At 40.6% G+C, this 121,896-nt stretch overlaps 4 protein-coding genes across 8 annotated transcripts; 2 read left to right on the top strand and 2 right to left on the bottom strand.

Moving 5' to 3' along the window:
• Positions 1-894: 894 nt before the first annotated feature.
• asz1 (ankyrin repeat, SAM and basic leucine zipper domain containing 1) lies at positions 895-29,797 on the top strand. Its single transcript, XM_051381909.1, has 13 exons — positions 895-1,087; positions 1,960-2,062; positions 3,277-3,399; positions 8,194-8,305; positions 15,360-15,471; positions 15,599-15,733; positions 15,974-16,092; positions 19,346-19,418; positions 19,964-20,020; positions 20,638-20,750; positions 23,403-23,508; positions 23,955-24,068; positions 29,386-29,797. Exons 1-13 carry the CDS (start codon positions 980-982, stop codon positions 29,542-29,544), a joined length of 1,434 nt encoding a protein of 477 aa, XP_051237869.1. The 5' UTR covers positions 895-979; the 3' UTR covers positions 29,545-29,797.
• Positions 29,798-31,574: 1,777 nt separating this feature from the next.
• wnt2 (wingless-type MMTV integration site family member 2) lies at positions 31,575-49,217 on the top strand. Its single transcript, XM_051382206.1, has 5 exons — positions 31,575-32,128; positions 33,158-33,378; positions 37,756-38,033; positions 38,167-38,431; positions 46,698-49,217. The coding sequence occupies exons 1-5, from the start codon at positions 32,046-32,048 to the stop codon at positions 46,901-46,903; spliced, it is 1,053 nt and encodes a 350-aa protein (XP_051238166.1). The 5' UTR covers positions 31,575-32,045; the 3' UTR covers positions 46,904-49,217.
• Positions 49,218-51,123: 1,906 nt separating this feature from the next.
• LOC127353157 (suppressor of tumorigenicity 7 protein homolog) lies at positions 51,124-98,935 on the bottom strand. 5 transcript variants are annotated; one of them, XM_051382195.1, is made up of 16 exons: positions 98,835-98,929; positions 87,325-87,360; positions 69,139-69,221; positions 66,240-66,399; positions 63,545-63,599; positions 62,566-62,681; positions 62,380-62,455; positions 60,310-60,464; positions 59,988-60,085; positions 59,540-59,654; positions 58,249-58,321; positions 57,288-57,390; positions 56,568-56,718; positions 56,187-56,279; positions 54,700-54,848; positions 51,124-51,593 (listed from the first exon to the last, which is right to left on the bottom strand). In XM_051382195.1, the coding sequence occupies exons 2-16, from the start codon at positions 87,344-87,346 to the stop codon at positions 51,498-51,500; spliced, it is 1,545 nt and encodes a 514-aa protein (XP_051238155.1). In that variant the 5' UTR covers positions 87,347-87,360; positions 98,835-98,929; the 3' UTR covers positions 51,124-51,497. The 5 variants fall into 5 exon arrangements, with proteins under 5 accessions (XP_051238155.1, XP_051238157.1, XP_051238158.1 ...); XM_051382197.1 differs by having other exon boundaries at positions 54,700-54,842; XM_051382198.1 differs by having other exon boundaries at positions 54,700-54,839.
• A 1,216-nt stretch (positions 98,936-100,151) lies between these two features.
• On the bottom strand, positions 100,152-118,499 carry LOC127353163 (F-actin-capping protein subunit alpha-2). The gene is made up of 10 exons (XM_051382207.1): positions 118,384-118,499; positions 108,579-108,642; positions 106,845-106,896; positions 106,358-106,421; positions 104,846-105,052; positions 103,720-103,799; positions 102,071-102,149; positions 101,735-101,806; positions 101,521-101,583; positions 100,152-101,285 (listed from the first exon to the last, which is right to left on the bottom strand). The coding sequence occupies exons 1-10, from the start codon at positions 118,465-118,467 to the stop codon at positions 101,145-101,147; spliced, it is 906 nt and encodes a 301-aa protein (XP_051238167.1). The 5' UTR covers positions 118,468-118,499; the 3' UTR covers positions 100,152-101,144.
• Positions 118,500-121,896: the final 3,397 nt, after the last annotated feature.

Below are 121,896 nucleotides of genomic sequence, written 5' to 3'. Positions count from 1 at the left end.
AAAGAAAAGGTTACAATTAATCCCTGATCTTATACTGAATAGTATATAATAGTAGTAATAGTATAATCTCCCAATAACTAACCAGCAGCTGAGTCACTGAGAGACTGAATGAATTGAGACTTTAGGAGAATTAAGTTAGATTCTTGACTCCTTGCAACTTTGCTGAACTTTTGAGTCATTGCTGAGGGACAGGAAAGTTATTTGCCTATAGGAAAGAGTGACCTCTGCTGGACATTTACTGTCTTTGCAGTCAGATAAGATTTTACCCCAAAGTATGATATCTCAGGGGGACTGTCAGTCTTACACATGGATAAGATAATGATGGCGTATATCCAAGTTCCCTCTATTTTTACATTCTGTAAGAACAGGACTAAATGATTGAGAAAATTAACTTATCACTTACATTAGATACTTGCTGTATAATGATAGCATGCCAAGTATAAAATACTTAGAAGGCCCTTGCTCATCCTCACAGCTGTTTTTACTTGTTCTAAAGGATTAGAGGCGTGCTCAGTTGGGTGGGGCTATGTTCAGTATGTTGGGAGTTAAGTGTGTCTCCATTTATTAATATATGAATGATAAATCACAAGTTGCAATAATCCTAAGAGGAAAGTGATTGATCAGCCCAGAGAGGGTCTAGCACATAGGTGGAAATACCTGGACTGTAGGTGTGCAGGAGCTTTAAAAATACCTTACTTACACATATAATGTTTTCAATCACCACAGATGAAACCAATCCAATAGTGGCGCATTTTTAAATGTTTTATTAGAAAATATTAAAATGCATAACATAAAGAGGTCCACTCACCTGCCAGCGTGTGAAATGTGATATACATCGGCCTCACTGGAGGTCAAACTCCGCCCACCCACGGGCCGCAGTGAAGTGCATGTTGAACCACCTCTGTACAGCAGTGGCGGGGTATCGACCTGCGGTGCTGTAACTTAAGTTAGCTATCTTACTCCATAGCAGCTAAACTGAATGATGGGCAGCTCCGTGGATTATGCTTTTCCAGCTGGAGATGAAAGCGACGCCAGCAGTGACGACTGGGATATTGGGAACTTGGATAGAAAGTCTCCTTGCATTAAGGTTACTTAAGAAAACGTCCATCTTTTCTCAAACTCGTTTGTGCTACTAGAACTGAAGGACAACGTTAGCTAGCAACAACAGTAGCAAAGATAGGTTAACGCTAACTAAAGTAGCTGTAGTAAATATTTGAGCTCCTCTTTATTGCTTGTTTTGTGTCGAAATAGAGACCGTATAGGCTGCCACAAACTCCCTATGCTCACCTAGCTTTGTTCACTTTATACAGATAATGTTGACGTTACGTCATTGTCGTGAGAAGAGTACACCTGACGTCACTCTGCCGCTCTTTTTCCCCCGTCACGAGCTTCACTCGCTGTAGCTAAATGCTTTTAAAAGCGCTAGTTAACTTTAACTTTACATCAATACATCTGTATTAAATAGTCCACGAAGCTCCATCAAGTGCAAAATTAATAATGTATCAGGAGCTGCGTTGGCTTAACAATCATAAAATAAACTCCCAACATAGTTTCTGACATTCTGATTTCTTTAGGTTGTTAATTGGACAAATTATACATTTGCATATTTCACTATTTCCATGAACATTTTATAATGTAATGTTAGATTATGAAAATAATCAGTAGATGAAACAATACTAAACATAAGTGTTTCTTGGCTCCTAAATTAATTACTTACTATTATTATTATGATTATTGTTATAATTATTCATTAATTAATTGACAGTATTAAGATTAGTTAGTATAGTATTTTCTGTGTAGCATTTGTTTGTAGTATTATAATAACCAATAATTTCACAATTTCGAATTTTTAAAAGACGTTAATTCCTTGTAGCCTCACTCATTCACTTGGCACCATTTCCATGTCTTTTTTGACTTTTAGTATTCTTATTATTTGTTTTTTGTGCTTTGTTGTCACAGGATCCTGATGCTTTTGTATCACATGCAGAAGACAATGTGTCGGTGTTGAAAAGAGCCATTAGTAAAGGGGACATTGAGACTGTTGAACAGCTGTTGGACAATGGCAAGTACTCTCTTCATTTTCTGTGTGACACTTTAGCATTAATTTCTTGACTGTGTGGGTTTGTGTTCACTTGTGATCACTGCTTTTATCGCTTTTATTTCTTTATTCATAGCAACTTTATAGTTTGCTTAAAATGGGCTTCACGCGAAAACCCCTCATACGACTCTACTTACTCTCTAACCAATCCAAACAAAAATCTGCAAGTTATTTTTAGGTTAACTAAATCAACTGCACTCTACTTGGTTGCTGCTGGATGCTAATCAAAGTTTCATTGCCATGTCATTATTATTACCTTCAGGACATGGCTATCAAGTAAATACACATACAGCAACACACACACACACACACACATACTGGCGAGGATCGAGGAGCAGAACGGGTTCCATACAGCAACATGAAAAAACAGTTACTGGAATTCAACCTACTACTGTCGTGATTTAGTCGGCTTCAAATTAGGCTTAACGTTAACACTTCTCTCAACTGTCCCACAATATTGTAGCATTAGTCCAAAAACCCCCAACCCGTCGATTAGCCCTTGTTAAAGGATCCCCATTAAAAGCTCATGTATGTGCCTTTAGTCTACCTGGGGTCCCCAGACCATGAGAAATTGGTCAGACAGTACCACTAATACAACCGCTGACACTGCTAAATTTGATTGCCGATTTCAAACAGCAGGCCTTGAAGATCCACGGTGTGTGATTTTCTTCTTTTTACTTTTTGGTAACATTTTTGTGAATGAAACTCACCCACAAATGGACTGGAACAGGTAGCCTTATGTGGTCATTTCAGGCGCGTAGATTATACCAATTTAAAATTGCTGGACTGCATAAGGTTGAAAAGATAAATCCATGACAAGTTTGTCCAGAGTTTGTTGAATCTGAGTTGAATCACTGTTACGAGCGAGCCTCACAGAAAAAAGTATGAGTATGTAAAATGTTCTTGCATGAGGCCAATTGTCTTACAATTGGTTAGTTATATGTAGTATATAGGCCAATGTGGTAGAAAAGGATGTCTGAAAGGTTGAGTTGGTGGAGGCTTATGGTGACTTGTCACCCCAACGTAAACAGTTTTGCCAGAAATTCAGCGGAATAAAATTTGAGCAAGGAAATCAGCATGTATGTGTGTGCTGGAGGGCATTAGGCTCAGATGTGCTTTTCAAATCGCTTTTTATGTAACCATTTCATTGCTTCACCTAATTTGATCCCTTTGGACAGGCATGGACGTGGAGACCAGGCTTGGCTTTGAATGGACTCCTCTGATGTGTGCTGTCAGTGTGGCTAATTACGACTTGGCCAAACTGCTGTTGGACAGAGGGGCCAGTGCCAACTTCAGCAAAGGTCAGACCAATAAGGATCACCGTGTTTGATGGGGGGGTTGTCTTGTCTAACCAGACCTCATTCTCACTAAGCTTCCTTTTCACAGCGTGTCGACGCACACCCTCCCTTACTTCAGTGTCCCTGAGTAAGTGAGCAAATATTCAGTCATAGTCATAGTGCCATCTACTGGCAACCGGAAGTTAATGATTTCTTTTTGTATTCCTTGATGGGCTCCTCCTAGCAGGTTGACCAGATCCATCTTAGATCTGGCCAGGAAAGCTTTAAGACTTTGGTAAGGCTGTATTGTGAAGCCTGTTGCTTTTTGTTAAACTGGATTTCCGTGCATGGTGTTGAATTTTGATGTACTGCCATGAAACAGCAAGTTGTTATAACCTGACTGTAAATTGTCCAACTGACCCCAGACATAACATGTTTGATAAGGCTTGAACACAACTACATTCCAGTATTAAGTCACAGTGCCACCTATTGGTAACAAGAAGTGAGCCATGTATTGCAATCATCATCTGATGTACATTAAATTCTCACGGTGGGGTCTACACATGATATGCTGGCACGTTGCCCGACCACAGCATGCCCCAACACGTGCGGACTACGAGGGCCTGATCGTCACAGCTTGAAGCTTTAATTTCTTTTTCTTTTTCTTTCTTTTAATGTAATTGTTTTGTACTCTTACTTTTGATGTACCTTTTTTTTGTATAATTGGACATATTGTCTATTTTTGTTTGATCATTGTAATCAGTATCCAAAGTATAAAAGCTGTGGACACAAAATTCATTCTTCTTCCAGGTCCTCCAAAACCAAAGATAAAAACAGAAATCACTCAAAATAACATTAATTAGATTTTTGATTGATGTTTAGGAATAAGTATAGGCTCCACTGATCTCTCTGTTGTCACTCACCCACCACCTTTCAGAAAAAAAACTAGGGCAGATAGTTTGATTAGGCAACACCATTACATTGCTGCCCTCCAGCCTTGGATATCAAGCATACTTAATCCTCTTGACAGTCCCTGTTGTGTTGGTGTCGAGCTATCCTTCCCTGTGGCACCTTTTTTCAATTTCCTCACCTGCTACAGCCAAAGACCAGTGGACCAATCAGGCCTCTGCACCAATACGCTTCATCTGACATTACTTAATGGTGATGACGCCAAAGAGCAACTCTTGCAGAAACACACCTCTGATCCTTTGAGTTGTTTTTAGTTCATGCACACTGCACCCTCATCCCAAAACAAGAGAAATTGAAGGCATCTGTTGGATCGAGGTCAGTCTGGGTAAAACATGCATGGGGGAAGAACTCTTCCATGTTAAGAATTTTACAGTTATATACACATAAAACCACAAATTCTGTTGGAAAAATGCAGTTACAAATCCCCCAGAAACATTTTGTCGTTAGTTAGGCAGTCCATGAAGTCTTATCTGTAGAGGGGAAAATGATTGTTGAATGACAACTCTACTCCACTAGAGTTGGTCTTTAGGAATGGGTCTTTAGTTTGATTTTGTGGCCTTCTCCCACTGAATCACACTGAGTGATCAGTCTATGGGCAAAGGAATATTGTCAGGGACCTGTTGAATTTTTGTCAGATTTTAATTAGGGCTACACAATTAATCGAAATATTATTAAAATAGCAATATAGGCAAGTGTAATATACAAATCGCAGAAGTTGCAATTTTTTAATAGATAAAATGTTTGACAAAACAGCACTATAATGAAGTACTGTAGTGCTGCAGAGATGCCCTGGATTTTGTTCTCCAGATTTAAAAAGATTTACATGTTGGATGAAAATTAAATACGTGATGCAAAAATTATAATTTCCACGCTAATTGCGAATAGTATTGCAATCGCAATAACTGTCAACATATAAGCAATATGATGTTTTTACTATATTGTGCAGCCCTTTTAATGTTGGTAATATTGGGATTGAAGCTCATTCTGGTGTCTAAATCCGCAGTGACACCAAGAGATTGAATGGCTGGTAGTCTTTGATTTCTGATGATGAACGGAGCAGTATATGGAGAAGTTATGTAATTAATTTCATAAAAGAGGAGGCTAAGGAGATTGTTGAGCTTTATGCAAATGCATTAACTTATTGATGAGTATATATGGTCACCTAATGTTCCTGCAGTTAGTGTGATGGGCATTTGTCAGTATTTTGTGACATTTTATAGACCAAGTAAGTTATCAGTTATCTAACAAAACAATTAACAGATAAATGGATAATAACAGCCATCATCCCCAGCTGCAGTAACTTTTTGCCGTTTTGAGTCTAGCTTCTATCTGCCTTGTTTTTCAGATTGTAGCTGTAGTCACTTCCTGCTGTGTTCCTCTCTATTTACAATGAAATCATGAAAATGAATAAGATGCAGGAATGTCATGATACTTGGTGGTTTTCCACTCTTTAGTTGATAATTTCGTTTTCAGCCTACGTGAGTCATGACATTTTTTTCCTCACGCTATTTTTTCGTCATCTGTAAAGTGAAAATATCAGATTTTCTCACAGTTTGTGCGTCCTGCTCATAGTTCATTTATAAAATCCCAGAGCACTATGAAGCACTATGAAGTGTCTCTCCTGCTGGGCAGGCACACTGGAATCTCACTGCCCTCCATGTCTGTCACAGTTATAGTTTTGTGGTTTGTGGTCATTTTGAGACTTGGTTTGTATTGATATTGATGCAAGAACAGTCGTCATTACAAATGAGTCCTCCTCCTCCTGCATGCTCTGCAGGTGTGACCCCTTGCCTAGACCTAAACTGAGTATTTCCAACATGTGATAACACATCTGACACGAACAATCTCTTGCTGTGTACTACATGTGTGAAGGGGCAAACTCGTACAATATTCTGACCTGATTCTGTGTGAAAATAGTTTCATAGTTTTTCTTTTTGGAAAAGTCAGAGCTGTTGCTGCAGCTGCACTCGTCGCCATGTTCAACATGTTGTTCTTCCGTGTTGGAGGGTGTTCTTCTTCCTATGGCATTCGGGCATTAGACTTGGTGCTGAAATATTGGTAATAATTGTATACTTCCTCAAAATTCCCGTATTATGCAGCAGTCACAATAGAGCCACAACAACAATAGACACACAGTGAGACATTTGCTGCCTGTGTGAGTGCATTCAGGATAAGACTTACCATGAATAATAAGTACAATTTTAGGTAATAGTGGTGAATGTAAACTTCTGATCAGTAATGTCTTTTTTCTACATTCCTGTCACTGTTGCTGCTGCAGTTACAATAGATTATTGTGCATTCTAAATTTTCCTGGGGATCATTAGAAACCTGTAATGCTGTAGCCCCAGGACATCCCCAGACCCCAGTTTGGAACCACAGCACTAGTCATGCTGTTGATATCTGATGTCAATTAATTTAATTCTCAGTCCAGAATGTCGAGTTAAACTGTGTGTGTGACTGATTTCACATGGTCTCGGCATCTGATGCTTGAGGCAGGTGAAGGAAACAATTAAACAGAAGGATGACGTGTGGTCACGTCCTGATGGCGTTTGTCAAAGCAGCAAGGCTGAGCGGAGGAATGCATGAGTGATTGATAACGGTCACCATGCTGCTATCATACCCTCTCACCAATTCTCATGCCTCGGATTTATTTACTCCAGTCCTCTCTAGACGCAAACCAGGCTGTCTGGTTTACACCCACGCACACATAATATAAACACACACACTTGCACACAGATATAGAGCCAAACATGCGTAGCCACAAAGTCACAGGAACCCACATACAGATGTAGAGGCCCAGGTATGCATGCACACACACCAATACACACTTAGATACATACTGTGATACACAGGTTGGGGACTCAGGCTTTGGCGGAACAAAACAGGAATTGAGAGCATTGCCATGGGTCTCAGACCGTTCTTATCAGGATGAGATAAGGAGACAATTCCTCTGAAGTCACTCTGTCCCATAAAGGCTGCCACACTTCCTGATGCCAGATAATCGGCTGTCCATCTCTATCACCCGGTTATCGTCCAGATTTTATTCTTTTCCTTTTTACAGCATGATGTATGACTTCATTGCAATGAAAAAAACAGTACTCTTCTTTCCTCTTAATTTGTCAAGCTAAATAACGAACTTACGATTACCAATAATGAGGATTTCATGCTTTTTATTTGTTTCCATGAGGTAACTGCAGTAATTGAACTGCACCATTCTCCAAAAAACAAACAAGAGATTGGATAGTGAGTAACAGGCGAACAGTCGTCTGTTAAGACATTAACATGTTAAGTTTATATGTACAGTAGCTGGCAGTTTTGTGGTTGCATCATTACATTTTTGTACATCATTGTAAAGAAACCAGGAACTATATTTGTGTAACTTCATGCAACTGCTTCTAACTGACCAAAAGAAACGTGTAACGGGCATGCTACTTCTGATTTTAATCCATGAAGCATTTTGGCCACAGTAAGACTGATGGAGCCCTCAGAATTGGGTTAATTAAAGTACCACACTACAGGCTAATTTTAAACAAAAAATGTCCTCCCTTAACCCTACATTGTCTGACTCGTCATAAAGCTTCCTGTGGATCAGCTATTAAAAAAAAGCTGCCCTCTTTGCCATCACTAGACTTTCAGGTCTAGTTGGTGATATAGATATATCTTCCACAATAAAGATGGATTTTGTGCAAAAAAACCCAAAAAGCAATAAATCGGGTAAAACAGGCGCTTACCTTTTATTATTCATGGTCATTTTTTTCTATCTAAAACTCTTCATAGCCTTTTGAAATGGCGCTGGCATGTCAGCTTTTTATGTATTTAAAAAGAAAACTAATGTGTTCTTGTCCACAGATCACTGGACGGTGCTCATGGCCTGCTTGTCAGCTTCTACAAGTGAAGACAAAATTGCCCGCTGTGTGGAGCTTCTGCTATCCAGAAATGCTGATCCCAATATGGTGGACAGGTGAGGTGGGGGCCACAGATGTGTTTCAGGTCAAAATGTTTATAGGATTTTCAACACAGTATGCACTGTGACACCCCTATCGATGTAGGCCAAATAAAAACACTTTAGACTTGACTTGAACAGCGGAGGAAAAAAAACGAGGTGTGGGATCAAATTTCCTTTGATGGTTCTCGTTATGTTTAGCTGCCATGTGGTAGCGTTATGCAGCACAGTGCTCCATACAGTGTGTTTATATTTGTGTGTTTTCTTTGGAATGTCCTGTTATGGCATGTGCATGTACGGACGGGTATCAGACAGACAGACAAACAAACAAAGGGTAAGGGTGGGCAGGAGGATTTTAGAAGCTTGTGTTCCCCACAGATTGAGAGTGTAGTTGTTGTGGTGGGTGGCAGTGTGTGTGACGCGTGAGTTCAGTGATTTCAGCAAATAAATGCCTGGGCTACTATTAGACGTTTTAGGCCATATATTTTTTACATTTTAGGTCATATGCTTGTAAAATATTTAAGTCTTTTCTCTCTCTCTCTCTCTCTCTCTCTCTCTCTCTCTCTCTCTCTCTCACACACTTTCTCCGTATTTCCGTCAGACAACTTACATTTGAAATGTTTATTAAGCAGTATAGCATATTTAGATTTTGGCGTCTAGGCTCTGACCTCATCACTCCCGGCAGATATGTTTACATAGAGATATTGGGGAGTGATGCGCAAATACCTTGAACCTCTAGCTGGAGCCTACAGGTGGATGCTGGGGTGGTAGTGGGGCTTACAGAGCAGCAGCAGCAATACAGATGCAGGTGCAACAGCGGTATTGACAGAGCAGAGGGAGAGCTCGGAAACTGTGCAGTTTAAATAGACCACGAGATTGGAAGGGTGCGCTTGGTTAGTGGTTATGGAGCGAGGCATGTCATGTGGATAGCAGCGCAGCTCGAGTTGACTGCCTGAACTAGCTCGCAGGCTTCGCTCCATATATATACACACCGTTCAGCCATAATGTTCTGCAGTCCCATACCAACAACCTGTGACACACTGTGTGTTCTGACACCTTTCTATCAGAACCAGCAGTAACCTTTTCAGCGTTTGAGCTACAGTAGCTCAATGATGCACGTGGGGAGCAATGGCTGGCCCATGTGGTCTGATCCATGACCCTGTCTCCGGTTCACTGCTTTTCCTTTCTTGGACCACTTTTGATAGGTACTGACCACTGCAGACCGGGAGCACCCCACAAGAGCTGCAGTTCTGGAGATGCTCTGACCCAGTCGTCTAGCCATCACAATGTGGCTCTTGTTAAAGTCTCTCAAATTCTCACACTACCCATTTTTCCTGCTTCTCTTCATCAACTTGAGGACAAAATGTTGATGATACTTGCTGCCTAATATGTCCCACCCTCTGACAGGTGCCATGATAACCAGATAATTCAATTCAGTTCAATTCAGTTTTATTTGTATAGCGCCAATTCACAACAGAAGTTATCTCAGGACACTTTTCAAATAGAGCAGGTCTAGACCAAACTCCTTATAACATTATTTACAGAGACCCAACAGTACCACCATGAACAAGCACTTGGCGACGGGGGCAAGGAAAAACTGTCTGTTAAGAGGCAGAAACCTAGGACAGACCCTTCGGCTCTAGGTGGGTGGTCGCCTGCCTCGACCAGTTGGGGTGAGAGAGAGAGACAGAGAGAGACAGACATACAGACAGACAGACAGACAGGTGCACAGCAACAACAGTAGCAACAACTACAGTAGTAGTAGTGACTGATGGTGTTGAACACGACAACAGCAACGATGGGGGACAATGAGCAGTGACAACAGCAACAACAGTAACCGTAGCTATAGTAATACTTATAATAATAATAATAATAATAATAACACTAATATCAGTGATATTGGCAATGGCAGTAAAGCAGGACCATGGCAGGAGGCTCCACCAGGATCCTGCGAGACGAGAAAGCACAAGAACTCCGGGTAAGAGTGAAGTTAGTAACATGCATTAATGGGACATGAATGAGTGTAGAAAGAGAGAGGAAGAGAGGAGCTCAGTGCATCATGGGAAATCCCGATAGTCTATTCCCATAGCGGCATAACTAAGGTATGGTTCAGGACTACTGCTCAAGTCTACTCTTAAATGTGGAGAGGGTGTCTGCCTCCCGAACCAAAACTGGAAGCTGGTTCCACAGGAGAGGAGCTTGGTAACTGAAGGCTCTGGCTCCTGTTCTACTTTTAGAGACTATAGGAACCACAAGTAGCCCAGCATTCAGAGAACGTAGTGTTCTAGAGGGGTAATAGGGTACTATGAGCTCTTTAAGATATAAAGGGGCCTGACCATGAAGAGCTTTATAGGTGAGGAGGAGGATTTTAAATTCTATTCTACATTTTACAGGGAGCCAGTGCAGAGAAGCTATTACAGGAGAGATGTGATCTCTTTTCCTAGTTCCTGTCAGCACTCGTGCTGCAGCATTTTGAATTAATTGGAGCGTAATCAGTGTTATTCACTGCTCCAGTGAGTGCTCATAATGTTATGGTTGATCGGTGTATGTGTATGCTGCTGCACCAAGAACTCAGACCTTTAGACTTGCATCCAAGTTCAGTGTTTCCCACACATAGGCGAATCGCCCAAGTGAAACCTAGGTACATACATAATAATTATTTTATTTATTTTTCTTTTTTTTTTACTTTGTCCCATCCCCATCTTCCCCCTGAGGCCCCCCTGACATGCGCTGGCGGCCCCGAAGGGCCCCTATGCCCCCACTTAGATAGACACTGACCTAACTATTTTGTATTTTGAATTTATTTCACTATATAAATTAGTAGCTGTGACAGAGGAAGTTTGGGATCCATCAGCCATTGCAGCCAGTGGTTATAAAACCTGGTTCCTGTCCTGGTGAGGAACATGAAAAATTCCATGTCGTGGAAAAGAATGAAGGGAGGTCATTCTTGAAGTTCTTTTACTGTTACCATCTGTGGATTTTTGCCGTGTCAAAGGGAGGATTCAGCCCCCAGTGGCTTTCTTGTTTAGCTTTACCTAATCCCCTGCCACTCTGTCACTGCCAGTATGCCATTACATGCACGACACACACGGCCTGAAAGCCCCTGATGACACACATGGACACGCTGTAGCGTTAGGAAATTGATTGGTTCCTTCCCAGACAAAATATTTGAAGCAAGGTAACAAGACACAGGAGGATGCAGATGAGGAGAGGTGGTGAGGAGGAGGGGCCAACACCCTCTAACATCCAGAGCAAAAGAAGAATATGAGGTTCATGTGGGTGCAGAGGATAAACCTCCTCCGCCTCCTCATCGCCTCTTACGTCTGAATATCAAACCAATGATTAACACCAGCTGCTCGTCCCTCCGTCATAGTGTAAACAAGCATTGTCTGTCGTCTCTCAAAGTCCTGCAGGACCGCGATGTGGGGTCCATTGCCTCCATGTGTCCCTCTTTTTTCACCTTCATTGTACTGATCTGTGTTGACCATAGTTGTGGCTGGAACATATTTCTCCGCGATGCACATACAGTAGATGAATGCGCAAGGGGGTCGTTCTGGGGTGTTTGCATCTCTTTTATACTTTTTGGGTATACATTTACATCTTTCTTCTCAGCTTCAAACAGGATTTGGATCAACCAGTCAGCTTACTGGATGCACAGGTTTGCGTGACGTGTTGCAGAGATTTGGAAGTTGTGTGTTGTGTTGTCCGCTCCTGCAAGTCTCTGCAACCTGTGGTTACTCATAATACCCTTCTATGCTGAGGACTGCAGAGACATTCACAGGAGCAAAATTCCAGATTAAACTTCCATAACCTTCTGCTTTAGAATGTCAAAAAGGCCCATTGATCCAGCTGATACAGCAGCTGTGCCTGTTCTCTGTCTCTTTACCGCAAGCAAAATGTAAAATGTTTTGTTTATCAGTTTTTGTCGTTCTCTAAAAAGTAATGGAAACATTGAGTCAGGACCTGTACTGATATGGACACACACAGCTGTAGACGTAAGACTTGGAATATGACTTAATTTCACAAAAAGGAGGACTTGAGACTTGACTTGGATTAGAGTGGTGTGAGACTTTCTGAACAGTGCAAAAGTGCATAACCACAGAGTTTGCAGGGCCAGTTTTAAGAAAGAAAAATGTGCTAACACTGCATCTTTTGAATGGTCTGCATTCAGATGTATAAAATACTTGCTCTTGACTTTCAGTTTGCTTATGAAGACTTGTGACATGGCTTGGATTTACTGTAGTTCTACTAGATAGTATTGGCAACAACGTCCATCCACAAAATAACCACTGTGCAGACTGATCAGGTAAAATAAGATAAGATGGACTTTATTGATCCCACACCGGGGAAAGTTGCTTGTTATCACCCTAGGTATATTATTAATTGGACCATGGAAGTTGTAGACAAGTTGTCACTGCACAAGACAAAAATAAGATCATCAGCAGCATGAAACCAGCCAGTAACATGCTGTCTATGCATAGTTTGCTCATTGGTATTATTTTGTCAGACAAGATATAATCTTTTAACACTTTAGGATTCACTTTGCAGAAGCCATTTTTAGATGTAGTGTGTTTACCTTGTTACTGTGAGTCAGGTCTTACTGGAAGTCATTCATCTCGCTGTCCAGACGCCAGGAAAGATGTTTACTCTGATGTGTCTGCATATCGATTAGCTGTCTGTTTGGGGACTGGCCAAATCTCTCAGTCTGAAGGACACACACACAGAAAACACACTGAAGCAGTATATGAGTGACCATGGGACCTGTCTCACATCACGCTTGGGAAAATACTTCTAGCACAGCACCGGAAAACATAAATTAATGGCACTAGCTATCCCGTTCTCCTGGGTGAGTCAAAGAGGAATTGACTGATTGGTGGGGGCGTAGAAGAATGTGAGTAAAGATATTGTCATAGACGTCACAGCTATTTGTTCATTTGTTTGAGTTCACGTAGAACATTAACTTTTGATTTCTTGGAATTTGTTAATGGCTAATATTGCTGTCTGTACTGCTGGATGTTTTACACCTGTTTGACAAACATCACCTCTGTCCAGGAGCAATTGCAGTTCAAGTTAATTTATTAGTACAAAAGTCAATACTTCTATTTCCAAAATAGAGGTGACAATGCAAAAAAGGCACCACTATTAATGGTATTTATGGTTGGTCTGTATGACCATATATACTTTCAACCATGTTTTATTGGAGGTAAAATTCACTGGATTAGTTCTTATCTTCCAGCCATCTACATGCTTTTGAATTGAATTTCTAGAAAACATACTGAATACTCTGATAGTATATGTAATCAGTATCTCCAACTCCAAATAGCAATTATGAAAACCTAAAAGATCATTCTTGATTTTCCTTCTTCACAGTCTATTTTCCTTGCTGTCTCACACATAAATCAAAATCCAAAATTAATTAATATGACATTTTGAGTCTTGAAATATTGATGCAAATAAACCTTTTTACTGAGACAGAAAGCATTCACTTGGATTTAGTGGCTGTTCCAGTGTGAGTACACGTATAAAAAGACCTGTCAAACAGTTTAAGAATGATAATGCATTCCCATCCTGTGTTTTGTTGGGCTATTTCTTTGTATTCATGTGAATTATGGATTGTCTTTTTAAATGCCTCATCCTTCCCTCTTGCCGTGTTGCTCTCTCACACATTTAGCGTTTCCTATAAACGTATTGAACGTAGCGAAGTGATGAATTGCCTCTGGACTTTCCCACCCCTCCTGGATGAATGTAGTTTTCTCACCTGGTGTGTTTGTGTCAGAGGTGATAAGATACAGAAGTGCTGTAGTTATTTATATACAGTCAAACACAGAGGAACGACTGTTAGTAAGAAAGGTCAAAGTTGTTAAAACCAGATATTCTCTCCAGGTCATTTAACAACTGTTGGCTGTTGAAGGACATGTTTAATGTGTGTGTTTGTGAGGGCTTACAGGATGCTCTGTCTGTAACCACTACCATAGATTACCTTGCACTTGTTTTATTGTTTTTTTAAAGGAAAACTCCATTGAAAATCTAATGATCAAATACTCACACAGAGTCAAGGCAGAAAAACCAATATGTCAATTGAAACTTTAATAGATAGAAACTGCTCATACATCGTAATCCACCTCTTCACCATTGATCCATATGTGCCATTCCAAACATTTTTCTTGCATATAAAAAGCTAAATACGCAATGAATGTTTGAGAAATTTCTTTAGATGTTTTGTGTTGGTTTCTTGCTGTGCTTTAGATCTCTATATGAATCCAGTTATAACTGCTATGAATCAAGCTGTCAACTAGGACTGCAAAAAAAGATACATTTTTATTATAAAATATATAAAAATGCCCACAATTCCCTTAAACTCAAGGTAAGGTCATCAGATTGCTACTTTTCTTCAGTCCAAAGGCCAAAGATAAATAGTTGATGATTACTTTTCTGTTGATCCACAACTTGATTGATTAACTAGTAATTTCAGCTTTACTTAAAAGCAACTAACGTTTCAATCCCGCATGTGATATTAGATTCTCAAAACATATTCCTTTAATAGACAAATCTATAGATGAATATGTGAGTGCATTAGGTTTGGACCTGACTTAGTTGCAGTTGTGATTCTTTGTATTGTGGCCTGTTACAGCTGAAATGGTGAATTAATTTGTCTGAGTACAATGAGTTTTGTATACTAGTGGTGTCAAAGTAAATTTGTACCTATAATCTGCTGTCTGCTGCCCCCTGGTGGTTTCTCTGTACCTTCATTATCACTCTTGTTTAGTCATGTCCCCATTTCCTTTCATCACTTCTCCTACAATATCCTCATCTCACCATTTATCTCTTCATTTTACCTTTCTGCTCTTTTCTTTCAAATATTTTTCCTTTTGCTCTTTCTACTCTGGTTTCCTCGTGCCTCTTTCCACTTCTCCTTCCCCCGCCTCTTCACTCTGGTCCTTTCTTTTGCTCATTAACTTCTTCTCCATTCCTGTTGTTAACTTTCTTCTCTTCTTTGTTTTCTCTTAATTTCTCTGTCTTCTAGTCATCTTTTATCGTCATCTCTTCTCTGCTTGTCACCTGTCCTTTTCAGATCTCAAACGACCTGCCTGATGCTGGCAGCAAGGGACGGCCACTGTAAACTCATCAACCTGCTGGTCTCCCATGGGGCAGAAATCAATGTCCAAGATAGCAATGGGTGCACGGTGTGTCAAAAGTTTTTTGTTTTTTTGTATAGCAGGTCCCTTCAGTCTGAATGTTTTTATACATTTGAATTTACGTATGATAATTAATAAATTAATAATCAAACTAAGTGTTAATATTTTCTGTCAGGCTTTGTCTGTAGCCGTGCAGTATGGCAGAGAGGAGGCGGTGCTAAAACTCCTTCAGCTGGGAGCAGATAAAACCATACGGACCAACGCTGGCAAGAGCCCCGCTGACCTGGCTGCTATATCCAAACGCACACAGGTACCTTAAGTCTGAGGTCTAGTTATCCCATGGAAATAGGTCAGTAAAGCTGAATAAAAGTAATGAACAATGAGTATTTTACTTTATTTTAGTAAAAAAACACATTGTCATTTATAGTATTTTTGCATTATACAAACCTTAGCACATAGTAAGTACTACTTAGTGAAGTACTTGTGTTGTGCTGGACTGCCAAATAAATTTTCCCCAGTCTCTCAGTATCCTTTCTGTGTCTGTTCACAGATAACTACGATTCTGGCCTCTTCATCCTACGTCTCTACAGTCGAGGCCTTCAGCTCCATGGAGGAGACCCTCTCAAAGTTCTTTAAGACTAACTCTGAACCACCACCTTCCAAGGAAAGGTAAGACGACCTGAGACTTGCACTGTGCCTTCACAGCTTGGGCAGCTTTGACATAGAATGTGTTAACATACTCACCACTATCCTGCTCCACTACTACTCTATTATATGGGGCTGTACGAGCACCTCAGGCCGATGCATCTACTTGGGGGTGGGGATGGGTTTCTGCTGGTTCATGCTTTTTTAATTTTTATAAATACTATTTTATACTATTCAATAAACCTTACCTGTGATTATTAGAAATATATTATTCACTCCTCCAGCCAGTTACAATACAGTCCAGAACATCTGCAGAGCAACTGCTCAACATTTCCCTCCTATACATGTCAGGTCTCATGTTTGCCCTAAAAGACTCATTCTTTAGTGTTTTTTTTATTATTATCTATGTAATGAGAACATCACTTTTCCACACAGTCATAGTTCAGCTATAAAATCCTAGTGCCATGGATTCCATGCGAAAATCCATGGATTGTCTCTCCTGCCAGGTTCTGTCGGTTTCTGAGGATGTTGTACCAGCGTTTGGTTCAAAAGTACTTTTGCTTACTTCGCTAGCATTCAGCACCAGAGCTAAGAGCGTTGAAGCAACCCTCCTGCTTTCATCACAGGTACTTCTGTAGTTGAGACAAGACTTGGTTTGTAAAGGTTTAAAGCCTGCCGTGCTGTTGTTCTGCTACTCAGTGTAGAGCAGTGGTTCTCAATTATTTTCTGTCATGCCCCCCTAGAGGACAGAATTTTTTTTTTTCCCCCCCCGAATTTTAATACTATTGAGAACCTGATAATATTTATTTATTTATCTGTACAAACCACTGTATGAGTTGCTAGCACCAGCATTCTGCATACAATCACCTGATTATCAAAATGGATTAATAAAATGAGCTGAGGTAACATCTGCAACAACTAAAAATAATTTCCAAGTTCAGTTTATTAACTCAATTTGTAACATTAAAACAAGACTGCTCAGTCTGTGTGATTCTCAAAACAGAAAAAAGTGCAAATGATTCACTGGGATGTGCATTTTTATAGACTTAACACAGTAACGTTCAAAACGTTTTTAAACTGTAAACATTGGTCACTTGTCAACTTCATCGGCTTATTCCTTTTCAAAAAGGTATATGACTTTTTAAACATTTGGTTTTTTCTGTGCACAATTTGTAACAATATTGTTTATATTTAACGTTTGTCTGTTAGATGTTCTGTGAGTTGTTCTTGGAGGTCGTCTGAAATGTCAAATATACGTCTCCCGATCGTGTCATTAGACAGAGGGACAGTATTCAGTGTCTCAGCACTTTTCTCACCTATGATTGTGACCATGTCCAATGCTGCCGGAGTATTAGCTCCTCTGCTATTGTGTGATGGTTTTTTGCACCTTGCGATGTGGCGGTGTTTGTACGAGGCTAACGGTGCATTTTTATTTACTGATGCCGCGCTCACTAAATGACCGGCCTGTTGGTGATACTCATCGAGCTTTCGATGAAAAAAGTCCAGTGGCTTATTGACATAACTGGGGTGTAAGGTCTCCAGGTGCCGTCTTAATTTGTTTGGTTTCATGCTGTCCGCTGCCGGAGTTTACATAACATAAAACACACACAGGTCTTTCCTCATTTCCGACCGTATTCACGGTAAACCCAGGGCTATGTAGGCTTCGTCATATTTCCTGGTCTTATTAGGTTTATGGCGGTTACCGTCACTTGCTGTTCTTGCCTCTGACGTCTCCTCCATTTTTCTTTTTACTCCTGTCAGAAACTTCTCCATCTCTCCTCCTCCGTCAGTCACCCCTGCCTGTCGCGCCCCCCAAACACCTCACTGCGCCCCCCCCCACAAATTGATAAGTACTGGTGTAGAGTGAGGCAGCCAAAAAAGTCCAGTAATTTGACCGACACAATGCGATTCAACCCAGGGGATTCTCAACTGATGATTTGAATCATCAGCGCTTACTGGGGCAGTCCTAGATGATTATGAGACAATTTGATTTAATGATTAATACGCTGATTATATTTAGTAAGCTGTGTTTAATATTCTATAAATAATATACATGTATAATACAATCATTATTTTATTATGTGGTAATATGTCATTTTTTTTACTTTTTTGGTTGCTTATTTTTTTCTGTTCTTGTGTGATTCTTTTACCTGGATGAATATTACTGTTCATCTGAATCCAGACCGAGCCTGGTGTTGTGATACTCGTCATTTGGTATAGCCAGTTAACTGAAACCAGGTAGCCCAAAGATTGGTAGACTAAGTTGAACTTTCTTTCTGATACAGACCCAAGATAGTAATTTAATTTATTTAAATAATTTCAATACTATCTAAGAGAGGAAAGTGTATCAGTACCGCCGTGACTAACAGTAGAAGTTGTGGTTGTTCTGGGCTGCTCACCAAGTGACAGCACGTACCCAGAACTAAACCGCTTCTCCATAAATAAGGGTCACAGTTCTTCTGAAGATTATACTGAGTAAATTGTAACGCATCAGTGAATTCATACAGTTCTGCTTTACACCCATCTGCTCCTCCGTTCTCAAAGCAGCATCTCATCAGTCACTGCAGCCTGTGTGCTTGTCTCCCCCTGTAGGATTTTTCTGGGAACCAGTGCCTGTGCAGCAGGTGTTGTTGAACCATTGTTCAACCAGACATAAACAATAATAAACCTCTTGCACGAGTGTTTAGTCCCTTCAGGCACAGCTGAGCAATTATCATTAGCCAAAAACATTGTATTCTAGCCTGTCTGGCACCAGGAATTAGTGCCTGTAAACATTTTAGCTGTCTTTCTCTCATGTCAGGTACATAGATGTTAAAACCTAAGTAACACATTTCACATTTTCTGAGCGGTGTGAGAAGACACGCTCATTTGTAAAGCTTGTCATGTCAACAGTCAAACTGAGGCTGTGTTTACACCACGGTTAGTCTGATGTGTGTGAACTCAATGCCACTTGATCATCTTGCAGAAGAGATGTTTCCTTTTGCCCAATCATTTCTACAGGGATGTCAAAGGTTTAATTCAGGAACCTTAGAGCTGGAAGGGGTGTAGTTCATTGCTCAAGGACACTTCAGTAGGCTAGACTTTTGCTGCTGTGAGATCTTAAAACAAGCCCTTTTCAGTATGCTGCTTTTGAACTAATTAGCATTTTCACAAACATGCTCTTCTGAGGATGTCTCTGTTCAAACAGTTTTAGTCCTACCTGGTTCATGCTTGGGTTACTAATGTGAAATAAGTCAGTTGTCCTTAAGTGTCAAGGTGAACTCTCTGCCCTCCTCAGTGTGACCAAGCTTGATGATCTTGAGCTCCTCCTACACGGCCTTGATCTTGGCTACCTCACCGACATCATGACTGTAAGTACCAATTGCATGCTTCAATGTGTTTCTCTCAAATACGGATATGTTTGCATGCACAGCCCCTTTCTCTAGTGTGAGAGATTTCTGTCCTCTTATCTCACTGATGCCAAGATAGTGAGCAGAGATAGCATGCTGCTACACACAGTACAATACAGTATTAGATCTATGGGTGAGATACAGTGATCCCAAATGTGTTGAGCACAGCTGCATTATTAACAGAATGACATTAACATGCTTGGGAACATGTCATGAGATGACTAGTTTACATATTTTACTTGGTGCTTCATAATGGATGTAGTGTACTGGATTGTCTTGGCCCGAATTAAAATGAAAAGGGTCAGCTCAAATTGTTGGCCCTATCTGATTTATGGGACTGGGTTTTATGGGTGCAGGTAGCTTGTTGTCATCATATGGCAAAGCCTCATGCAGGTACATCTGTTTCAGGTGGTGGGGTCAGGAGCAGCTGTAAAAGTTTTGATTTGGTAAATGCTGAGTGATGTTTTCTCTTTCTTGCTCTCTTTTTCGCATACACACATCCACAGGAAAATGACATCACCTGGAGCTACCTGTTGACCATGGAGAAGGACGACCTGGAGAAGGTAGAAGATGACTGTAACATGTGTTTGTCTGTCAGCTCTCTGCTCACTGCCAGCCTTCAGGGTGACCCAGAAAGAGAGAGGGTGGCCACTGATGTCACTGCTGTTCAAAGGCACAAGTTCAGTAGAAAGAAGGTGGTGAAAGACTGATACGCTGAGTTGGCAGTGTATCCTAGCATAATTATTTCGATTAACTATATTTCTGTAAACATGGATAGGCCTCAAATCGGTCAAAAAAAGTAAATAAACGTCAAATTTGTGTATCTAGTGCCCTTAATCTGTTCCACATTTCACATTTCTGGCCATTATTACAAAGACATTTATAATAACTGATTGAACTGCAGTCCTGTAAAATTGCAGTCCAGACATTTTTCAGACATGAAACATACTTTCTGGTGAATTATACCAATCATTTTTTATTTGATATGGTGATGCAGTAATAAAAAACGCCTTGGGTTTTATTTCAAATTCAATAAAGCATGATATAGCTTCAGAGAATTCCTGGATCACACTTCAGAAGAATAATCATCAAATAATCTCACAGTTTGATGTTTTTTCTAAACATATAACAAGGAAAGAGATTTTAATCGACAACAAACACCCATTTTCCCATTTGTCAGGTTGGTATCACAGACCCGGTGGACCAGAAGAAGGTACTGAGTGCTGTGCGGCAGATGCACCTGGACAAAGTGGACCTAGAAACAATCGACCAACTGGGGGCCGCAGGCAGTGGGTAGGGTACCTCATCTTAGTTCCCAGTAGGTCCGTAGCAATCAACACATGTATTCAACTTTCAGGAGTCTCCCAGAGTATTGCAGGGAAAGTTGGGAGTTAGTTTGACCATTATTTTTCAGGAAGGCAGTATTATGAGATTAGAATGACTAATTATCTGATCAGAGGCTACATTCTCTGCACTTTAACTTTCCTATCTATAGTACGGTCCAAATATTACAAAAATCATTGTGGTGTCTGACAGAAACTTGTCAAAAGGTGTTTAAGAATACTTACAGTATTTGAAAATCTTTGTTTGTTTTAGTATACTTGAAATGTCCGATAAGCTGTCAGTTGCAAAAAAAAGTATTCCACAAACACTGCACAAAGCCAGAAACAAAGTTGACTGTAGTAGCAAAAATGTTAAACACTTGTCAGCCACACACCTTAAACCCTCCCCCACATCCAGCCCTCCTCCATCTCCTCGTAATGCTCCATCTGTCCTCCCCCAGTGGAAGTCGTCCATCAGCCCCATGAGCATCTCTCTGTCCTAGCCCCGTATCCTCCTCCCCCCATCTCCGTAGCCGAGCCCTGAGCCAGACCATAATGGTTTAAGCGGAGCTGTAATGATTTGTAAGGTGAGAGGCGATGGGAGGTTGCAATGAGCAAAGGAGAGCCAGCGGCAGGGGCCAAACAGAGCCATCGCACTGCACCCCATCACTTCATGAATCCTCAGCAGAACTGGGCTTCAACGACTGTACCCGCCCTCGCCTGCCGAATGAGAGACAGTCCAATAGAGAGCGGGGAAGGTTAATGAGAGGGATGGAGAGCTTGATCAGGGCCAGACCTCCTTAAGAGCTCCTTCAGGATCCTTATGTCACACAAAAAATGAAAATAGTAGAAAATTGGTCTTAAAATCTTTTTGTTGACATATAAAGGATGTGGAAAGAAAGTTATGCCTGGAGTAATTGTATTTGACTTTAATGTACTGAAATACTGTGACATGCAGAAACTGAAACATTTATTCATGTTTTTCCACACATGCAGCAATTCAGGTTCAGTCACCTCAAGTGCAGCTAATGGTAGGGCCTGTAACTGTGGAGCCTGAGCAGATTAGGCCTAAAGCACTAACATTGGGCGGCTGCATTTTTCATGAATCTCAGGGCAGGTTGGAGGCTTTATTCTAGTGGGCCATGTCCAAAGCCTCGATTTCTGAGGCAGCTGCTTTAAATTCTCTGTCCATAAAGTCATTGGTGCCTATTAGAGCCCACTGGTGAGGCTAAAGCTAAAGACATAGCCTTTTTGGGCTTGGTTATCCAAAGAGACTTCTGAATCAACAGACAGGTAATTGAAGGCCAAACAGAACGCAGTTACTGAGGGTTGCAAGGCACTTGTTGGGTGCTGCTGGAAAAGGGCAGGTATGCCCAGTTTATTTTCCATGGATAAATAAATGTTTATCATAAAGTGGCACATATGCATCCTTTATCAGCATTCCCACATAACGTACTTTCCATCCACAATACCCTTCAATGATCTTCACACTGGGGGCCCATCATCACTCTCTTCTCCCTAGATAAACTAACAGCTGGGAGAAGGGAGGTGAAGGTGCAGCACAGGCTGACTGACAGTGTTTATTCGCCCCTGTGACAGAGTGTGAGGAGGGCCGGGACGGCTGGCTGCCCAGTCCCCTCACCAAGGGAAATGTACCATTAAGATAAGAGCTATCAATATCCCACAGGACCAGGGGATGGGAAGATAGGGACAGAGAGGTTGATGAATATAAATAACTAATCATTTAAGGTAGATGTTTTCAGGGAGGAATGACAGCATGAGTTAGCATGGGGAGGAGGTGGGGAGGAGGCTTGACCACCTGCTCAGTTTTCTATAGAGTTTGGAGAGGTGGACTCAAGGAAAATGCATGGAGAATGTTAACACAAAGTTTGGTCCAAACTATCAATCTGTCTGCCCTTCCATTGCTGGGCATCTTCAGAAGGCCTTGCCTTTGTTTTTTATGTGGACATCTCCTTAGGGCTCACTTTTTAAGAAAGTAAACCTACTGACCTCAGCTTTAAAGCTCCGACAGCATTATCTGTATGCCTAAAAAAGCAGATGAGCAAAGTATCACATTTATATGCCTCATTACCCTTATTCACTTAGATTACAGTGTACTTTGCACTAGGCAATTGAAATTGTAATCTCACATTTGAAAAACTGTAATTACTGAATTATGGTTGCCTTTACGAAACTAATATATACTAATGATTATATCCATTGTCAATTGATCTGTGGATTCTTTTTATGATTGAGTGTTTTGTTGTTTAGTATAAATGTCAGGAAATTGTGACAGATATAAATCGCAAGTTCCAAGAGCCCAGGTGACCCTTCAAATTGCTTGTTTTGTTGGAACCATCGGTCTAAAACCCATAGATTACTTACCTTAGATACTATTATATAAAACACAAACATCTGGAATGAAACAAGATTTATGATTTTATTTTGTTGATCACCAAATACACTGAGCACTACAAACACCCATGTATACAGTATGCAACAATAAATACAAATTGTAGGTGTGCAAATATTTTCTTTAAAAATAACATACTCTAAATATTTATCAATTTATTTGTTTTTGTATGTTTCAATCAGACCTCCATAAGTTGCTAATGTTTTGCAGGACTGAGGAGCTGCGTGACTTCCTGATAAGTGTGAGGCAGCAGTGCTGCTTCCTGACAGAGTCGCTTCAGGGTGTCATTAGTCGTTTCCCCCACAAAGCCTCTCAGGTACATGTCGTCTATAGTGGTGCACTCTTTAAGGGGTTACCAGGCAGGTTTTGCTGCACTGGCTGCCAGTTCATTCTATCTGGCTGACATTTTGGCAAAAGAAGCATTTAAAATGTAAGTCCTCATTGTAATTTATAGAAAATGTATTTTTCCAGCTTATCATAAAAGCATATTAATGCAATATAGTTACAGTGTCAGGGGCATGACATGTAAAGTAGGAATCGTTTTTGAAGTTGGTAATCCAGTAAACTTCAAAAAAGCACAATAGTCTAAAAGGAACACACTGTCCAGTGTCCCCTCCCGTCCTGGTATCAAGCCAGGTGCCTTTATGAGTGCATACACTGTCAACTAATGTCCTTTTATGAAAGCATCGCTCTATATATCTCACCTGCCAGCTAGATTTATAAAGTAGAACTTGGTCTCTGTCTCTCTGGTCCTCCATGTAGCTGGTATTCTCAGTGGACCCAAAGAAGGAGGCCCAGGCCGTCTGCAACCAACTGGTGGTCCAAACTAAAGATCTGCAGAAGGAAGTCGCCTGCCTCCGCAATCTGCTATACCAGGTCAACATGCACTCGTACATACGTCTGTTACATTTCTCAGTTTTAATAATGATACCTGTAATCTTATTTTACCTAATACATTGCTGAAATTATCATAAAAAGCACAAAAACATCACACCACCAACATGTGTGTTTTTCAGGCGCTGCAAGAAATATAAGCCCGCCAGTGTTACACTTTACAATCTGTATTTATTTTCCGAGCTTTGCAGTGATTGATTAGATTAAACAGCAGGCTTCTACACAACCCACCATACACAATGCCACAGTCTGTACTGCAGACCTCTCATGCAGAGAGAAATGGATTTCTGACCTCACATTTGGTGATGAAAAGGTTGGGCAGAATATTTTACAGCTGTTTTGTCATCATAATTACCTCCACCAAGGAGGTTAGGTTTTTGGTGCTGGTTTTTGTTTGCTTGTCTGTCATTAGGATTACAGATAAACTACAGGCCCGATTTTAATGAAACTTGGTAGAAGGGTGCAGTATGAGCCAACAAAGAACCTTTTTTGGAGTGGATACTTTTAATGGGGCGGATGGAAGGTGATATATGGCAAAATTGCCTGAATTCGTCGCGCACCTGCAAACCTGTTGTAGTTCAGTTGTTAATAATGACACCAGTGGCCGTAAAGTGTACTACATCCTGTTGCTGGCGCTCGCACTCCATACACAGTCTGTAGGCCCGAGCGAACATCATCCTGGGCCTTAGCTTGAAGGTGCATACGCAAGACTGACTGCTGGAGAATAAATTACTATCATATTTATGTCCCTATATGCAATAGAGTTGTGTGATATGATGATATATATTGTGTGAAAATAGAATAACTTATGTTGTATCATATTATGCTCTATCATATATTTTGTTTGCTACAAATCACACTCCGAGTTCATATGAGGAAAATATGCGCTGTGAAGGAGTTGATGAGGCAGGGATGCAATGCAAAACTAGAGCTTACTCACAAACTGCTTTAATCTGCTCACCTTGCTTTCTCTTTATGCCAAACACGCACGGCTTCCCCCGTCCGCCTCTGTCTGTTTTTCTCTTTGTGTGTCTCCAGCAGTTTGTTTAATAAAGTCACCAATGGATTTTTCACTGCAATTCCGTTGTCAAAAAGCATTTGAGCCGTGTGTGGAGGAGGGTTATTGTTAATGATTCTGTTGAAGCGATTGGAAGTAGACCAATATGGTACTGAATGGTTTACCTTGACTGGGCTAAAATATTCACCTTCTCCACAAACCAGACAACGCTTTTCTCTCTCTCTGTTTCTCTGCAAAATGCTTAAATGGCTCGCTGGATGTTAAAATACCTGGGTGGCCTGTCCAAGTAAAGTCTTATTGTGGGAGACAATGTTTTCTATTTTGTTACATGCTTCATTGGAAATTTGCACCAGTGTTAATTATTATTAATAATAATAATAGAAAAATAATAGTATTTTTAAGTTTTTAAGTATTAATATTCATTTAATTTACAGAAAGCGTGCTATAGAGATATATATATATATACAGCTTGTAAAATACTCATGTACTATAATTTATTTTTGCATCTGTCGACAATGACACTGATGTATCTGTGATAAGCTGCAACTGCTGATAATATAATTTGGGCTCAAACACATTCATACTTCATGTAAGTCAATCTAAATTCCTTTCTTCGTTGACTGTTATACTGAGAGCTCTCCCCTTACTACTGAAGATTAAAAGCATGAACAGTGTGTGTGTGCTATGTCGGTGTATATGAATTCTGGCGAGCTCCAACAGGTATGTGCGGGAGTGCTTGCATGTGTGCACCTGACTCTCTGTCTGTGTGTCTGTGTGTCTGTGTCTGTGTGTGTGTGTGTGTGTGTGTGTGTGTGTGTGTGTGTGTGTTTGCATTTGTATTCCAAGAGGAGAGAGTCGTTCCTGACAGGGCAGAATCCTCACAGCCCATAAGTCAGCACCACTGTGACATCGACCTGTCAGCACACAGACGATGAGGCGGAGGGATGAGGGGGCTGATGGGAAGGCGAGGGTGGGGGCACAGGGAAGCGAGGAGAGGACGCAGGTTGGCGGGGTGAGGGAGTTTAACAGGGGAGAAAGGGGGTGAGTAGAGGCGGGGGGTACGGGGTGAGTAAAGGAGGGTTGGCAGCAGATACAAGTGAGTATGGTGATAGTGTAGGTAGATGTTTGTGTGTGTCTGTGTTGATTGGGGTGAGGGGGGGGTGTTCCTCGGTTGTGTCAGGCAAGAATCCGACAGCCAATGGAGCCCATTTGGACCCTCTGGCTCCGGGCCTGGGGAGGAAGGGCCCTACACATACCATAAACACACACACAATCTAACCTCATCTGTGGAAGCGTGCCTGTTAAAACAAACACACACACACACACTGGATTCACAAACACTCTTATCACTGCATCTGCTGGAGCTGTAGCACACACTTTTGATGCTTTTTTGAATAGAAACTTCCTATTTTTTCCTGTGGTAACCTAAAGAAATAAGAGGTAACATTTAATCCAGAATGGGGATGGTGCCTGTCACTGCCATCTAGTGTTGACATTAAAAAACATGATACTTGGTAAACTAGCAGGAATATGAAATGGGAAAGCAGCAGTGTGTCTCTAGAAAGTTATGAAGTAAACCGTTTTTATCGACCTTTATTAGTAACCAACAGGAAATTCACATTAACCAATTTATGGTGATCATACATTTATTTTCACTGAAGATGAATGTGTAAATTTTAATGCCTGGAGAAATGTGTAGTTAGGGGATAACATTAGGGGAGAACATGATTGACTCTTTTGAAGCTGCATGAAGCAATGTTTTTGTATTAAAGTTATATGTATGTTAAATATGTACATGAGATTTAAAACAATATAGCAGCAAACAACTATTAGCTATGTAAAGATATAGTGGATTAATGTTAATGAGTAACGGTGTCCTGAGAAGAGAATGATGTCACACTGCTTTTGCCTGTGTTGCAGCCTCTTTGTGCTTTGTTTACAAATCCGGTCTGGCCAAAGATGCATCTTTTAATCCTCCCATTTCCAATTGAGGAGGGTGACTGAAACTGCTGTTTTCTAATCTGCGTCAGTGAATTAAGTGAATTATATGGGAAGTAAAGTTACCACTTTAGAGTCTGGTGCAAGCGATAGCGATATTACAGTGGTTATTGTTTCTGGTAGAACAAAAGGTCTATCTCTGTAGGGATCCTTTCCATAATGTTGTCAGACACAACAATCTGAGCCTGTTAGTGGCAAATGCACTGTTAGTGGACGTATGTGGACGGGTGCATCTGTCCCCAAGGATTAGCTAATGTGTCGATGCGTGCCTATTTTTTCCATCTAACTTTGTGCATTAAGGTTTTATTTCGACCTAACCAGCATTTATGATGGTTGGAAAGACTAACGGAGATGGTTTTGGTGAGTTTTATTTTGTTTCTTTAAGTCCAGTTTGTGGGTAAAATGACAATGGTTTTGTCAGTGGAGTGTAGTTGGCAGTAGTGCCCATCATTTTGGTTCTCTAGTGCGACATGTAGTAGCAGGTGGATTTTGTGTATATGTATGTATATATATATATATATATAATAACCTTTAATATTAGATCAAATAACTTCTGTTTAATAAGAAAGAGACCCTTGTAGTGTTGTTATCACCAACTCTGCACCTCTGTATGGTTCAGTCTGGCACTTTCTGCAGCAGCAGGCACCTGTTTTCAACAAATAAGATCTGATAAACCCACTGTACTGTACTACCTGCCCAGCACCACACAGACAGACAACGTTAGACACTAGCTGGTGAATAAAGTGGAACATTAGCTAAAAAGCTTCTCAGGAGTTGGAGTCTCCTAAAAGCAAAAGTGAATATTGGATTCTGCGTTAAACAGGTCAGAAATATCCAAATGAATGATAGTGTTGCTCCATGTCTGCTTGATGTGTAAATAGGTAATAGTTTACAAACAACTTGTGCTGTGGAGTTTTCCTCTAAACAAACAAAAGTTATGTTTACATTCAGTGTTACTCAGCAAAACGCACAGTGTGTATCCTTGAGCTCTAACAATGAATGAATTTCATTGCTTCAATAAGCTGATATTGTGTCCAAAGTATATGTCTTTCAGATTTTATGAAGCCTTCAAACCCCTGTTCAGTAACATTAAGTGCTGTGTCAGTGTACAGGTATTGAACCAAATAAAAATGTCTTGTGATGATTTGGCTGATATAGTTTGAAAGCCCCTCCTGGAATGTCAATGTACGGAGCACCAGCCTCCAGTTGGTTGTGGGTAGTTTGACTGTGACCATCCTGTCAAGTGTGAACACACGCTGGTTCCCCTCATGCAGCACTCATGAGGCAGTTAATGCAACCGTGCACACTGTAATTCCCCAAAACAGTTCTTTGCAAAAAGCCCCGATCACAAACATCTGATCCACAGAGCCCGGTTACCTCCAAACACCTGATAATGCTGGTCTTTCTTTCACATCATTGGCTTTAAAATGTGACTTGCAATGCTGGTGCCTGAATCATAACACCGTCTTCTATGGGTGAGAAGCTATGACTAGTATATTCCAGTGGGTTATTCATCCAAAACCGAGCTGGAAAATTAGTTTTGAATTTCGGGAAATTTGGAGAAGTAATCAAAGTCAAAGGTATTGATCTGCATATTATCAGATATTATGGTCATTTGGTGGGTTAGGAGACACTTAAATCTCACTGTTCCACTTAAATGTGTTATTATGTTAACAAAATATTTTGTGCTAATATTTTTTGCTTTGGCATTCAGGCTGCATTTGTGTCCTGTGGGAATGACGGGAAGATGTAGAAATCTGGGTTCTTTGCCAAACCGCAAGTTCCCAAGTCACATTTACCAGAAGAAAGCTGAACTTGAACTTGTGTCTTCAAACTTTCTCACATGACAGGGAGTCAGTGTGACACTGTGTCACCCTCTTACTTTAGGGGGTTTATGGATAGCCTTATTCCAACATGAGTTGACCATGACCAAGACTCGGCTCTCCACTTGGCTGATGAATCCTTGAGGATTTGGCACAGGAAGTTTTAGTGACTCAGGTTGGCGAGTCATGCTGTGGTGGTGTGATGGGACCAGACATGCCCTCATCCTCTAAATGAGCTGGTCTCTGTTTGATTCCCTCCCAGTAGTAACTGAGTTGATATTTCCCACCCAGTCAAGGTTTAACTGGCCTAAAACTGTCCAACCAGTAAACTTCCGTAATCCAGACTGGATTAAGTTAAATGACCTGCAACCCTTCTACTTCCTGCATGAGGTCACGTTGCTCTAACCACAGGATTTGGTGTGTTTCTCATGTGAATCTCTCTCCCAATCTCCTCCCTCAGATGGACGAGGCCGGAGATTGCTGTCGGCTTCCTGAATCTGGTTCCCGCGGCAACCGGAGGATGCCGTCCCTGACCAGAGTGGCACTGAGCGCGCTCGGAGCCACTTTTCTCTTGCTCCTCTACAAAGCTGCCAGTGGCAAGGTGTCCCTGCAGATGTAGCAGGATGACAGTAGTGTCAATCAGTTAGTTAATGAGCTCATCATGATATTACTTTTTGATGACTGTAGGTATTAAGTTGGATTATTGAAGGACTGATTTGTTTTAGAACAAGACAGCATTTTTATTTTTGCTGCTTGAACACTTTGGTTTTCCACTTTGCTGTGACTTGTCTTTGAGTTTGGTTCTGAATTCTTTTATGTGTAAGGATTTAAGTGAAAATTAAAGTTCCTTATGAGGAACAATTTATTGCAGAGTCAAATTGAGAATGGTTTCTGTTTTCAGTGCCTGAAAAAAAGTTACTTGATTTTAAAATATAAGTTCTGAGGTTAATATCAACCTCATGTCTGGGTGTTGAATATGGAGCTTCCAGTAAAGATTGGATGCAGGGGGGAATCAGCTAGCCTGGCTCTGTACAAAGTTGAAAAGAGAAACAAATCTGCCCACCAGCACCTCTGAATCTAACCTTTTAGACATCTGTACTTGAACAGAAATGTAAAAACAACCATTTGTGATTTTGGGGGTGTTGCACATTGGAACTATTGCTTGGCGAACAACAGCTTTAGAGGCAGTGTCTTGAACCGTTACATTTCAATTAAGGTATGTATTAGATATACAACGCCCTGATTCGTGAGCATTACAGATCTTCTGTACATTTTTTGACTTTTGAGGCAGCTTCCAGTCTTTATGCTAAGCTAGTTGTCTCATAACTCCAGCTACATACTGAACCCACAGACATGAGAATGATATCAATCGTCTTATCTAACTGAAAGAAATGTAATAAGTGTATTTCCAATGTTGTTTATTTATTTGTTTTTGGTTTATTCTTTAAATCCAGAGTGCTGTGAATCTGAAGAATCCTGTTTCCCAACCTCTAACCATTCTAGCCACCACCTATGATGTTCAAATTCAGGAAACTTTTTTAAAATCCAGAAATAGAACCTCAGAAAGATAAATTATTAGAGTATTGATTGATTGTGAGTTATCAGCTCAGTGCTTTAAGTGAGTTTAGCTCAGATGACCAGGTCAGTTAGAGTCAGTCTCTTCAGGCCATCACCTGACTTGTTAAATTGTCTACAATTACCGGTCTTTCTCTTAAACCAAGCAGTGAGTATAGCAGTGAACAATTACTCCAATTAAACTGGATTCATATTACAGACTTATCACAGCTACTGCTGCTGTGTTCAATGGGCTGAGAGGAGCAGAGAGAGCGCTTTAAATCTCCTTGTTGTTTTATGGTTTTCTTCCACGGGGATCATGGGAAAAATCCAATTTGCCCATTAATCTCATCTGGTCAGGGTCTCCGGACCTCCAGATACACCCGGGCCAGATCAAAGATGGAGGAAATACCGTGTGACAGCGGCACAGATTTCCCCAAGAGACTTCAAACGGACCGTGATAGATAATCCAATTGAAATGGACACATCACCTTTAGATGCTGGTTTGGTGGAATCTGTGCGTAATTTTTCTTTCCCTGTGTTTTTTTTTTTTTTTTAAACCATCATTCCTGAGTTATTAGTAGGACTGAGTGACGGTTTGTTTAAGGCTGTACAATAATGCGTCATGCCTGGGCATCAGAACTATTTGGTACCTGTGTGTCAGTGGGTATGGAAGTGTGCCGTCACCTTCACATAAATCCAAATTTCATTCTACGTTTTAGGCCTTAATGAGAATGAATGCCCACACACTGTATGTGGGAGCCAAGAGGAAGCAGAAAGGGAATTCTGGGATGTGACTGGATAGTTTGATGTCTTATTGTTTATCATAACCACTGTGCAGCCCCCCTTAAAATTCTGAAAATGATCCTTACAAACTTTAAAAAGTCTTGTGCGTAAAAGACACGGACCCTGTGCCCCAGAAGTTACTATCTTTAATTTGTGCGCAAAAGTAATCTTCTATAAGTTCCCGGGCTCCGTGCGCCACAAAAACCGGTCCATCTGCTCCACGTTGTCCCCTGAAATTGAATCTTAAGCGTTTGTGCGTTTTTCTGGTGACTGACAATGGCTGAGTGTGCCGGCTCCCTCCTTGGCCGACGCGTCGGTGCAGTCTGAGTGAAGAGCCCATCAGCTTGGACCACATCTCAGAGCAGCGGAGCTCCGGTCTGGACGCGGGCCAAGCCTGTCTGGTGTCAAACCAGCCTGAACAGATACTCTCAGACATCTCATTTCTTCACCTCATTCCTGAGACGGGACTCTGCCCACCCCTTGTGTAAAGCAATTTAAACCTGATAGCTCATCATCTCCACTGAAAATATTTGCTGGAGTATTAGACAGTCGCTCTTTGCTTCTTCCTCACAAGCACTTTGCCACCGTGCACAACCCGAGCCCGGTCATGGCTTTTACGCGCAAACCTCCGTCCTCCGACTGTCCTGTGATGATATATTTTTTATTCCAAGCTTGATTTTGGAGTTTCAGCAAATTCTGACTTCTCTAATATTTTTATATTTCTCTTTCATCCGTGGAAATGCTCCGTCCAGAACCATAAAGGACCAACGTTTGCTTAATATGAACTTATTGCCAAGTGGAATATGTTTTTATTTATCGGTAGCAATCTGCTGGCTGACGGCCGAGGTCGATGCGTCCTGGTGGTAAGTACTGTGTAGTGTTTTTACATCTTTATTTAATATGAAATAGCTGAATGCCATGCGCTGAATGCATGGCTTTCTTATTAAAATGGCGGAAAATGCGCTCCAATGCCGTTAAACGTTGTTTAATTAATGTGCGCATCAGACTATCTGACTTGTGAGAAATTATCTCGGGTATTGTTTCCTTTCTCTGTTTGATTATTCTTTAAGAAAAAAAGCTCTAAATTGCCTTCAAAACTGTTTCATATCTTTTTGCTTTTGTTAATCAGAAATTTCACAGTGACTAAATTCCCTCCTTGGTTTTCATAACTGTATTTTATAAAATACTGAAGTCGAGGACTGAATGTTTTGGACAGAGAGGTTTCCAGGATAAAGTCACACGATATCATTTAATTTCTCTTTATTTGCTGCCCTTCTCTTGATTTTTCTAATGAATATTTGCAAAGGTTATGTTTCCAAATTCCATGCTTCATACTGCCTGTGATACTGAGATGCTGTTTGGACGGATAATTTCCCTCAGTTCCTTTTTTCTTGCTGCTCTGGTCTTTCTTTAATTGCTGAAGAAAATCCCGGCAGCCTTGCAAGTGTTCAAATTCCCTGACAGTCTTTCATCACCTTGTTCTGCAGGTACATGGGAGTGTGGACTTGTTAGGAGTGATTTCAACACATTTCTCATGAAGACACCTTTTCGCCTTGTTATTTCTTTATCTTTGTCTCCAGTTATCTGTGTCTGCTTAAGTGTGCAACAACCCCTGCAGAGCTCTATACTGCAGCTACCTGGAAGTTTAGCCATATATTGAGTTAGTTTGCACTTTTGTTGATAGAATTAGTCCAACATTTTCCTTAAATTTCTGTCTTTGAGATCACTGAGAGAAAGTGGTGACCAAATTGTATTCATCTGTCTGCCTGTCCAGATATTTTGAATGTGTATTTTTCCTCGTTGCACTTTTCCCTTCCTCGATTAATGATTCAAAAGTTTCCCCAGATGTTCACTAGTTCAGCTTTCTCTCTGTCTGCCTCTCCTCTCTGCAGGTACATGGGCACCCTGGGCTCCCAGGTGATGTGCGACAACATCCCAGGTCTGGTGAATAGGCAGCGCCAGCTGTGCCGGCAGCACCCAAAAGTGATGCAAGCCATCGGGGCCGGGATGAAGGATTGGATCTCAGAGTGCCAGCACCAGTTCCGCAACCACCGCTGGAACTGCAACACCACAGCCAGGGACCACAACCTGTTCGGACGCCTGCTTCTACGCAGTGAGTGGAGGGAATGTTAGACCCAGGAGGGGACACTTCGATTACTTCAGACTAAAAAAAAAAGCTTTAAAAAGCTTTATCCTGGAAAATGTGCAACATCAGGGAGGGACTGTCCTTTATTTAGAGGATCTGAAATCAAACCTTGTCCAGCAAGCATCCTGCCTGCTGAAGTGTCCTTGAGCAAGTCACTGAGCCTCTATCAGCTCCAGGGCTGCTGTTCTGTAGTTGACCTCTGACCCCTCAGTAGGACAGGCAAGAGACAAATGTTTACCAGGTTTAGCTGTTATAGTTTAGTCTCTTACTAGACCAAATGAAACAGTGACCATTGTTAATATCTGCCTCACTTTGTCTCAGTGAATTATGTCTGTAGACATCAGATGAAAGTTGCATTAAGCTATTCACTTGTTGTCTCTCTGTAGTTGTATTGTTGGAAAATTCTCATGTTGAGATATTGTGGTTTACAGTTGTAAGTAATTTTTTTAAAAACTGAACTTATAATTGAAAATGAAAAGATGTTGTTGTCGGAAAACACTAAAAACATTTAACTCAGTGTCATGAGCGTAACTTCAGAACGTGGTTTTGAGAACATCAATACTGAGGTAATGCTGTGATAATTACAGATATATTACACTTCTCCTTATTGCTCAACCTTGCAGTAAATTATATAAGGAGCGGGGAAGAGGTGCAGAAAGTGTGTATAAAGCGCTTATTTCTGATACGACTCCAGGGGCTGTCAGGTGCCTTAAACTCTGCACGGCTAAGAATAGAAAGTTATTGACTAGATTGCCTGCAACAGTATACAGTGTGCTGGGTCGTGTTTCCAGGTCATTGTGTGCTGCTGGCACCTTTTGGAATTGAATCCCTGCATGAACTCGTGTGTTACAGCCCACCGATCTGTTTGCAGTGACAAACACGTTCGACCGTATGCCTTAACTTAACGCTGACAAATCTAAACAATCAGTTGGTTTTCAAAGGGTCGGGTAGATTTACTGAGGCTTTCTGGGAAACGGATAGTTCCCTCGCAGATATGTTCTCTTTTTCACAGAGGTTGGATCACATTCCATGCCTCGTCTCACTTTACAATTGTACATTTATCACGTCGGTGCAGCCGACTGGTTTCTCCATCAGTCTGTTCTTGTGTTGGGTTTTAACACACTCAGTACTTTATTTTAACAATATTATCAGTTCTGGTATGCAGATTTAGTGCTGAAAAGATTAGTTAGCGGAAGAAAAAATAATTGGTGACAGTCTGATCATTAATAAATTGTGTAAGACATTTATCAAGCAAAATTACTGTATAAATCCCACAATAGCCTCTGCCAGTTCCAGCTTCCCAGGTGTAAGGATTTTCCGCTTTTCTCTGTCTCATATAATTTTTATTGAATATCTTTGGGTTTTGAACTGTTGGTCGGACAAAACAAATAAACTGAAGACATCACCTTGGGAAACTGAAAAAATCCTCTACAGACTGATCAATAATGCAAATAATTACTTGCAGGTTTATTACATACATACATATTATTACAATTTAATAATAAAAAAAAGTTTACATTTTTATCATTGGTGTGTTGTATCCACTCCAGCTACTGTCTCAGTTAGTGAATTACTCTCCACTCAACTCATTCAAATGAGAAATGGTAGAAATTTTGACTTTTTCCAAACAAATGTAATCCCCTCACTTTCAACATCCACGTCAGGTCATTGCCACTGTTTATCTTCATTCATTCTCTTCATGATTTGCAGAAGAAGAGACTTGATTTATTCAGCACTTCAAAGTCAAGAGAAGTCATTTTTTGGGGAACTATAGTATAAAATAAATGTTATGCAGTAATTAGTCTAATCAGGGACTGAAATGAGTAACTGCCGCTGCCTGTGATAGACGTGGGTTCTGGACATCCTGTCAAATTAGACGCGTCACTGTGCGTCTCAGCAGCTAAAATCGGTCTGTATCTCCTGTGAGGACGTGTTACTACAAGTCATAATCTTATTTTATTGCCACTGCAGGATCATCAGGACCCGGCGGCCTGATGTTCCTCTCCCATGCCCCGAGATTTAACCTGCGAGGCGGATCCTTCGACTTAGTCTGTTTCATGTCGGGGCCTCTAATCAGCCGTGTGGTATTCGGACCTCCCAGCCGGGCCCCGGCCGTGTCACACAGCATTATCACGGCACATCGAAGCCCCCGTCAGAAGCTCCTTATTGTCAATGTCAGCGGGCTAATTTCAAAGAATTACACAGGAGTTTTCTCTCTGGTGTCGTGTTCTCTCAGCGTTCTCCTCATTAACCTCGTGAGGCACACTCAACTTAGCTGCTGGACTGGGGCGCGCACACACACACGCACACACACTGATATCACTGTATGTAGGGCTAGGTGTTATTTGTAGTTTTTCAGTATTCGTGCTGATACAATTATGCATACCAATCCTTTTTTTGATACACTACTTTGAGAGACATGTTCTTCTGCAAAACCCTTTTTTAACAATTTGACATACATTAAATACATTTACTCTTAACACAAGCAGCTGTGCAAGAACTTTGCCTAAATAAAATAGTAATAACATTTGCAAAGTTTCTCATAAGAGTTTTAGTAAAAAATAGTATCATAACAAATAAAATGTCTATTTTTTTATTTATTATTATAAACCGCATCTATTTGAGTATTTTAGCTGCTTTTCCAAAAGGATGCAGGTTTGGTTTCAGATTTAGGGAAACACAGTGAAGTCAAAGGTCTTGGGTTCCGTCTATGAATACTGTTTTTTGAATTTATTGACATTTATATCAATCTAGAAAATTAGAAATGGTAGAATTATTGTGCTTTCTATAACAATAGTCTAAAAAAGAGAGTCAAATCAGAAATACAACAGTTTGCAAATTAAGGTATTAGTTACCATTTTTAAAACCACATTTATTGTAATTAATAGAGACCTGATACTTAATGAAAGAAAATCTAGTTTTTACAAATATCAGTACTGTTCTTTGCCCTGTTTTTGGTTCAACTCCAGTTCTAAAGTAGTTAAATATATACATATAAATGAATGAACATAAATGATTTTGTTTTCCCCTGTTAACGTGTTTGCACTTGTTCTGGCCCTGAATTTTGTCTGCAGGTGCTCTTACGTCGCCATGTGTCCCCATCAGGCTCCACCAGTTACATGTTGAGGGCAGTTTGTAATCCGACAGATGAAACCCCGGGCAAAAGTGGTTCGAAAGACACTTAATGTTGCTCTGAGTGCAAGTAATAACTGAGAGCATATGAGCCTTCTCTCATCTAGATTATGATGACTGGACAGTAAGAGGACAGTTTAGAGATTATTTATTTCAATGACACCTTTTGCTTTATTTTCTAGATAATGTATGATTTAATAAAATATCCGTTATCACTCTTAACATGTCAAAAATACACTTCTTTCATCGCTATCACTTTGTGTGTCTTCACCTGTGTCATAACTTTGTAGCCGAGGTTAAAGACACACACACACACACACACACACACACACACACACACACACACACACACTCCCTTTGCCCCCTTTGCCCCAGCCTTTGATCTCTCTCAGATCTCTCATCAGTTACATGTGGAAGGAGATAAGGGTTCTCTATCAAGGCATTTCTGGTAAACGTTGGCTGTTTATCCATCTTGGAGGTAGATGAAGGAGTTTTTTTCTTGCATGAAATGAAAGCTTCTAGCAGACAACAACAAACACGGGTCATACAGGTAGCAGCGCTGGCCAAACATTTGAAGGATCTCTCTGTTTGTCATGGCTTGGGAAAAGCCAAATTCAAGTTCAACAGTGTATCAAACACTGAGCAATGATAACCTTTCATCGCCAAGGTCTTTAGATTGCTCTGATACAATTTAAAGTAGATCCGAATAATCCTGTAGGAGAAGTTTGTTAGTACATTTCATGGAAATTGCAAGAATTGTGCATTTGTTGCACGTTAAAGTCAAAATGGCAGACTTACTGTTTGGGTATGGCTCTAAGAGGCTTTGTCTAGAAATGATACATGTGCCAATTTTTGTTTATCTCTGTGCCATGCCATCGGGGCTGCTTCATTGACATTTTGTAGAGGCGTTATCGACCCATGTACAAGAACCTTATCAGATGTACGTGTTTGACACTTGAGACATGTGTGCCGCGTTTCATACGTTTTTGATTATCTCTGGCCCCTCAAAAATGAAAAAATAAATATTGAAATTCACCATCCACCATGGCGAAACCTACAAGCTTCATAATACAGCACCATCAAGGTCTTAAGACTTTGGTAAACAACTAACCTTAAAGACCTTAAGACTTGTATTGTTGACTGAATTTGTTGGCCTGCCTTGTTACAGATGTTACAGATGTTACAGATGAACATCTCCTCCTCTCCCCTCAGGCAGTCGCGAGGTGGCTTTCATGTACGCCATCTCCTCGGCCGGTGTGGTCTACACGTTGGCGCGAGCCTGCAGCCAAGGCGAGCTGGACTCCTGCTCCTGTGATCCCACTAAGAAGGGCTCGTCGCGGGACGCCAAGGGCTCTTTTGACTGGGGCGGCTGCAGTGACCACGTGGAGCACGCCATTCGCTTCAGCCAGGCCTTCGTGGACGCCAAGGAGAGGAAGGAGAGGGACGCCCGGGCGCTCATGAACTTACACAACAACCGGGCCGGCAGGAAGGTGAGGAAGCACCTACTTAAAGGATTCAGTGTTTCATCTTCACTGTCACTAGATTTTAATACCCACTGTGATATTGAGACTGTGAAGACCGAACTTTGACTTACTTCCCGTTCTCTCCCTCTCTCCCCGCCAGGCGGTGAAGCGCTTCATGAATCTGGAGTGTAAATGTCACGGTGTCAGCGGGTCGTGCAGTGTTCGGACCTGCTGGCTGGCCATGGCCGACTTCAGGCGCACTGGCGACCACCTTCGCAAGAGGTATAACGGCGCCGTGCAGGTGGCCGTTAACCAGTACGGCACTGGGTTCACTGCCGCACACGCACACTTCAAACGACCCAGCAAGAATGACCTGGTGTACTTCGAGGACTCGCCCGACTACTGCATACGGGACCACGAGTCAGGTATTCACCTTCCAACCTTTATCGCTTCACTGAATGATCAGACTGCGCTTGTAATTTGAGATACACTCAGCTTTCCAGGATGCATAGATTTGGTGATTTGTAGGTCAAACAATGTGTAGACATCCAGATTGGAATCAGGCGACATTTGTGTGAAAGGTTAAGTTTTAACTAAACTGGCGTTTTGTTCTTTTAAATGTTCCACCTGAGTTGAGATGGCATTATTCTCACCTTCCCAAATGAACCAAACCAAAGAAGAGTTCAAAAGAACCACTTCAACATGGTTGGTTGGTGTGAACATGCTCTTAAAGCAAAGGAGAGGTGTGAACAGATTTGTCATGGGGGTTTTTAAATGCTTGATAACAAATGTTGTGGTTGAATTACACAAACAAAACCTCCAGCAGGTTAAACGTTCTTGGAATCTCAAACCTGCCCAATGTCCGCTCTTGCTTTCTGTAACGTGACAGAACTGGTTCCAATATGTTTTAGCATCTATCACCAGTGTTTAGCTGCTAACCACCAGGGAGGCCCACATTTACAGACTCAGAAGCCTGAAGTTTACAGTTCAGTGTTGAGTTGGTTTCATTATGTTAGCCGTTCATTATTTGTGGGGGCTTTAAAACTACGTGCTTCTGTGTGATGAGGGAATCACAATGAGCATGTGGTAGTCGCTCCTGTAGAGATCAGAGGATGTCACGCCAAGGTGACTTTTGAGTCTTTGATCAGCTCTGGTTGGTGCCAGCATGTTTTTTTTAGGTTCACTTCACAGCCAATGGCATCCTGTAATGTCTCCAGTGTGTCGTCTCAGCAGATTTCTGTTAACCATTTCAAGTGACAAATATTTTTTACAATGTCAGGATGGAGGCAGCTTTCTGTGTCTTGCAGAGTTGAGGTCGGAATCCTTGTTTTCTTGCTTACACGTAGTTTAACTGAGTTTGTCCCTGCCCGTCACACTTCGTTACAGTATCTCAGGAGTAAAAATGCATACAGAAATCAACCTGAGGTTTGTGAAACAGTAGAATGTCAAAACTGCATTACTGAGGAGGCAACGAGACCACAGTGTTACTTTACCTCCAATGTTGGTGCCCAGACACTGGTGTCAAGATAGATAAGCCGTTAAAGAAATGTGTATCTAAGTGAGTGAAATCTGTGTTTATTTATGTGAGTCTTGGAACAAGACAGTGAGTGTGAGAAGGAAAATGTGTATAAAAACTGTACGAGAGAAAGAAGCGTGTGTGTGTGTGTGTGTGTGTGTGTGTGTGTGTTCATAGTGGAGGTGGATGCCTGTCAGGCAGCAGATGATCCGTGGCGATCGGGTGTCGGCCAGTTTAAGACCCATTACACACTTCTGTAGGCTGAAACCTTAGAACACCACAGATCACTATAAATCACCACCACTGGAAACACACACACACACACACACACACACACACACGCCTGAGGGCACGATTGGCCTGCAAAAAGAGGCATATTTCGGGGGCAGGTTGAATCACACAACAGACACACACACAGTGGTGGGGTTTGCAGTGTGTTTTGTGCTTTTCCGAAGTCTTCTCCTTCCTTCTTGTCACCTCACTTTAAATGAAAAACACATTCATCCAAAAACACTATTTTGTTGTTGTTTCTTCCTGTTCAAGTCTGCTTGGGAATGCAGTTGAGAGTGCAGGTTGATGGGAACCCCTTTCTGTGTTGCATTGTCATGGCTCCCCCTGAAACAAAACTTAAATTTAAGTGAAATTGAGTGACGGTTGAATGCTTTGATTTGCACTTAGCTGCCGCAGATCTTTGCACACGAGACATATCTCTTTCTACACTTAGGAGCCAGAGGAAACGTTGGATGTTGTAAGAATCAAACCTGGGAATTGTCTGTCACGGGACAGTGTCATGTATTATGTGTGCAGTAGTAGAAGTTATCAGGCGCCGTCATGGTCTTTTAGGTGCTAAGAGAGTTTTATGACCTTAAAGAAGCATGAAGAACTTTCAGAAGCATGGTTTTAATTTAGAGGGTAAGACTGTTTGATGTTTGGAGATAAAAGCTACGAGAGTGTATTCTAGTCTTAGAGCATGGGAGACAATTCTTAAAGTTTTGGGAGTTTTCAACTGCATCTCACTAACCCCATTTACACCTGGTATTAAAAAGGGATCTGAATCCAAATATGTTATCCAGATAATCCAGATAATAACCAACGATTTGATCTTGCCTTTGTATATACACCTGGTATTTTAATGCGATGTCATTATCCTCGTTGAGGTTAGATCGCTGTCCTCCAGAGCAAAAGTTGCGTGTGAGTTATTTGAGGTGGCCGCAAATCAGCCCCAGACTCCCTTAAGAATGGAGGACACAATGTTTTGTGAGTTTTTAGGGGAAACTTTATAACCTTGATGAAACCCTGTCTACAACATATCCTTAATAGTTTGATTGCTCTTGAAAATTTCAACAACCTATATTCTATGTTAGCTAAAAGCAAATCTCTGTGTCAGTGCTGCGTTTACACTATACCTAGGATCCAATCACAATGCGAGTCAGACTACCTCCAGATGTGGTCAGATCACATTCCGATCATTTCACATTTACACCTTGCATTAACATGTGTTTTCCCTATCTGGATAACATACAGATCACATTCGAATACCAGGTGTAAACGGGATCAAAGTCCTCTGGAGCTCAGGTGTCATTACCTCATTTATTTATTCAGACAGGAAACATGGAGGGAGGGAGAGGGTAACAACATGCAACAACAACAACATTTAATTTTTATTATCTCATTATTATTATTATTTGGGCTTTTCATTGACTCTATTACATAGTAGCCGCTGAAGAGTGACACTATAGTGGGGGGAGAGAGAGAGAGAGAGAGAGAGTGGGGAGATGACATGTAGCAAAGGCCAGCAGGTTGGAATCAGACTGAGGTCTCATGGGGCACACCTTCTATCAGCTGAGCTACCAGGGCGACTGTTTTTGGTTGTTGTTCTTTTTTTCAAGCAAAAATGACCAACAATCCCTAGTTCCAGCTTTTTAACTGTGATGATTTGCTGCTTTTTTATGTGATAAACTATTTAAATATTTGGGTTGGGTTTTTTTGGGACTGTTGGAGAAACCAAGATGGCACCTTGGCTTTAAGAAAGTGTGATGAGCATTTGTCTTGATTTTTTATAGACCAAACTATTAATCATTTAATTGAGAAAATAACAATTAGCTGCAGACCTACTATAGACAATCTGAAAATGGCCTCACCGGGTTCCTTAAATCCTACTTAAATAATTTTCCCTCTAACCTCCCGATGGACCTCTGGAGGTCTTAGGGCCTCCTTCAGGGAACAAGTAGAGGCTTCACAGCAGACCTGAAGGCTTTATGTGCTGTGTACATGTAAGCAGGGTGAGGTAACACACACAAACACACACAGTGTTCACCCTGGGCCTCTCATGAGAACTTAACTCGCTCCCTCTCTAAAGACCAGCTCCTCTGGGACACACACAGAGACAGACATGTAAACTCACTCTCAGTCATGACACGTACTGTACATTGACACCCCCCCCCCTTTTAGACACACACGCTCACAAACATGAAGCCCAATCGTTTTTGAAACACATACTTTGAGTGGTCACTCTTGTTCTTTCTCCCATCTCTCTCTCTCTCACACACACACACATACACACACACACACACACACACACACACACACACTTAAAAAGCTCTCAAAGACGTGCAAACTCACCCTCAATCATTCTGGAAACACACAGACTGAATCCATTCTCACAGACAGATGGACACACACACACACACACACACACACACACACGGAGGCTCAGAGCCCACAGAGATAGTGAGACGGCCCCTCTGTGCCTCTTTAAAGTGTGAAATCAATTTCCCTCGGCCCCGGCGAGGCTCAGGTGCTAAACTCATCTCTCGGCGCCCCCTCATCTTAATTCAATAAGCAGACACAGAGAGAGCGAAGGCTGCGAGGAAGACTCTGGCCGTGATGTCATCCCTAGCGGGGCAGCATACCACAGATGACGGGCGGGCGCGCTGCCAGAGAGGGGCGGGGCTTCAGGTCATGCCCAGACATATTACCTGGCGGGGGAACGGCGCAGAGGTGGTGTACTCGCAGAGCGAAGCAGAATGTAAACATGAGCAAATTCCAGAACAATGTTCGCGATGGTACTTGAAGCCAGTGCATCATTTTTTCTAAACCTTTATTTATACAGGAGACACACATGTTCTTCTTCAGTAACAGCTTCAGTCAGTCAGTCACACCTGCACAGTGCAGCCGCAGTCCTCTGCTGGCTGAACATCTGCACCACAGCAGCCCCAGTTCGGGTTTTATCTTTCTGAATTCAAATTCACATCAACATCTGCAAGATCAGAACAAATCTTGGAAAGGCTGCAGAGTTTTTTTGGTTATATAGACTATCAACTTTTTTCCGTTCATTGTTTAATCTATGAAATGTCAAAATCAGCCGTCACATTTTCCCAAAGTCTAAATCTACGTTATTATTACTATTTTATTTGTTGTTATTAATATTTATTTTATTGATTTAATTTTTGGCATTTCGTTTTATTTGGATAATGACAGTAGAGAGTGACAGGAAAGATGGGAGAGAGCAAGGGGCCGGATTCGAACCCGAGCCACAGCGATGAGGACTCAGCCATGATGATGATGTAAGCAGTACACGCTCTATCTAGTGAGCTACCAGGGCAACCCACATTTACAGTAATTTTTTTTTTTTAAACAAGCAAATCCTTTAATGTGAGAGGTGGAACCAGCGAATGTTTGCCGTTCTTTATTGATAAATGACCAAAATTATAAATCAGATATCAATATTTATTGTCTTGGTGGCAAAGGGGGTTCGGGACACTGACCATGTATTTGTGAAACTTTCCACTGTCTTATAAAGGCAAAAAACCCAAACAACTGTTAGACTGATCAAATGGCTTTTTTCCTGCCGCATACACTCTGGACACACCTCTCTGTCTGGTGACGTAGATGAGATATATACTTTATTAATCCCCTATTGGTAACAAGCAGAAAGGATTGATTGAATTAAGATTTTAATGAGTGGTGGGATTCTTGTTCCTTGCAGTCAGTGTTTTACTGTACTGTATGTTATAGCTCTGCTGACACAGCACAGTATGTGTGATGCATTACATATTCTTTACAGACTGGTTCAGCACAGGCTAAACCGGCTGGTAAGGTAGCTGTGTCTGGAAACTGCTGAAGTTCACAGAGGTCAAATACATAAACAGAATAGCTGATTGTGAAGTGCATGTTTCACACTACTTCCTTTCATTATTTACAACTTTGAAACTCTACAGAAATCAATACCTGTGAATCAGTGCAATGTAAATCAATACTTTCATTGTGCAGCTGATAATTGAATCCTACAAAAGCAGTAATTAAGAAAATATTAAATAATGAATGTTCTTATATTACTGAATTTGTGCCCAACCATTAAGCAAACATAATGGTAAATGAAATGAACACGTTTAATGGTAAAAGGTGTCAAATAATAATTCAGAGTGATCAGGATCATGGACAGTCTGACCTGAACGAGCTGCTGGGGTTGAGTGCAGCTTTGTTTGGATTGATGGACAGATACATGGGTGTATAGTTCAGATTTTTCCTGTTGACAAATGTCCTCGACACCGTGTACAACTTTAAAATGTAAAATTGTTTGTTGTTTTATGTTCTGTTCATTTGTACTCACAAATTATTAATGTGACAAAACAGTTTAATAATTCACGGGCAGGAATGAGTTTGTCCTTTCAGCGGCGCGCCGGGCTCTGCAGAGTCATAAGTCAGGTTATTTATATGTTTTTTTCTGTGTTTTGATAAATCGACACTTGACAGTGACACATCATGAAGGAGTCCATTATTCCACTTCACAACTCTGGAGCTGCAGAATCACAGATCTAATCAGAGCCTCCGACCTCCACCACAGCCACAGTAGTTGTGAAGATTCTGTTAAAGAATCACCTTTTACTGAGACTGTCTGAAAGGAGCCGATCCCCCGTTTTATTCCAGTGGTAATCACGGCATGATTCTGTCTTTAACTCGACATAACAAGGTTTGCTTTGTTCTGTGATAAAAGAATAATTATCTTGAGATCTCGCCGTGATAACCCAAACGATCTTGTCACCATCATTAGATAAAAACACAAGGTTCTGATGTCGTAATCGTCTGAAGCATCATAAGCAGACGTACGACACGCTAAGCAGGCCGTGGCGTTGCTCGTGTTTAATATCAACAGATAAAACTGTCGCTGTGGAAGGCTGATGGTGTGTCAGCAGGTAGTAACAGACTGACTTCTACTGATAGATTACCATCATATCAGGGCTGCAACGAACTGTTATTTTCTTAATGAATCATTTGGTCTATAAAATGTTCATTGCATCGTCCAAGAATGTCTTTACAGTGCTTTTTTAGTTTGACCAAAAGCCCCAAACCCCCCAAAAATTAAACTTTCTCTAATGTAAAATATGGAAAAGCAGTAAATTCTCACATTTTAGACATCAGAACCATCAAAACTGTTCTTTTTTTTTCTTTTGCAATAGTAACTAATGCCAATCAGCTTTATTGTTTCACCTCAGTTTTTATGTAAAAATCCCAAATAAGACATGTTGTGTTTGTGTTTAGATGAAAACAAAGCTTATATTGACATAATTCTGATCATTGATCAGTACAATAACCACAACTATGACCATTACAGGCTCCTTTACTTTTATTATAAATGAAGGTGTAGCGGTACCCTCTGTGTTTGTGGAGATAGAAAGTGTGTGTGGCTGGAGGAGAGATTCAGGAGAAAGTGAGCATGTACATGATCAGTGTGGCCAGTCTGAGATAGTGCTGTGTGTGTGTGTGTGTGTGTGTGTGTGTGTGTGTGTGTGTGTGTGTGTGTGTGTGTGTGTGTGTGAGTGTGAGAGCGGGAGAGCGATGGATGTCTCCTGTAAAATGAACAGCTGATGAAGAGTGGGAGTGCGGGCTGACGGCTCCTATCATCAATCTCTCATCTCTCCTCCGTCCAACGTTCATCATCTTACTCACCCCCTCTGTCTCATCTGTAGTGTACTGCCAGCACTGTGCTGCGCTCCCATTGGCTCGTCATTACCAGTAAAACTACTGCCATTGGCTACATTGCGGCTCATATACCCCGCCGAGTCCCATCATCTTTCCTCATTGCAGTAACTGTGTTTACTTATCGGTGGAGTGTTTCTTTAAGACGTCTTAAATCCCTAGGAATTTCCCAGGATGCTTCTCACCTTTTTAGCCTGGAATAATTGTCCGTGTAGGTGTCAAACGGCTCCACCAGGAAATCTCACTTTGGAAGGAAACTACTGAAATGTGTTTTTCAATTTAGAGAATAAATCTGATGTTCAGTGGAAAATGAACTAACTTTATCTCAAACTTAAATCAGGGGACCGTGGTTAGGAAGGAAAAGCTTAAATATGTATCAAGTGATATTTAAATATTGATAAATTAATCATTTTGTCTCAAGATTTTTGCTCCTTTTTTGCCCCAGTCAGTATGAAAAATACCTGATAACAATCACGGTCCCGTGATGTGCCGTACTTAGAAAAACCTCCTAACTGGGTCAGAAATTCAATCCAACACCACCACACTTAAACATCCTGACATTTGTATAAACGAATGACATTTTTCTAGTTTATTAACCATTATATGTTAAGTGATGTGAGGACTGTTTAAGCCTTTTTTTAACACGCAGAGGAGGAGCAGAATGGTGAATTCACTAACTAGCATTTATTTATAATTTGGCATATTATAAATGTAAGTACCTTTACTCAGGTACCTTATTGGTGTATTTTTGTTACCTTAGAATGAGCCGCTTTTATCTACATCCGCCATGTTGAACCGCTATGTTTCTACACTAGCCTCGTCAGCCATCACCAGAAAATAATTGCCTTAACTTTTGAGATGCTCCACATATTTGATTTTGAGGCTTTTAGCAGGTTAGAGGCCCCTCATGAGCGCCCTCGTATTCTGCCCACTGGCTCCCCATGCACCCAAAAGATTTGTGTTTATAATGCTAGAATTTGCTGGAAATGGACATATCACAAACTTTTCCAGTAACAGGAAATCATGAGGAAAAAATTGGGAGAAAAAGCTAATGTGAGCAAGAAATAGATAGAATAGAAATAGATGTGTTTCTTTAGTCTAGAATTATAGATAAATTCCTCTAAAACAAATAATGTGGAGCACATTTACTTTACAATCTTGAAATCTCACTGACCTCTCTCTCTCTCTCTCTTCAGGGTCGATGGGGACTGGGGGGCGGGTCTGTAACCGGACATCTCGTGGCGTTGACGGCTGTGAGGTGATGTGCTGCGGTCGAGGCTACGACACGTCGCGGGTCAGCCGGACCACCAAGTGTGAGTGCAAGTTCCACTGGTGCTGCGCCGTGCACTGCCGAGACTGTCACCAGCAGGTCGACGTGCACACCTGTAAGGGCCAGACGTGACCTCGCCGCCGCCGAACACTACTGACCGCTCGCCTTAAACCAGCAGTCGTACTAGTCACCGTGTAGAAACCACTGCTTTTGTACTGGACCTATCATCCAGCTGTAAGGATATCTCCGTCCTCAGTGCTCAGCCAACTTTCTGCAGTGAAACCTGGTTTTCAAAGGCAATCAGACTTTTCTGTCGTCATTTCTTCCAGTTTTTTTAACCTTAAAAGCCTTTTTTGAACAGATGCTTATGACAGAAACAATCTGGTGTAGAAACTGTTTCAACCACCTGTAAAAAACAGTAAAGGTCTGACACACAAGTACACTGAAAATATATTCTATAATCTATCGTAGTGTTGTCAAATCTCTCGAGAGAATTTCAAGTTTGGTTCGTCCCTTCTGGGCTGCTGTAGAAACATGGCGGACTCCATATCTGTAGATATAAAAGGCTCATTCTAAGGTAACAAGAACATAACAATTGCTATATCCACGTGATTATACACTAATGAAAACATACGTATGAATATTAGATCCTCCTTAATGTTACACACTGGACTTTTATACACAAGTCTACCCTCTCTCTCTCTCTCTCTGCGTCCAAACTCTGCATCACACACACACACACACACACACACACAGGTAACCACCGACCTTTGTTTGTTTATGTAAATATGTGGTTGTGTAAATTAAAATCAGATGTATAGTGTATGGAACCATTATCTGTAACCAAGAGGCACATTTTAACTAATAAACACTCTTCACTTCCTCCTGTCGTGCAAGCCAATCACATGACTGATGATCACCGGAGTTAGACCGAACATCTGACTGCTTCAACAAAGAGTTGGTTTGTTAAGCAGTTTTTTTCCTTTGGCGATATGTTAAAGGAAAAACTATGTTATAGCCGGATCATCATTCCGATCGGTAATAACTTAACACTCAGAGTTAATTGTGGGGACTGAGGAAGGAAAAATATATACACAAACACCTACAAGTGTGTTTCCACGTTGGAGCTCTTAACCTACAAATCACAGTCACTTAATGTTTTTGCAGATCATTTTCGAATGTATGCGTCAGGTTTAGACGTTTGGATGGATTTAGTTGTTTCTGTGGCATGAAACTCGATTGTCAGAAATTTCAGTTGTTTTTCAGTGAACATAATGACCAACAAATGACGAATGACATCATTCCTTGGCAATGCCGTTTTTTTTCAGATCCGATTAATTTAGAAAGTCTGCGTCACGGGACAACAGTAATGTATCTCTGGCAAACATTAATACAGACTGCTATCAATTACACATCTCAAGATACAAAATCTCATGAAATCCAGTGTCGGCCTGGAACAGCAGACCCTAGAATTACTTCCCCATGGTTGTATGCCTCTGCCAACCAGTCAAGCTGCAGTTTAAATCCATGTATGTCCAGACTCATGATATATGTGGTGAATACTTGGAAGGAATGGAATAAAAAGGTATACCGTGTAATTTTTGGCTATACAGTTGTATGCAAAAGTTGGGCACCCCTAGACAAATATCATTTTGGTGATATTTTTTAAACTGAAAGTACGTAAACAGTCTTTTATAGGACATAGAAATCAGTTTTTTGTAGCCAGCGAGAAGCCTATCAGTCTTTGCTTCTAGTCGGCAATAGCAATATTCTTGGGGCGTCCTAAGTCAGGGGACTGTTAGGGCCATTGCAAAACAGCTTCAGCTACAGGTAGTCCACGGTGGATTTTGAGGTATGTTTAGGGTCATTATCCTGTTGTAGAAGCGTTCCTCTTTTCAGCTTCAGCTTTTTTTTATAAATGCTGTGATGTTTGCTTTCAGAATTTGCTGCTATTAAGTGGAGTCCTCCACCCATGCAGCGCTTCCTGTGCCACTGGCTACAACACAGCCCCAAAGCATGATAGATCCACCCCCATGCTTAACAGTTAGCGAGGTGTGCTTTTCATGAAATGCTGATGTTCGGTTGCATACTTCTGACGTTGGATGTGCACACGGGTAAGATTTGCTGACTATATGCAAGCCAAGACCGCCACCATTCCCCTGAGCCGCAGTCTATTAATTATATTCTGTGCAAACTGAAAGCTGACAAGGCTTTGTTATGTTTTTGTAGTCTTCTCCTGCATTATGGGGGTCAATTACTTTTTCCTAATAGTTCATTGTTGGACTGAACTTTTGCACATGCCACAATGATTATGATTTATTTCAGTTGAACTTGACATAAAACGCAACTATGTATTAATTTTTGCTGAAATTATTGTGCTCTATGTTTCACCTCCTAGAGAGCTTGTGTCTGCATGTTTTCAATTAATAAAAAATAAAAAAAACCACCAAGATATGTTATTTGTCAAGGGAAGCCCAAACATTTGCAGAAAACTGTATCAGTGGTACATATGCATGACTTCAGCGAATATCCATTTTTGAACTGATTAATGAAGGATCAATAAATATTGTTTAAACAGGTACAGGTGCACTTGATTACTATGTAAAGATGGATTCTTAGACCACGTTCACACCGCAAGTCTTAATGCTCGATTCAGATTTTTTGCTCAGATACGATTTTTTGTTTGGCTGTTCATATTACCTTTTAAAATGTGGCCTATATCAGATTCTAGTGTGAACTGTTTGCAGTTTCGAACTGAACCGCATGCACAAAAGAACAATAACAATGACATCAGACGCAGCACGCTGTTGCACTAAAATTAGGGAGGTTATGGAGGAAGTAAGCATTTTCGCTTTTATTTCAAAATGTTTGTGTAATGGCAGCCGTAACATTAATGAGCAGGTGCTGAGGAGGAGAAGAATGAAGAGAAAGAGAGCCAAATTGGCTATTTTGGCCTTTTGCGGGGTTATGGCTGCAAATTACTTATTATTAACTTATTAACTCGCCGGTGCATAATTCTGACAAATGTCGATGTAGATTGACGTAAAAGTCGGATCAAATCTGCCTTGGTTGTTCACACTGCGGCCGCATTGAAAAAAATCAGACCTGGGTCTGATTTAGGACCACATATGGAAGTGGTCTAAATCTGATTTGAAAAAATCTGATCTGGGCAAGATTTGAGTGTTCACACTACTTCTGAAGAAGTCTGACCTGGTCACTTGACCCCCAAAAAATCTGATTTGGGTCACTTTTGCCTGCAGTCTGAACGTGGTCTAAGGGACAACTTTCTGAGCTGTGGGTGAAACTCACTCACAGGACCACCATTAGCTCGGCGCGCTCCAGTACGTTGTTCGCAGTCACGTGATTCCAACGATGCTTGAGATTCAGAATGAGGCAGTGAGAGGCAGAATGGAGGAGATGGAAAGATGAAAGCCCGTACTGCCCCAGTGTGGAAAATCTGGAATTGTTCAATTATGGCTAAAAACCTATTTGTCAGTGTCTGACCAACCCACCCCTCTGCTGAGTTATGGTGCTGAATAATGGATACTAATTGAGTCTTTTATCCAGGACATTATGATGAGACTGTGAAAATGACCTTTGACCTTTTGGATAAACAAAATGTAATCACTTCACATCACGCATCTGTGTGCCATTTTGTAATAATTACTGCATCAGCTCCAATTATGACCAGAAATATGTCGAGCTCATTTTGAGGTCAAAGGTGTGACCAATTCTTGATTTAAAATGTGTTTCGTGATGTCATACCGACTTTGACCACCAAGTTCTAATCTGTTCATCCTCGAGTCCAAGTGGACGTTTGTGGGTGGGCGTTCCTGAGAGACTGTGAAAACATAACGGCTCTGGCCACGGCTGTTAAGGAGGAGGCATGAGAAAGATACTCAGGTTTACACAAAAGAAAGATGGTTTTCTAAAATGATAAGCTGTGATGAAAAGTACACGTGTTGTAGGAAATGGGCTTCGATATCTAACACCACTAGTCTTTAAACATATATTTCATGTCTGTGTGTCAAATACAGAAAGCAAGTTAACATCACTGCTTCACTCAGCACCACTCTGGACTACAGCTCTTCTTGTACCTGTGGAGTGAGTTGTTAGTTTGTGGATGAAAACACAGAAAATCAGAGGAAGATTCCACAGATAAACAACAGAAACCTACCAGGTTGTGTTTTACTCTTTCAACTGCCAGCTAGTGCTTAAAATGACTGGCGGCGGCAGATGATGTTCGGCTGTGTTGGGACTTCACTCTGGGCACTTAAAACTGCAGCGCCGCCTGTTTCTGTCGTTACAGCCGCTTAACACCGTGTGAATCAAGATGGCGGGAAGAAGCTGGCTTGCAGCAATACACAAAAAGTCCTTTATTGTATTTTTTTGTCTTCTCACTTTTTTAATGATGGCAAATTGATTACCTCTTTTTGTACAACAAAAGAACAGCTTTAAATGATTGAAAACCCAAAAAATGCAAACATATCAAATAAAGTCAAAACCAATTCCGGATTCCATTGTTTTGCCTTTTGTCGTTCCATGCCTCCTTCCGTCGTCCTCGTCCGTTCTCAGTTTGGTTTGAACTCGGTAATCTTGGCACAAAGGTGTGTCAGTCCAGTCCAACGCAGCGTTCTGGGTTTCAGTTCAGCTGTTTCTGTCTGGATGGAGGTCGGCTCCTGGCTCCTGGGTCGTGGGTCTGATTCTGGTCCGGGTCCGGTGGGGGTCAGATGCGGGTGAGTTGATGCCAGAGGCTGGATGGCAGGATGCTCTCCACTTTCTCCATGATGAAGTTCAGAGGAGCAAACAGCGTGCTGAGGAACTACAACGAGACAAAAACACAAACAGTCAAGCAAATGTTGATGTGTTTGTTTTAGATAGCCCCAAAAAACATCTTGGCAATGGACATTATGCCAGATGTTGTGATCTTATCTGTAAAACTACACCTGAAATTCCACTAAAAAGACCCAAAACATGTCTACTGTTATTCTTAGAGACTAGTTTATTTCGTCCTATAAACATGCAAACAACGCTGTCCATTTAATCTACAGTTCCACTGTGTGACTGACTGCTGCAGCTCTGTCCTCGAGCACAGAACAGCCTTGTCCTCATGTTGGTGTTTTGGCAACAACCAGCGTAGAGGTGGTGAGGGGGAGGGGGAGTTAAAGGGTGATAGGGGCTCCACCAGAGCAAGGGTAGGTCATAGAGGTTCCCACTCTGTCAGATGGCAGATAAAAGCCATGACAGGGTTTGTGGAGTGAGAGAAAAGTCTCTATCTGTGCCACCCCCCCTCCTCCACCTGCATGTATCTGCCTGGTAGTCGACGTCTGACGTCTGCCTCACACATCGTATCACACATCTATGTTCCAGCTTCAAAGAGCACTTCAAAGTAAAGGTGTGTGTTCCATGTGTTTGTAGTGTGTGGGCAGCAGAGAGAGACCCTCCTGTAATCCAAAAAAGTAGGGACGCACCACCGCGATACGCCAGATCTGTGTCGACACCGACCGTATTTAGTGAATGAGGGTATTTACCATGAAGACCTCATGACCCACTCAATCTGCTGGATGGAGCATGTATAGTGACTGACGTTGCCACTTTAAAAATGTCCATGTTACACACAATGCAGGGAGTGATATACAAACTGATTTCCTCTTATTTTTGATGGATCTGAGATTTGTTCCTATTTCGTTAGCACCCATTGATGTCTGGGATTCACCATGCTATAAAATTTGCCTCAAGCGGACAAACTGATTTGACTGACTCATTTTTAGTAACACCGCAAACACGCCTCACACTAGTTCTATGCATTTTGGATTTTAAATTTGAGAGACACGCTGTATCAGATCGGTGCCTATCAAAAGATAGAAAGTTGGATTGTTTGATCCCTGCAAAAGTCACTGAAATATAAAAATAAATGAATGAAACCTTACTTACAGTGTCAATATACTCAGTTTAGGGTTTCCCAAATTGTTTAGCTGATGTATTACACCACCCAGGATTTGACATATTGTGTCTTGTGATCAATTTAACAACTAATAAGAAATTATGTTGATTATTATCAGGAAACAGTGGGAGGGGAGGGGACAAGGTACAGGACAGGGGGGCACAGAGGTCACCCAGGGGTGGGTTTGGCCTCTAATACCTACAGTGTGAACGTAGTCCAACTTGGAGAGCAGGAGGCCCCTGTGTGTGTGTGTGTGTGTGTGTGTGTGTGTGTGTGTGTGTGTGTGTTTTTGTGTGTGTGTGTGTGTGTGTGTGTGTGTGTGTGTGTGTGTGTGTGTGTGTGTGTGTGTGTGTGTGTGTGTGTGTGTGTGTGTGTGTGTGTGGCTCCCCAGCTCTAAGCAGGTAGATGGTATCTGCTGATAGTGTCACATCAGGGGGGAGAGATGAGCTCAGCCACATTCCAGGTGAGCAGCATAGCGCTGCAGGCTGCAGGGAGGGGCGGGAGAGGTAGCGCCCTCCACTGGCTGCTATGAAGACAGGAGGGGTGGCTGAAAGTAGCTCTGTGTTTAGTACTGAGGCTGTCATATATAACATTTGAACCTCAGCAGGTTCTGTAGAAATGAATTATGGAAACAGCTTCTAACTGTTAATAAATGTCCCGCTCCAGCATGGTTATCCCTTGGTGTGGAGGTGCATGTGTTGTTTCAGAGCATGACACAAGTAAAGTGGGACATAACAGGCTTGTGAAAAGGGTCTAAATGATTTTCAAATATACAGTCTGAGTGAGCTGCAGGACCCCACCAGCTAACCAACCTAAAACATTGCATAGCTTAGCTACACTTGTCGTGTTGTGGTCGAAACACATAAGAAATCATCCTTGTCAAGCACGTTTTGCATTAAAAAAGTAATCTGGTTTTAAGAAAATATATCTAACTTTGTCTTAATAAGATATTACAGCTAACATTGAGCTCAATTTAACCAGTAACAGGTTACAACAATGGTATCCCAGCAGAGGAACAAGATTACCACTTGCACAACTTCTCAGTTTAAGAGAAAGTAGTCTTGTCTCAGTGTTGGAAACAAAGCAGCAGAAAATGAGAACGCTCCTGGTGCCTCAATTTGAGACAATGTCACTTATCTTCATTATGCTGTTTGAAGACATTTTGTCTGATTGTAAGATTTGTTTGCTAATTATTAATCTTAGAGTAAATTGGCCAAAACACTTATTCTAAGAAAGTCTATCTTGAAAAACTGAGTTTTTATTGCTTGTAATAAGCAAAACTTGCTTTTAAGGCCCATTATGGTCTTTCAGTGGGTAGTAGGTTTTAGGAATTCTAGCCAAGCAAAATTGGCTCACCCCGTCTGCAGATTTCTTCGCTCAGAACAAGAAAATGTGATTATATTTGAGAATACTTGGCTTGTTTCTAGAAGGGCTGTTTGTAACGGTTCACTAATGGCCAAGAAGTAAGGATTATTTAAAGACAGGTGAATGTGAGATTGTTCACTGAAACAAACAGATGATTCTGTAGCTGTAGAGCTCAAAACAGAAAGTTTATCTTGGGTGTGGTGGTAGAGGAAAGGTCACAGAGTCATTAAAATCAAATTAGTTTCACCCCTGTGGAGCAAGTTTCATAGCGATCTGCCTGCGTGCAAAACAGACATTTTGACAAGCGGGTGGCACATTAACAAAGGTCTGAGGGTCACAAGATATATTATTCCATCCAGCAGACTTGATGGAAATTAGGCTATTAGCTCTTAGGATCCCTTTTAGTCAACCTAAGTGTAGGTTAAGAGGAAAGTTTCATGCCAGAGAAAAGGTCAAAAATTTTGCTTTGATTGATTTTTTTCTGCCTTATCATGCGGAAAGAAATCAAAGTTCTGTATTTTCTCTTCAGCATAAAACTTTCCAAACAAAGTGTGTGTGTGTGTGTGTGTGTGTGTGTGTGTGTGTGTGTGTGTGTGTGTGTGTGTGTGTGTGTACTCACAGCTTTAGCAAATACTCCCATGAGTTCGGGGAACTGGTGTGTGAGCAGAGCCAGCATGGCGGTGAAGGAGCAGAGACCAGCTGTGAAGAGGATGAAGAAGGGCAGCTCCTTCTTAGGGTAGACTGAGACCTCGTGAAACACTGCTTCCACGTGGGACACGCACGCACGCAAACACACGCACACGCACACACACACACACACACACACACACACACACACACACACACACACACACAGTTACTTTAGAGCAAAACATTTACATCACATACATCTCAAAATGAACTCTGACAGCAGGTTAGTTTGTTTTTTAACTATTTTCCATCATGTTTTTAAGGAAATGTCTCAATTTTCAAAATCTGGACGCAAATACATTTCCTACTTTATAGTGGACTGACCTCCTACCCCTTCAGAGTGACATTTTTTATCCGCTTACCAAAAAAAAAATAACTTTAAAAAGTTTTAAAAAATGATGAAGAATAAAGAACTGAAACTCAAGGCTGTTTAGATGCAACTTTACTGAGAGCCAAACTCTTCCTCTGCTGTGTTTAAAGGAAGACTGAACGCAGCAGCGGGGTCCTATGCCAACAGCATTATCAGGTTACTGATAGCATACAGCTCCATACAGTTCACACTGGGAGATCGCATATGCAAACTTATTTGATATAATTATATCTTTACTGAGGAAAAACCACTACAGCTGTGTTTTGGTACACAGAATCACAATTCACATTACATTTATGAGTTTAATGAGGCTGTTGTATGAATGTCAGTGGAAAAAAAAAATATCTTAAATAAAGTCAGGGTTATGGTTAACAGCAGTAATATGATGTAACATATAGTAAGTATGCATACATCCGCCCAGAGACACACACAGCCAAAGCACATTGTGTTGCTGCCGGTGGCTGGAAGCCAACTTAATCAAGCGAAGGTTTGTGTGTGAAGACAGACGAGCTGCTGAGCAGACAGCAGGACGGCACACACTCCACATCAGCCCACAATCATCCACACAAATACACACACCAGTGCGCAGTGCTCCGTTAAGGAATTTGTCTCATCATCATATTTATTAATGACAAATTTAACCGCTCAATGTTTGTGCCAGGCGTTAAAATTAGCATAATTATTCTAAATGAAAACACCAAATCTACATCATCCTCATAAATGTGGACAAATCACACATCCCCACCCCCCAATAAAATGGTCAAATCAGACGCCCAGTGTGCAGCTTCTACTACAAACCAACAACTTGAAGAAGAAAAGAACCCCTCAAAGGACAAATGATGCTGCTTTGATTGATTTTATTAACAGAACAGTATTACCCACTTTTTTAACTTTTAGCCAAAGAGGAAGACAATAAAACTGATGAAAGCAATAAAGAATCTTTAGTGCACTTTTTAACTGACAGATTCAGACCATATTTTTTACCCTGTACTATATAAATGCACATTGCATGCGTGTATAAACTTGTGTGTCAGGGCGTCTCTTACTGGGTAGCAGCTCTCTGTCGGCCGTCTCTGTGCAGATGGGGTAGGGGTAGAAGAGGTGACCCTTCTCCAGAGGATATGGGATCATTCTGAATGCTACAAACAAAAAAAAACACAGAGTGTTGATTTCAACAAAAGGTCCAGACAGTTGCCTACTTACTTAATAATGAACAGTGAATGTTTCCATGTTGGTAGTCAAGACTCAATTCACAGTATTTCCCTTTGGAATGAAACCCCTTATGAGATATCAAATGGCCAAAAGAGTGTGTGTGGGCCTGTCCTTATTTTAACTGTGTGTGTGTGTGTGTGTGTGTGTGTGTGTGTGTGTGTGTGTGTGTGTGTGTGTGTGTGTGTGAGAGAGAGAGAGAGAGAGAATGTACTCACTGCCCTCCCAGGTGCAGTGCAGGAGGTTGAGCGCCCCCTCTACCCTTTTCCAGTGCTGCAGGTGGAAGAAGGCGTAGGCGATGGCCTCGCTGTCTCCTCTCTTCAGGATGTGTTCTGGAGGAAGAATCAGACTCTTCATCTCCAGCAGATACTGAAGGGGAGCAGAAAGGAAACAAAGACAGATAATGAACAGGAATGGCCAAACAGAAAAATAACCCAACCTCAACATGATTAAACCAGCACTGTTTCCACAGCAGCAGTCTTTGAGACACTTAAATCTGACTTGAGCTCATAATCTGTAAACTTTAACACATACACATATTTACTTCTATTATCATTATTGATACAACAGTATTACAAGTCTGAGTTTGCTAACAACGTGCTTTGCTTTGCCCTCAAGGTAGATTTCTTTCATCAGCTCAGTTTTATTGCGTATTTAAGTTTTACAGTCCAACAGACTTCACTATTTCTCCATCAGTGCTGAACATTCAAAAGAAAATGCATCTAAGAATAGATCATTTCTCTCACCATTAAACTAAAGCCAACACGTGCATGAGCAAACTCTAGCTTCTCACATATGTGTCCATATTGCTGTATAATCTGTGAAGTATCAAGAAATTACAGTACAGAAATGAAACCGTGTCCCTGTTTTTGGTGAGCATGTGATCACAGTAAGACCTCAGCGTGTGTGTACGTAGTGTTGCATGTACTGAGTCTCACTTTGGGGACATGGGGGTTGAACTCCACCGCTCTGTGGATGGCTTCTACTGCGTTCATCTCTGCTGTGCTCAGCCCTCGTCTGGATGCTGCTTCTGGAGAGAATCTGCCCACACACCCACACACACACACACACACACACACACACACACACACCCACACACACACACAAGACACACAAGACACACACAAACACTAGTCAGTAATCTGACTTTGGATTGCACATCACTGTATGATCAAAGTAAATTTGAAAATGACTCCCATGGTGCCAAGGCTGCTCACTAACTAGCTGCTCTGTGTAAGAACTTAAACACATAAATCCCAAACATTTAAAAGCATCTTTATCAAGAAAAAAGGATGAACTGAGGGTTTTGAGGACACTTGGATTAACATACAAGTGAGCGCCAGAGCAAGAGAGAATACTACAGAAAACCACTAATAGATGCTTTATTTGTTTCAGTGTATTAGTCATTTAAGATAATGTATTTAATTAAAAAGGGATATACAGTCGGATCACTTTCAACACTAAAAAGGGGCAAAAAACAAAATAGGAAAAAACAATAAGGTGATAAACAGCAAATGTGAATACTCTGTGGTTGCACATACATGTATGTGTGTAGGTTTGTATAAATGAGTACATAGGTACTAACAAAACTGTCTATCTCTCTGGTTGTATCAGTACACCAGCAGGCTGTATTATATGTATGTTTTACAGTCATTAATAACCGTGTACCTCTGGCGAGACAGAATCACTCACTTTTCACAATAACACTGATCAACCCTCAAGGCAACCCTGCACCAAAGAACACAATTACTGTCACTACACCACTGATCAGCCTTATTCTCTGGTTCACGCCAACCAGGTCCCCGGGACATTTTTGGCTCCATTTTAAACACTTAAATAGCAGAGCAGGTATGTTGAGCCCCTGTATGAGCATTGTAGCCGGTGAAAAGCAATACTCACTTGTCTGATACCGCCCTGGCTTTGAGCAAGGCTGCTGTGTAGCATATTGTTGCAGATTTAGGTAAGCTGATATCTGTGGAGGAGACACAAAGCAGACACGGACACAGAAGGGAGGGGGGTGTTTAGTGAACATACCAGAAGTTTGGAATTACAGGTGGTAGGTTGGGGAGGTGGGGGGGCACTGAAGCCACCCAGAGGGGTTTGTGAATGACAATAATGAGCTTGGATTTCAAGACTTTGGAGGCGTTTTGTTATTAAGTCTTATATATTCTCCAGAGAAATAAGACGAATAACTGAAGAGATGGTGTAACTGTTTGTGTGTTTCAACAACACTGTATTGTATGTCTACATGTAGGTTTGCATGAGGGCCGCAACTAGCCATTATATTTTTTACTCAATGAATCTGCCCGTTCTTCATTGTTTGGTCTATAAAATGTCAGAACTTTTTTTTTTTACAACCAGCCGTACAAAACCACTCGGATCAAATTTACTATCACAGAGAAAAGCAGCACATCCTCCCAAATGAGACGCTGAAATGAGGAACGTTTTGGCATTTAAGCTCAAAAAAGTAACTGATTAGTGAAAATAGTTTCTGATTAATTTCCTGCCGATTGACTAATCGATTAATCCGCTAATTGTTTCAGCTCTAGTTGGTGACAGTGTCTATTGTTCTTCCTACATCATGCATGCCTGTGTATTTTTCACAGAGATTTACAAAGTAAATCCAGGACATTTCAAGAGATTTTATGCTAAACTGAGTGGAATTTAATTAATGCTTATAAAATTAGTTTAATTACATTTCAAAAACAACATTTGCTCCAGTACAGGTCTGCATGATTACTTTAATTTCTAAACTAAAAAAACTTAAGCAGTGTACCATAAAATGGGAAAGTACTAATGAACCTTTGAGGCCCTGGATATACAGTCACTGATCAAATAGACTAAACTAAATTTCTGATTTCTGTCTTACTTGTTGAACACATAAGTTATAATGTCACACAAATGTAAATATTTCCATCTGTCAATAAAAAAAAAAAAATATATATATTTATATTTATATAAATATATATATATATATATTTATATTTATATAAATATATATATATATATATAATATATATATATTTTTTTTTTTTTTTTTTTTTAGATCTAGAGTCTAGAGGACAGAATTACTGAAATTCCTCAGGAAAAAAGGATAATAACTTTGTTGTAATAAACACTACAGACTGGCAAAAACTGTGTCTGTGTGTGTGTGCATGTGTGTGTGCGTGTGTGTGTGTGTCTGTCTCACCGTCATACTTGGCCAGAACGGCCTGGACGTCGGCGTAGTTCTGGAGCTCTAGTAGCGACTCCAGCAGGTTCTCATGGATGTTGAACATACTGAGGAGAGGGAACTCCTTCATTAACTGGAAAACACACAACTGTTGTTACATGTAATACCGGACACGGGGTGACACATGCACAGTCAGCAGACAAGAGCTTTGGGTCATCTACGATATCACTATGCAGTTATAATGTGAAATCTGAGTAAATGTTGAAAATTAAAACTTTCATGTGGCGTTGTGTGATTTTTCTAACCCTCATAATTAAACTAAAGCCTTTTTAACTACAGAATATCATCAATATCATATTCATTTCTTCTCAGTCCTGTTTGTGCGTCTTTGTGTGTGTGTGTGTGTGTGTGTGTGTGTGTGTGTGTGTGTGTGTGTGTGTGTGTGGGGGGGGGTTTTTCTACTTACATCTCTCATCATTTTTACTGCTTCTCGTGTTCGGCCAAGCTTTCTGGAGCACATGGCCAGTCTTCTCTTTATGTATACCAATACATTGGTGTCTCTTCCTGGTGGAGACAAGCAAACACATAATGCCTTTTATTGTCCATTTTCTACCGGCAGCAGTTAACATGTCTGAAATTTTTGTTACATTTACAAAATATTAAAGAATCAACTCTACTGATGCAATCTGATATTTTAAAAAGACTTATTGGCTCAAGAGGTGTGATATAGCCAGAAGAAAAGAACATATTATTTTAATTATTAGCAGCATACTGAAGATTATACTCACTGTGTTGGGCTTCATACTGTGTACCGTGATGCTGGAGCTGTTGGCTGCGGCGATAGCAGCTCTCTCCAGCTTTTAGCGCTTGTTTAAACAAACGTTCAGCCTCCATGATGGTTGTTGCTTCTTCCTCTGCCAGCAGGATGTATGCTGTCGCACAACTAGAGGAGGAAAAGCAGAGGAGGAAAAGCAGAGGAGAGGACCAGGATCTATTAACCAGGAAATTACAAACGGTAACTAAAGTAATGAATCCATAAGGACAGTATAACTGTCCTTATGGATTCATTACTTTACAAACTCAATATACAGTAGTGATGTGTGAATTGCAGTAAGCTGTAAGCATTGTGGTACAGGTCTCTACATCAGAGAAAATGATATGTTTTGGTGGGTGGATGATTTATGCATACATGAGGTTTTGTACGAACTCAAAAGAAGATCTGCGCATCACTAATACACCGGGTGCCATGTTTGCATCTCTGTGCTATAAAACAGGTTTTACGCCTCATGTATTTGTAAGCAGCATCTGACAGATCACTGATCAAAGAAGTTTTCCTCAAAGTCAACCTGCTGTCATGGCCTTGATACGAGCTGAGAGCAATAAAGCGGGTACAACCTTGCCACAATTCCTCTGCACTGCCTTTGTAGTCACAGATGTTCCTAAAAATAAACCTTCACTGCCATGAAAATAAGTAGAGTTGTCCTCCCCCGTGAATGATGTAGGTACCCAGAGGCCCAATCTGTGATGAGATGCATCATCCCTCCCACCAACAATACCTGCAGTTTCTAATGTATGAATTTATTCCACTGTATTGATCTGCAAGAAACAGCGTTCATTATTATTTGGCATAAAATCAAGGTTTTTAGCGAATATTTTTAATTTTATAGTTTAAAATAAGGATTTGAAAAACATACAAAACGCAAATGCAAACATATGTTTGGTGTTACAGTAAGTAGGTGGTAAACAAATATCTAATTTTAGAACATTACAGTAACATTATTCAAAAATGATGTGTGAGTCTTGAACGGTATATTGGTACGGCAACAAAAATCAACTAATTATTAACAGTATAAAAAGCGCTTGCTTTTTTTCTGACTTTTCTCTGTGTTTTTGATTTTTTTCTTGTAAAATAGTGGATACTTTTACCTCTCCTGAGAAGGAAAAGATCAGTTGTTGAATAAACTGCTTGCTTGAATTTAAGGGGTCAAAACAAGAAACACCATGCAAAGGAAGTTGAGATTTCATTGCATCTTTAACATTAGATCAGAGTGTCAATGATTGGTGTACCATCCCTCCATGCTTTGTCAAAACTGCACCAGATGTGAAGCAATGAGATGCCAGTCTGATGGAAGCAGCTTGTGACCTAAAGATGACCTGGTCTGAGATACCCAGCAGAGAAAATCTGGATTAAGTGGGAAAAAAACTGCTGATTGCCCTTGAACGAGTTCCAGTTAAAACACACCGCTCCATTGCTGGTCAGTGATATATGAATATATCGGACTTCATGAATTTAAAGCAGGTCGCAGGTAGGAAATGAGAACAAAAATCATCTGTGTTTTCATGATAAAAGTTTTAACAAGAAAATTAAATATTGACGGGGCATTTTCAACCATTTTGACAAGAATCATATTTTCGAGGTTTCTGAGTGAACGTGTCATATGCTCCAATAACTGCCTGATTTTTTTTACTGGGTATCACCATTATGATTAATTATCACTTTCATTATTTATTTATAACACAGATCATTTGACAGACACGTTTATTAGGGCCCGAGCAGTGACCACTGTGAAGGCCCTGTAGTAATGCAATTAATGCATGTTTTTCTACCAAAGTAATCAAATTTTTGAGGTGATAATAAACATGCTAGTGTCAGTTTCTCATGCCTGGGTGTGGAAAAATAGCTCAATAGCGCCTCCTAAAGAGCACTCCAGCATGTTTCACTGATCTGTCCAGAAGGACAAGAAAGCTTTAATTGTTATTGTAACTTTTTTTAAATTACACATCTAACTTCTTGTCTTAAAGGAGAGAGTTGAAAAAAAAAAATATATATATATGAGTGAAAATAAAAGTCAACTCACTCTTCGAGCTCCAGAGCTTCATGTGCTGCAGAGATGCGAGCCTGTGGGTTCCTCTCTCTCCATGCCTTCTGCATAACTGCCACCAAACAAACACACACAAATAAACATATTTAAGATGTCAGACGTCATCTGGGCGCACACATCAAGATGAATTCAGCGTATATGCATGAGTGTGCGTTTGCTTACTGGCGTCGGCAGGCCGGAGATGGTCTGAGTCGCAGGTAAAGAAGGTCTGGTGGTCTTGTGCTGACAGGTTCATGTCATAGTATGTCAGCGGCTCTCGACCCGTTACCCACGTATACCTGAACACCACCACAGAGACACATTCATGATTAGCAACTGGCTAACAGTTCAAACACACGTTGATATAAAGAATTGTGGAAGAACGAAAGAGCTCATAGACTTGGTCAGACAATAATAAGATGTTAGATGTTCAGATAACTGTAAACAAGTCATGGGCTATGCTGACTTTATGGGAATTGTACTCGACTGAGAAGTTAGGAGCTGGAGCTCAGCATGTGGGTTGATAGGCAGAGAAAGTAACAGAATAATTACAACTTGAGAAATGGAAAAGTGGAGGATGACTCAATGGGAGGAACAGCAGACAGGCACGTCAAAAAGAGAATAAAGGAGGAATGACAGAAAATAGAAAGTGATGAATAGAAAACAAAAAAGGAGGAGGAAGGAGCAATAAGGAATGAAACACATGGTCAAAGGAGAAAATAAAAGAAACATGAAGAAATAGAGGAGAAAAAATAAATTTAGTTCAGATCTTTATTGTCCCACGATGGGAAATTAGAGAAGATTTAGAGTAAAGACACGAACACAGCATACAAGGGGACCAGTTACAGCAAACAGCATCTGCTCGTTTAAAGTACCAAACCGTTGCCAACCATCGACTGTAACTGAGGATAAAACGGCAAACAGATGACAGGACGCAGGGTAAAAAAAAAAGAGAAGGAAAATAAATAGTATCTCAACCACAAACAAGACAAAAAAGAAGACAGGAGAGTGAACGTGAAACCGATTAGGAAAAGAAACTAAACAGAAGAAATATAGATCAGAGGAGGTGGGGCTGGGGCTGGGGGTATTCCTGGAGGGAGACTGAAGCTCCTAGGCCAGCAGAGGGTTTTCAGATGCAGGTATCTTAGCTGCTGTCACTCACCGATTATATTCTGCTCCACGAAATAAATTCAGCGGATTTCTCCATACTTTACATTCTGCAGGAGGGAGACAGAGACAGAGAGAGAGGGAGAGAGAGAGAGAGAGAGACAGACAGACAGACCGAGAGAGAGAGAGAGAGAGAGACACAGAGAGAGAGCAACAGTGGCGATGAGTGTCAAGGGTAAAGTAGATACTGAGCCTCCTCGGCTCACTTCAAAGGGCTCCACTGTGCATTCTGCCATCCACCCAGCAGCTCTCTGACTGGCACATCGACCTCTTTGAGAGCACGGCTGACAGTAAAAAGGCCTTCAAACTCCTCAGTGACCAAACATGCTTCTACACAAACAAAAACATAACGATTTGTATTTTCAGGTGATTATACACAGATGAAAACATACGTATGAATATAATAATATTCCATTTCTGCCAGTAGATCCTCCTACATGTTACACACTGGACCTTTATATCAAACCACAGTCATGCCTAAATTCAAACCAAGGATACACATATTTGACTCTTCAAAGAGTAGAAAAGCCCCATAAAACACTATCAGAGGAAATAAAAAAGCTACCAATAAAACATGAAGACATGTGGAATCACGTTAGAATTAATTCAGCTCCACACACCTACTGAATTCATGCTGTATGATATTCTTTCATTTCAACTGCTGACCTATGACTAATCAATCAAGTGACTTCACTTGAACTGTCTGTCTTAGACTTCTGCTGTAACAAAGAAAAAATAATGTTACACCCTGCAACTCTGATTTCAATGGAGGGATTTACACAGAGTAGATTATTAGCCAGAAAACTGGGGATTAGTACAGTAGAAATAATTAGACTGCCTTTCTTCTCTCAATCACGGCTTGTTGATTTAATACAGCACACATAATCCTATTTAATTCAAAGTTGCTTGGCTGAAAACAAAAGCAGGCTGTGTCATGCCTCCACAAGGAGTTCAACAACAGGATCTTTTGAAAAAAACTGGGAGAATACAGTGATGAGGAGAGGTTAGTTTCCATTTCAACTTTTCACTGTGGCTTGCGCGTAACTCAGCTTACACAGTTTCTTAACTACATAAAAACACTGCGGTAAAAAAGAAAGCTGAGTCATTTAATGTATGCTGCATTATGGATGCATATGTAGAATAAATGTTTTACTTTATCATCCGCAATGGAACCAAAGGATGCAGCATGAAGACATTTCCTCTATTGAAGTGAAGGAATTTCCATGGGGGGCCAAATACACATGCAGAAGGATTAACTATGATCAAAGCGTCACTGATTTAGAACGCAAGCCAAGAAGCTGCTAAGCGGAGCTCACAGAGTGACTGTGGAGGATATTGTTGGACAGACGTGAATTTAATCCATCTCCTCTACTGCAGTTCAACAAGTACACTGTCAGGGTTGGGGGTTTGATTCCCTGTGTAACTCAGTAGGCTGAATATGGCACTTAGGGTCTCTTCCTGAAACATACTTTAAGCAGAACATAACGATGTTTCTTTATTTGATTGTACTGTATTTGCACATGGGTGGAAACAGCTTCAGGTTAGATACTAAAACTTATTCATTATCAAACAGTTATCACAGAATCTTTGCTTTAGCACATTTTGTTGATCCAAAAAACCCTATTTAAAAGTATGCACTTACGCTATTGTACAGGCGGTGTACAACTGTATCAGTGCTTGGGAATATATACAGTACACCTGCTGTACAGATAAAACATGTGTCTACAAAAGAAAATATTACAGCAATAAACTTCACAAATGTAATGTTTGTAAGGTTGTATGTTAGTAAATAGTGAATAGTTTTAATTTGTCAATCTGAAGCAGCAGAGAAACTGATGCGCTATCTAGAGACAATTCTGTATTGCGACTCTTAGACCAGTGTGACAGCACTCAATGAAAGATATCTTCAGATTCACAGCTGGAAGCAATACATTCAAGCAAAACTCATCCTGATGAGCGTCTGAAATAAACCTCTAATTCTCTGATTAAGTGTAAATGCACCAACTCCAGAAAATGTCACAGGATGACGTCATCAACTCAATTATCGCAATATTGCTTTTTAGTGTTAATAGCAGTCTGTATCTGTAGCACCACAATTAATTTCATAGAAATTAAAAAAAAAAGTGTGGAAGGGTCTTCCAAAACTATACATTAAAAAATCCACGCTTTCATTGCCGTCAGCAGGCCAGTGGGATTCGTGTTGGTAGAGCTGAAAAATTACTTTGACATTTTACAACATTTTGGCTGTTTAGCTCTCCTTTTGGAAGTTAACACAGCAGAACCAAACTAAAGGGCTCTGTATTACTGCAACAGTGACCTGGAAAGGAATGAGATCTAGAGTGGAAAAGCTGAAGTGAGCCAGCACTCTGCGCCAGTTAAATAAATAGATGGTGATGATGATGATGACCATCATAAGACCCATTACAGAGGATTAACATTTAAGGCTCTTGTTTTTGTGTGTTTCTCATTTTATTGTTGTTTGATTTGAGAAACTGTAAAAAAGGGCAAAACTCCCTATCCATATTCCTGTTATCATGGCGACTTTGTTATCACCTGGTCCCTCACATGTTGGTTTTAATTTATATTAACATTAATATTATAAAATTCACGTTGAAAAAAGGACATCTTTCTTTTGGATGCATACGCCCTCTAAGGCACCCTCTATGGATATACCATCTGTAAGCTCTTACCGGACACACTTTGTCGATTGGAATCGGCCTCTCCATTACTGGTGTTGGAGTTGCTAGGGGAGCTGCTGTCCACTCCGCCCAGCAGGGGGCGCAGGTGGCTCACAGACACCTGCTCTATGAAAGAGGTCCCATATTTCCTGAAATACCACCACTCAAATATCTGAGAGAGAGAGAGAGAGAGAGAGAGAGAGAGAGAGAGAGAGAGAGAGAGAGAGAGAGAGAGAGAGAGAGAGAGAGAGAGAGAGGGAGAAAGAGTGAGAAAGAGAATCTTTAACTGATCACATGACTTTCATTCAATGAAGACTCCACAGGGTTGTTTGAGTTAGGTTTCTCTTTTGTTCATCTTCTCTCATTCTTTACAAATCTAAGTCCACTAAACATAGTGGCAGTAAACCTAAAAGATTCAGCCACATCATTCAGATGAAACAGGATGTACATATAAAGACTCATTCTAAGAACTACTGGCTAGAGCTGAGAAAAATAACATGTCAGCTAAACAGCTTTAGTTGTGCTTAACTAGTGGCTATTCCCCATCTGCTTTCACCAAATACTTATTCATTTTAATCAGACTGTTGACTAAGCTACTCCAGTGACTAACAGCGTCTGTGTCAGTGGGTCTCAGCCTTGTGCCACAAAGTGCTTCTCCTGAATTTTGCCAATTACCACCTTCAGCTAGAGAGCAGGAACTAATCAGTGGAACCTGCTGTTTGGTTGGACTGGGAAAGTGCAGACTGCGGGGTCACGATGACACACGTCCAAGACCCACTCATGGCAGAGTGAGTTGTCCATTAATCTGTTAGTGTCCCTGAGTAAGACACAGAACCCAGACTGCTTCCAATGTGCAGGCCAGCGCCTCGCACAGCAGCTCCACTGTCATCAGTAGTTTAGGAGAATGAGAGGCACTCATACACTCACAGACCATAAGTGTTGTCAGTTTACCTTTATGTTGGGCCCCTGTACTGGGGTTGAGCGTCACTATCCTTTAAGCATTTGCCAAACAAATCTGTATACACTAGTTTCAAACACATCTGCCCTGTCTACTTCCTCAAAATACAACTGTTTCAATAATAGTAAAGGTTTCTGGGAGCTGTGGAGCTGCACAAATACATACTGAATATGAAGAAATACTCTCCATATCTTTAACAATTACCATCAAAAGGCTTTTTAGCAAGGCACACCCAGCTGTAGAAGACTGTGACTAGGAATAATGTTGCTCAAAGAGTACAGGACAAAAAGACAAAGTAATGGTTTAAAATGACACTAATTTAAAAACCATTGATGGTTTTAATGACTGAATGTGAGACAAACATTCAGAACACTGATGTGGAGCTGCAGTATTTGAGTGTACAGACTGGCAAAGCTGTTATACTGTCGGCATCTGATGAGGAAGTGATAACAAATTCTGATGTGGTTTATCTAAAACTCTGCAGTGGAAATCTACCTCAGTGGGACATCAACATATATTCCAATTATAAAGAAATCACCAGTATCTCTTTACAAAACCAACTGGTCTCCACATTTCTGAAAATCATCTGGAAATGTGGCTTGAAATAGTAAAAATGCATGTATAAGTTGAGCGTCTCAATTAGCATAAACAAAAATCTGAGTGAAAATAAACACTAACAATTAGAAATCAATCTGCAGTTTAGAGAAAATGTTCATAATGTTTGTGATTAATGTGCTCAATTCAAACCCAATATCAGGAACATTTACAAAACCTTAAATGACAATATTTCAAATTTGTATTGAAACTAATTTCTAATATTTTTGGATGCTTACTATTGTGTACATAAGACCCTATAATACATAGTTGGAAGGCTATTGTGGATTTGGGTTTCCAGCGGCTTTAATCATCTCACAGAGCATGTGCAAAGCTCAACAGCTTTTCTATGCAGCCTACACATATTGGCCAATAGCCCGCAGGGAGGAGAGAGAGTGAGTTAATTAAGAGAGGAGCTATTTTAATACAGACCAAACACTGTTGCACAGTTGGCTGTCTCTGTGAAGAACTTGAAAGAGAGATAAAACACCTGCATAAGTAGGATAGCCTTTCCAACAGTTCCATTATATTCCTACCCTGCTTTGATGATGATGTTTGTCACATCTTTATTTATTCTATTTTATTAATACTGACATAAGCAGGAAGGACACTCCTTGCAAAGCTGTAGATTGAGGGATAGTTAGCAACCAAACCCACATTTTAGAAATTCAGTAAACCCAAACATTTTTGCTCTGTTTGCCTTTTCTAGAGGAGCCAGCGACTGGAACCGCTAGTCACCAGTTAGGTGCTAGAATCATATTAGCATTGTGAGTGTTTAACCCACAGAGATGGAGAGCTCTAGCTATCTTTATCCATACCCCACACAAAAACACCTCAAAATGTGTTCTCAGTACTTTAAAAAGCAGTAAAAACATTGAAAGTGTGGGGTGTGATGAGTCAGGGAGACACACAGTAACGGTGCCGGAGGCTGCCATATCTTTGCAGCTGATCTTATGAAGGACCAAATGAGTATAGATTTCCTCTCTCTTCAGCTCCTCGTGGCCTCTGAACCTGTGATTATAGTCCTAACAAATTACATCCTGGGCTCATAAAAGGCACCTCGGGAGCAACCTCTGAAAATGTATTTTGTCTTTTTAACATTAGGAATGAGAATGTCAAGTAAGTGGTGCAACGTCGTCAACCTTAAAGTGTGACTTTTACATTTAGAACAACGTGCAAGTAGAGTGTAGGTAACAGCAGGATGCTTAAGTACTCTAGTTGTTAACCAAGAGTCTCACACACACAGTGTTTTAGAAGTGTACAGTGAATTGAAGAGTAATTTTCAACAAGTGATATCGGTATAATTACTAACATCATCAACTTCAGTATTATCAGGTGAAAATTGAAAGTGTTTCTTACCAATATGAGTCCTGATATGAGGGAGGAAGTGCCTGTCAGAGCCACATAAAACTTGGGCGTCAAGGTGTTGAGAAACATGCTTACTGTAGAGAAGACATAAAAAGAAGAGAGACAAGTAGGTTACGGCTTAGTACTACACCAGAAAATCTCTTCTACACCAAAAGAGGATACTTTTAAAAAAGGTATTTGTAGAATCAAATGATTTATGTCTAAGCTAGGTTTTTTCTCCTGAAACTAGGTCACACCGTCACAGAAGAGAAAAACATCAAAAAGATTCAAGGACATTTGTGATTTCAAGACATGAAAGCTTTCATGCTAAAAGAAAATTCATCCACATGCAGGACTTGGCATATCCCAGAGATCCCTGCTGCTGAGACATGAAGTTATACCGGGGGGAGCAGGGTAAGCCTCACTACGGACTGAAGTAGAGCTGCCCGAGGTATACCGGTTTTAATTTCTCATATAATATGATCTTTTAAATATACCAATATACTGCTGCATAGCTGCAACAGCTACAGTGACTGGCAGCAGTGTTGTTTTTGCAGTGAAGAGCCCTACAGTCAGGGCAAGCTGTGTAGCATGGATTGAGAGGGGTACCCTTCTTACTAACGCACACACCAACTTGTGACAATTTGCTTCTTGCTTATACAATAGAACATATGAGCTATATATCTAGGAATACTCTTTGAAGTATTTTATGTCATTTTAAAGTATTTTGTTTTGAAAAGGAAGCGATGTCAAAGTTAAGAACATTAAAATGCTTTTATATTTTATGTACTCCTAACAGTAGAATAACCCACTATAAACCTATGTTTAAAATGCAGTGAAGTATTATAGGTTTAACTTAACAAAACAAGAACTATACAAATCTCTAATGCCATAAGAGCTCACATCACTCATTACCCTTCAATCACCTGACAGCAAAGTCAGGTTTCTGTACCATTTATTTCCTAGTGCCAGTTATATCAGATGCTGCCAACTGGAAAATTATAAGTCAATGATCCGTATCAATTCAAGCCTTACAGCATATAGTTGGTTCATGTGCCTCTGAAAAACCAGCCACCACCATTTATTATGATAAATTTTGGCCATAGTTGGAATATATTTCTATTCTACTAGCAGTGCTAGGAGCTAAATTTATAGTTTATGAAGCAGATCATTTGGCAGTTTTCCTCCGCTTCTTCTGAACTCACTGACGCAAGTTAGTTCCCCCTCCTCCTTGGAAGGAATGAGTGCGACTACTGTGTTTTAGCTGTAATACTAGTGATATTATTATACTTGCAGGATGAAACAAAAACAGTGTCACGGAGTCCTCCTCCGCCATCTGTTTTCAATTTGTGTTCTCAATTTCGCAAACATCACAGAGAAAAAACAATCACTGATTATAAAAGTGGCAGATAATATTTGGAGCTGTGACCTTTCCATTCATCATTTGCAAACTGTTTAAAAAATAACAACACTGCAGCGTTTTTGTTGGATTATGATATTGGAGGTTTGCTTTTATGTCTCAACACTGCTCAAGGTAAGCTGGTCGTGGTAGGCCGGATGCAGGTAAGGGTGTGATGACTGTCTGAAGGGAACAAGTGCCGTTTATGAGACTAAGAAGACATAAGAGGGACACCATATAAATAATCTGTCTAATCTATAAATAATGATCTGTTTAAATGACCGTTAATTGATAACTGACATGTAAAATTCCTCAAACAAATCCTAACATCTATGACAACAAACCCGGAGGCTTCAGAGGTGTGAGTGAAATAGTTAAAGTGTTAAAACCGGTCTTCTTTCTAGTATGATTGATCTGTGTAGTATGTGTGTAGCCAGCTCAGTCACTAGATCCTCAAATGTCAGCAGTGGAGGTGGCGAGTAAAATGTCATGATAGCCGGACTGGCAGCCAATAGCATGAAAATATAACACAGGTTATAAAGGGAAAAATAAAGTTCCTTTACTAATAATAATAATAATAATAATAATAATAATAATAATAATAATGTAGGACTGTCCCCTCCTATATTTGGCTAATGGTTCTCCTATAGCTGTAGCAAACGATGCCAGACTGATAGACCACTGCCTTCGTGTGGGGGGTTGTCATGTTAATTCCCTAAGAGTGACACGGAGGATAGTGAGGGTGAGACAAAGACCCCACTCATATGAACCCCAGCCTCATACCCACACATGCATAAACTAAGTGCAGCTGGCCAGCTATTCATTGCTGTGAAGTGCAGGCTCTCGTCCAAACAGAAAAGGGTCTTTCAGATTGGCCTGTGGTCAAATAGGCCTGACAGCTGCTGTCAAGCTGCACCGATGAGAGGATACTGCTGCCGGGCTGGCAATGGACTCTGTCTCATCGTTGTCGAGCCAAGCATTTTTGACATAATTGACATAAGGTCTACCACATAAAACAATACAGCGGGGTGTGCATAATCCAGTCACAGATTTAATTTCCAAAACAATTAAAGCTTAAAATGCATCAAACTGTTGATGTCACTTAATCAAAAATGCTTTTCTCTGTTGTTATGTATCATTTTAAATTGAATACCTTGGGGATAATAACTTAGGCTCAGACAAAACTGAAGACATAGGGTCCTGGAAACATGGGCATTTTCCCCCTTCTGGAGACATTTTACAGACTAAACAAAAAACTAAAAAATGATCAACTAATGAATTCATAATTAAAACCATCTTTAGTTGCAGCTACTATTTAATGTCTTTGGGCAAGATGCCTTTAGTAGGATTGCATGATTAGAAAACATATCCTTTCTTAACTGGATGTTAGGAATCAGGAATCAAGCTCCACAGACAAATCATTCATCCTCCTTCTGTAATTTAATTACCTAGTCCTCAGGAAAAAGGTTCTAGCAGGAAATTCCCATTTAGAGATCAACTCAGTACTAGACTGAATTAAACTAAACTGGAATCAAGCCTTTAATGTCACACAATGAACTTTAGAATCAGAATGAGAAGTCTGAAATAAGATGCTCAGGTGTCATGGCGATGGAGTCTCTTTAATTGGACTGTCTAGGAATTGTTGTTTTTAGACACAATTTTACTGAACTTTGTGATAATAGACAAATGATGAACTGGAAAATGACATAAAAAAAGATTCCACAAAGGCTTCTTCTGGCTTCTTGCCCCCATACTTGAGCCCTGTTCGGTCACTGAGACTGAATATTCCTGTTCCCTCCTTGTGTGCATGGAATAAAGCAATCATGAATCGAGCCTGGAAAAAAAAAAAAAGACTAAATGCTATCAGTTCACCTTTGAACACTTAAACTACGGAGGAGGATAGGGAACTGTTCAAGACATTTCTCAGCAAATGTGGCTTTTGTGTCAGGACACTGATCGCGGCTCGCCCGGCTCAAGTCCACTCCGTTTCAACCATCATTGATTCTGCACAACAAAGGTCTGAAGAAGAATATCCTCACATTCATTTAGCTCCACACCAGCAACAACTGCGCAACAGGGGTCGAGTGCCTTGCTAAAGGGTGTCTCGTTGATCTAACTAAAGGCCCACTGCTTCAAACAGAGACTGTGTCCATGTGTGCTGTTGTCACTGAGGAAGTGTCAGTTTCTGCTCAGTCAGACCTAGTCCCTAAGATGTGCTGTCTGACTACATCTGAAATCAAAGGTGTTTATAGTTGTTCCGACCGGCCACATTCAAAAGGAAAGTGAAAAGTCGGCTGTCACAGAGAGGGGTGAAATGTAATATTTCTTAGATATGGGGATAACGCTACACACTTTCAGACAGTCTCTGCTACAAGGCATTCATAGTGATGCACTGGGTTGTTTGCATGAAAAGTGACAAAAATAGTTGAAAATGAAAAAGAGAGCTAGAGCGAGAAAAGTTTGGAGCTTTTAATCAATATAATACCAGAAAATAGTAAAAAAGAAAAAGAAAGAAAAAAATACCCATCACACCTGCCAAGAGCCTCAGGTTAACTTCTTCATATGTTGCTCTCATACAAAATCCAAAAAGGATCCAAATATAAAGAAAAGTATCAAATCAAGCAAACCAATTTTTTAAGATGTTTTAAAAAAAACAAACATAAAAAACAGTGAATTTACTGGCAGTCACTTGATTCGACTTCATTTTATTAACCAATTGCTTTAGCACTGGCCTCGTGGATGTACAACAGCAATTTTTTTTTTTTTTTAAATAGGATGAGATTATTTCTCATTCACACATTTGCATTGCTAGACAATTATTCAAACTGGTGACCCCGTTTATGCCACCAGTTCACTTCTCTGCCTGTTTGGCTGATACCACTCCTGTGAGTTTGTATTGGTAAGGAGGCAGCCAGAGAGCATGTTGGGAGGATAACGTGATGAATCGAAGGGACAAATTCTAACAGACAGACTCAGGACTAAATGTCACCGGAGACAACAAGAGATGTGACCTTTACTGAAGAGGGGACGGTTGGCAGACTGCTGGCATGCCCGGAATGATAAAAGACGCACGCTGAGGCACACGTGAACACGCACACATTCAAACATGCAATGACTCTGTTTAATGCACAGTCACAGACACATAGATCCGTGTCCTTTACTTAAAGAGAGAACAAATGAAAGTCTACTTTGTGTTTAAATGAAAAATGCTTTTTAATATTACCACCACAGTGTGTCTAAAAAGCCTTACACATATAACTTTAACTTAAGTAACTTTTTAATCTCCAATAGAGTCCAAGCTATTGTTAGAACGAACGTATTTAATACAGAATACTAGGGGCTGTGTCAAATAGCTTCACTCATAATACTCACTATAGGTCAGGGCTATATAACATGCAATCTATGAGCAAGTTACATCACTCTCTCTGTCTCCTCTGTTCTCTGTATAAAGAGCTGCAGTGGCTCCTTCCCACTGAAATATTGTTGTTGTTTTTTAATTGAAATATATTAATTGAAACATATATAATACCATCAAAATACCCAAAACTGTATAATCTAATACTTATAGGACAGCTGAAATGTAATTTATAATAAGTTTTGCATCTCCTCTAATATTTAAAACAACCTGAAACAATCAGAAAATGTTTTATTTCTCTGATTCACTGCTTAGTTAACAGCGCTTTCACGCTCTATGCCGCTCGACCACACCCTTTGCGTGGCGCCAACTTTGAATCGTGCTTACAAACAAAAACCAACAAAAAACGTCTAACCCATCCAATGACTCATTTAATTCAAATTGAATATGCAGTATGAGGATTTCATTTAGGGTGATGACATCATAAAATGCCATATATTCCTGAACAGCCGATTCATTCTAGGCAGGTGGTCAGGGAGTTTTTATGTTTCAGTTTCTGTTTTCAGTAGTTATGGTCCTCGGCTGCGGCCTGGGCCAGCCTGGCCTTTGCAGCTGCAGACAGCAGAGTGGAAGGTTGCTGTGGCCACTGTTAATCAGTGACTTTAGACAATGATGGAGACATACACAGATACAGTGGACTGCTCTGACTCTTGCTGGTGATGTGAGGTAGGACCGTTTCCATCTGATTTTGTTTTTGTTTTTCCCCCTTTATTAGATAGGACAGCTGAAGACAGACAGAGAGAGGGAATGACACGCAGCAAAGAGTCACAAGTCAGATTTGAACCCTGGGTCCCTACTGCAGCAAGGACTCAGCCTTTGTACATACAATATGTTTTTATGTCCTATTATTACACACACACGTTTTATCTGCTCTGTTTTTATGGGACTGCACTGTAGTTTGGTTTATATATTGAAAAGAACTGAGCTCCTGAGGGTGCATGAATGCATGAGTATCTGTAACTATTTTAGCACTCTGTTGACTGACTGTGCACATTGTGGCACAGAAGTTAGCAGTAGTTGGCAGTTTACTGTGACTTAGCGTTCCAGCTCACCCAGTCCTGCTTTTGTTTTGAGTCAGTGCAGTGCTGATACAAACTGAGGAGGCAGGTGTCAGAAAGGCATCCTAAAGTATCTTGAAGGTCTTCTGGATAATCAGATTCTCTTTATACCACAGAAACTGTATTAGTGCTAAAATTACTGCCAAAAAGATTTCTGCTCACGCCCATTGGCCACTCACATTAAAGGCTTCTCCATCTCAAAGTCCCAGGCTGAATTTCAGTCCCAGTGCGTCCCTGGAGTCAAGACCTTAGTCCTGCAGCATTAGTGATGGGACTTGAAAATGTCTCATCTCATTTAAGCAGCTGTACTACATTTGTACACATTACTGAATTCCTTTTGAACTGGTTTGAAAACAGTGATGCAGTGGTGAGTTTTACAGTTTTCACATATGAAGCTGAAATGTGTGTCCTACAGTATGTCTCTACCAAGTCTCACAAAAGGTCACTGCTGTGTTGTAAAACTGAATCATGCTGTAAACTATATATCTATTCACTTGTGGAACTGTAGTAGCGCATATGAGTGGGTTCTCAACAACCTAGTTCATGTTAAGATGGACAAATGAGTATTAGCATATTGAGATATTTTAGTACATTTTGGTGATTGGAAATTATTCTAAAACCTATTTGCAACCTTTCAGAGTAGAAAGTAGCCATAGCAAGTTATCCTAAGCAGCACTGCTTAAAGAGATTCATTACTGTCAAACATTATCATAAGAAGCAACATGCGACTAACACAAGACAAAGCTGGGAGCTCCTGCAGGCCCCCTGCATCCTAAGCTGAGTTGCAAGTCACTCCGGCTCGGCTGCTCATGCCTGAAACGTTTGTTGGCAGGGCCGATTAGGGAGCACTTCATAGCCTGGCTTGTATGGCTGGCTCTGACTGATGGGGCTGCTAGCAGAGCCTGTCTGGATCTAACTACCTCTGTTGACCTTTGAACAAGGGGGAGTGCAGCCAGCATCTGTCACATCTGTCGCAGGTAAGGTAGTCTCTGTGTGTGTGTGTAACATGTGTACGGATATTATATACTGTACAGTGTTTTAGCATGTGTTTACAAGATGTTGTTGTGTGTGGGTTAGTAAGGTATGCATGTATCTACCAATGTAAAACATGCAGGAGAACACCGACAGATTGATCATTGTCCAGTGATAGCCACAGACTTGTAGCTTTGCAGTAACACCAGAGCTTTACTGTTAAACACTTGTTAACAGCTACAAGTCGTTCTTTCCGCGGAAGAAAAAAATGAAGAAGAATGGATGTATTTCTTTTCTGTGGCACCAAAGAAAACACACAGCCTGTCAGTAACTATTACACTGTAACCTGAACTTAACTACACATTCTACTCACTACTTTACTCACTTCCCACAACAAACCCACTAGACTCCACCTTTCTTAAAGAAAAAGGCTCAGTCGGTAACACACAGTTGCAGGTGGGCTGTGGGTGTGCGAATTGCTTTAATAAAAGGAAAAGTATTTCTTATGCAATTACTCGATTAATCCATGGAATAATTGGTAGAATACTCGCTTACTTAATTAATCAATAGCTGCAGCCCTAGATAGGGTATGTCATCCAGTGACAGAGAGAGAGATAAAGGATGAACTCAAAACCATTTAAAATCAGTTGGAAGAGAATAGTGGCATTAGAGCTCAGTACAAAACTTATTATAGATTCAATTTTATGCTGGACCCTTCTTGCAAAGTAGAATCCAAGAATTCAAAATCCAAGAGAGCATTATCTAAATGAATACTTGGCAGTCAAACACTAACAAAGAGAGATTGGAAAAAAACTATCTGCCAAGAGAAAAGACATTGTGTTATGCTGTCACTGCTTTTATTATTTTGTATTTGATTCTCAACAAGAGCGAATATTATCCTGAATTTGTAAAAAAATTCCAAAATGTCTTCAATGTGATTTTTGATGCTGCTAGAAAGTGCAAATGACAAATGGTAAATGGACTGCACTTACATACTTACATAGTGCCTTTCTAGTCTTCCGACCTCCTAAAGCGCTTTACACTACATGTCACACTCACCCATTCAAATCTTTTGATTTATTTTATTGATTTGTTCTCTTCAGTTTATAACAACCACATTTTCACTGGCTTGTTCTGATCATTTAATGTCAGTAATGCATTCTAAATTAAAATGCATTGAACAAATTGCTTTGTGGAGCCCTGAAATGCCCAGGCATTATTATTTTCTTTCTGTCAATAGCAACTGGAAAAGAGTGAATGGGAGGGAGAGGGGATAGAGATTTATTTAATAATTTACTTTGCTTTACTTGCTGGCTGATGGATAAGGAAGTTCCCTGGCTGTATTTCTTTCAAACAACAGCTAAGATGTTGTGTGGCAGGCTGCGAAGGCTGACACAATCTGTCAAACAACCTTCTATTTTTAATTATTTTCCATAACCACAGAGAATAAAAGTAATCAAAGAAAACAAACATATGGGGCATCAACAGAAAATAAATACAACGATTGAATGACATTCCCTCTCCCAGGGCTTAATCTAGTTCTGCTCAACAAGCCACTATGTAAACACAGATATCTGCTTCCACTAGTCTATCCCTCATACAGCACACACACACACACACAGATATACAACAAAGACATAAAGAGGCTACACACACATAGCCAGCAGGCCCTCGCCCACGCGCTGAGCAAACCGTCCACTTCATGAATATCAATACAAAATGTACAGGGCCACCTGCTGTACACAATACAAAGGCCATTTGCAAGGGAAACTATTAGAAACACAGCTACTGTAGAGTTCCTGACTACACACAGCATGTCAGCAGCAACACATGAAGCAACACCTATTACTTACCCTCCATTCCACTGAAACATCCACTACAGCCACCAACAAACTAGCAAGGCCTGTCCCCCTTTTAAATAGAGATGTATTTGGCAAAGACCCGGTGAAAGTGAGATTTTGTCTCTTCCACCAGAAGTCAGGATTATGTGTCTCCACCGGCTGTCCACATCCATACAGCATTCCAGCCAATCAATAACGTGGATTTTAATGAAAGAGGGCGGGAGCAGGTGCTCTGTAGCCTCCTCCTGCAGAGGTAACCATGACAACCCCCTAAATGACCCTACAGCAGAATGGACTAAGGAGCCTCCTCAGTGCAGATTTATGGAGAGCCAAGGCTCAGTCCTTCACTCCTGTGATTATTGTAATGGAAATATTTTTTTATTTATCCAGAGAGCATTCCTAGGAATCCATCCTGTTTTAAGCAACAGCTTGTTTGACCCTCATGCAGTTACACACATTTAACTCCTAACATTAGCACGGCAGTTTTCCACATGGCCACTGAGCAGCGTAAATGGAGTAATGAGGGTTAAGTGCCTTGCTCTGGAGCCCCTCAGCAGCAGTTGGGAGCGGACGGTGAGACATTATCATTTGCTTTCATCAGACACAGAATTTTCCACTTGATCCATTAATTAGATCCAGTGACCTTCTGGTCACAAGGCTCTCCCTTTCTTTATTTTGCTTGCTGAGATACTAGATTCATTCCTTTATTGTCCTCAGTGTCCTAGAGGGGGATAGAGGAGAGCACAGTGAAATTAAAAGGCTGACAAGGTTAGCTGCAGTACTACGTTAGCATTTGAACATGATGATGACAAATGCAGCGATTTCCTCATCGAGATCCCACTGAACCGATTCAATTATCACTGCACTTCCTTGTAGATCAACCACAAAGAATTATCATGTAGCAGTCTACGCCAATAGCCCTGTGATCTACCTCTTTTCTAGAAGGCATGAGCAACAATACTATTAACAAGAGCTGAGAGCACAATTCTGAGAATGAATTATCCTCAATTTTACAGCACAATCAGGAATCAGAGCAGTGAGAATGAGATGCTTTTGGGCTCCCTTAAAGCAAAGAAACGCAAAATAATTATAAGACTGATCATTACAGTGTTGTCAAATGTGAGATTAAATCCAGGTGTTTACACTTACAACTATAGTGATTAAACAGGCTGTCATACAGCTGCTACATTAACATCTGAACAGTGGTTCTTTAAGAGTGCAAACACCATCATGATGGCAGACTTGAAAATAACTAGACTTGTCAAATTGTGGTCTCCATAATTTATTCCTCCTTTTCTAAAAGGCCTATAATTTGAATACAATCATGCAACAGAGAAATTAGACGTTTTCTTTGTTTTGTCAGGGAAGAAGAGGTTTCCAAATCAAGCTTTCCTTTTGTTGTAACTCCACCATAGTGTCCTGCTCCTTAAATCCACTGTTAAATACTCTCCAAGCAGACAGGCCTGTATCAGCCAAATAATATTCTGTCCATACCATGCAGCCCCCGGGTGTTAATCATATTCAAACTAATTTTGCAAGCTACCCAAAAACTCCCTTTTCATCAGTAGCCAAGCACACATAATGATTATGGCTGAGGGAGTAGTGCCAAGAACAGTAATGTTTTCATTCCTCACCTTGCCCATCCACAGCAGAGGGGCCAACAGATCTGACTAATTGACACCAGTCCACTGCACTCCGTCGGTTTATGTGGTTAGTTGTATCGAGTTTTCCAATCTTTTATCAATGCTACAGTCAGGCCTCTTACTTACTATGTTATCAGGGACTATTATTATCAAAGCAGACAAGCAGGGATTTTATAGCTACCAGGGAGGAATCTCAACTTAATCAACTTAATCAACTGGAAAGTACTATTTTTATTAGGCGACCCACATGGGTGTTTGAAGGCGAATGCCAAAATTATGTTTCGCACAAATTTGAACATTTCAATACCAAACAACTGTACATACTAATAATAATAATAATAATAATAATAATAATAATAATAATAATAACAACAACAACAACAACAACATGTCAGAAGTGTCCCAGGTCCAAGGCGATGAGTTAAAGTATAAAGTTTTGTCAGCCCAAAACCCAAACATATTTAGTTTAATATGATGAGAAAAGCGTGAAATGTTAATATTCAAGGGGCTGAAAACATTTTCTTTTTTTCATAAATAATTGCTCAAAATAGTAGTGTAGATTATTTTTCTGTTTTCCTGATGATCGATTAATTGACTAATTCTTGCAGCTATTGCAGTCCCAACCTGACTTGAAATTCCATTGTCCTATGTTTAATATGTTGAGCTACAAAAATAAAGTACACCAACAATATCCATAGTAAGTTGGGTAAGCATGCTGAGGTTGAATTGAAGAGCAATAGCATGACCTCACCTCGCCTGGTTCTGGCCAAGCCTACAATCCTTAAAACTCAAGAGCCCGAGCTCTGTTACTGTTGGCACGGGTTGTGGACCACTGAAGTTTTGGATGGCAGCGAAAAATGGCCTGGGAGCTGGTCCTGTTTGCTGAATAGTTTCTTTACCAGCATTAGATCCATTTATGGAGATTTTGAATTCCAGTAAAATGACTATAGATGATGTAAAAATGTTTCCAGGTTTTTCTTTTAAATAGCTGAGATCTTGTCTAACCATTCTGTGGTTGAATGAATCCTATAGCACTGAACAGCTATGGACGATCAAGACAACAGACCGTCATCAAAATGTACTAATACAAAAATGAAAACGAGTAAATACATGAAAAAAATACAAATTAAGCCCTCTTTTCAAAGCACAGAGAGCTAAGACTGATGGTTTAAGAAAGCCTTTGAGCAGAATTAATCCACTTGTTAGTCAGTAGATAAACATTGTCAAATCGCTTTTGAAGGCCTGGTGGTTTAACTCAAGTATTTTTTAATTTTAGGTTACGCTGAATCTGTGCAGTAATTTGAAAATGTGTAATATTTCTGGACAAATCATATATTAGTAAGTATTAAACAAGAAAGATAAAAGTCCAAAAAAGGGCAACTGGATGTCCATTGCTGGTTGTTGTTTTTTTGGCCGATTTTTGTCATTTTATTTCACTAATTTAATAGTCTGCCTCTGAAGAATGAGAGCTGTTGCTCTGGGGTGCAGTACACATACTGAGCCGCAAATGAATAAGAGGAAAAACAGCTGTAGAGCCAGAATATTTTCATCTCTAACTGTGGTAAATAAAGGGTTTATTTACACTAGTTTGATGTCAGGAAATACAGTAACAAGGTGATTCACAGAGGCTCCAACCAGGACTGTTACTCTGGGGAAGATAAGGACACGGCAGGGACAGGCCAGGAGAGGACATGTATTGATGGCGCACTAATATCCCACAAAGTATCAAGAGTTTCTAAGTCTTTAGTACGGATGTCTCCAATCAGAATGGAAACAATAATGCCAACAATGGTGGTGACTGAGATACTGCATGTAAACAACAACTTCACAACCAGGTTTTAGTTTCCTCTCTTATAATTCGGTATTTGATGCATAACTGCGTGTACAAGCTTTTTTAATGAATGTTTCCAGATCTTGCATCTGTTGTGTGAGTAATAAGGGTCAGAGGTCGTGATCCTTGAGAATATATTATTGTCTCTGTCACAGAATATGAAATAAAGTCCTTACTGGAGATCCTTTATCTAAATTAAGCCTCTCTTTTGGCCCGCTCAAACTTCCAGCCACTATATGAGCTCAAGAGACAAAAATAGCAGAAGTCAGCAGTTACCACAGAAACCCGATCACTTTGCCGTTTCACCGTTCTTACGGGGGTTACCACAGCAACAGAGACAACTGGTTGCTGTCAGAGTGCTGTTTGGCTTTCATCAAATGACCATTTTCAGTGAGCACCTTATTCTGCTCATGGGCACCAACAGTCAAACAAAGAAATTACAACACACAACCTGGAGCTACCACAGCAAGACAGTTCAAAGCCCATTAGTGGCTTATCACTGCAATGAAAGATTATGTGAGATCTTGTCAGGTAATAGGCAGAATGATATCCAGCTTAAAAAAAAAAAACATAATGGCCACTGATGAAATGGCACTTATTTGAGTTATATGACTAAGGTACTGCCTACAGCAATCCCCCCCACAATCAAAACATGCCTCCATTTGCAAACTGAATTTCCCCTGAGCTCATTCTTATCAGTAGGTATACCGTTGGTGATGTAACATTATTCTTAAGAAGGAATAGCCTGGTCAACAGTTAGTGTGGCGTTCGGGTTTCAGCCAGAGTTTATGGACCAGCGTCGCTCTATTTTAGGTTGGGGGCACCCTGGAAGGCTTCTCATCAATTATGAAATGGCATTGCATCACACACACAACACACACACACACACACACACACAACAGTGCATATTTAGGCTCCAAACTGTAAAAATGGTCACACCAGATGATCAAGAAATAAAGATTTCACGTACACAATGATGCAACTGCTATGATCCTGCCGACGCTAGGAACTGTAATCACACAGCGTCGCTGGTTATAAATTAAGATGGAAAATCTGTACTTTATTTGAACAAACCAGAGCTACAGGAAATGTATCTAATATAGTAGTACTAGTTGCTAGATACAGTAGAGCTAAATGTGAATCAAACTCTAAAGCTTGCATTTATTGCAGGACAGGAATCTCAACCTCACTTCACTGCAAACGTGTATTTCCCTGGCTTCTGGAAGTCTTTGCTCCATCCTTTCCTGTCATCTCATACTTCAGCCTTCCTAATAAAGACATAAAATTCCCAGAAATACTTAAGATATGTCAGACACATAGTAAATAGTAAATTGATGTGGTTCAGGCACAAGATCAACAAACTATCACATTATCAAGTTCACTGGAGGAAAACCTTTTGAAGGCTTTGTCTTCTTTGATTCATTCATGTGCCGTGCTCTTTGACAATGCATTCTCTCTACAAAGGAAATGTGTGTTCCTATCTTTGCGACCTGTGGTAGCAAAATCAACACAAAAATGAACTACAAGCTTCATTTTGGTCCCAACAGCACTGTGCTATCATAGCAGTTCACCATGGCCAATGGACACCTCCACTCAAGCATCTACAACGTATTAAACTGAGAGTATTACTAACAGAAAGAGTGCTATGGAACTGTTGGTCCCTTCAGTTCACATCAATGACAATAAGATCTCTGTTCCTCCAAGACAATTTGACATCAAGTAATCAATAGCCCAGAAGCTGCACTACTGATTGAATGGACTGAGGGGCATTTCATTCAACAGTCACTGGTTTGAATCCAACCAGAAGTTTTTGGAACAAGTTATTCACGTGACATCCCTTCTCTTTCATTGTTACTGTTTGTTGTGTACTAATTATCAAGTTTAAATGACTCTAAAAGGGAAAAAAAAAACAATACACCTTTAGGCAGGAATAAAATCTTATACCACCCAGGAAACTACAAGTACAGACCTCCATTTTGATAAAGTGTAGACATATTGCGCAGCTACTGAATCGTCCACTTTTTCCCCATAACATCCTGTAACACACAGGCAAAAGGAGAGAGAGCAAAATAATATGCAGTCGCCCTTTACCCCAAATCTGTGCTGGATTGGTTGGCTGAAAAGAGAGATGGGGGCAGGGAGGAGACAGCTGATGAGGTCAAATGTCTAGAAATGAGCTCAGTCTATGTGTGTGACAAGTAATTGCTTTTACCCAGAAGTGTGTGCAAAGGATGATGTTAAGACTCACACTGGGTTCAGTGAGGTGCCTTTGTAAAAGAGAGGGACATGCCTAATGAAGGGCCACTTTTGAAAGACTATCACAATAAAAACCTAGGAAGGCTTTAAAGCAATGGTAGATAATGTATTTCAGAAGAATTTTTTGTTTTATTTGTTGAAATTATTTTACATCCCAACAGAAATCAATTATAGGTTTTAGTTCCATCTGTACCTGCAGTGTTAAATAAAGCAAGAAAAGAAACACAGAAGTGGAAAAGGCTACTAACAAAAAGAACTATGTATGAATGAGACAAGAGGTTGTGTACGGTTAGCAATGACCGCGCTGCGCTCCTCTCCCCAACGCTCTCTCGTAGACTCCAGCAGTGTTCATGTGTGTTGGGGGAGTAGCTTTGGAGGGAGACCTGAAGGGAGGGGGTGAGATTTTTTTGGTTGGATACTTTCTCTTGAGTTTTTCCTTTGCCTACCCTAGCTTTAATACAAATCTTTATTACAAGTCATTCAATATATCTAAATTGCAAAAAGTACAGTTTTTACTATTCTGTCAAGGGCTGTCCCTGACTAAAGCCAATAGTCGACTATCTGGCTAAGCTTCCGGCCGCACTCCCCAGCAGTCCAAAGATTGTGGTCTAAACAAAACTCCCCCGTTGCTTCGAGCTCACAGTCCTGGTGCAGTCTGCTGATAGGATAGCTATACTAGAGGCAGCAGCTCATTAGCAGGTAGCACATTCAGCAGCGCTGTGTTGTAAGAGAAAGGGTCTGCAACAATCGTCCTGGTGACAAGGCGCAGTTCCTGTTTGACGTTATTTTTGTATTTTTTTTAATATTAGACTCATGAAAACTGACTAAGACTCTTTTCGTCGTCTAACAGTTTACTAGACTATTAGGGGCGGCCCAAATTCTGTGCCACATATTTCCTAACATTTGTTCTATTGTTTTAAAGTAATGTATAATTTTGTTCAAATGGTAAGAAAAACAGGAAGAGGTATGTTTGGGTAATTGTTAGGGCTGGGCGACAATCAAATTTTCTCTCAGCCAGGCTGTGGCATGTTTACTGCAGCTCGAGCCTTTACAGACGTATTCACACCAAATCAGGCCTTGTGGAGATTAGCGCAGGTTTGTACGGGGGTGTGCAACCTGGGGATGCGACAATATTGCGATAAAAAAACAGTATCTGGATAATCGTAAATATCCTCACGTGGCTTGACCTGAAAAAGTTGTCTAGCTCTAGAGACTATCTGACAACCCTGAAGCACAGGTTCAGCATCTTCCTCAATGAAGCGTAGGCCTGCTGTGTTGAGACTTGTAATAATCTAGTTACTGTCTGTGCCACCGCCGGGTCACTAAATGACTAGCTTGACCAATGTGGTTGTGATGACAGCGAAATATCCTAGTCATTGACAACTGCAATGGAAAAGCTCATCATAAAATAATAAGTATCATATACTATGAAAACAAACAAACAAACAGATAAGGTAATTGCTGGGGGGCCGTAGCTCAGACGTTTGGAAAATAATCTTCAAGAGGACTCTCACTATTTCCAGAGACAATTCCACTGTTTCAAACCAAAGAACTTTCTATACGTGTCCAAGTTTATCTCCTGTTGCAGTGTTTGGTGCTTGGAAATAAACTTGGACCCAAGCTGTTTCCTAGCAAAGCAATTCCAGTGAAATGGCCTATAAAAGGGGCTCCACTTACCTCTGAGAGTTTCAACAAATGCTGGTGAGTTTATTACCTAAACCTTAAGAGTTGAATGGGTATTATGCTTTTGCCCCATTCTGTCTGTCTATTGCCAGCTCACATTTTAAAAGCCCTTGAATGAATTAGCACAGAGCTGTGTCGAAGGAAGAAACTGCTTTATTTCTAAGAAAATCCAACGTCAAAAGGGCATATATTTTCAAGATTGGTCGGTGGTGGCAGCAGAAACTAGGTGTGATCTACCTGAAACAGTGAACTGGGGGATTGGCTATGTTCCATCTAATACTATACGGAACGACCTGCGGAATTTATTGTTGTGGTCACACTAGAAGCTCCACAATCAGCAAGTACGTTTACTGAAGAGCTGAATAATCATGGAAACGCAAACATGTTGACAGTCAACAAGTTAAGCTGTAAAAAGTTGTGCATCGCTTGTGATCAGCTGCCATAACAGTCAATCAGATTTCTCCTTTGCCTTTTAAAACGCCACACAAACAACTCAAACACTCTTTTAAAGCAGAGCTTGTGAGCTCATTGCTCCACATTCATTAATGTTCACTGCGTGTTGTGAATGCACTGTGGCCTTTTTAGAGCACCACTACCATTTGATTTTGCATTAAAATACTGCAGTTATGATTTATTAGCATAGCTGTATCAAACTGCACACATGACCAAATGGAGATACCTTCAGTCTGCTTACATTGGAGTGCAGTCCAACAGCATTAACAACTGTACATCCTCTAAACTTCACTGAAAAAATACTGAATGAGCACAAAACTGCACATTCTTGTCTAATTTGTAGGTGAAACAGAAAGACAACTTGGGGAACAACATGAACCCTACAATTTAAAACGTTTTATCAAAACAAAAGGAGCTTTCCAAATGTGTTCATTAAAGATGTATGCAACAGACCTAACAAGCAGAAAACACTGAGGACAAGCTGCTGTCAAACTGACTTAGTGCAAGTTTGACCCTCAAATGACCTCAAATGTTGGCAACAATTCTGAATCTCAGACCAAGAGACAACCATAGCCAGGCTTTGGTGAAATATAAGCTGTGCAGCACCAGGCTGTACTTCCAGAACACTCCACGGTGTCATCCACTGAGCTGCACATTTCATTAACAAAGATCTCTGCTAGAGGAGAAGTGGTGCATGACAGCTTTCAATCACTGCAACAGCCAGAAATCTAACACACCAGAGTCCGTACAGCTGCCGGCGTGCACGCTAGCTCTGATCCGACGTCAAAAAGTGAAGTTACTTTTGGCACTGACTGTGGGGCCGTGACAGAATCAATTAGAACAGCTCAGACTTCGTTGAAGCATTGAGCAGGTAGTGAAGTGAGGCATCATGGTATTGATCAAAGTGAAAGGCTTCCTTGAGAGGGTGGGGTAGAGGGGGAGAAAGACATTTTGCCTGGAGACATCAGCCCACCAACAGATCAACACTTCAACTCTTCTGAGGGTGGTTAGGAGCTGCACGTTGCCCAAAGACGCACACATGCACACACACGTACACAACAGCAGTCTGCTTTGTTAGCTTAAGTAGCATCTATGGCTGGAAATGCTCACACCTCACAGCAATCTGACGGAATCGGAGAAGGAAGACAGGGGAGGCTGATGCTTCTGGAAACTATGCAACTCCTGCAAAAGCATCCATCTTCTGACATGCTCACTCACTCACACTCACACACGCACACGCAAACATGCTTAAAGACACGCTGAAACAGTATTCAACCGGCACTCCATTACACTCAAGAGGACTGAAGTACATACAGAGATGATCGCACATACACACACAGGCGCACGGTAAGGCTAAGAGTGAGAGAATGTAAGGCAGGCGGTAAGCGCAGCGTGACCAGCTAGCTTGTAGCGACGACCCTCCGTGCTAAAATGGTAGATCCCAGACTTCTCCCCATGCAATCTGCCACCAGCAACCATGGAGGCAAAACAGGAAGAAGAGAGAGGAGAGAGGAGGGATGCAGGAACAGAGGAAACCTAGCTATTTCCTTTTCCTCCTCTCCCTCTGATAAAACACACACATAAACATAAAAAAGACACATAAACATGGACACACAGAGCAGGCGAAAGGATGGTGGTGGTACTTACATGACGACTCTGTGCCGAACATGGCTGGGCCGGGAGCTGTGATGGAGAGGAGGAGGAGGAGGAGGAGGAGGAGGAAAGAGAGGAGAGAGAATGGGGAGGGTGAGAGAGAGCGAGAGAGAGAGAGCGAGAGAGAGAGGAGGTTGATGAGCAGGCAGCTACACAGCGGGGGTCATCAAAGCAACACAATGCAGCCAGCCGGCCGTTGCTGCCTCCCAGATGGCCAGATGCCCCAGCTCCGCTATCCGTCGCTGCTTTAAAAGCCCTCCTCCACGCACACACGCTCAGTTAGTCCGGCCGCAAAAAAAAAAAAAAAAAAAAAAGGCCTTGTGGAGGATTAAATCAATAAATAAATAAATAGAAAATAAAAACAAGCAGAAAACCTGCACATCTAAGGCAAAATGTGGTCAAATCCATACACAGAGATGCGGTTGTGGCTGGCTATCGCATCTCTCCTCTTTCTGCAGTCTATATCCTGCTTCTCATCCTCTCCTCACCGTCACTCTCTCACTTCTCATTCCACTGTAGGATTTACTAATGGAGAGAGAGAGGGGGGGGAGGAGGGGGAGAGAGAGAGAGAGAGAGAGGCTTTCCCGGGGAGAGGAGAGAGAAGGGGGGAGTGAAAGACTAAAAATCTGGTGAAGAGCCGCTGCCGCTGCAGCCGCTGTAAGACAATAGCTATGCAAACAGCCAGTGACGTCAGAACAGAGGGGGAGAGAGAGGGGGAGAGAGAGAGAGAGCTGTAAAAAGATTGACTGACTACTGCTGCCAGATGAAGAGAGAGGAGAGAGGGAGGGAGGCAAGGAGGGAGAAGGGGAAAGAGAAATAAGGAGAAACAGGAGGAAAATGGAGGGTAAGACGTAAACGATGGCAGTGCAAAAGAGTGTAGAAGGAGAGGTGGAAGGGCAGAAGCAAAAAGGCGATGAATAAAGGAAGGAGGGCAAGAAAAGGGGGAAGATGTGAGAAAGGAGGAGAGGAGGTAGGAAGGAGGAGGCGAAAGCAAAGGTGACAAAAGAAAGGGAGTGAAAGAAAAAGAACGAGGGAGGGCAAGACGGTGAAGGGGGGGCAGATAAAGAGATACAGAGGGGGAGGATGACGGCAGCTGGGGCTGAGGAAGCACTGGAGAAAAAGAGAGGGAAGGAGGGAAGCAGGCCAATCAAAATGGTTTGTCTACTTCTGAGCTACAAAAAAAAAAAAAAAAAAAAAAAAGGAAAGAAAAGCCAACCGGGATACAAGAGGACACACACACACTGGAAGGAGCAATGAGGGGGGGGCAGGGGGCTGCAGTCTGTCAGTTCGACAAATTGAAACGAGTATGAAGCAGAGCGCTGGAGACTGCTGTGTGTTTAACTGCTGTTAAGGCAACACACACACACACACAGACACACACAGACACACACAGACACACACAGACACACACGGGAGCCACACAGCATATTTTCTGTTGTAATCACAACATCATCAGTCAAACCTGACCTGCATAACCCTGTAAAATGACTATAGAAAATATATATGTTATATTGTATCACATCTCATCCTTGCTCTGCGATAGATTGAGATTAACTGCAAATATCATAGAAAAATCTTTACACGGACATATAAACCTGTGTCTCGGACTGTAACCTTCAGCTCCTTTAATATCTCATGCATAAGCAAAATATACGTGTACACATACACTGTGGTGTATTTGAATATGTTTCCATCCACAGGATGCATACACAATCAGAGAGTATGTGACCCTCTGTATCTGTATGGTATCCACAGGTTCCAGGGAGAAACATTCAAGACTTCTGTGTACCATTTGCAATCGGCAAATGCAAATCAAAACAATCAACCAAAATAATGAAGAAAGCTAGACGGCTACAAGTTACACTAGATTAGGCTCAGTGAACAAGCTTATAGATGTAAACTGACGTCTGAGAAGAGAAGAGAATGTTTGGCATTTTCTGCCTATAGACTGACTGAAACAACTAATTTTCTATTGATCGACTGACCAGTGCAGCTCCACTGCTGTACACAAATCATGGTATGTTGCAATGGCCACTCACAATCATTTTCAGAGCTCTAAATCTAAATGATTAAACTTTTTTATGCCTCTTTCAGGATTCATAGATACCCTGAAGTGGTTGTAGTGAACATGCTGCAAGTGATAAGTCTCATTATTGATGCATACTGTAAAACTTTAATGAAGCCTGGAGCATGGAGCCTTTAAATGTAGTAAGGCGCACACATAACCCAGTAACTGTGCAGCAGTGCTACACGTTGGGCCAGCTTTGAGCGCATGAATGGGTACAGTGGTGAGTCTTTACAACATCCTGCTAACCTAGATAGATGGGAGGTCAGCTGGACGTCCTTGTGTCCCCCACTGTGAATGGGTTGAAGCTAGCTAGCATTCGGATTAGCTCAGCTGCTGAATAGAGGAGCGTGTACCGACGGAGACCTCTATTCTTTTGTGTCTCATTCCCAGTCGCCCTCCTCCTCTTCTCCCCGCGTCTTTGTCCTTCATGCGCAGGCAAGAGACCCCGTCTCTACTCATGCTACACTGCTAAAAAATGGTTTGTCTTACAAAATATTTCAAATATATAAATTAGGGATGTCCTCATCAGGTTTTTTTGGCCCTGATCCAAGTCCATTAATATTGGTTCTGTCGATTACTTTATTTTAAGAGAAATATTTAATCTGAAATACTGAATTAACAGCTGTGGCCTACTTAATCTGACACACCATATTTTTCACGAGTAACTTGATCAAATAGTGAAGGTCCTGGTTCAAAAGTATTACACGTATAAGCTTAAATTATTGATATGATATGAACATTAGATTCACTCAGAACAGAATGCGACTCCTGAAACTGACATGATGTGTTCAGCTAGACAGAAGAAGTGTCACTCGAGGGTCCCAAACAACAGACAGGTTACATTTTGGCATACCATCAAGTTACTCATGAAGCTACCAGCAGGGACGTTTTTCATTTTAACCATTAAATACGACCGCGGTCTGCCCTGGCAACTTCTTATTACTCGCAACTAGATAAATACACTAAAATGTATTACTCTCTGTTTGTACTACTGCTACACTACACTGTCAATGCAGCTCCTGTTCAAATTACTTTAATTCACACATTTTAAGGCTGAACAAGAACCCACACAGCACCTCTCGTCTTTTTCTGATCTAAACTACTTGAGTAATTGAATAATTGGACATCTGGCAGTACAGAGTGCAGTGCTTCCCCCGAGAATCTTTTTCAGCAGCGGTTTGGGAATCCTCCACCAAGGAAATTTCTTCAATAAAAAAAAAAAAAAAGTACATCTTTACTTCATTTTGGACCATTATTCTCACCTTATCTGTGTACAAAAAGTGGGAAAACCTCAAACAGAAAAAAAATAAAAAATACACCCAAAAAGCTTGCTAATGGTCTCCATATTCATTTTATTTGCATTTGGCTGCTGGTGCAGCCCGAAACACTATGGATACTACACTTAAGTCCTATAATATGTTACCAGAACAGCAAGTGAAAATCATTAGTAGCCCACTGATATTAAAGATTGTTTGAAATTTGAGAAAAAACGTCAAACTCTGTCGGGAGCTGTGCCTTGTCACCAGAACGAAAGTAAGAGGGGATAGTTGCAACATGGAACTTTTTTCTTGGCGAGGAACCAAACAGGGAATGCTGCTAACGAGCGGTGCCGAAATGTGCAGAACTGGAGCAGACCAACAGATTTGACTGATTTACAGGAAATTCTTTAGTCAGGGGCAGCCCTGATCTAAACGGCAGTTGACTTCTGTGTTTTGGTAGGGTTGTTTTTGCACGTGATATGTACCTTACCCAAGTACACAGGAACCGTACACAAAACCACCTTTTCAAGTGACCCTACCGTTCCCGGGTACAGTACATAGTGGTCACAATAATCCAACGAGGTCCCTGATGTAAAAGCCTCCTGAGTCACACATGACCTTTGGTTACACACACTGGCACCAGGCCTACTCTCACTGCCACACTGATAATTAGGATGCAAACCTATTGCCATAACAGTGGTGAAGCCCAGGTGAATGGGGGTGCTAATTGAGTCAGACACTGAGTAATGGAACAATGCTGTCGTTCAATGAATGCTTTACTTAAAACAGTCCTCCTCACCGCCTCTCTACAGTGGAAGTGCATTCATGAGCCATTTATTCCTGAACAAAGCACACCTCACCCCGCCCCCGCTTCCATCACAAAGTACCACCCCGAAAAAGCATCTCTTTCTGGTTGCTAGGCAACTGAAAATAAGCGTGAGAGGAGTGTGGCCATCCTTCGGCAAGAGGACAAATGAGGAGAAGGATAAAAGAGGAGGAGGTCGGAGGAGAAGGACAGTCTATTAGAGAAGGCCAAGCTGAGCTACTCCACAAGACTTGATGGTAGTGTGTTGACAGTGAGGTGAGAAGAGGAGCATAAAAGCAGAAACACCACAAGGAACCAAACTGTTCAATATTCATATCATCCCATCCTTGACTTACACTGAGCACTGCTTGGTATCAATCACAGATATTCTAAAGAAAAGATAACAACTGATAGCATATGCCAGCATATGGAAGGAAGAATCCAGGAAGAAAAGCCCCTTTGCCCTTAGACCATTGTGTCTTGCACCTCATAAAATTCACCATTTCCAAAGCTTAATAGATTCTAGGAGAAGGCCAGTCTCTCAACATCATAGCAGGTCTCCCCACCAGTGTTTCTGTAAAGTGGACAAACCACCCTAGTGGTCAGATTTAGCATTTAACTGGTGGACATTTCCTGATCTGATGAAAATGAATTTAAAACACTCAAAGCCAGCTGGTGTGAAAAATGGATTGTGCCCACCACATCCCACATGCAGACAACAGCAGGGACTGCCAGTCTTTTGATAACTAGACGATCATCCCCTCCGTTTCCCATTCAGAGGAATGAGAGTCTACCACAAAAGGATGGTCGGTGAGGCTTTGATTACCTCCACTGGGTCACAATTCAAACACAGCGGCATCATTCAGCTAACTGGGTCAGGAATGCTGTGACTGCCACTGCTGACACCAACTGGTCAGAACGGGGAACTGTGTTTCTCCAGCCAGCCAGAGCTGCTATTATTAGTCCACTGATGCATGGACAACTAATGAAATCCAATGAATTACAGTCTACTGGTCTGATAGAGACATTTTATCAGGAATGTTGAAACAATAAATCAACACCGCCAACTGGATCAAACATATATATTATAGCTGAAACTCTAGACTAAATTTACTTTTATGAAAAAATTTGCTATCACAGCAATATAACTGCATTAGGGTACTTTGGGCCCGACCAATATTCCCTGCACCATCAACAATAATTCAAAAACAGAAACCCACTGAAGTGTATGCACAAAGGGAAAATAATTTAGGCAGTGGGCTTCTTCTGCAGCAGTTCTTTTGAATGGGAGAACTAATCTGAATAGGTCCAGACAAGCTAAGCTCTGTCAGGGCGGATGATGCAGGAAGGATGAATTCATTTCTTTTAAATCCCTATCCAAGATACATTTGCAAAAGCACATATTCTCTTTTCCTGACAGTGTCAAGCTTTATACTCATACAGTCTACCCCACCCTGTGACAAATTAAAGTCAAAAGGAGTTTTCTCTGTCCACTGGGATACCTTCTGATACAACTGTGATAAAACCCTGATTTAAATATTGGGAGAAATATCTATCATATTTACCTGACCTAAAAAAAGATCACCAATTGTCATACAGTTATACGTTTAGTTTGGGAAAGCACAAGCTGACTGATTTACCAAGTTCAGTAACTGCTGCTGTGCTGTATTTTGCAATTTTAAACAGCAGAATTTACCTTCCCCTTTTCCTCTGTCTGTGCCACTGTGAACAAAGTGGTGTACTAACAATGTATTATGAGACCACTCTTGAACCAAAAGATGTACTGATCCCATATACTGGACCAGTCGTTTGAAGTGCAGTTCCTCAGGTTTAACTACATAGAGCCTGAAAGACATGCCAACAAGTTTTGGGACAACTGCAATAAAAACATTCAGATAAGTTGATCATGGTAACTTTACATTACTATAATCATGAATAACCTCACAAGTGACTTGAAAAAGCTGTCTAGCTTGCTAACCTTCAGTCCAATGTTGATTTCCTGATATATTTTGAATTGCCACAAGGAGGAGCCTGTATCTTTCCAGCCAATCCAAAATCTTAAACCTGTCGCCAAGGCTCGGTTTGCTCGTTCGATCCACCACAAAAAAAGTTCAACCGTATGTGTGGAAATACTATGGATTCCAAACTAATCAACAACAGGGAGATAAGGTGTCAATCTGGGATGCATTCAAAATACTTGTCTCTTAACAAAATGTAAGGCAAGGTGATTCCCGCATGTTTTAGTGCCATTTTAAGAGTTTTAAGCATATTTTGATGATTATCATGATAATATTGTGATTCACAATTATTTTGGCCAGGATAATTGTGAAATTTCCTTTTTTATATCGTCTTTTGCCTCTCTGGACAGTTGAGATATTTAATGATGGATGACGAGTCTCCATGTCCTTAGCTGTACTAAAGTGACATCCCAGATATGGCCGCTGCCATCTAGCGACTGTTGAGTTAAAACTCAACATTTCATTTGGAGCCAGAGTCTGCGCAGTAGTGATTGGGGACTGAAGCCAAAATTATGAGGTCACCTCAATACGTACACCTGGCTGACTCAATTGCAAGCAGGGTTCAGCTGTCAATCATGACGTGAAACCCCCTCTTTATAGCATCAAATAACTACTTAAAACCAAACTTATCAGAAAAAAAACGCACACAAACATTCATCAACATGATAAGAACTATCTGAATTGACAGAAACCATGTTTGGGGAAAATACATTTGATGCGTTTATGACCTATATCCTATTTGCTAAAATGGAGTTTATGACCTATACTGCAGCCAGCCACCAGGGGCAGTCCAGATGTTATGTTTCCCTAGGGGAGCTGTCAGGTCGTCAATCTATATTCAATTTTCTGGACCATTCATTTGGTAGCATTTCCATACAGATGAATTTCCCTATTAATCATGTGTTTACATTACATAAATTACATACACTGAAAACACGTTCTCATATCCCATATTGTGACTACAACCAGCTACAGCATAGAAATTACAAGCTTAAGTCAAACATGTAATCAAGTCCTATTATAAAACCTAATTTGCCCTAAATGTGGTGACATGTAATGGAACACACCTGTGTCTGGTATTATACCGATTCTTGTTAGTTGTATCATACAGTTTGCATAGATTCAAATATGTGCAGGCAGTCAAACCTGGAGAATCTTAAATGCATTTAAATACAAGTCACTGGGCCTGTCATTCATCAAACTGTCTCTGTATGCAAAGTAGGAAGCCACAATGAGGAACAGAGGGTGGGGAAATAACAACCTCCTGAATGTGGCTGTAAGCCTCATCTGATTAACCCTTCTCTTCGTCATCTAACCAACAAGATGATGAGACTGAAATCTCCCGCACATAAACACTTGTTATCTAAAATGTGTTTCCGTTTACATAAAACACACTCAGATGACAATGATGGTACAAAATGTTAGAAATCTTCCTCTTACTAAGCTACAGCCGCTTTTGTACAGTCCACATCTCAACTTTGTCCAAGCCTTAAAACATCCTTTTAAGTTTTTAAGTCTCGAAGCTTCTCCTTATCTACCTCTCATCCTTATAGATTTAGTGAGGGGAATCAATATTGGATAGGTTTACCTGGATTCACCTCGTCACTTCACGAGCAGAGTTGTTTTCGATATTTCATAAAGTCAGAATGTCTGCGTAGCAGCCGTGACCTTTCTTTCCCTCACTTGGCCAGAGCCCTCACTGGCATGGCAGGCCAGATATAAAGAGAACCAGCTGCGAGGGATTTGGAGTGTTTGCTTTGAATTACCACTTTGGGTGATTCGAGGTGCAGGGGTCTAAAGGGTTGATCCAAGGTTTCTGATGTGGATGTTCTGGGCACAGGTGATTGTATGCAGACAGAAAGTGGACAAAAACAGACTTCGATTGTGGACGTCTTTCCAGGCAGGCCAGGGCAGGGCAAGGTAGGGCAAACATTTCTGGTCTGAGATCACATTACTAAAGCCGTGCACAGGTTCTAAATAAAGGTTCCTGACCGGTCTGATCTGGCTTTGTGGTGAATGTGTGCCGTGTCTGTGTGTGTCATATCATTCAGCTAACTTAGAGAATTCCTCACTATTTAAAATCACAGACTTTTGTAACGCATACAATACGTCAGTGTTCAGTGTGATGTATCAAATAAATCTGCCGTTGCTTTTCTGGGATTATTTACATACTTTGTTCGTAGTATAGAGGCTTCACTACCCCATCACAGGCTGACAAAGTTAGAATCTTTTTGCAGTACAAAAGTCTGCAAGAAAAAAAAACCCAGTCTTCAAAGAGATTTTATTTCTGATGTATGAATGAATTCTCTGGGGAATATGAAGCCTGGGAAAATGCCCTGCAGTATCTGTCTGAACCCAGATACAAGTTATCATTAGTGGTCTTCAAGGCAGTGCCTGCCAGCATTCTCCACAAAAACAAAGACACATCATATGCCATTTCTTCAATTTCAGCACTGCTCTAACTGCTGTTGATATGGTACCACAAAAAGGTCCGTAAACCTCTCTTTACACTATGACCTTTTGAGTTTGAGGCTGTGCATCAAATTATTATTATATTAGTGATCATTTTTGGCAACTGTGCCACAAACAGCTTATTGCTGAGTTTAGCAATCTATACAATTGTGTAAAAAATGGAGTCTAGCTTCTTTAAGTTCAGCTTAGCTCAGTCTCCAATTTGCATGATCTTCAAGTGTCTGAGAAGAGATGCTGGTGTGAGAACTGGATGATCACTTACGCAACACAAACTCTGCACTGTAAGCATACAAGATGCAGATGTACTGTTGAAGCCAGTCGATAAATCTATATCAAGGCAAATCAGGGGTTTGGTGATATGGATGATGATGCAGTTTCTAACTTGGAGAGCACAAACACAGCAAGATGCAGGCCTGTGTGAGCCATCATGAGTCCATCAAAACCCAAAGGACAGTTGTGCAATCAAAAATGTTTTGCCAAGATAGCTTATGTCTGCTAAAACTACACGATAATATACATTTAACACACAATTTTGTGAGTAATAATGGTGACGCAAAGAATGTTACAAAAAGGTACAGCACCATTTGTCCACTCTTTAAAGACTGAGTGATTTAATCTAATCCTCAGTGTGTTTTAAGGACTGTGCTGAAACACTTTTCTAGCTTTTGGTAATCAACGCACTCTGGGCCAACTTTGTAGATGTATAATTTAGCTTAGTAGCATGATTAATGAGCCAAACAGATGGCATCAATTTGAGCAGAAGCACTTTTAGCTATCTTTAAAACAGAGATCCTGCAATACTGCTGTAAAGAAGCCCCATTCTGTGTTAGGCCAGTTTATACAGAAAGGCACAATCACAGTGCAACGTCCAAGCCTTGAACAGGCTGTATAAAAAGGGGCTTCTATTACTTTTGGTTTGCAGGTGTTTGCCTGCAACAAGACCAAGCAGGTTATCGGGGGGCGGGGGGGGGTTTGCTAAAAGCCGTTCTGGGAAATGCAAGAAACCACTAAATCAAGTTGAGAGAAAGTGGATCCTGAAACTGTTTTGAGGGGGAATCCCACAGATCAAAGATCAACTTGTTTGTGGTAAAGGGGAAAGGGGGAACTGAGAATTAAAAAAAAATCTGCTAACTAGTGTTAATGAGGAAGTTAAAGTATTTTATACTGTACATGTAATTTGTTACTCTCAGTTTAATGTCTGTAGTGTAACATAAGGTAAATCAGAGTGCCGGTCTGGTTTTTCCAGTCCATCCAACATCCCACTAGAAAGTAACCTGCAATAATATTTGCAGCAGAGAGCGATTGTCTGCATGTCAATAGTCAAATCTGATATGGGAGACCGTGCTGAAACTAAACACAGCCAAGGTCAAAAACTCTACTTTGCTTTAATGACGTGGCAGCATGGAAGTAACGCAGTACATCTAATAATGTGTATTTGTCCTTCAATTTTGTCCATTTTGATGAGCAGTAAAGGGGGTAAGGGTTTAAAAGAAGTTTTGTCTATTGCCAGGAAATGGTAAATGATAATAATATTGATGTATGCTGTCGAGCAGTACAGCATAGCATGAAATGTAAAAAATAGATAAAGATAGAGAACTGTATAAAAGCGTCCCTAAAATTATCAGTAAAATGCATTTCTGATTAAATAATCTGCTCAAAATTCAACCAAATTGCCCATTTTACACAAACCTCCTACAGTTATTGCATTTACTGTCCAGCTTTAATGATATCAGTTGTTCTGTACTGTTATTGTTATGCATTGATTATAATATGATATAATATCCATAAAATATGTCACTAAGTCAGGGGTCATCTCTTTATGATAGAAAAACCAGTCCCATGTGGAAAAAGGTTGGGAACCAGCGGTGTAGAATAAAGGAATATCATCATAACTCAAGAACTCTGCGATGTTTATGGGGACTTAGAGCAATTTCTAGTAACTTTTGAAGAAATAAAAAATAAAAATCACCTTCCATGCTTTCCCAGACTTACATAGGAGGTCTGGGGTTTGTCAAGACTGCCAATTCATAAGGGAACAGTAGCATACACACTGCACATTAACACCTTTCTGTGCTAAGGTGAGCGTCAGCAGCACAAGGACCAGTTTAAACCTGACACACACATTTCCACCGCCCATGCTTAAGGTTATGACTGTTCAGTTCAACACACACACACACACACACACACACACACACACACACACACAGAGAGACTACCATTAAGACTCCTCAACCAGCCTATGGTGTGCCTAAAGGCTCTCCTGTCCTCTCTAGTCTCTGTGAGAGAGAGCACATTCTCAGCACACAGTCACAGGAGACCTATCTCTGGATAGCAGGCAGACAACATAATGTCAAATGAGCCACTGAGCCGAGGTAAACACTTGAGGTCCACAAGGCTAACAAGCTCTGGTAAACTTGGGCTCGAAGTCGGGGCTTACATTTATTTTAAAGTCACCGACGTTAAGTGTGCTTAAAGTGTATCCCTAGCGGAGGGGATTTCCCTTCTGTTAGAGGAGAGAGGCTGTTTGTAAACTCTGGACTATCAGATAAGATATATTGCATTGACTCATGATGGAGACCATTAAAAACAATACAGCTCTCTGCTCCCTCGAGTTGGTTTATGGTGCTTGGCAAGAACAGCTAGTAACAGGGCTGCTCGGACCGTCCTACTGATGCTCTACCGCGCACTCAGCGTTATTTGTGGGCAAGTTGAGCGAGCATGATGATTTCCATTTAAACTTGGCTAACTGTTAGCAACGCGTCCCGCTAGCTAAGTGCTAACTGGCTAACGTCCTGCAAAACGTGGAAACTTTTTAAAAGTGGAGGCACTGTGAATGGCAGCGGTCAGGGAATCGTTAAAGCGACGTGTGTGCATGAGCTTACCTCAGTTTGTGTACGCGCGGAAGCCAGTTAAATCCTTATTAGTAGCTAGCATTTCTCCCAGCAGCAGTTCAACGTGTGTGTGTGTGTGTGTGTGTGTGTGTGTGTGTGTGTGTGTGTGTGAGTATCCAGCAGCAGCGGACTGTGTGTAGACGTGTCTGCACACTGGGCTGGCTAACGTTAGCTTCAAGTAACCAGTTAGCCACCGGCTCGCTAACCTGGACAGTTAATTGGTTAGCTCCCGTCGCCACAAGATGTCGCTGTCACCGGTTTACCTGTGTCTCAGGGCAAGTTTAACCAAAACACACTCAAAATGGGTTATATATTAATTTATAGTGATTTAAAAAATAAAATAAAATAACCAGGCACAGATCTTTTTATTCTTTATAGGCTTTATGTTTCTCAAACTTCATGGTAGTCAAAGTACTTCCCAATGATATCTGGATGTGTAATAGAGGTGTCCGCCAGGGAAACACTGTTAGGAGATCTTTATGTAAACCTCAATGAATGTTTAATATTGCAGATAAAGAGACTCATTACTCTGATTTCACTATGGTCTGTGTCTGGTTGTATCTCTGGTAAATGTGTGTCAAAGGGCAAACTGTACATAATATTTCATCAGTTGGATTTATGACACAAAAACTAATGTCATCACTTATTTTAAAAAGCAATGGCATTATCATGTCCACAGATTTATTAGTCTTAAATAAAACTCTCTAAATAAAACGTATGAATCTGCAATTCATCGTCATACTTTCAAAGATCAGTACTAACTTGTAGTATCGTCATCATCCTTTGACTTCATAGAATAAACCAAAACATAAAAGCACAAAGAGGAAGAGTTTTACCGTCTAGGTATTTCAAACTAATTCTGGGCAACCCTGATAATTAGATGGATAGACATTTTTACTGGTAAATTACAAACAACTAATCTGAGTTTTTGGTAATTCAATTGGTGATTGTTAAATTATCAGTCAAAGTTCAAAATGTATTCATCCCAAAAGTGTGATTCAAGACCTTGTATGTATTCATTTCACCGTTGATGGCCTCCACTGATCGCAGCGCAATGAGACTGTACAACCTATACGGATTGTACAATACACTTAAGACTATTATAATTCTGTGCTGTCATATATAACAAATCAATCTGTTAGATGAACAAAGTGCAGTGAGATTAGGCTTGCACTGTGCTTGTACTGTAAAGCAGGTGTGAGGAGGTTTAGGACCCCAAGGAACCCTCACTTAAAGCCTTGAGTTTGACTGTTTCTTTCTTTCTGTATCACAATAAAGAGTATCAGAAATTATGAGTGAGTCAGTAAATAGAAAATTTGTCATTTAATTCAACATAATTGTGACTGAATTACAATTAATCTCATGGAAATAAATCACCAAACTGACAGACAGGATGTTTCATACAGGTATATATTACAATGTGCCTTGTTATATAATACAGTCAGGTTCTGTTTTTAATAAAAATAAGCACTGGAGGAGAAAGTGATACGTTTTGATTTTATTGTAAATTGGACATTATGCACATTACTTAGCAACTGATGACTTGTTAATTAAGCTTGTTAAGTGGTCACATAACTCCCTGCGCTGAGTGAGAGTTCAGACGATGTCAAGTCAAAAAGGCAATTTAGCCAGGAGCACTGTGAGCTTGAGAACTCGCATACAGGACAAACGCTGTGGGAAGTACCAAAATGGGGGAACAAGAACATTGAGTGGCTGACAGTGGTGACTGCTTGTGCCGAAGATACCAGTCAATGAACACAGAGAACTTTTTTTTTAATCTCGCTGACCGTATGGGACAATAACCGTGAAGTGAAGGGAGGAGTTCTTTTCAGCCAAATATCTGAGCTCTTTTGTAAATGCGGACAGAATTCTCCCAAAAATGATTTTGAAATCAAACCGTTTTTTTTTTCCAGCAGGTCAAATAAAAGGCAAGGTCTCACGAACACAATAAATATTGCACATGTGATATTGTATTTCATAAGGATGTTTTTGCATACGAGTGTCCACTCCCTTTTCCTATGTCTGGTAATATTTCCTCAAGATATATTTTCCCAAATCTGATTATCTTTATCTTAGATTAAATATACAGAGGAGTTAACAGTGTCTGTATAAAAACAAAATAACATCGATAAAAGTAGACATCAAATGTGTAATGTGACATCTGGTTGTGAGACCAAACCTTTCCTTTGTCCCCGTTTCTCTAATTTCTGTACAAAGACGATACAACTATCCAGTCATGCAACGTTGTTTGGGAGGGGGGAGGGGGTGTGGGAAGCTGTCTGTTATGTTCTCAGTGGTTTTTTAAGCGTTCTGCATCTCCTTGCCAATCTTGTAGCTCAGGATCTTGTTCCAGTCAATCTTGGTGCGTGTCACAGGAAGCTGGCGGCGTAAGGCTTTGAAGGTAGTGTCCGACATGGTCTGGTAATTCTCGTTGATGGCCGTCTGGGAGGCATAACAGACAGAGAGGGAGAAGGGGGGGAGAGATAAAAGAACATGACAAATTAACTTAGATTTCAATTTAAATTATTTACAGGTTCTGTTTGAAGAATTTTGACTTCATTTGGTTTTCAGATAATGCTTTAAAATAGAAGATTTGTGTATGACCGTGTTTGCTGTTGGTTTTGTAAAGTCAAATAAGGTCTTTAGTAAAGGAGTAGATGGCCACAGTTCTACATACCTGATAGTCGTTCTCTGCAGCCTCCATGATCTTAACAAACTCCTTTGCAGTTGAAGCCTCATTCTGAAAGATGACAAGAAAAATAATCAATGAAAAAAAAAGAGTAGTTGTGCAGTAATTGGAAATAATTAAACACAAAAAAAAACACATCAAAGCACATTAAATATCTGCATCCGTCTGTGTGCACATAAGAAAGGTGTTCCATTACACTCACAGAAATTGACATGGACTCCTGGACCTCTTTGTGGCTCACCAGCTGAACGTTGCCATCTTCATAGTAATGAACCTGGAATGATTAAAAAGGTGTAGATTATCTCCATTGTGTACATAAACACAGTTATACAAGCTGTGTGGGCGACACAACAAAAGCCCAAAGACAAAACACTCCAAAACATAATAAGAAAATAATATCAAGTTGTCAAATAGACTCTTGTGAATTAGGTACCAGAATTCCTTTGTGTTTACAAAGTGCAAAATTGCAACTGGAGTGTGACAGAAATTATTATTAAAACTATTTGTTACTTCTGAGTGGAAGATTTAAACAAAATACCTGGATTTTCATGATTCCTGCCACTTGAGTGGTGGAGGGGGAGACGGTAAATTTCCATTCTGACCTCCAGCGTCCATTCCTGTGCACAGAGGAAGAGGAAAACCTGACTTGAATGACTCATTACATCTCTTGATGCTATCACTAAGGACAATATCACACAAACATTAGGGGAGTTGGTTATAAACTCCCTTTAGATTACAGAGATCGTGTAAGATCAAACAGAACCTGCGACTTCACTGTGTGCCTTGCTAAAAAGCCCCATCTGCTTCAGGAAACAGAAATATTTACCACATTTTTGTCAGCAGAGTTTTTGAAAGATCCAAAGAGAGATAAGAAACACATTAGGGTGTTCTAATTTGAGTTGCCATAGCTCAAATCATGACACATTCACATTAAAAGTTAGGTTGAGTTAGGTTTATCACTGTAAATAAGCCAATCCAAGATATGATTTTGAAATATATCTATTCCAATACACAGACAAGTGACAAATTAAATGAGAAATCGGAAAAATTGGTTTCGAATTGGTCACTCACCCATAATCACCATCACATAACACAAAGGCAGTGTTCATATGAATTCAGACCCATCAATTTACACCTTAAGATAACCTAAAGGATATCCCTGTCCTCACACATGACTTGACATATGATTAAATGCCTGTTTGCAGCTACCATTGTAAATACATTGTCAATATGATATAAAACAGACATGTTATTTATCTTGAGATGGAGTTAAGTCGTCTTCTTTTATCACATAAGGAGCACATTGACCAGTTGTCTAATTTTCAAAAATTTGAGAGTGCTCTTTAGTGGTTAACAATTAGCAATTAGGTGTTAATGTTGTTCCAAAAAAAGCTGCTTTCTATAACATAATGTCATTGTATGACACCAAATCTAATCACATAAAATGGTTTAAATCCAAGTCGAGCTGTTCATTCTTGCTTTTTTAATGTGCACATTATAGACCGTGAGTCACAAATTGAAAAGAAAAACCCTATGGTGCCTCTGTCAAATTCAGCTTCATAATCTTATCCCAAATTGGCCCTATAGGTTCCTCATTACTGATAACGGTTGCAGTCTCATACAGGAGATGTGGGATCATTACACCCAACAATTCATAAGCCCAGTAAAACCCAGCAGCAAAGAGGATTGGTGCAGTTGTTATCCAATTAGATTAACCCGATCAGAAACAGCTCAGCTACGCTTATGAGGACGCTCCAGAGTTAAGTGCCAATTTAAGTAATGCCTTTGAAGTTTCTTGTACATATCAAGCAACATTTCAGCCTTTTTAAACATATGCAGTATTTCAACATCTTTTTTTTATGAAGTTTGATTTAGACCTTCACTGGGAATTCTACAAGCACTGTTGGTCTTTCTGAAAAAGATCTTGCTTTTAAGTAAAAATAATCTAGCCTGTTATCTTTACTCTCTCTTAAAACTGGAGAGGCTCTTTAGGAATCAAACAGTGTATTCCTTTGTCGGACCCCCTTGAAAATTAGATGATACATCTCAAGGGGTTTATCCTGAGATAATATAGCTCTGACATAATGTGTTTTCCTTTAGAAATCTATACATCAAATGTCATAAATCCCAGAGGCGCAAAATGGAACAGAAATCTCACTGAATATTAAGCAACCATTTTAAACATACCAGAAGTTTTTTGGTTGAAACTGATGGCACTCGATGCACACAATGATGGTTTGATGTCCGTCGATGGTTTTCCCATAAATCTGAGGGGAGAAGAAAAAACATTTCACATGCAAGGAACTTTTCTTCTCACATGCTATACCAGGGAAGCAATTGAATGGCAGTGGTTTGTGGTTAACGGTTTAAAAATTCAGCTCATCCTGACCTACAACTGAGAGAGATATATATACACACACACATCTAAATAACACCACCACACATGACAAATTCACCCTTGTGAACACTTCCTTACGAGCAACAGAACTGTACTTCTTACTTTGCATTATTAAAATAAGTAGCAGAAGCTTTATAAAGCACAACAGTTCTAAATACTGCCCAACCATTACTTCCTGCTTTGTACTTGGCAGGTTGAAATAATTACTTGTTGCATATTGTCTTTTTGTCGTTGCTCACTATAAAAGACCACATTAGATGAATACATGGAGAGATTGGTATGCTGAGGTCAAGCACTCTTCGCATACCATATGATGTAATCTAAACACTTATACATAACCATCCAACATTTTACCCAACCATGTCCTTGTAATGTTGTGTTATATTTAAAGAAATCCCTATAGATGAATTCTTCATGCCCTAATGGGACAGAAGAGGTTAGGATCAGCTACAAAACAGCACTCTGGATCTGAAGAGGACTGATTGTCTTGCTTAACAACACAACCACTGGTGGGAGCTTAGTAAACATCTTGCTTACTGTATCATTGTGCTGTCTTTATAGGTGAATCAGATTCCAATGTGTTCTGTTTTGCAGTCATTCTTTATACTTTAAGGTTGTATAAACATATGAGACTCTAAAGTAAAAAAACAAAACAACTAAGTTCAGCTTCCTATCTCTATGGAGACCACCATAATTCTACAGCATGGACACATCAAACACTGACTCTAAATAGGGCCGTGCACATTATTGCAAGTTTTGTGGCCACTGTAGTTTTTCCTACTTGCTTGAAAGGCTGAGCTGTATGCAGATGTTTGCAATCTGCAAATTCACCGCTGGTGAACTAAATCCTACACACTGGTCTTTTAAGTGACCACAAGGTACATCATTGTGGTTATAGAGTAGTCTGGGACGTACAGTGCAGACTCCATTGGGATAGTGCTCCTTGACATAAGCCCTGACGGCAGCGTCCACAGCGCTCCTCCAGCCCTCCAGGGAGCCGTCGACGTCATGGGGCCGGGGGTCGCTGGCCTCCTTCCTCAGGTGGTCGAACTTGAAGGAGATCTTGTTCTTGGGGTCCAGAACCCGGCCGTTCCCAAGGTCACCATGCTCTGTGATTAAGACCTGGGAGGAATGAAGAGAGTGAGAAAGAACGGCAAAGGAGAGAGAGTGAAAGAGCGAGAGGTATCGGGAGAACGAGGAATGGAGAAATGGAATAGAGCAAGCCAGAACGAAAGACAGGCAGGCAGAAAGAAAGAAAAAGTGAACAAATAGGCAAGGACATGAACGAACAACAGAAAGAAGGGGAGTGGAAAAGACAGAAAGACCAGATGGCAGGAGATTTTGGGGAGAGGGAGAGAAAAAATAAGATTAATTTAAAAGGATCCAATTAGAAAAAGAAAAAGGGGCGTGAGTGCAAAGGAAGACAGGAACACAGACGTCACCCTGAACTTTCCATCTACTGTCTGCCTCCTCAACACTTAGTTCAGCCTGCTGGGTATCAGACGGGGGAATTTCAACCCGTGATGTGGGAACTGAGGGACATGATGACATCTTTACATAAGACACTGCAATCATTACTGAAGCAAACACACAGGCACATTCATTCACCACCATGTTCAACTCTCACAGAAACTCACAGACAACAAGCACAATGACATCAAAATAAAGACTTGTGATCTTGTTTCCTGTGGAAGCAAAGGAGAACACTGGGACTTGATTAATCCTTTAATCCAATCCCACTTCACTGATTTAGCCCATCATATTTATAATATTAACAATATAATCTTGGTGCAATAATAATGAAAACTGTTGCTATTGTGTCCCTTTATGATGCTGGTTATCTTTTTTCTGTTATTGGCTCTTCCATTTGTAAAGCGCATTGGGTTACACTGTTGTACGAATCTGAATGCTATACTGTTCTGTAAGAAAAATCTCTTTTGCCTCAACTGTTTGATTTCAGATAAACTGCAATTTATGTGATTTACATGAATGGTCTGATAATACTGACTCTATCTTTGACTATGTTTTATTTTAGTTTTCATGTTTGTGGTCCTGCACTATTACCGAGTTACTACAAAGAAACATTACAGCTCTGCATAAAACTGTGGTTTTTAATGCTGGTATGTATAGTCAGTGACACATATGACTGTCAAAGTTTTTTTTTTTGACACTTCTAGTGTTACTAATGAAACATCACAATATAAAAACAGCACAGTATTACATACGGTGCTGCAGCAACAGTTTCATGTTACATGAACTGAATGAACGACATGTTTGAGACAAGAGCACTGAATGGGGCGGAGAGTGTGGGGAGCAATAGGAAAAGTGGGAGAAATTAAACTGTCAGCAGAGTCAGACCCATGATGTCATCCCATTTCATATAGCCTCTAAACTGCACTTTTAGTCTGGGCAGAAGCACAAACTCACCTGTTCTTCGTAGCCCTCAACTTTCACCGGGGTAAACTGGTCCAAGTTGTACTGTGCAAATGCACTGCAGGGAGAGACAAAAAGTTACTTCATACCCTTCAAACTTTAAAAAAAAATAAAAATAATTTCTAGGGTGGATTTATTTTGTCTATATGATATATGCTGACAGTGTTTGGGCAATATGGATGTTATTATGACTAAAGCCAAAATAGGTCTACAGCCAAGGATTCATTTTCTCTTTAATATGTATTGACTGCAAGATTAAATTTAAAAAAGTAAACCCAGCTGGCACAAAAATTACATCCAACTGGCAACCAGCTGTGTTTCAAGACGCAACATTTCCCTATTCATTGTAAAAAAAAAAAAAAAAACACAATATGCAGAATATCAGTAAGTCTGTTTATTGTTTTTCTTCGTTCTGTAAAGTCATTTTGCAAATTGAGTTTTTTTTCCAAGAACTGAAAATAGCGCAAAAGGGCAGACTTACTGCGCAGCACCTTCCCTGAGAAGATTGTCATTGTTGAGCAGCAATCGCACATCTGAGGAGAAAAATGGTGGGATAATGAGAGAGGAAAAAGGAGAGGAGAAAAAGAGGACAGGTACAGAAGATTAGCACCATGACACACAGAAAAGACAAAGCTGCCTGCAGTCAGTCTTTGCAGCATTCATGCCAAGGGAGCGAAGCAGACATGGTAAATTAGCTCAGTGGAAAAGGCTGTAAAATCACACAGAGATGAAAGGGGACAAAGTGGCAAGAGGGGACTGTGTTTTAGTGTGTGTGTCTGTCAGGCTGTGATAAGAGGCAGACAGACAGCCTGCCGGCGCTGCTCTGAGGTGACGACATTTATTGAGGCAGGACGAGGTTTTAACGATGTCAAAACACATACACACACTCTCTCAAGGGGCACTACTTTAACAGTGTGGTGTCAACACTAGAGCTGCAGTTTGAGCTACAATTTGCCCAAAACATCATAGTCTCATTTTTCTCTCTGAGCCACAGAGGTGTGATCAGCACCATATGAACAGAAAAAGGTTTCCATTTCAGCTCTTGCTAAAAACTATTTTAGAGAAAGCACTGAGAAAATTAGCCTAGTTTTGCAGCAAACCTGTATCTAATGAGCAATTTTAAAGATGAAGAAAATGTATTTTGTATATATGTCAACTTGTGGTTTTATGTCACTTTGAACATCATTAACTTTGGCACCACCCTCCCTTTGGCAGTGTCAAAAAAGACACTATGGTAGGCGGCAATACGTGCTGTAATATGGCAGTATGGTGTAAAATTACACTGCATTCAGTAATTAGTAGTCAGTGCTTTTCTGACCAAGACATGTTGCTTGTTTTATTCCAGCTGAGAAATTTAAAGAGAAGTGAGATCAGTCTGAATAAACTTTAACCTCTTTGTGTGTTTGAAACTGTGACAGTCAGCACACCTATTTCCATACACCTCCAGTGACAAAAATAAACGGATCTGCCAAGGGTCACTGAACTTAAAAAAGGAAAAACACTAAAGACAAATTATTGTGTATCAGGTACTTTATTGATATTAAAAAAGTTCCCTGAGATGCAGTGCATTTAGTTTGTAAATTACTATGCTATAAAAGTTCACAGCCTGTGAAGTCAAAGTGTGACTAGAAACAATGATAAGTGCTTAACACTAACAATAGCTTCATTCCATTTAGGGTCTATGCACTGGAACTGAAACGGAAAGCAGCCACATCAATTACACCTGTGTTTGATACCTTACCAACTATTCATCTGATTAACTTTGTAGCACTAGTCTCAGGCCAGTTATTTAAAAAAAGTGAACTGTCTCATAACAAAAGGTTTTTATTAACTACAGGATGTTTTAAAGGGCTTCCTATACGATGTTTTTTATTTTCTACTATCATAATGACTTGTCTTCAAACCATATATTACATCTAAACAGAGCCAGTTCTTTTTTATGCATCTCTGGGAATTGTGTCTGTATTTGATACAGAGATGCACAGTAGAAAGATGACAGGTAATTAGGGGAAGAGGAAGAGGATGAGAGCTGACATGCAACAAAGGTCCCCAGCTGGGCCTCTGTTGCCCCCTCGCCTAGGGGCTAACATGCTGATCACCAGGATATCAAAACAGAGCCTGTTATGAGCAATAACATCACATTTTACATCATGCCAGTAATTTTTCACATTACAAAAAACACACCCATTATATACAGAGAAAGACAAGTACTCACCATTGAAAACTTCATTGAACTCTCCTGGCGGGGCATGGATGACAAAGTTAGCTGCTATGCGTACCTGCAGACAAAAAACAAGGTACAGGTCAAGAATGCGAGTCACACAAAAGCAGCAAAAAATATTTACATGATGAATTCATCTCTGTGACACATTGTCAAAAACCTGACACTCCATGTTATAAAATATAAATAAATATAAATATTCTTTTGTAAAATTGTCCAGTTTTTACTTTCTCACTAAGAAACAGTTGTTTTTATCATGGAAGGAAGTTCTCACTCCTTTCTAAGTCTGTTTAAGTTACAGCTCACCCTAGTGCTGCGCTCACAGTAGGTACACCAATTTAATGACTACAATTCACAATGTAAACACTGAATATATTTATGCAATGTGGCCAACAGAGGGTGTAATGTTACTGTGTCACTGGTTGGGGTTGAGGGTGGAGTGGCGCGTTTAATGTCTCTCTCAGTCTACAGTCATTTTTCCTCTTCCTCACTTCTCTTCTGCTGCTGCACCACAACACTTCCTGTTTCCAGGTCACATGTCAAACTGACAGAGAGACAACGGTCCCTCCCTCCCCCGCATGGTTTACAACCATATATGGACATAAAAATGTGCTGAGGACTGTAGTACACATTCTCTCTCTCTCGCCCTACCTCTATATTTCTCTACCTCTCTCTATCACTGGCAGGGTACAGTGGCTCAGCCAGGTTCCCCCCAGTCACACAAGCTGGTGTATCAGCAAAGGTTTTAATATGTGTGTGTGTCTGTTTATCCCCTGGGCCCTTATTAGTGTGTGTGTATACAAGTGCTCTGGCACTGGCGCAGAGCTGCAGATTGATTCTTGCTAATGAGCGATGCTGAGAGAAAGGAAAACTCTTGGGGAGGAACATGTGTGTGTCTGTGTGTGTCTGTGTGTGTGATGTTGACATCAAAGTATAGCTGCATTAGTCTAATCCTCTGTCATGAGATCATCATGACCCACTTACGTTGAACAATCTACAATTCATAACACAACGGAGGTGTTGGTTTGTGTGAGTGTACAACATATACACGCACTCTAACAGCTGGTGGAAAGTTGTGTTTGTATGTGTTTGTGACTTGAAATCCCTGTGGGAAGAGTAATTTGCATTGGGTCTCCCTCGCTACACCTAATGGCAGTGTAAACAGACTTTCCATGTGCAGAGCTCATCTCTCAGGCCTGTCCCAGGAAGCAGGTTTAGGTAAAAGTGAACCAAAACGATCAGTTTTCTGATCATTTGTGAAGTGAAACCTCCTGGACGGGTGTAAAAAGTTATGTTCTGGGTTTTATTCAGCTGCTGCTTGGAACAGGCCCTGATGACTGAAACTCAAAAACAACACCACCGTTTGTCTGTAACTCACACGGGACTCTCATGATCTGCACTAAACTGATGCTGATAAGTCCATCCGTGTAAACACCACAGAAAAGTTATTTTCCACTTTGGTTTGGTCTCCTATACACACTGGATATGGATAGTAGTGCTAAAATGATGATTTAATTAATTAGTTGTTCAACAGAAAATTCATCAACAATGTTGATAAGCATTTAACCATTTAAGTTATTAATCAAGCAAAAATGCCAATCTCTAAATTTTCAGATTCGTCTGCATTTTTGTGAACATTGCTTCACTCACAACTTTATCTGGTAATATCTTGGCACTTGCGTGTCCATTTATATGAGTGCGTAAATAACAAGGTAAACAGAGTGCACTAGTTCAAATATCTGACACAAAACTGAACTCTCTCTATGCCCAGATCTGGTTTCAATAAAGCCTATTAATAGAGTTTAAGTTCGGCAGGACCACTGTAATTGCTGCTGGACATTGGGGGCAGAGTCTCATAGTCAGGAATAACAACATTACACTACGCTCTTCCATGCTTTTTTCTGTGTTGTCTTGCTGTTTTAATGCAATGTAATACTGTAATGATATCAATAAATCCATCTTCTGCTGGAGCCCAACCCAGCATGCTTTTGGCGAGAGGCAGGGTACACCCTTTACAGGTAGCCAGTCTATTACAGGCCTAACACACACACAATTTAAACAAATATAGTCACACCTACAGGAAATGTAGTTTCCATATCACTTGCCTCAAGATAGGCAAAAAATCTGAGCAGGCCACTGTAATGACATTTCATATTTTTGTCCAGCCTAGTAAGAATAAATGTCTGGGTAAAACCCTGAATGCCCATAAACAGGTTGAGTTGTTCTTTAAATTTCAAAACATTGAATACTTAAGACACTGGCTGAAATAATGCTGACCAAAGATATGTAAATCCTGTGACCTGTGAACAACTGTGTGAACTTGCACAATTAATTGTGTAACGCATACAGCTAGGGTGAGACCTGCAAAACCACGCTAACTGTTTTAAGGTGCACGAAGAGCAGAAACCAAGGGATTGTGATGTGGTTTAAAATGAATCACTGACAGGAGGAGAAGGAGAAGGATACTCCATTAGCAGATTATGAGAAAGGCATTGACGGTTAAAAGCTAGTTAGAGATAATACTTCCTCTTCCTCTAAAGTACTTCAAACCAGTTCTACTAATGCATCAAGTGGAGTGAAAACATTAAATAAAAACATTAAATAAAAACTTCTTCTTTCTTCAAGGTTATTCACATGTAAAACATTGTCTCTCTATGTGTACAGTGATGCTAGATGCAAATGGCTTTAACCATTTCTTCCTGGTTGCCTGTCCTGCAATAGATGAAGGAATCATATATTATTCTCGCTGTAGTGACTGTAAGATGCTGCTGGAGAGTAAGATGGTACAGCAAGCGGCCAAATCACAAACCTTCATGGCAGACAGCAGGAAGTAGGCTGCTTTATGCACTACTTTACCAGCTTTCAACCACAGAGTAATCTACACAGAGCCTCCTCGGAGACGAAGAAAATGAAACAATGTAAATGTTGTCATTTTCATTTCAAACCCCAGTTCTTAACTTTGCTAACCAAGCCTAACTCGAGTCTGTAACACTTTGAGATATCTTTTTAACTAGCAGACAAACTGATCCAAAGTCATGACCTCCTTTTCAGAGGTAATTACTGTAGAACGGCAATTTCAGTGTTGCGCTGCAAGGTTAAATGTTCCTTCCAATGGCAGCCTGTTACGCTGGGACACAGGCTACTGGGACACTTTGGAGCTCTGAGACCTAGTTTTGAGCACTGACTGCCACCGTGGTACATGGAGGGTCGAGCTCGAGGCAAAGAGTCTCTGAGGGGAATTTTATTAACTAACTCAAAGTTCTGTGTGCTTGCTGTGCTATCAGATAAACTTCGATTAACTGTATCAAGCCCCAAAACATTTCCATGAAAAACAAAAAACGGTTGTACTTAGAGCCAGTGTTTGGTTTTTCAGTTCCACTGCAACTGTGGATATAAAAGGCTCACCCTAAGGTAACAAAAGCAATCATTCTTATTTTCAGGTGATTTTAAACAAATGAAAACATACCTATGAACACTATATTCCATTTTTGATGGATCCTCCTAAATGTTACACACTGGACCTTTAATGTCTAGTATCAATATCTGGGACTGTCCAGTGAGTTGTGTAAGTGTGTTATGGAGGGTGCATCTTTAGAAAATTACAATGCCTTTGCATAAACACACACAAACATTACTTTGTGTAGTTGGAGGAAACAGAATGACGGACTACAGTTTGGTCATTTCACAGGAACAGAGAGACGGCAAGCAAGGTGGACAATTGCTGCTCTGTGTGGGTGTGTGTGGGTGTGTGTGTTTTTGTTTTTGTATGTGAGCGAGTGTTATCTAAATATGAGTCAATAACAGTCATTGTCATCATGATCTTGGACAAAGTCTTTCTTTAGCTGAAAATAAGTCAATTCCTTTATATCTTACTTTATAGGATTCTTAGGGGGTGGAGTTGGAGACAGACAGACAGACAGACAGACAGACAGACACACACACACACACACACACACACACACACACACACACACACACACACACACACACACACACACACACACACACACACAAAGAACATGGGACATAGGCACCCCCTGTAGTGTGGGATCCTTATGTCTTTGTGCTGTTTTGGCCTGGACACCAGCTGGTTGCTTTTCTTTCAACTTGCTCACTGTATAATCATCCTCATATTACCCAGCAACCCTTCCTTTCCTTGCAACAGACACGTCTACTGTACTATCCCAACACCAACCCCACCCTCTTAGGGAGCACCTTTTTTTAATCCCAGATGAGACCCACTGACACTGAAATCACATTTATCCTAATCCAGGCATCATCACCTTATCACACCAATCCAGATCCATGAAAATAATGATAATAGTAAAAAAGCACAGCAGGAATAAAACGAGGCAATAATTTGGCCCTTGGGCATTTTAAGCTGCATCATCTCCCTGAGTTTGATCCCCTTCCCTGGCATGCCTCCATTTCAATATCCTACATCGAAAGGAAAAAAACAGGGTTCTGGCGCTTTGAAATGATACAGGCGAGACAGGGCCAAGTTTAGAGGAAAGCTAGTCTGATGTGGGTGAGTATTTGGGGGGTGGGGTGGAATGTGGGTGCAATAACTTATGAATAATAAGTCTACAGCATGATGGCAGTCAGGCAGCCGTAGGCTAACTAGAAATGTTCCTCTGCTGATCAAAATGAGGAGGTGGCGGCTGGTCGGCTCAAAATTAAATTGAAGAAGTGAGGACCAACGTCTGTGATGTTAAGTAAAGTCAGAAGCACAAGCGTGTTGCTAACAGTAAAGATCATAACTTTTTTTATTTTATTTTATACCAGTACTGTACTTTATAGTCACTCAAGTATGCTACCTGCTCTAATGTCTTAGCTAGGGGTTCACATATCATACCAGTGATTTTGCAAAATGGCAATAACAGCATTATTAATGACCATTTCAAGCTTTCAGATTGATTTCCTTCTGGGCAGCCATCAGTTTCCTTTAATCTCAGTCAAGCATTAATGTTAAGTTGTCGAGACTTCAAGCACAAGATGAAACACACATGCTGGATACTTTGGCAGGGATCAAACTTGTGACCTTGTAGTTGCTGGACGGACTCTAACTGCGCTGCATAAATACTAAACCTAAATAATCCTGCCTTGACTACTTTAGGTGTGCACATTTGTCACCTTCAGCCTACACTGCAATAACGTATCCTTACACTGTGCCAGTAAAAGTAGTGTCATTTTACCCCAAGCAGCCAGCTCTGCAATATGTGGAGTATCACTGGCTTGCATTACCACCTCTAGTATGCGGGCACCACAGTGTAAAGCCACTGGTCTTAACAAATCAACATTCAGCATTTTACAGAAACCTCCTGGGTCAAACAGCGTGTAAGCTGGTATAAAGCTCAGTTTCTTTAATTTGCATCAACAAAAGTAACAGTTCTCAACAAGTGGTCTTGTGGGTGAGCCTTCTGCCCTAAGATCAACCAATGAGGCTCCAGTTGGTTCTAACCCTTAAATGGGGCACCGGTTTGGGTCTTTCAAGGTGTGGTTTGGACAGAAAAACACGCATAGTTCTTTCTTCATCTCCTGATCTCTTGCAATGCTGCAGCAGACACGTACAGACAGTGCCCTACTGTCTTCACATTCTTCCGTTTAAGCGAGATGCCACAAAGTTTTCAGAATTCGACTATATGCTATATCCCTATGGTCAAAGACAGCTGTTCACAAGCAAAATTCAGGGACAAATACAAAGCTGTTGGGAGTTTCCAATGGCTCTCCGTTTAAAATGGAGCTTTCTTTATGACCCCTCTAGCCCAGACGGCAATAAAACTTTCAAACTGTAAAGTTTGATAAAAATCTTTCTCAAAGGAGGTGTAGTGGTCACAGGAGTGATTAAGCAAGTTGGTCTTTACTTGAACATACATTTTTTTTATGTCCCATCACAAGAGGAATGCATCTCCATTGCTGTCATGTATAGTATTATGTTAATCACTTTGTACTGTAATTGTGCATAAATAAATTATATCTAAAGGTTGATTTATGTGACATATGTTTCTACCATCCTAATGTATAGATCCAGTCAGATGTATTGTCTATACAATACCTAGATAGGCTTTATTCTATTCATGGGATTTAGTGGATATTTTAATGTCTTAATGTACTGTGACTGTGCATTATGAACATGATGCCCCCAGTAGCAATCAAGCTAATTTGGTTGTTGTCCTGTGTTCTTACAGTGAAAAAGAACCAACTCCGGTCTAAAATGTTTGCAGGACACATGCAAATGCTTCATGTGCTTTTTTCTTCAAAGAATTATTTTTACTCTTGTTTTAGCAAAACCCTTACTGCACATATTGTGGCACCGCTGTCAACCCATAGACTTTGTTTTCCATTGCTGTTTTTTCCTGCGTTCCTACCGCATAAAATCCAGTTACAATCGCACAAACATGCACACATAAAGCACAAAGTAATTCCCTCCCAGTGCTGGTGATCAACAAGTGACCTACTCAAAATCATTGTAAGTATTCTTGATCAATTATCTTTGATATTCCCCTACAGAGGACCAATAAAGGAACATCTTATGTTGCAAGCACATAAAAGAGAAGTGACACTTTTAGAAAACTCCACCAGGCATCCTCTCATTGTATTTATAAACTTCTCTTTTGCCAAAAAAATAAAAATAAAAATAGTTACAAACAAATGGCGATACATCCTGATCCTAACCAATCTACAACGGATCAGATCGGTGAGTATGATTCATTGACTGGTACGAATGGATATTATTAACAGCTCCTCAGCACCATCGAAACATCAATGTAGCTCGAGGTGAACTAACCACTTTTTGCTGACAAAAAGGTCTGCAATATTCTGAAACAGAAACCACAGCACAGACACTTCAGTTTTTCTTGTACCATATTGCAGCTAACAAGGCAAGCAATAACTTGACCTGTTCTGTAAAAGATACAATGTAGACGACTCAATGGAAGTGTAAACTAAAGCAAAACAAGGTGGGCAGCTGCTACTTGCTTATAAATGTTGTTTAATGTGTGTAGTGGGTTTGTGTACTCTGTCAATCAATTTCACATCTTTTCTTACAATGATAAACATTTAAGTTGAAAAAGGTAAATAAATCAAATAAAATGGTAAAAATGCTAGGTTTTTGGTTATGGTAACTGCCCGGGCACTTGTGCACAGACGAAGCAAGCGACTGCAAACACGTTGGTAATAGCAGTTTCCTCTTATAATCATGTGTAGTTTCTGTGCTGTAATCAGGAAGCTGGCAGGACAGTTCCCAAATGACTCAAAGACTATGAGCAGTACTTGGTATCTGTGGCAGAGACGAGACTCTTCTTGCTGTTTAATCATTTACAAATGGAAGAGACTCTAGTTATTCCCATTTAGGGAGCTTTCAGGTCTTTTTTTGGAATAGCCAAGTGACGCTGACAGCCCCAAAAGGACATAAAAATCTCAATCTGAGACACATGTAGGAAGTTATTTCACAGAGACAAACTTTATCACAGACTATTTATTGTATTCCACACAGACGCAGTCCTCCTATCAAAGAGAAATTGGGGGAACTATTATCTTAGTTTCACCGTGTTAAGCTGAGGAAAATGCTTATTTCCTCCCTTTGCAGTTTTCTCTGAGCTGCACAAAACAGGCTGAGGGGCCAGAGCAGATGGCTGATTGCTCTGAGCTAATGCACCGGAGAGACGGCCTTCAAAAAGTACAAAATGCAACTGCGGTGTCCGCATGTAAATACTGTCCTTTTAACAGCGCAACATACAGTGGATGGATGCTTAATGTAACCCACTTGGCTCCACACCAATCATATACAGAGAAGCAAATGAACAGCCTCCACCAGCTAAACACTGCATACCCGCTGTGTCAGCCTGGCAGGAGGGCAACTATCTTTCAATCTCACTGTCAGGTCAAACGTTGAAAGTGGCTTGACAATTGTGGGAACCAGTGTGGTTGAGAGATGAAAAGAGTTCCTCTGCTCTTTACATCACCAGCATCTAAAGCTGTTAACCGCTGCTTCATGTAGTGCACACACACCTGAAAACAGTATCCATGGTGGTCAGCCCAATATATTACAAGGTCACACCCTAGCACTGTAATGAAAAGCTGAGCTCACAGCTGATGTCTGTGTGTTGATGAGCATGACGCAGTAACACCCACGGGTCAATGAGCTGCCCAAACTCTAAAAAACTTCTGACTCAGGCTGATGTGGAAGAGAACAACATACAACTAGGCCTTGTTCTAACTCTGAATGGTATTACATAACCTACAGAGGGGCAACTGAAGAGTTTGCCACCATTTATTAAGAAGAATTTACCGTGATATTAACAAGCGTGGTTGGAATTTAAACTGTAAAGTCAGGACCGACACAACACGGGGTATCAAGTTCACAGAGGCCTACACATACCTCCATGTGATTAAGAATGATAGAAAGGATACGTCCATGGCTTGTTTTTAATATTGATTTTTTTGCTGGCTTTTTTTGTATTTAATACATTTTCAAAAGAATTAAAGTGTTCAATACACATCGCAAGTTATCTCTTACAGCTGTTTGACATTTACTTACAAAGTTTGACCAACAATGACAAAACCAATTTTCATTGACTAAAAAGTAAATCAATTAAATCTCCACATTTGTATATTGTAAACATTTAGTAATACAACAACAGGAACAATGATCAAATTGTCAATTCATTGATAAATAGCTCAGCAATAGTGCTCAAAGCAGCAGTTAGTCCACTGATTTGCCTCTCTCAAATCTGTTTCCCAATGTGCCTCAGTAAAAGGCAAACAAAGCTTAACAGAGACAAAAACACGCAAAGAATCAAAGGTTGGTCACATAAAATAAAACCATTTAGCAGGACGTTAGAATAATAAGTGCAAGAAGTATTCATGCAGACAGCTCAGACACATGAGGTGAACACTCATGTTGTCTCAGGGTATTGGCTGTGTGCGAGTATGCTCTTTTAAGGAAATGAGAGAATGAACAGTGCTAGTATGGCCACACACTGGGAGTGTAATGGGGTATAAAACCTGCTTTACTGTAAACTTTACTGCCTAATTTACATAAGTGTTCGGTTACACCGTTTTTAAAATAGTAAATATTAGTGTGAGAAACTTAAGAGCTGTCGGTATAATGTGAATAAAGATGTGTAAACTATAATTGCTTGAGTGTAACGTTACATGTCGTTGATGAACCGGAGCGCAGTCCCCACATATTTAACTGAGTCAAACGCTACTCATTAGGGGGTACAGTGGCTAGCAAGCTAGCTTGTTCAATGCTTCTGGCTGCTGTCATACACGCTAATTAAATCATACACAGCATAAAAATACCTGTCAATCCACCACTGTTAGTATTTTAGTGTAACGACAGAAGAGGGTCTCAAAGAGCGAAAAGGGCGTGTTAGTAAGTGGAGCTATCTGCTAGCAGGCTGCGGCTATGCTACACTAACTAGCTAGCGATGTTTGGTGTATGAAAACTTCCATAACACCAACAACCGGAGACACAGGGGAGAAACAACATGTCCACAAAGCCTACATGGTGAGGGAGGTAAACTCAGGTGGATTTATAATGTGTACACGGCTCCTATTTTGAGTCAGGACCGTACAAGGAGCCTCCGTTTGAGATTCGCAAATGAGCGGAAGTTGAGCTAAAAATAATAAGAGCAGAAGCAGCAGCGGCTGTGCTGAGGCCTGGGTTATCTCCGAGTTTAATTCCGCCGGTCGACGCCGGGATGCACGGAGAGACGGACCCAAAACGCAACACAAAACTCATGCGTTAACGTCCCCCGCTGGAGTTTATCTCGTGTTTAAATTGGCGTCTTACCTTTTCCTCGTCGGATAGCTGCTCCTCATGATCCGCCATCTTTTCTTCCGGCACCACCAGCTTGTCAGAGCCCCGTGACGTCATCGCATGGGTGGATTCCCGGCTCGCCTCGGCTCGGCATTCATAGTTGTGATTGATGCTCAGTTACTGCGTGTTTCTTTGGGGACTGTTGTAGTGGCAGCTCTGGGACACATGGATATCATCTATGTGCATGATTCAACTATCAATTCAAACATGTATATTGGAAAATAGATAACTGCACTATTGGTTGTGCAGATGGGCTGTGCACTTTGGTTTAGGCTATATAATAAATAGAATACAATACAAGAATAATGTATTGCTTTTGGGATTTCTGGGGAAAAATATGTATTATTTGTATCCTGTGGCTATAATCTTCTTGTCTTCTTGTTGCTGTATTGTAATATCTTCCTCCTGGGATCAGTAAATGTATAATAACAATCTTATCTTAATATTGTAGAAGAAGTAAAGTGAATACAGAATTGTTTTACTTCTTCAAGAAAGCCAATGGCCTATTTCTATTTTTGTACAGTTTTTTGGATATAAACATTTAACATTGTCCTCAGAGTGCTTCTCATCTGTAGTGTTTACTTAGTTATTCTCATAATATCCTACCTACATGGTAAGATCAGAACCAAGGAACTCTTTTCTGAGAAAATATGCTGTTTCTGGGTTTTTTTTCTGTGTTTCTATACATGGGTGGCTGTGATGTTTGTTTGTTTCTTGTATAGGTTTGTATAGGTTTGTCTTCATCATTGCAGAGGTCTGGGGAAGCCCTATGATAATCCAGAGACGCTGTCATATTCAGTACTGTGTATTCTCAGACACATTGTGTGTTTATCACCAGTAGGTGGCGAGCTAAGACTAAGAATTTCTAAACTTAATATGTTTTTTTTTTACTGCTTGTAAGGGGAATGAGATCAGTTTCACTTTGTGACTCACTCTCTTTCACACTACCAGCAGCAAAAAGATAACATGTAACTTAACACTCTAGACAAAAAGCTCACAGCCACATAGAGACAGGGGTGAAACAGAGAGAGAAACACGGAGAGAGAGGATTGTTCAATATTATCACAGATGGTGAAATGTGTTTTTAACTTCAGGAAACAAGTTCAGTTTGAGCACTGAGGAGAAGAAAGTCTTGTTGAAAGGATTCTTTTAGTCACTGAAGTCTTGTTTATTCCATCTTCCTGATCGATGCATGGCATGGCAGGTCTACACACAAACCTGGAGTGTTTTGGAGTAAAAGTTAAAAACAAGACAGTGCTGTAACTTTTTAGCAAGAGCTACCTCATTAGATCATCCACCTCTACTATAACATTACTAAAATGCCCTCAGCTATCAAAACAGCAGGTAGACTTATGAGGTAACTATTACCACTGAGCTACAAAATGAACACTTCAAATTAAAAAAACTGCCTCACAGCTAAGTTCTTCCCCACTCTTTCCCTCTCCCTCCAAGACTGTAATTTAAACCCCCTTTGAAAAGGCTCTGTGTTTGTTTAGGTGGGGTCACTTCAGTACTGACGTTGCCACTGTATTATACCACTCCTACAGGGTGAAATGATGATCGTAATCCATGTCTTACAACAAGCCCGGCTCTGTCCATCCTTCACCTTCTCCTTCATCCACAAGTCCTGTACCATTATTATGTCTGTCATTACAGATCTACGGCACGTTTCCAACCTTTTCAGTGTCCTTTGCAAATGCAGGTCTCTTGGTAGTCTTTAGAAAGAGAAAAGTTGAAAGTTGGTAATGCTTAACATACCTTGTACTTTTCGCATAGAAACATAAATTATGATAGATGAAGGCAGAAGTTATCATTTAGTCTTTATCTCCCTCCTTAGTAAAGCCCCACCCTCAGCACAAGAGTCTGAATAATTGTGTTGCTTCAGATTTAGGATGATGCTGGAAGATCAAACCAAGGGGTTTTAAAAGCCCTGTAATCTGCCATTGGCCTGTAGCACTGCCATTGTGTCGGCACTGGAGTTGCTCATCACCTCTGGGGACCAAAGGAGGCATTGAGAACTAATATTCTCTGCATGTGAAAAGGGGGCCGCTCTGTGACTCAACCCCAGCCAGTGTTTAGTCACCTCGGATACTCATTACACTGTTCCCACTTAGACAATAATCACCCAGAAGCCTCAAAAGACCCTAAAACGTTGAGGTATTAAAGATGCAGAATGATGAAGTTCTAAGATAAAGAAAGTAGCACAACTTTTGTGCACAAGTATCATTTTGGCTATACCATGCTGAGTGATTGTGTCCCTGTCTGTTCTTCAGCCATCTGAGTATCAGTGTGAGAAATGTCTTCTTGGCAGTGCATCAAAGTTGAAGGAGGCAGTGCCATGGGGACGAGTGAGACTGTATTTCCACACCTCCTGACAGTATCTGGTGTAGTCTGCTTTGTGCCAGTTCAATAGCTGCTGTGTTGAAATGCAGGCAGCAGCAAGGCAGATGAATGAGGGTTTGCACAGTTGAGTTAATGCAGGGGTTTAAAACAGCAGGTAGGAACCTCTGGGTGAAGTTACGATGTGGTTTTGGGGAATTGTGAGATGTTATATGCAAGCTGTTTTTATTGTAGAGGTGTTATAATATCTCAACAACTATTGGATTAATTAAGTTTTGGACAGATATTGATGATGCCCAGACGATGAGTCAAACCTTGGTGATCCCATGACTTATCCTCCTGTGCCACTGTGAGACTGACATTCCCATTAAATGTGGTAAAGGTATCCATGGTACCCAGATGATGAATCTTAAAAACATTGGTAATCCCCTCACTTTTCCCATAGGACCATTTATATTTTCAGATGAAATGTCTTTCTGTGAAATATAGTTCAAGCTGTGCTGTGCAGCTTTAATCTGCAGAGCTGCTTATATGGCTGTTGACTCTCACACTTGTTAATTAAAGGGAAGGACAAACAAACTTGAGCTCTACAGTTAAGTCTTAAACTTGGAAATTACCATCAACAAAATTATGGCAACTCAACTCAAGGTCCACTTACTCACGTGCTCTGGGGCTTTTAAATGTATAACTTGATCTTAGTTAGGAGATGGAGCTTGCTTAGTTGTCAGAAAACTGTAGACTTGTCAAACTTTCCATCATTCTGAAAAAAATCTTACTTGTGTTAACATTCTTGTTGACATGCTTCAAAATTATACAAGTAGACCAGGGTTATTTATGGCTTTATGCAGTGGTGGACTTGAAAAAGAAATTAAGAAGGCACCAGCATGAAGTTGTAGTCAGGGTTACAATTAACTCACTTTACCACATTTTGTCCACTGAAAGGTCTAGTCCACCAGTGGCTTTATGTATATTCTACAAGTGAATGTAGTGAATAGCGCAATCTTTCCTTTGTTTTTTGCTTTAAGCCTTTTTTAAAATGGATTTGCTAATTTCTTTGCATGTTATTGCTGTCCTCTGACGATGCTGTTGTCACCTGCCATGTGTAAATACAAGAGGATCTTTCTGGCTGAAAATGTTAAGACCCAC

This window comes from Dicentrarchus labrax, unplaced genomic scaffold (assembly GCF_905237075.1).
Source record: "Dicentrarchus labrax unplaced genomic scaffold, dlabrax2021, whole genome shotgun sequence".
NCBI lineage: Eukaryota > Metazoa > Chordata > Actinopteri > Moronidae > Dicentrarchus > Dicentrarchus labrax.
This window is presented reverse-complemented; position numbering and strand designations above follow the sequence as displayed.

Bases quoted from the DNA above. Each gene is read 5' to 3' on its own strand.
- LOC127353157 (XM_051382195.1), bottom strand. From the start codon at position 87,346: ATGTTCGGCACAGAGTCGTCAT. The intron at 63,600-66,239 runs GTAAGAGCTTAC...TCCCTCCTGCAG, and splicing joins CAATCGACAAAGTGTGTCCG to AATGTAAAGTATGGAGAAAT. The intron at 54,849-56,186 runs GTAAGAGACGCC...GCGTGTCCCACG, and splicing joins CGACAGAGAGCTGCTACCCA to TGGAAGCAGTGTTTCACGAG.
- LOC127353163 (XM_051382207.1), bottom strand. From the start codon at position 118,467: ATGACGTCACGGGGCTCTGACAAGCTGGTGGTGCCGGAAGAAAAGATG. The intron at 101,584-101,734 runs GTGAGTGTAATG...GTCATCTTTCAG, and splicing joins AGGAGTCCATGTCAATTTCT to AATGAGGCTTCAACTGCAAA. The intron at 101,286-101,520 runs GTATGTAGAACT...TATGCCTCCCAG, and splicing joins CTGCAGAGAACGACTATCAG to ACGGCCATCAACGAGAATTA.
- asz1 (XM_051381909.1), top strand. From the start codon at position 980: ATGATGGGCAGCTCCGTGGATTATGCTTTTCCAGCTGGAGATGAAAGC. The intron at 8,306-15,359 runs GTGAGGTGGGGG...TGTCCTTTTCAG, and splicing joins GATCCCAATATGGTGGACAG to ATCTCAAACGACCTGCCTGA. The intron at 15,472-15,598 runs GTGTGTCAAAAG...ATTTTCTGTCAG, and splicing joins AAGATAGCAATGGGTGCACG to GCTTTGTCTGTAGCCGTGCA.
- wnt2 (XM_051382206.1), top strand. From the start codon at position 32,046: ATGAACTTATTGCCAAGTGGAATATGTTTTTATTTATCGGTAGCAATC. The intron at 33,379-37,755 runs GTGAGTGGAGGG...CTCTCCCCTCAG, and splicing joins CGGACGCCTGCTTCTACGCA to GCAGTCGCGAGGTGGCTTTC. The intron at 38,432-46,697 runs GTATTCACCTTC...CTCTCTCTTCAG, and splicing joins CATACGGGACCACGAGTCAG to GGTCGATGGGGACTGGGGGG.